This window comes from Lissotriton vulgaris, chromosome 4_1, assembly GCF_964263255.1.
Source record: "Lissotriton vulgaris chromosome 4_1, aLisVul1.2, whole genome shotgun sequence".
In the NCBI taxonomy this organism is placed as follows: Eukaryota; Metazoa; Chordata; class Amphibia; order Caudata; family Salamandridae; genus Lissotriton; species Lissotriton vulgaris.
This window is the reverse complement of record NC_141691.1, coordinates 2,130,523,514-2,130,667,692: the sequence shown is the minus strand read 5'-3', so window position 1 is coordinate 2,130,667,692 and position 144,179 is coordinate 2,130,523,514. Positions and strand designations below refer to the sequence as shown.

Genomic DNA, 144,179 nt, shown 5'->3' with positions numbered 1-144,179 from the left:
CAAGTTCGGAAGAGGGAATAAGAGCAATTACAGAGGAAACTGCAGAGCCACAGACAAACTCTGGTGTAGGAGTAAGAGGAAGGATTTCAGCAGGAATAGAGAGAATGGGGACTCCATCACGGAGGGGAGCAGAAGCGAAAGGAAATGTTGTTACAAGATTGTTGGAAGCTCTTACAGTGCCGGTCACCATTGGTCCTATAGTGTCAGAGCACGATCTAGATCAAGCAGAAAGTGGGTGTTTGATACGACCAGCAATGGGAGGAGGTGTTGATTCTGGAGGGAATGGTACAGCAGGTCGAAGTGGTCACCCTTCGGACCCTTAGAATCAGGTACACCCTTGCCAGCCACTGCAGATTCTTTCTTCTAGAGGCCACAAGTAGCAGAGGGCTGCAAAAACAGAGTCCTTGGCTGATTCACGTTCTGACTCGAGGAAGTGAGAATGCCCAGTGAGAGGCTCTAGTGGATGTATACCAGGTGGTGACAGTGGTCAGGGGGTTTCGGGAAGTCAATGTGTCTCTAGGAACATAATGGAAGGGAATCAGAGGGGAGATCAGAGTAGTGAGCGTGGAGAGTCGAGTACTGCGTCAAGTCTAGGAATGATTGAAGCTGCAATGAGGTCTAAAGTGTTAGATGTGGTAAGGTTAAAGGCAGAAGTAGAGGAAATTATGTGTGGAATTCTGCCTTTAGAAAGGATGGAACTTTATGAGCCAGATGAATTACTATTAGTTGCAAAGGATGTAACTCACAAGGCAAGGAAAGCATATGAGAAATTGACACAGAGGTATGATGTAGTTTGTCCAAAACAAAGATGTTACAGGAACCTTTTGATTGCATATGAGACGGAGGAGGCTTGTAGTATTGATACTGTTACTTTACTGACTCACCTAGCAGAGAATGGACACAAGGTATCCCCAAGCAAGTTACAGTATTGTTTGGCCGAAGTTCAGTATTTGGGCCACTGAATCGGAAAAGGCAAAAGAAAGGTGTCACCAGATCGAGTTGAGGCAATCATGAATATGACTGTTCCTACCACTCAAAAGGAAGTTAGGATGTTTTTGGGGAGGGTCGGATACTGTCTACAATGGATCCCCAAATTTTCCTTGAAAGTGAAGCCTCTGCAGAGGCTGACACACAAGGATGTGAGCGATCCAGTACCGCGGCATCATGACTTGTCAAGTTTTTGGAGTTGAGAAGGACCTATGTTGTGCTCCAGCTCTGGGGATGCAAGACTATAACAAGTCTTTTTCACTGTTCTGTTATGAGCGAGAAGGTTGTACTTTGAAAGTACTAGCTCAAAGCCATGGAGGAGTCCGTAGACCAGTTGCCTACTTTAGATCCAGTAGCTTTGCCCGGATGTCTCAAATCCATTGCTGCAACTGGTGTCAGCATTGAAAGATGTGAGAGCATTGTTATGGGTCACCAACTTATTGTTTTTGTTCCACATTCAGTTAAGCTCCTGATGACGAGGACTAAGACACGACACCTGACGAATAACAGACTCAGATTGTCCAAAAGGGAGCGGCAATACGCACCCATATGTTGCACTGCGGATTAAGGAGTGTTATGTTCTCACACAATCACAATGAGTAATTTTCCACTGAGTTAGATAATTTTTGAATTAAAAAGGGAAGGTGTGCATTCTATCATTCTAATTTTTGTGAATAACAGACTCACACGCTATGAGCAGCTTATACTTGCCTCAGAGAATGCGACTCTGAAAAGGTGTTCAGTTCTAAATCCTGCTACCTTGATGCCTTTGCCAAATGTTGATGATGAAGATTGTGAGGACCATGGCTGTCTCGATGTGACTGAACTTTGCACCAAACCAAGACCTGATCTTATTGATGAACCTCTACCTGAGTCTGACGAAATCTTTTTTGTAGATGGTTCATGCTTAAGAGACAATGTGGGTCATTTGAGAGCAGCATTTGCTGCATGTAGCATTGCTGGGGTTGTTAAAGCTGCTTATTTACAGGGAGTATACTCTTCACAAGATACAGAGATCATCGCTTTGACTTGTGCTTGTTTAGTGGCTGATCAGACCCGTCTACACCGACAGTCAGTTTGGGTTCAGTATGGGTTCGGTGTGGTTCGTGATACCGGACAGCTATGGTCACAGAGAGGATTTCTGATGTCATCAGGATCTCCCATCAGAAATGGGGAATAAGTGAGACAATTGTTGGAAGCTTTATAGCATCCACAAGAAATAGCTGTGGTAAAATATGCAGCCCATGGGAGGGGAAATTACTTTGTCTCCCTGGGAAATAGGTACGCGGATGAGGTTGCACGTTTGTGCGCTGAACAAGGATGCATTTTTTACCAGAGATTATACTGGAGAGAGCCCAGAAAGAACCAAGCTATGGCAGACACCTGGGACGAGCTCAAGCGTCTGCAGGGAGAGGTTTCAGAAGAAGAAGAGGCTATATGGATTAGAGCAGAATGGAAGAAAAGGGATGAAGGACTTTGGGTTTCGAGTGATGGCCGAGCAGTGTTACCCGATGATTTATTGAGTACTAGGGCGGGACAGATTCATGGAGCAGTACATCTGGGAAGGGATGCTGTGGTGCGAGTGTTCAGACAAACATGGTACAATCCACGGTTCCGTGCATTTGCTGAAGCAGTGTGTCATAGATGTGTCACATGTCAACAAATTAATGATGGAAAGAAAACTGTGGTTGCATTGAGTCACATTGGAAGGTCTGGAGGGCTTTTCAACAGAATACAGCTTGAATTTATAGAGATGCATAGGTGCAAAGGCTTGAGGTTCTTTTTGGTTGTGGCGTGTATTTTCTCACGGTGGTTGGAAGCTTATCCCACAACAAGATGTGTAGCCTTACAGTAGCAAAATTGTTGCTTAGGGAAATGATTCCGTGGTTCGGTTTTCCAACTTCATTGGAGTCGGAAAGAGAAACACACTTCCAAAGTGAAATCATGAAGCTTCTTTGTGCTGCCTTACACTTTGATCAAAGACTGCATTGTAGCTATCGACCATTGGCTTCTGGTATTGTGGAACAGATTAATGGGACTCTGAGATGAGGATGGCAAAAGTGTGTTCATCAGCATCATTGAATTGGCCGGATGCATTGCCATTGATGTTGATGAGTGTTCGTAGTATCCCTATTAGGAGAACTGGTCTTTCACCACATGAGATCCTGATGGGGAGGGTGATGCGGTTACCAGCAGTGCCATCTGCAGCCTTGATGAACATCATAGATGATTTGATCCTTGACTATTGCATAGGACATGCTGATGTGGTCCGTTCTGTGTCTCACCAGGTGGAAGCTGCAGCTGCCCTAACCTCGAGGGACCTCTGCCATGACCTGTGTCCAGGTGATTGGGTGCTAGTTCGCAAGCACGTGAGGAAGAGTTGCCTTGACGCCATTGTAGAGGCCCTTACCAAGTGCTTTTGGTGACGAATACAGCGGTCAAGTGCAGAGGCTTGGCGAACTGGATACACACCTTCAATACTCACAAAGTTCCAGTACCCCTGGAAGAAACAGCTCATAGAAGAAAATCCAGCTGTGGCAGAAAGGTCACTTGAGAGGACAAGCCAAGCTGTGGGGGTTGCTGATGAAGCTGGCTGCCTGCCAGAGTAGGCTAAGTAGGTCAAGCTACACAAGACATAGGTTTTGACTCTGAGGGAAAAGGTAACATTGAGAAAGGTATAGAGTCAGACTCAGCTGAGGGAACTGGTCGCATCATGGCACTGCTGGTCACATCACCACAGAAGCGCAGTAAAAAACCGACGCATCACCTCCCCAACCCGAGAAAAAACGATGCATCCCCTACGTAGCAGTAGGGACCCGACGCATCACCGTTATTGAGTGTAAGGAACCAACCCGTCACCTTCCCAGCAACACTTTAGTTGTATAGCTTTACGCATACAAAGGTACATTGAACTTAAAGTGTCGCATTTTATATCTAAAGAGATCTAAGCTATTTCAACCAATTTTAAAGTACAGTATTGTAGATTTTTGTCGTTTGTGGTCACAAACTTTTTTTGCTTCATGCTTCGCGTTTTTGCCACATCGTGTTGACTGTATCGCAGACATTTGACGCGCCATTGTGGGCCTAGCGCATGGTACTGCCGGCTTGGGAATACCACGTTACCACGATGTTCATTTCCCGCGATAGACTGCGATGTGAAGAGTTGCGTTAAGCTACTTTTGCAATCGTTTTCACATGTTCTGGAGACGATCCGATTCAGAGCGTTAGTTATAACTAACAAAGGCAGCTTCTTCCACCTGCAACTGAAACTTGAGAACAAAAACCTTCAATGCAAATGATATCCGCTGACTACCTCTAAATGTGTGAGCTTACCAGGGAAATTACAATTTCAGGCCTGCACAATTCAGCCAACATAAGAATAAACAAATAGGCCCTTCAAATATAAAATGTGAATATTTTATTTAGGCCTTTACACATACATTTTTACGCATGTCAATATTGCTTTGCTTTGCAACACCTACAATTGTTACATTTTAAGCACAATTCTTCATTTCCTCGTGCAATCTTCATCATGTTGCACATTTAAATCCAAATGCATTACATTACACATGAGCTTTTCACTAGGCAAATGCAGTTTTCAAATATAAATGCCATTTCATTTCTCTTGTATGGCACAAAATACTTTTCTATTCGTCCACTTGCACATTTTTATTATTACAACACAATTCTAATGATCAAAGTTAGTACAATACAGGAATACATACGGGTGCGTCTATCCATGATTATGATGCACCCCTACAATTTGAGAGCACCTTCGCGCTCCATCAGTTCTCCCCTCTGATGACTAGTGTCATCACAACAAATCACACTCCATGGGGAAAGAAACTCCATCTTCAGGTTGCCGGTTTAGTTCAGAAAAAAGGATACACTAAAAGTCTTTGTTCTTCACCTCCGATGGCTGTTCAAACCGATCAAACACAGTTCATAGAAGTACTGGAAATCCTTTCACAGTTTGTAACTGTTAGAATTGGGGGTCTCTAGTTAACAGAGGTAGGTACCTTTGACCAAATAGGGACCCTTGCGTCTAGTCCGGGTATGAGGCTACACTCCTAAAATAACCCCTGCTCACCCCCTTGGTAGCTTGGCACGAGCAGGCAGGCTTATCTCAGAGGCAGTGTGTAAACCATTTGTGAACACATTCAGTAATACAGTGACAACACTACAGATGGACACCACACAGGTTGTATTAAAAACATAAGTATTTTTATATAGACTTAACACAAGACCAACTGACAAAAATCCACAATACTGTACTCAAAAATAAACTTTAAAATAGTAGAAAATAGCTCAGTTCCCCCCAAGTTGTAAAAAAATGCAACACTTTACTCTCAATGTACCTTGAATGCGTAACGCAAAAAAACACAAAAGGGTCGCAGGGAGGGTTTTGTGTTGGTTCCTTACACGCAGGGGAGTTGATGCTCGCTTCCTTACTGTGTGGAAAGGTGATGTGTGGGTTTCTTACTGCTCTCAGGAGTGAAGCAACAAGATGGTACCTCAATGAGATACTCTTCTCCGGTGCGATGCAACAAAATGGCGTCTTGCTCACGGTGCACTTGCCCAGTCAATATGGCAGTACCAGACTGCACACAGGATCTGCAATGGCAGGCCTGAGTCACACTTTACAAGCTGCTCTGCTGGGTAGCACAGACAGTGCTGCAAGCCCACCATCAGCATTGGATTTACAAGCCCTGTGCACACACAGTGCACTGTACTAGGGTCTGACAAGTAACCAAACCAGCCAATCATGGAATCAGTAATCCATACATCAATTTACCATAGGGAGCACTTGCACTGTGGGACTGAAAAGCAGTGTCACAGTGCCCAAAAGCATCTAAAACCAGCAAAAACATAAGAGGCAACAGCAAAAAATGGAAGAGAGACCCACACCAATGGTGCCAGGTCTAACAGCAACACAGCAGCAGTCACAAGACTGTACCCTGTCCCAGCCCAATGACCCTCTCCAGGGGATCTATATTTCTCTTGGTGCCGCATATGGTCATCAGTTTGAACCCCCAAATGTGGACTTACCAAGCAAGGGGGGTAACCAGGGCTTAGTCAACCCCCGCATGGAACTGCACATAAGGGTACACAGTGCACAATGAAGTATACCACCCAGAAGCCTGGTCACGAGAAGCGCAGTCGTTTTAATTTCTATGGTTATATCTCTGGCAGTCGCTGTACTACCGCACAACCGAGGTCAGCGGGAAGAGATAAGGGTATTGTGGGGCCACAATTAATAACTGTTAACAAACATACCAATGGACTTGAAGGTGAACTCCACCATGATTACCAGCGAAGCCTTCTACCAGGGACTGGGCAGTGATGGGTAAACAAATGACTCTGCAACACCTAACAGAAGGCCCCTATTGGCACAAAGGGCACCATAGGCATTTCCTACCGAACAGTGGTTAAAGTAGAGATCAGTTGTTCGCAAACAATGGGTGGCCAGTCCAGTGAGCATGCCGTTGGGGGTAGATAAAGCTGTGGTTAAATCAGAGAACAGTATTTCCTAAGTTAAGTGGAGGCCATCGAACCTGCCTACAGAAGGACAAATAAGCCACGCTCAAGCACACCAAGAATGAGGGCTTGGTTCAACTCTAATTCAAAATCAAATGAAATTAGATGGGCTTGGTGAATTAGGCATGGTCTCTTTAGTGCATACACCGCAAGGTTCCACCGATAGGGCCCTAGAGGAAAGACGGCACCCCATTAGTCCTTCGGGCGGTTGTAAACCTGAGCAACCAGGGGCAAGCCTGGATACGCTCCGCCCCCTCAAGGGGTGTGAGTAAATGGGTGGACTGGTGGTCCACTAGATGTAAGGGATAATCCCCCCAAAATGGTTAGCATCGATTGGTTAGGCCACGGTGCAATTTGGCTCTTCAGGTGGTCTGGCAGCATAGGGGCTATCTACCCTTGGATCACCCATAAGTTGACCCACCATGTTCTTATATGCAAAATAAACCCGCAGCAATGTTTTATCCAATGACTAATGTGTCTTGTGTGTTATTTTATTTTGGTACGTAGCTGCGATCTCCGAAGAATGAAATTCAAGGAAACTCGTTATGATAACATTCAATTTACATTGTGTCATTTTATTGAAACTTATTCATTTTAATATTGAAAACATTTCAAAGTGTCGTTTTAATTCTATATATTATTCGAGTGCTTGTGGATACACAATTTTTTGTTTTTCCGTCTGGTGCGTTCATCAGTATTCGAAAGATTATGAGGGCCCTGGTGGGGCCGATATTTAAAAAAAATGTATCCCAGAAACCTTCACGGGAGTGTACTCAACAACTTCCCAAAGATTCATGGCGATCGGATGAATGGTGTAGCAATGCATAAAGGACAAACAGACAGACAGACAGACAGACATACTTTCGTTTTTATATATATACATTGCTGTGTTGCAGGTTTGATGTGTTGCCGATACTGGCACTATGAGGCTGCCTGCGGCCCACGCAGGAGGCTCCCATAGGAGGTCGGCCACCTTAGTGCCACATGAGGGAACAAACCTGACAGGTCTAGTGTTTTGACCCCCCTTGGGGTCTGGCGCTACCTGCGTCATTTCTAGCACGCCAGTGGGCGAGGGTCCAGGTATATCTATCTCCCCCACCAAGCAGGCGATCCTTTTGGTGCCAAGACATCATGCCGTCTCCCTCTCAACCGCTTCCAGGCATGTCACCTGCTAGGGTAGCTAAGGTAGGAAGGCTGTTAACATGTTATTTTGTGTTACAGGCAGAGTCACAGGGTGATCCAGAGGCTTAATAGTACAAGGTGTACCATCTGTAGGAGCACAAGAAGGGTGCAAATGCCAAAGAACCCCAGGAAGTCCATAAGGCAGGACCCTGGAGGAACGACGGTGTCCAGTTAGTCCTTTCGGCGGTTATAAACCTGAGCAACTGGGGGCTTGCAAGGCTATGTTCCACCCCCTCAAGGGGCATGAGTAAATGGGTGGATTCGTGGTCCACTAGATGTAAGGGTTAATCCCGCAAACTGGTTAGCGCTGATTGGTTATGACACAGTGCAATTTGGCTCTTTAGGTGGGCAGGGCAGCATGGGGGCTTCTGTCCTTGGATCACCCGTTAGCTGACCCACCACGTTGGGATATTTCTTATGCAAAATAAACCTGCAGCAATATTTTCACCAATAACCAATGTTTCTTATGTGTTCTTTATAATGGCATTGCTGAGTTGCGGTTTGGATGTGTTGCCGTTATTGGCACTAAGAAAGCTGTGACCCAGCTACCCATCAGAGAACGGTGACTCAGGTTCACATCAGAGAGCGGTGACACAGGTAAACATCAGAGGTCGGTGACGCAGGTACACATCAGAGGGTGGTGACGCAGGTACACATCAGAGGGGGGTGATGCAGGTACACATCAGAGGCCGGTGAAACAGGTACACATCAGAGAGCAGTGACGTGGATACACATCTGAGAGCAGTGATGCAGGTACACATCAGAGGGAGGTGATGCAGGTACACATCAGAGGGGGGTGATGCAGGTACACATCAGAGGCCGGTGAAACAGGTACACATCAGAGAGCAGTGACGTGGATACACATCTGAGAGCAGTGATGCAGGTACACATCAGAGGGTGATCAAACAGGTACACATCCGAGGGCGGTGACGCAGGTACACATGAGAGGGCGGTGACGCAGGTACACATCAGAGGGCAGTGACGCAGGTGCACATCGGAGAGCAGTGATGCAGGTAGACATCTGAGGTCGATGACGCAGGTACACATCAAAGGCAGTGACGCAGGTATGCATCAGAGGTCGGTGATGCAGGTACACATCAGAGGGCAGTGACGCAGGTACACATCAGAGAGCAGCGATGCAGGTAGACATCTGAGGTCGATGACGCAGGTGCACATCAAAGGCAGTGACGCAGGTATACATCAGAGGTCGGTGATGCAGGTACACATCAGAGGGCAGTGACGCAAGGTAAACATCCTAGGGCAGTGACGCAGGTACACATCAGAGAGCGTTGACGCAGGTACATATCCGAGAGCAGTGATGCAGGTACTTATCAGAGGTCGGTGACGCAGGTACACATCAGAGATCAGTGACATTTGTACACATCAGTGAGCAGTGACCCAGGTACATATCAGAGAGCAGTGACTCAGGTACACATCAGAGGGCGGTGATGCTGGTGCACATCAGAGAGCAGTGACGCAGGTACACATCAGAGGGCAGTGACTATGTTGGCATATTTCTCATGCAAAATAAATCTGCAGCAATGTTTTCACCAACAACCAATGTGTCTTGTGTGTTCTTTATTATGGCATTGCAGTGTTGCAGTTTGGATGTGTTGTCGTTATTGGCACTAAGAGAGCAGTGACCCAGCAACACATCAGAGAGCGGTGATGCAGGTACACATAAGAAAGTGGTGACGCAGGTACAGAGCAGAGGGCAGTGACTTAGGTGCAAATCAAATGGTGGTGAGTCAGGTATACACCAGATAGTGGTGACACAGGTACACATCAGAGGTCGGTGAAGAAGGTACACATCAGAAAGCAGTGACGCAGGTACAAATCAAAGAGCTGTGATACAGGTACACATCAGAGAGCAGTGACGCAGGTACAGAGCAGAGGGCAGTGACTTAGGTGCAAATTATTTTTTTTAAATTATTTTATTTAAAGTATTTGTATAGCGCAGCTGATACCTTGCAGGTTTCCTGGCGCTGGAGAATACTCTAACTGAGGAGAACAAGAACGAGTAGCAGCGGGAGGACTTAGGGAAATAACCAGGTCTTGATCCGTTTCCGAAAGGGAGGGAGTTGTGAGATTTGGCGGATGTCGATGGGCAGACTGTTCCATAATTTAGCCGCTGCGACCCTGAAGGATCTGCCCCCAGTTCTGACTCTGTTGTATCTGGGCACTGTTACCAGACAGGCTGAGGCCGATCGCAGGGCTCTGTTAGGAGTGTACCACAAGAACAGGGCTTGCAGAGGTCTGGGCCCGAGTCCATGCAGAGCCTTAAAAACAAGGCAGAGGGCCTTGAATGCCACACGCTGCTTCAGAGGTAGGCAATGTAGCTCGGCTAAGGCCGCTGTGGCCGAGGATCTCCTAGTCCAGCCGAGAGCTGGCTTGGCAGCGGCTGACTGAATTCTTTGAAGCCGATCTAGCAGCGTAACTGGAGACTCAACTAGCAACGCGTTACAATAGTCGAGGCGACTGAGAATAGTGCACCTGACTATCAATGCCCGAGCTTGTGCAGGGAGGAGTGGCATAATTTTATGCAGGGAACGTAAGAGGGCTGAGCAGGTCCCCACTGTTTTTGTGACCTGGGTTTCCATACTCAGCTTGTTATTGAGCATGGCTCCCAGGTTGCTGACCGAGGTTACTGACTGTGGTTTGTCCCGTGTTTCTGGAGGCCAGAAATCGCTCGGGAACTGGCGAGGTATGTTGTTTCCAGCGCAAAACAGAACCTCAGTTTTAGAGGAGTTAAATTGTAAAGAGTTCTTGTGCAACCACCCAGCCGTCTCTCTTAGGCAGTCGTGGAAGGAAGTTAAGGAGTTGGAGTCTTCTTCGTCCCAAGAGAGAATGAGCTGGGTGTCGTCAGCATAGTTGATCGTTTTTATCCTGTAGGACTTTATTAACGTGATCAAAGGCTTAAGATACACGTTGAAAAGGATGGGACTGATGGAGGAGCCCTGGGGAACTCCCTGTGGCACAGGTGCAAAAGCGGATTGGAATGGGGGAAGGGATACAGCCTGTCTCCTGTCTCGCAGATAGGAATGAAACCATAGCAGAGCAGTGCCATCCACACCTGCCTCACCGAGTCTCTCCAACAGCATCCTGTGGTTGACCGTGTCGAATGCGGCAGACAAGTCCAGCAGTATCAAAGCTACTGGCTGGCCTCTGTCTGCACGCATACGAAGATCCTCCATGGCTGTCAGGACAGCTGTTTCGGTGCCGTGGGCTGGACGGAAACCGAATTGGAGGTCATCCAGGATGTTGTTCTGCTCCAGGTGATTGGAGAGACAGGAGCTGACCCATCGTTCGGCGACTTTTGCTGGAAATGGCAGGAGGGAGATGGGTCGGTAGTTTGATAGACAGTCAGGGCTCAAGGAGGGCTTTTTCAGGAGCGGGGTAACGAGAGCCTGTTTCCAAGGGGTTGGAACATATCCGCAGTGCAAAGATTGGTTGCATATACTGCGCAAAGTGCCGAAGAGATCGGTTCCAAAGCTTTTCCAGATTTTTGGAGGAAGGGGGTCAAGAGGGGAGCCCGAGGTGATTCCGAGCGCCAGTCTTTTAAACTCGGATTCAGGAATAGGTGGGAATTCCCGCAGCCTTGCCGTAGGGATGGAGCCTGAGGGCGTCGAGTCATGGATGATGGTGCTAGCTCCTGGGCTGTTGGAACAGCCCAGTGAGGGGGGGGTCTTCAGATTGTGGATGATGGTGTTAATTTTATCAATAAAGAATACTGCGAGATTGTCACAGAGTGCTTGTGTAGGTGGCAGAGTCATTGCGGCACAGTCTGGGTGGGTTAGGTTTTTGAGTATCTGAAAGATACTTTTCGAGCTGTTGGTGGCGTTGGCAATGGTAGAGCAGAAGTAATTGGCCTTACTTTGCACAATGGCAGTTTTATATGCCCGGAGGTTATCTTTCCAGAGAGATTTGTTGCCTCCATTTTCTCTCTGATTGTCTGCAGGCTAATTTGAGGGCTCTCAATGAGTCGTCAAACCAGGAGGCTGGTGCTCTTCTCTTAGGTTTGCACTTTTTCTGGGGGGCAAGGGATTCCGAGGTGTTAGAAATCATTGTGCAGAGGGCCGTGTAGTTGTCCTCCACCGACTGAAAGGGGGAGAAGCTATTTTCCACATTGAATACGGGGCCGGCCGATCTTAGTTTGTCCAAAGCTTTCCAGTCTCTGTACAGAGAATCGGGGGAGGCGCTATGTGGCGGCCTGCTGGCTCTGCAACCAGCTATGTGGAATTTAATAAGTGCATGGTCGGTCCAGCACATAGGCAGTATATCGCTCAGGAATACTAGCTGGGGAGAGGAGAAGATCAGGTCGAGTTGATGCCCTGCAGAGTGGGTGGGTTTATTGACCAGTTGGAAAAGTCCCATACCTTCACAAGAAAGTATAAGATTGTTTAGGGCAGAGTCCAGGCTGCCGTTTGGCCAGAGGTTGAAATCGCCCAGAACAATCAGCTTGTTGTGGGTGGTAGCCATATTGGTGAGGGTGGTGAGAAGCGACTGTTGCTGCATGGAGTTGAAGGCTCCCGGAGGGCGGTAGCATATCATGGCCGTGAAGGTGATTCCAGAGTGACAGTTTATGGAGAGGCCGAGAATTTCCGTTCCAGCAACTGGGTCCATGTCTAGGATGTTTATGGACCAGGAAGCTCTATAGATAATGGCGGTGAGTCAGGTATACACCAGATAGTGGTGACACAGGTACACATCAGAGGTCGGTGAAGAAGGTACACATCAGAAAGCAGTGACACAGGTACAAATCAAAGAGCTGTGATACAGGTACACATCAGAGAGCAGTGATGCAGGTACACATCAGAGGGTAGTGACACAGGTACACATCAGAGAGCAGTGATGCAGGTACATCAGAGGGTGGGGACCCAGGTACACATCAGAAGGCGGTGATGCAAGTACACAACAGAAGGCGGTGACCCGGGTACAAATCAGAGAGCAGTGACCCAGATACACATCAAAAGGCAGTGACCCAGGTACACATCAAAGATAGGTGATGCAGGTACACATCAGAGGGCGGTGACACATGTACACATCAGAAGGCGGTGACACAGGTACACATCAGAAGGCGGTGACCCAGGTACACATCAGAAGGCGGTGATGCAAGTACACATCAGAGAGCTGTGATGGAGGTACATATCAGAGAGCAGTGACACAGGTACAGATCAGAGGACTGTGACGCAGGTACACATCAGAAGGCGGTGACGAAGGTTCACATCAGAAAGCAGTGACGCAGGTACACATCAGAGGGCGGTGACTCGGGTACCCGTCAGAGGGAGGTGACGCAGGTACACATTAGAGAGCGGTGACGCAGGTACATCAGAGTGTGGTGACGCAGGTACATCAGAGGGCATTGATGCAGGTACATATCAGAGGGCAGAGGGCGGTGACACAGCACATCAGAGAGGGGTGACACAGGTACACATCAGAGAGCAGTGACGCAAGTACACATCAGAGAGCGGTGATGCAGGTACACATCAGAGGGCGGTGACGCAGGTACACATCAGAGGCCAGTGATGCAGGTACACATTAGAGGGCGGTGACTCAGTTACCCATCAGAGGGAGGTGACGCAGGTACATCAGAGGGCGGTGACGCAGGAACATCAGAGTGTGGTGACGCAGGTACATCAGAGGGCGGCGATGCAGGTACATATCAGAGGGCAGAGGGCGGTGACACAGCACATCAGAGAGGGGTGACACAGGTACACATCAGAGAGCAGTGACGCAAGTACACATCAGAAATCGGTGATGCAGGTACACATCAGAGAGCTGTGACGCAGGTACACATCAGATGGCGGTGACGCAGGTACACATCAAAGAGCAGTGACGCAGGTACACATCAGAGAGCAGTGAAACAGGTACACATCAGAGGGCGGTGACGCAGGTACACATCAAAGAGAAGTGACACAGGTACACATCAGAGGGTGGTGAGGCAGTAACGTGAGAGGGTGGTGACACAGGTACACATTAGAGAGCAGTGATGCAGGTATACATCAGAGGGAGGTGACGCCGGTACATCAGAGTGTGGTGACGCTGTTACACATCAGAGAACAGTGACGCAGGAACACATCAGAGGGCGGTGACTTAGGTACACATCAGAAGGCATTGATGCAAGTACACATCAGAGGGCGGTGACCCGGGTACACATCAGAAGGCGGTGATGCAGGTACACATCAGAGACTGGTAACACAGATACACAACAGAGGGCGGTGATGCAGGTACACATCAGAGCGCAGTGATGCAGGTACACATCAAAGAGCAGTGATGCAGGTACACATCAGAGGGTGGTGAGGCACAGGTACCCATCAGAGGGTGGTGACACAGGTACACATTAGAGAACAGTGACGCAGGTATACATCAGAAGGCGGTGATGCAGGTACACATCAGAGGGCGGTGATGCAGGTACACATCAAAGGGCGGTGACACAGGTACACATCAGAGGGTGGTGAAGCAGGTTCACATCAGTGAGTGGTGACACAGGTAAACAGAGGCAGTGATGCAGGTTCATATCAGAGGGCGGTGACCCAGGTACACATCAGAGGTCGGTGACCAAGGTACACATCAGAGGGCGGTGACCCAGGTACACATCAGAGGGCGGTGATCCAGGTACACATCAGATGGAGGTGATGCAGGTACACATCAGAGGGAGGTGATGCAGGTACACATCAGAGAGTGGTGAAGCAGGTACACTTCAGAGAACAGTGATGCAGGTACACATCAGATGGAGGTGATGCAGGTACACATCAGAGGGCGATGACCCAGGTACACATCAACACATCAGAGAGTGGTGAAGCAGGTACACTTCAGAGAACAGTGATGCAGGTACACATCAAAGGACGGTAACGAAGGTACACATCAGAGTGCAGTGTCGCAGATACACATCAAGGAGGTGATGCAGGTACACATCACATGGCAGTGATGCAGGTACACATCAGACAGCAGTGATGCAGGTACACATCAGAGGGCAGTGACGCAGGTACATATCAGAGAGCGGTGACCCACAAACACATCAGAGGGTGGTGACGCAGGTACACATCAGAGGACGGTGACGCAAGTACACATCAGAGGGCGTGACGCAGGTACACATCAAGGAGGTGATGCAGGTACACATCAGAGGGCAGAGAAGCAGGTACATATCATAGAGCAGTGAAGCCGGTACACATCAGAGGATGGTGGCGCAGGTACACATCAGAGCGCGGTGACTCAGGTACCCATCAGAAGGCGGTGACGCAGGTACACATCATAGAGCAGTGACACAGGTGCACATCAGAGGACGGTGACGCAGGTACACATCAGAGAGTGGTGATACAGGTACACATCAGAGGGCGGTGACACAGGTACACATCAGAGGGTGGTGATGCAGGTTCATATCAGTGAGTGGTGACACAGGTACACAGAGGCAGTGATGTAGGTTCATATCAGAGGGCGGTGACCCAGGTACACATCAGAGGGCAGTGATCAAGGTACACATCAGAGGGCAGTGGCCAAGGTACACATCAGAGGGTGGTGACCCAGGTACACATCAGAGGGCAGGGACGCAAGGTAAACATCAGAGAGCAGTGAGGCAGGTACACATCAGAGGGCGGTGACGCAGGTACACATCAGAGGAGGTGATGCAAGTACACATCAGAGGGCAGTGACACAGGTACACATCAGAGATCGGTGACATTTGTACACATCAGTGAGCAGTGACCCAGGTACATATCAGAGAGCAGTGACTCAGGTACACATCAGAGGGCGGTGACCCAGGTACACATCAGAGAGTGGTGATGCAGGTACACATCAGAGGGCGGTGACACAGGTACACATCAGAGGGTGGTGATGCAGGTTCATATCAGCGAGTGGTGACACAGGTACACAGAGGCAGTGATGTAGGTTCATATCAGAGGGCGGTGACCCAGGTACACATCAGAGGGCAGTGACCAAGGTACACATCAGAGGGTGGTGACCCAGGCACACATCAGAGGGCAGTGACGCAAGGTAAACATCAGAGAGCAGTGAGGCAGGTACACATCAGAGGGCGGTGACGCAGGTACACATCAGAGGAGGTGATGCAAGTACACATCAGAGGGCAGTGACACAGGTGCACATCAGAGATCGGTGACATTTGTACACATCAGTGAGCAGTGACCCAGGTACATATCAGAGAGCAGTGACTCAGGTACACATCAGAGGGCGGTGACCCAGGTACACATCAGAGGGCGGTGATGCTGGTACACATCAGAGAGCAGTGACGCAGGTGCACGTAAGAGGGCGGTGACTCAGGTACACATCAGAGGGCAGTGACTATGTTGGCATATTTCTCATGCAAAATAAATCTGCAGCAATGTTTTCACCAACAACCAATGTGTCTTGTGTGTTCTTTATTATGGCATTGCAGTGTTGCAGTTTGGATGTGTTGTCGTTATTGGCACTAAGAGAGCAGTGACCCAGCAACACATCAGAGAGCGGTGATGCAGGTACACATAAGAAAGTGGTGACGCAGGTACAGAGCAGAGGGCAGTGACTTAGGTGCAAATCAAATGGTGGTGAGTCAGGTATACACCAGATAGTGGTGACACAGGTACACATCAGAGGTCGGTGAAGAAGGTACACATCAGAAAGCAGTGACACAGGTACAAATCAAAGAGCTGTGATACAGGTACACATCAGAGAGCAGTGATGCAGGTACATCAGAGGGTAGTGACGCAGGTACACATCAGAGAGCAGTGATGCAGGTACATCAGAGGGTGGGGACCCAGGTACACATCAGAAGGCGGTGACCCGGATACAAATCAGAGAGGAGTGACCCAGATACACATCAAAAGGCAGTGACCCAGGTACACATCAAAGATAGGTGATGCAGGTACACATCAGAGGGCGGTGACACAGGTACACATCAAAAGGCGGTGACACAGGTACACATGAGAAGGCGGTGACCCAGGTACACATCAGAAGGCGGTGATGCAAGTACACATCAGAGAGCTGTGATGGAGGTACACATCAGAGAGCAGTGACACAGGTACAGATCAGAGGACTGTGACGCAGGTACACATCAGAAGGCGGTGACGAAGGTGCACATCAGAAAGCAGTGACGCAGGTACACATCAGGGGGCGGTGACGCAAGTACACATTAGAGAGCGGTGATGCAGGTACACATCAGAGGGCGGTGACGCAGGTACACATCAGAGGCCGGTGATGCAGGTACACATCAGAGGGCGGTGACTCAGGTACCCATCAGAGGGAGGTGACGCAGGTACATCAGAGGGCGGTGACGCAGGAACATCAGAGTGTGGTGACGCAGGTACATCAGAGGGCGGTGATGCAGGTACATGTCAGAGGGCAGAGGGCGGTGACACAGCACATCAGAGAGGGGTGACGCAGGTACACATCAGAGAGCAATGACGCAAGTACACATCAGAGAGCGGTGATGCAGGTACACATCAGAGAGCTGTGACGCAGGTACACATCAGATGGCGGTGACGCAGGTCCATCAGGGGGCGGTGACACAGGTACACATCAGAGGGCGGTGACGCAGGTACACATCAAAAAGCAGTGACGCAGGTACACATCAGAGAGCAGTGAAACAGGTACACATCAGAGGGCGGTGACGCAGGTACACATCAAAGTGCAGTGACACAGGTACACATCAGAGGGTGGTGAGGCAGTACCCATGAGAGGGTGGTGACACAGGTACACATTAGAGAGCAGTGATGCAGGTATACATCAGAGGGAGGTGACGCCGGTACATCAGAGTGTGGTGACGCTGTTACACATCAGAGAACAGTGACGCAGGAACATATCAGAGGGCGGTGACTTAGGTACACATCAGAAGGCATTGATGCAAGTACACATCAGAGGGCGGTGACACAGATACACATCAGAGGGTGGTGAGGCAGGTACCCATCAGAGGGTGGTGACACAGGTACACATTAGTGAACAGTGACGCAGGTATACATCAGAAGGCGGTGATGCAGGTACACATCAGAGGGCGGTGATGCAGGTACACATCAAAGGGCGGTGACACAGGTACACATCAGAGGGTGGTGAAGCAGGTTCACATCAGTGAGTGGTGACACAGGTAAACAGAGGCAGTGATGCAAGTTCATATCAGAGGGCGGTGACCCAGGTACACATCAGAGGTCGGTGACCAAGGTACACATCAGAGGGCGGTGACCCAGGTACACATCAGAGGGCGGTGATCCAGGTACACATCAGATGGAGGTGATGCAGGTACACATCAGAGGGAGGTGATGCAGGTACACATCAGAGAGCGATGACCCAGGTACACATCAGAGAGTGTTGAAGCAGGTACACTTCAGAGAACAGTGATGCGGGTACACATCAAAGGACGGTAACGAAGGTACACATCAGAGTGCAGTGTCGCAGATACACATCAAGGAGGTGATGCAGGTACACATCACATGGCAGTGATGCAGGTACACATCAGACAGCAGTGATACAGGTACACATCAGAGGGCAGTGACGCAGGTACATATCAGAGAGCGGTGACCCACAAACACATCATAGGGTGGTGACGCAGGTACACATCATAGGACGGTGAGGCAGGTACACATCAGAGGGCGTGACGCAGGTACACATCAAGGAGGTGATGCAGGTACACATCAGAGGGCAGAGACGCAGGTACATATCATGGAGCAGTGAAGCAGGTACACATCAGAGGACGGTGGCGCAGGTACACATCAGAGAGCGGTGACTCAGGTACACATCAGAGGGCGGTGACGCAGGTACACATCATAGAGCAGTGACGCAGGTGCACATCAGATGACGGTGACGCAGGTACACATCAGAGGGCGGTGACGCAGGTACACATCAAGGAGGTGATGCAGGTACACATCAGAGGGCAGAGACGCAGGTACACATCAAAGAGCAGTGACGCAGGTACACATCAGAGGACGGTGACGCAGGTACACATCTGAGGACGGTGACCCAGGTACACATCAGAGGGCGGTGACGCAGGTACACATCAAGGAGGTGATGCAGGTACACATCAGAGGGCAGTGACGCAGGTACACATCATAGAGCAGTGACGCAGGTACACATCAGAGGGCGGTGACCCAGGTACACAGAGGCAGTGATATAGGTTCATATCAGAGGGCGGTAACCCAGGTACACATCAGAGGGCAGTGACGCAGGTACACATCAAAGAGCAGTGATGCAGGTACACATCAGAGGGTGGTGAGGCAGGTACCCATCAGAGGGCAGTGACGCAAGGTAAACATCAGAGAGCAGTGAGGCAGGTACACATCAGAGGGCAGTGATGCAGGTACACATCAGAAGAGGTGATGCAAGTACACATCAGAGGGCAGTGACACAGGTACACATCAGAGGGCAGTGACGCATGTACACATCAGAGGGCAGTGACACAAGTACACATCAGAGGGCGGTGACGCAGGTACACATCAAGGAGGTGATGCTGGTACACATCAGAGGGCAGTGACGCTGGTACACATCAAAGAGGTGATGCAGGTACACATCAGAGGGCAGTGTCGCCGGTACACATCAGAGGGCAGTGACACAGGTACACATCAGAGGACAGTGACGCAGGTACACCTCAGAGGGCAGTGACCCAGGTCCACATCAGAGGGCGGTCACCCAGGGTATGGTATGTTATGTTATGTTAAATGGGGTGCTTCTATAGCGCACGGCTACTCCGAGGAGTGTCCCGGCGCTGTCAGAGCCTCACAGGTCTAGAATGGAAGAAAAGAAACGGGACGAGCGAGAAGAGCTTAGCATAGAAGGGTTGGAGTTATTGCATGAACAGCAAGGTTTTCAGATCTTTCCTGAATGCCAGCAGATTGGAGCTGGATCTGAGCGAAAGTGGAAGATCGTTCCACAGCAAGGGCGCAAGATGTTTAAAAGAGCACCCCCCACAGCAGGCACGATAGATCCTAGGAGTGACTAACCTGGCCTGAGTCGAGGAGCGTAGGGATCTAGAAGGGAGATAGAAAGTAATCCATTTCTGGAGATAGCGGGCGCCTATGCCATGAAGGGCTTTAAAAGCGATGGTCAGGGCCTTGAAAGCGATCCGCTTCTTTATGGGCAGCCAATGATGAGTTCTGAGGAGCTCAGAGGCCCTGGCTCTCCTTGTGAGGCCAAAGATGGCACGGTCTGCAGAGTTCTGCACAACCTGGAGACGCGATAAGAGGTATTCCGGCAGACCAAGGTACAGAACGTTGGCGTAGTCAAGGCGTGAGCCAATCAGGGTCTGCACCATGGTCTTTCTGTGCTCTACGGATAGAAGCGGCAGGAACTTCCTCAGCATCATAAGGATCACAAAGCATCTGCCAGCCAGGCCCGACACCTGACCCCTAAAAGAGAGGCAGTTGTCGACTTGGATACCCAGGTTTTTCGCAGCCCCCGAATCACTGTCAGGAGGGAACATGGCGGCAGGCCACCACTCCTTCCATCTGGGGTCTGCGGGACAGCCGAAGAAAAGCACTTCCGATTTTTCGGAGTTGCACTTGAGGCTGTGACGACTGAACCAGTCAAACACAGCCCCAAGGCAGCCCCGAATAGAAGCCCCGTCAAAGTCGTGGCCCTTGTCGCAGGTGAACAGGAGTTGCGTGTCGTCAGCATACGACACGATCCGGGCCCCGAAACCCTCCGCGAGTGCCGCCGAAGGGGTCATGTAAATGTTGAAAAGCGAGGGGCTCAAAATCATGCCCTGTGGAACTCCGACCTCCAGAGGCGGCATTGCGGCGGAAAAAGGTGGAGCCCAGATCGTTTGCTGTCGGTTGGAGAGGAAAGACCTGAACCAACTGAACACGGTCCCCCTAAGACCCACCTCCCAGAGTCTAGCTAGGAGGCGGTCATGGGGGGCGGTGTCGAAGGCTGCAGAGAGGTCGAGCATCACCAGCATAACTTTTCCTCCTCTGTCCAAGGTTGCTTGATCGCTTCGGTAACTTCGAGCAGAGCAGTTTCGGTGCTCAAGTTAGAGCGAAAACCAGACTGGGATTTGTGTAGTATGTCGTTCGTCTCTAAAAAGTGGGACAGGGTAGTGTGGACGTGTTTCTCAACCACTTTCGCAAGAGCAGGCAGAAGGGAGATGGGTCTGTAGTTGGCATGGGAATCAGGGTTTAGGTTGGCTTTCTTGAGTAAAGGCAAAATGAGTGCCTGTTTCCATGGCTGAGGAACTTCACCTGTAATGAGCGAGAGGTGGAGGATCGGGTTGATGAGGTGATTGAGGGTAGGGGCCAGTTGCACAAAGGTTTTAGCAGGGCATGGGTCGAGAGGAGAACCTGATTTAAGTTTGGAGAGGAGGTCCAAAGAGGACTGGAGGGACAGTGAAGGAAAGTTCCATAAGAAAAGGCCCTGACACGGTCGGAGAGGGATCCAGAGACCAAAGGGTGGGAGTGTTCCTCGTATTGGAGGTACCAAAAGAAGTCTGGATAGTCCTAATTTTGTTGGCAAAAAAATCGGCGAGTTCGGAAATCCAGGACTCGGAGTGCAAGATTTTGGGATTGGTCCAGGGTGGGGAGATAAAATCCTTGACAATCCTGAAAATTTCTTTGCAGGAATTAGAGGCCTCCTCTATTCTGCTAGCCAGATAGGACTTTTTATTAGCGGTGATGTCGTGATGATAGTCTCTGATCATTGACCTATAGGTTTCCCTGGAGCTGGCGTCATAATGTTTACCAACAGTATACAGAGTATTTGGAGGGTCCGAGGGGAAATGGTTTATAGACAGAATAGGTACCTAGTCCCCCAACTTATATAGCGAAAAAACAAAGGAGGTGCCTTCAGTCTGAGTAAGAGAAAGGACCCAAGTGGTGTCCAAAAGATGCATGCAGACCACACCGTTGATCTTGAGAGAAGACAATATTATGTCATGTCAAAAAAGAAGATGAGAAGGAGAAGATACAGAGTCTTTGAGACTAGAAAACAGTACCCATCAGCCCACTCAAAAGCGGAGTATCGTCATCTGGGTAGTGGGAGAGAAGGTGTCCTATAGGCTCATCCTCAGCCGGAGTCTAAGGTTGCCTGATCATGGACCCTTTAGGTCGAAACATCCAACCCACAGAAGACAGGATGTGAGCAGACAGGGCAGAAAGAAAAAGTTGCAGTGCAGAAAATAAAGGAAAAGTGCTCCAAATATTTAAAAATGCCTAATTTGATGACATAAGGTAACTTTATTGGGTTTGACCATCAAATTGGCATGATTAAAAGCAGTATGCTGATAGCATAGAAAAAATGGTTTGCTATCTATCATGAGTGTTACTTGGTCGACATGTTTCAGCCTTTAACGGCTTTCTTCAGGACCATGATGAGCTACCGCAACACATACACTAAACAAGGATTGAAGTCGGAGAGCGCGTTTAATGCAAGTCATCCATCAGCTTCTAATCTTAGCAACTGCCCCCCTTAAAACTCCCACCCAAAACAATCGACCCAGAGTCAAATACTCCTCGTGAAGCGTTCCAACTAGGAACACCACTACGTCATCATTCCACTAAACTGACGCAGAGTATACGTCAGTCCAAATGCAGTATGAGTCCATGAAGGGCATTTCGTTTAGCGTCCCAGCTCTTTACCCCCCCTCTAATGACACTCACCTTATTTAGAGTAGCATATTGTATGGCTGGTATGCGGCTTGCGTGCCAAAAGCAGGCCGTCATGCGCCCGTCCTCATCCATCCATGCCCACACGCACCCGTTGCCTTCCACCTGCACCCACCCCGCTCACCTGAGCCTATCCAGGCTCATCTATGCCCATTCACACCCGGACGAGCCCACACATGCCCATACGCGTCCATCTGTGTCCACACACCCGCTCACCTGAGCCTATCCAGGCTCATCTATGCCCATTCACACCCGGACGAGCCAACACATGCCCATACGCGTCCATCTGTGTCCACACACCCGCTCACCTGAGCCTATCCAGGCTCATCTATGCCCATTCACACCCGGACGAGCCCACACATGCCCATACGCGTCCATCTGTGCCCACCCCGCTCACCTGAGCCTATCCAGGCTCATCTATGCCCATTCACACCCGGACGAGCCCACACATGCCCATACGCGTCCATCTGCACCCAACCCGCTCATCTGCACCTATCCAGGCTCATCTATGCCCATTCACACCCGGACGAGCCCACATATGCCCATACGCGTCCATCTGCACCCAACCCGCTCATCTGCACCTATCCAGGCTCATCTATGCCCATTCACACCCGGACGAGCCCACACATGCCCATACGCATCCATCTGTGCCCACCCCGCTCATCTGCACCTATCCAGGCTCATCTATGCCCATTCACACCCGGACGAGCCCACACATGCCCATACACGTCTATCTGTGCCCACCCCGCTCATCTGCACCTATCCAGGCTCATCTATACCCATTCACACCCAGACAGCCCCACACATGCCCATACGCGTCCATCTGTACCCACCCCGCTCACCTGCACCTATCCAGGCTCATTTATGCCCATTCACACCCGGACAAGCCCACACATGCCCATACGCGTCCATCTGTACCCACCCCGCTCACCTGCACCTATCCAGGCTCATCTATGCCCATTCACACCCGGACGAGCCCACACATGCCCATACGCGTCCATCTGCACCCACCCCGCTCATCTGCACCTATCCAGGCTCATCTATGCCCATTCACACCCGGACGAGCCCACACATGCCCATACGCGTCCATCTGTGTCCACACCCGCTCACCTGAGCCTATCCAGGCTCATCTATGCCCATTCACACCCGGACGAGCCCACACATGCCCATACGTGTCCATCTGCACCCACCCCGCTCACCTGCACCTATCCAGGCTCATCTATACCCATTCACACCCAGACAGCCCCACACATGCCCATACGCGTCCATCTGTACCCACCCCGCTCACCTGCACCTATCCAGGCTCATTTATGCCCATTCACACCCGGACAAGCCCACACATGCCCATACGCGTCCATCTGTACCCACCCCGCTCACCTGCACCTATCCAGGCTCATCTAAGCCCATTCACACCCGGACGAGCCCACACATGCCCATACGCGTCCATCTGCACCCACCCCGCTCATCTGCACCTATCCAGGCTCATCTATGCCCATTCACACCCGGACGAGCCCACACATGCCCATACGCATCCATCTGTGCCCACCCTGCTCATCTGCACCTATCCAGGCTCATCTATGCCCATTCACACCCGGACGAGCCCACACATGCCCATACGCGTCTATCTGTGCCCACCCCGCTCATCTGCACCTATCCAGGCTCATCTATACCCATTCACACCCAGACAGCCCCACACATGCCCATACGCGTCCATCTGTACTCACCCCGCTCACCTGCACCTATCCAGGCTCATCTATGCCCATTCACACCCGGACAAGCCCACACATGCCCATACGCGTCCATCTGTACCCACCCCGCTCACCTGCACCTATCCAGGCTCATCTAAGCCCATTCACACCCGGACGAGCCCACACATGCCCATACGCGTCCATCTGCACCCACCCCGCTCACCTGCACCTATCCAGGCTCATCTATGCCCATTCACACCCGGACAAGCCCACACATGCCCATACGCGTCCATCTGTACCCACCCAGCTCACCTGCACCTATCCAGGCTCATCTAAGCCCATTCACACCCGGACGAGCCCACACATGCCCATACGCGTCCATCTGCACCCACCCCGCTCATCTGCACCTATCCAGGCTCATCTATGCCCATTCACACCCGGATGAGCCCACACATGCCCATACGCGTCCATCTGTGTCCACACCCGCTCACCTGAGCCTATCCAGGCTCATCTATGCCCATTCACACCCGGACGAGCCCACACATGCCCATACGTGTCCATCTGCACCCACCCCGCTCATCTGCACCTATCCAGGCTCATCTATGCCCATTCACACCCGGACGAGCCCACACATGCCCATACGTGTCCATCTGCACCCACCCCGCTCACCTGCACCTATCCAGCCTCATCTGCATCCATTCGCACTCACCTGCACCTATCTGCCCACATCTATGCACAGCGCGAGCCCCGCTGCCAGTACATTCACCAACACTGCACCTCTGCTGACCCATTTTCCCACCAGGAAGCATATAAGATATTCTAGCGAGCACCCAGCGCGGTGGGTTCTGGCCGGAAGTCCATTACTGGGGCCAATAGCAGTCTCTCTGAAGAGAAGCCAATGATTACTTGTGACTGCTGGGAGAGCTCTACTGAGCCAGTACTTAAACAAACATTGGCACAGCCAATAGGTCTCGCCCTTTGGACCTTACAAGGTGTGTTTTTTTACACAAGCCACGTCTAAAGCAAGGGGCGTGGCCGACACTAAAGTGAAAACGCGTCTTGAGGTCTTTGACAAAAAGCATCTGTTTGTCAAGTTGAGCAGTGTTTAAAGGAGTTTGAGAAGCTAATTCTCTGCGAAAGATAAGTCCTTCGAGAAAAAACCATTAAGACACCTACTAGTGAAGAAATGTTCTTTTTCAAGGGATGGCACCTTATCTAATCCACAATACACATCTCAAACTATCAGTTCTTCTCACATGCTTACACATTTCCCTCTGATGAAAGTCTGGAACTTAATGTCGGCCCTTGACCAGCAGGAGCATGTGAATGGTTTTACTGCACTTGCCTTCTCAAGGGCCAGAACTATCTATGCTGAGCATGGCATCAGCCAGGTTTGGATGACTTTGGTCAAAAGTCATTTTTAAAGATTTCGGCTCTACCTCATCTGGCTGACCCCTTCACCCTCTAACAATACGAACCTGGAGACAGTTGTCCATCTGTTTCGCTATTCTATTCCAATCCATATGTAACCACCCATACCTACATGTTTTGTCCTTTATTTATGACGTTTTACCATAGGGCTGCACCGCAGGCCTCCCTGCTGGGCTGCCCTATGGTAAAAGAAAAGGGCAGGAATGTGCTGCATCTATGAGATATGGTGTATTCCCGTCCTTTTCCCCAGCGCCGGTGAAAGATGGGTTGCTATGCGCCAACACAGATACTTTTGCACCATGCTAAAAAGGTGCCTGCATTGAGGGAGTGATTGTTTTTCTGCAGGAAAGGAAATCATTGTGCACTCACAAACAATCACAAGGGGCTTTCACTTTTCTATGTGTGCTGCAAAATGCAGCACACATAGAAAAAGGAAAAATGAGGAGAAATAAAGAGTTTTGGGTGTTGCCTCAGAGTTATGATTTCTCGTAAATCTGTGGCAGTATCAATATGCCATGAATGTTGATGGAAAGCCCACGGCCACACCCATTGCACGCCTGTTGGACTTGGCCCTTATGGCAGGTTCACACCTGAACTTTTTGCCTTCTAATGTTACATTAGTATAATGATTTCTGGTCTTTGCGCACTTTAGCACTGTGGCGCAGTGGCGCAGTGTAAGGTGCGTGCTCTCTCTGAGTGCGTGTGTGAGATTGGCCTGCCCTCTCATAGGAATGCATGGTGAATGTGTGTGTCCATGGTAATTCCTGATGCATGGGGTGTGCAAGTTTGAGTTTGATACGTGCGGACTCGTGTGATTAAATGCTGCGTGATGATGTGTGCGGCGTTCATGTGTCTAGTGTGGAAGTACCACTTCTAGAAGTTAGCATGTCTGTGCAGTTAATGTGATTTGACTGGCTGGCTTGTGATTGGCTGGAGCTGGCTGGTGTGCCTGGCTCCATGAGTCAGGATGGGTCTGCCCCGGTGGTGAATGGGAGATCTGCATGTTGATGTGAGGGAGGAGTATACCTGGGACCTGAATAGGACTGGGCATTCCCTACACGATGCTGGCTCCGCCCCCTGTGGTGCGACTGATGACCCTAGCCTGTCCAGTAAATAGTGAGAGGGGCTGAGCATCAGAGTGCTCCAGAACCAGCTGTGTCTGGTTTTCCCCCACCCTGCACCCTAGAGACAAAGGGATTTTGTGTATAAAAAGAGGCTGTGACCTCATGTTAAATGTTCTTGTTTCTGACTTGAATCTACCAGGCGCGTGCTGCTGCTGGGGCCCAGGGGAAGGCTTGCCTCCCTGGGCCCGGCCCAGCCCCTGGATTGCTGATGGACTTTGTTTCTGGAGGACTTCTCTTTGGAGCTTTCTTCCAGGCCAGCTATGCCCTGGGACCCTTTTGTGCCATTTTGAGCTTCAGGGCTGGGTATCTGTCCCTTCAATGCCTGGGGCGCTTTTACTCTCTTTGCCCCGCTGATTTTGATATTTTAATGCAGGTGCCCACCCTGCCTTATGGCCACTGGCCCTTGATTTGGGGATCCCCCATGTGCAGGTGCCCACCCTGCATTTTTGATCCACTTATTTAATTATTTCGAAGCGCAGGAGCCCACCCTGCATCTCTGTGAGGATTTGTGGATTATTTACGGGTGCCTACCCCGTTCATGCCGCTTATTTAATTATTGTTCCTACAGGTGCCCACCCCGCTTGTTAGTGTCCTTAACAGGTGCCCACCCCGTTTCTTATTTTATTTCATACCTCGAGGGTGCCTACCCCTCATTATACCTGAGCCGAGATGCTGCCGCCGCCCGTGGCCCGCCTGACTTTGGCGGGGCCACAGGACGGAAGTCCCGAGTGCTGCCGGAAATGGTACCACGAGAGAGGAGGTCGAGAGCCCACCCCGCCTCCTCGAGCACAGGGAGAGAGGAAGTGAAATCTTCCCGCAGCCCGGGGCTCCCGTAGCTGTTGAGAGCCCTGGGGCCGCCAACCAGGAAGTGCGGCCAGAAGAGTTGGCAGGGTGAGTGCTGCAGGGCTCCCATGCGAGGAGGGAGCCCCGCGCCGTGAAGGAGATAATGTCGGCTCCCCCCAGCGAGGCTCTCGTGAGGATGAGAGCCCCACCACCTCCGAGAGGAGAAGGCATGGTACCGCCACAGCAGCGAGGCTCTCCCAAGTGAGAGAGAGCCCCGCCCCCGGCCCCGTCGAAGAGCAGATGAAGGAGCCCCGGTGAGTGGGGGCTCTTTGGGGGGATCAGTGCCCGTGCGAGGCACAGAATGTTGGTGCCCCCTTTTTCAGAGTGGCCCCGGATGGCAGCGGGCCGCTCCCCCGATGGCCAGATGCCCTTAGAGCCTAGATGGCTCCAGCATGGGGCATGGTTGGTTTATGGGCCTGCGGGCTCCTCTGATGGGCACAAGCATTTACTAGAAGACCCAGAGGGGCCCATGTTTCCCCCACAGTTCTTCCCAGGGTCAGAGCTGATGCCCAGAGCCCATGTGGGGCTCCAACGCGGGGCACCTTTGTTTATTTCTAGAGCCTAGAAGGCTCCCACATGCGCAGTCTTTGTCCTAAGGGCCAGTGAGGGCCCTGGTCGCAGTTTTGGGTCTACAGCTGCCCAGCAAGTAGTGGGCAGCTGCGCTGTTTAGGACCTTTCTTTCTAGGGACATGTACTTTGGACTCAGGAGTGAATTGCACTCCTTCATCCCTACTTTGGCCTTCCCCAGCTGCGCAGCACTTAGTGCCAGCTGCAGCGTTTAGGCCCTGTTCTGTTCTTGTCCCTCAGCTGCCCAGCAAGTAGTGGGCAGCTGCTACGTTAAGGTTTTGGCGCAGTGGCGCAACCTGGACCCTAATGTGATTTATGTGCTATGCTGATTTATGTGCTGATGCTTTGAGTGTTAGGAAATGTTCGGTGTGTAGTATGTTTTGCGCGTCCTGTGTTCTGATACCTCTAGACATATGTTTATGCTTAGGAGGTTGTTTTATCTAGTATAGGTTATGCTAGTGAGTTCATGGTTCCCTGCGGGATATGCCTAAAGTGGTTAGGATTGCGTAGGAGGTACTTACCTGTTACCAGTGGTTACTGGTTGTGCTCTACATGTGCTATTTGGTGCTTCAGTTATTATATGTGCTATATGCTAAACCTTATTCCTACAAAGTGCTAATTTCTACCAAGTGCTAGTTCTAAAAGTGCTTATTCCTGACAGTGGTCCATGTGGCCCTGTCCTATGTACATAATTCCCTGTAAATATTGCCCAGTGCCAGTTGGCACAGAGTATCTGCGTGATTATGATCTAATGTGTTTCTGGTAATACAAAGGCTATTTTTATAGATAACCTTGTGTGGAGTTCCTTTTGTGGGGGGCCTGGGATGTTGTTGCTGGGGTGCGTGCGCAAATACTTAACCTACATTGCCTCCGGGATTAGCCTTACTGCTCTTGTCACATTACCTAGAGGGTGAGCAGGGGTTATCTTTGGCGTGTAACTCTCTTGCTCTGACTAGAGGAATAAAGTGGCATATTACCAATAAGTAGCGATAATTATCGCTAAATAGGCTTAGCGACGATTTTTTTATCGCTGCCTACCGCTGGATATGTTAGCGGAGAAAACATGCTATTAGCAACGTTTTTCTCCTTTGTGCTAAAATATCCAGCGATAGCGGTGAAAAGCTTGAATATCGCTGAGAATACAGCGATATTCACGCATTAGCGACGAAATGCTCTTAGCCATGTTATCCACCTCCCATTGGATAACATGGCTAAGAACTGGTCTGAGCAGGCGTTAGTTTTTGGCAATAGCGGGAATATTTTCATCGCTACGCCTGCCTTGCTAATAGGCGATAGCGAAGTTAGCAACTGCTTTCAGTCGCAAACAGGTATGCTACGCCCACTTTGCATGTCATTAGCGATTAATATCGCTGACATGCAAAGCGGGCCCCAAACCGCTTGCTATCGCCTAAAAGCTGTCGCTAACATCAGTTAGCGACAGCTTGCTAATAGAGCGATAGAATTATCGCCGCTTTGCGGCCGAAAACGCCCGCTAAACTGGCGATAATTGCCTATCGCCCCCCTTGGTAATATGCCCCAAAGAGTTTTGGGTGGTGCCTCAGAGTTATGTTTTCTTGTAAATCTGTGACAGTGCCAATATGCCATGAATGTTGATGGAAAGCCCACGGCCACACCCATTGCACGCCCTTTTAACGAAGAAAACTGCATTAAAGGGGACAATATTTACAAGGCAGCATTAAGCCACAAAAAGTGGCTTGTGCTGCCTTGTAAATATGAAGCAGGCTCCTGCGACACCAGAACATCACAAAAAGTGACGTTCCGACGGCGCAATGGGTCGCATAAATGAGGCCCATGGTTCCCTCTGAGTGGAAGGAATCTGCAGTAGTTTTGCTGTCAAACAAACAACAGCAGGTCCAGTTGTTCTGAGCAATTTCCAGCTGTTCTCCCTTCTCCCTCTTCTGCTAAAAATCGTAGACAAATACGTCGATATGTTGCTCTCTCTGGCTCTCAGACCTGGCCCAGTCTGGGGTTCTATTATCCCCAAGCAACGAATGAGCCTTGTTCTCTGCTTTGGATAACATCCAGGTTGCAGTCGTCAAGGGTCACTTAGTGGCCCTGGTCTTGCTTGACCTGCTGGCCGCCTTAGACACGGTTAGCCACAACACCTTGATTCCCTGATTAGCGGATGCAGATACGGGTGGTCGATCTTTGGATCGGCGTGAGTCGACTCTTGTCAATACAGCCCAACCCACGCCTCCTCCACCTTTCCTGTCCATATGTATAGTTGTCGCACAGGGAGTACCGCAGGGCTCTTCTCTGCGTTCAACCTTGTTCAATGTTTATGTAGGACCGCGGACTCTTCTGACGAGGGCACGCGGTATAAAGCTTACGAACTACACCAACAACCCCCAGCGAATGATTCCAGTCCATCAATCCACCCCACCACTGGGTCTTTCCACCGCTGTCTGCACAACACCCACAGCAGGGCTGGGCCAGACCTCTGTGGAATCCAGCCATGATCAGAACAAAGTGCGGTGGAGTTCAGCCGTCAAACAGTTGTTTGTTCTTCCCTCATGAGGATTCTCTTGCCCCTCCCCTGTAGGCATGGTAGCCCCCTAGTGGTGAAGTCTTTCCCCCTCAGTAGATTGGATTGGTGCCACTCTTGGCTCTGAGGGTCACCTCGATACTTGCTTAAGCGCCTCTCTTGACTCTACTCAGCCGTCTCTGTCCCCCCCACGTTACTCATCTTCGACAGCTGCGCTTGCTTCACCCCAATGGCTGCTCAGACCCAAGAGTCGCCTTTAAGTCTTTTTTTATCACTCATGAAGCCATTCGTCAGGTCCGCCCCTTATTCTACCGCAGACATGCAGGCGGTGTCTCCCTGCGCGACTGCTTCACTCAGTCAATGTCAATCTCCTACTTGTTTTGTTTGTAATCCCGGGTTTGACCCCAGGTCTCAAGGTGCTGAGCGGTGGAGGGTTTGGCAGGTTCTAGTCCATCAAGGAGGGGTCTGTCGAAGAGCCAGGTTTTGCCAATCTCCCTTTTGTTTTGTGTTGAATCCCGGGTTTGACCCCAGGTCTCAGGGTTTGGGTTCCTACCCCACGGTGCAAGAACGGAGTTGAGTGCACGATCTCTGAGCAAGGACCTACACCTGAGCCACAGCCCCAGAGCACACACTGAGTATGCCTCTGAGGGTGGCGCTCTCTGGCGACTGAAAGTCCTCAAAAGGTTCAAGGCCACAGTGGGAATCCAAGCGATCCTTCGTTAGCAAGTTTCACACTCAAGGATCACCGAAGTAGAGCATGGATTTAAACATATTTATTAAAAAATTCCTGAATCTAGTGCAGACAATAGTGTATGGAAGCGTCACAGAAGACAATCTTTAGAAGCAACAACATGTTTCATGAGCAATGAAAACAAGGAAATATTACAACATCATTGTCACATTTGTAGCTTTAATACTATGGCTGTGCTGTCTCTAGCCGCTCTGGTAGTTCTAGCAGATCAATAAACTATACACCGATTACTGGAGTTTCAATGGTACTGCGTGTACGAGAGTCAAACAAGATTTAGGGGGATCTATACAAGGAAGTGGGAGAGAGAGGCGTTAGCCTTCCTAACGTAACGCTACTTTCCGCCACTTCTGAAGGCTGCCGCCTATTTACAAAAATGTACTGCAGCCTTGCGTTTCCCCTTGCAATGGCGCTAAGTTTAACACCTTGGCGCCAACACACACACCCTTGCACCGGAGTCCAGGGTGTCTGCATGCTGGGGAGGATTGTTTATGTGCCTGAAGGTGTCCCTTCCTTCACATAAACCATTTTTGAATGCCGTTTAGTCACTTGCCATTTTTTTGGAAGATTGCCATTTTTTTAAAGACTGTTTATGTGCAGGAAGGGACGCCTTCAGGCAGATAAACAATCCATGGTATTTTGCTTTTTCCATGTGTGCTGCACAAGGCAGCACACATGGAAAATGCAAAAACGATGAGAATAAATGAATTTCTCCTTGTATCGTTAACTTAAGACCAGGTTTTACCTGGTCTTAATTTCGGCCAACCGCCTATGTACGCTACCCTTGTACATAGGGGGCAGTGAAAATATTAATAGGTGTTACAGTGGAACGCCCCCGCAACAACCACTGCCCACCCCTTTCAGGCTAACCATAGCGTGGAAGGGGGTCTTATTTACAAGGCAGCGTTAAGCCACGTTTAGTTGCTTAACGCAGCTGTGTACATAAGGCACAGCCCCGATCGCCACTACAACGTCCGTAAAAGTGACGCTGTGGTGGCGATAGGGGCTTGTACATATGCCCCTCAGTGTCTGTCTGAGGTGGTTCACATCTATTTTGAGGGCAAAGACATCGTGTTTGTTCAGGAACGAACATCGACCTGGCACCATCCGGAACAGCTTCGGCCTTGGGGGAGTCTCACCCTAGCCTTAGGGTTGAATCGGGTGCCTCCTGGACCTGTGCCGGGGTGAACTCTCTCTCTCTCAATCAATGGTCAATGCCCAGGATGTACTTAGGGCTCTGACCACTGATTGCATCTTATGCTTTCAGAATCGAAGGGGCATTTTAAGACACAAGACCTAACTGGACTATATGAGTCGGGATGCAAAATAAGTCCAATAGTCCGTAAGCATTTGCATCCTCCGAATCTCATGTTTGGTTTAAGCATCTAGGGGCATATCGAGGAAGAGCGGTAAACATCGCTAAGGGCACTTAGCTTGATTCTGTTTATCTAACGCTGAATTACATTGCCTAGTTAGCAGCCTATTATCAACGCTTTGCGAACTGGCGATGTAATTCCAGCGATAGACAGTGAGAAACAGAAATCCAGCAATGATAATGGAGATGCTTGCTGATAGGTGAGTGTGGTCGTAACATGGCGCTCCACCTCCCATTATCAGCATAGCTAAGTCGAAGAAAAAGCAGATGTAAAATTAATGCGATAACCGTGGTTAGCGCGTTTTTTTACATCACTGGGGTCGCATTGTTGATAGTGCAAAGGCCTGTCTGCCACCAAAATCATGCAGATATTGTGAGGAACGGCCATTTTGCATGTCATTAACGATAATAATCGCTGACATGCAAAATTGAGAGAAAACGACTAATGCATCAAGGAAACACGTGCTAGCGTGTCCTTGAAAATAGAGAGATGCTTATTTCGCCGTTTTTTGGCCGAATTCGGCCGGCAAAGCCGCGCAAATAGGCTTGTAAATATGCCCCTTAATGACAAAACCATGAGATGTGTCTATCGAGAGGATGTCCCAGACTTGTGGTGCCCGATGGTGCAACCATCCATGCTGAAGGGTCTTCAGACAGGGGTGCCACTTCCACAAGTTCTGGAAACGATGACAGGACGCCGACTGTGAACTAAAGCGCAGGCAGGCGAACGAAATGGAAACAGATACCTATAAGAGGGGAACCCTCCACTGGTACTTTGAGGTCAGGGAAAAGAGGGGAGAAAAAAGCACAATATACTAAAGAAGTTCCCTCAAGACCTATATACTTTTCATTAGAAACATAGTTTACATATATTTATCTTATTTATGCACAACAATAACAAATGGAGCTAATATAGTTCATTTTCATTTCAGTATTTTATTGCATCATTCTTCTGTATATCATTTGTACTTCTTATGAATTCATAATTTTTTATTTATTTATTCATTTTTCATTTCTTAAAAATATTTTCATCATTTTTTTGGTATATATTATTTTGTGAAAATACATATTACAACAAACAATTTTGAAGGAAAAAACAAACCCTGGATCATACAACCACAAAAAAATATACAATACTAATCATGCACTCACAATCATTCAAACTCTATTCCCATCCACACATTCCATACATAAAAAATGCAGTATCTGAACAAATCTTGACATAAAGCAGGTGTGAATTTCTGCTGCTTGGATCAATGACCATAGATGGACTGCCCGCAAGGTCGACGCGCGTTTCGGTGGGTTCTGTACCACCTTCCTCAGGACCTATGCAGATCCAAACATTTCTTAACACAACAAAAGCCAGGGAATTATTCCTTCACAAGGTGTAGGCCTTATGGGCTTCCTTAAATTTCAAGTGGTATTTGTCTTCCTGTCAGATAGTCTCAGCATACGTCAAGGAGATTATTCCTCTTATGTTATTATTCCTTGCCACACAGGGGTATCCTTATTTAATTAAGATCCTTATGTTATTACTTTATAGATGGAAAGTGTCTAGTCCTAATGAGGATGGAGATGTGTCACTGTTGTTGTTCCTGATTCTTCAGGCACAATCTCGATGGTAACACTACTTTAGTCGCAAGCCGAAGGCTCCTTTTTTTCTCTCATGGGTTTTAATTTCCATCGATATCACAACTCCACTCCACGTATCGTTACTGTCCGGGATGTGTTCTTGAAACTCAAACCGTCTCATAAAATGAAAATAAAGACACCTTAATAATAATTCCTCTCCGTATTACTGCGGCGCCTCGATGCCGCCAGGTGAATGTTGCGCTCTACAAGAATATTTAACATAACATAAAAGCAAATGATGAAAGGAAATAAAATGATAGAATTATGAAGGGAACAATCCTAGTGTTTATGACACCCCTGGAATAACGTCCGATCCAAACAAGCACTGAAAGTGTGTTTGCATAAACTTGATTCTCATACGTCCATGACACCTTAACAGAACAGAAGAACGTGCTATAAATGTGGATTTGAGGGACTCAAAGTCCAAACCTTGTTGTATCAATAACATGTTTTCATACAGAAATGAAAGGGGTTTCTGCGTTGGAAGACACAGGATCACAGTAGCTCCAACATTCAAAAGACATGTGCTGGAGCCAAACCTTTCAGTGCAGGACACTCAACTCTGGAACAACCCGCCCTCCGCTACCCCTTCCCTTGAGGACCTCCTGACATTTAAGAAAGCGCTGATACCCTGGCTTTAACCCTCTAGGTTGGAATTTACTTCTTTTTTGTGGCGTACAGTGACCGCGCCTGGACACCTCTGTAGGTATCCGCTGTGCTCTACATGTTACATAAATAATAACAATAATATCAGTTGCTGATGTTCTGAGATGACTGAGGTCGACACAAAGGTTGACTGCTCTTTTTCTTTCCATGATGACACACTTTCGACTCTTAGCACACTGTAATTTTATCCTCTGAGCTCCATAAAGAGAAGAAGGGGTACAGTGTTTGTGTGGAGAATGAATGCCGGAATGTATAAATGCTGTTGAAGGTTTCGGCATTGAAGAACGACACTTTGCCGCTTTTGTGGTCCAGGTAAACACCAACCTTCTTGGGCTTTTTCTTGATGGCCAGAGGCGTTGGGGGTGAGGTGAGCGCAGTGTATATTCCACCATTCAGCTGCAGCAGCCACTTCCCCTCGTTGGGCGACAGCTCAATTTTTCCCTTCCTTTCGAGAGTACTTTGGACGACCCCTACGGTCCACCCAGTGCTGTTGTCCACCTCAATCTCCCAGTAATGCTTCCCTGAGGAGTATCCCTCTGAACCCAGCACATAAAGGCGAGTATCGAAACGCTCAGGATAGTCCGGTAAGTCTGTCTGTCTGTCTCTACGCGTCACTGTCTTGGAGTCCTTTGAGATGTGAAGTTCAGGGTGAGCGGTGTTAGGGTCCATCAGAACTTCCACTGGAAATGAAAGAGTTAAAGATGGTTTCAGTCAAAGACTACAGACAAAAAGAATTGCATTGAAAGCTACAGGAGGAAGAGACAGGGAGAAGAAAGGAGACACCTACTTCATCATACACCAGTTCTACACAGAATAGGGCAGAAGACAGACACATCTTGACCACAGACAAGATGGAAACTACAGGAGACAGCACAGAGCCTTAACATGGGCTGAAGTACACCTCAGTCAGGGTGGAAACCTCAGGAGACAGCACAGAGCCTTAAGATGGGTTAAAGTACACCTCAGTCAGAGTGGAAACCACAGGAGACAGCACAGAGCCTTAACATGGGCGGAAGTACACATCAGTCAAGATGGAAACCACAGGAGACAGCACAGAGCCTTAACATGGGCTGAAGTACACCTCAGTCAGGGTGGAAACCACAGGAGACAGCACAGAGCCTTAACATGGGCTGAAGTACACCTCAGTCAGAGTGGAAACCACAGGAGACAGCACAGAGCCTTAAGATGGGTTAAAGTACACCTCAGTCAAAATGGAAACCACAGGAGACAGCACAGAGCCTTAAGATGGGTTAAAGTACACCTCAGTCAAAATGGAAACCACAGGAGACAGCACAGTGCCTTAACATGGGCTGAAGTACACCTCAGTCAGGGTAGAAACCACAGGAGACCGCACAGAGCCTTAACATGGGCTGAAGTACACCTCAGTCAGGGTGGAAACCACAGGAGACAGCACAGTGTCTTAAACTGGGTGTTAGTATGAGCAGCCTGCTCCCTAAATAATATGCATGAGCCAGGAGAATGCCTGGCCATTGAATATTCAATGGTCGTACCAGTGACGTATAATACAGAGAGAGAGAATCATACCAAAGACTGCATGACATCATCACAGACGGCTGACCCTGAATGCCCACACCCAGAAATTACTAGTGTATATCACTATAAAAGAGCTGTGATAATGACAGTGGAAAGGGGAACGGCACCGCGGAGAAGCAAGATGGCGGAAAGGTGAGCAGTCCACCCTGTCACTCCCGTTGTCTCACTGTATCACAGTGGTCTCTAGTGGACGAATGTCTAAGGAGATTCAAGGCACTGCCACAAGGGTCTAGGGTGAAACGTACGAGCAACTGATGCAGTAAAATTGGTCACAAATTCTGCCCTGACTTTTATTGCATTGATTCTGATTTTGCGAACCGACTTATGTACTCATAGGTCAATTTGCTAAATCAGCATTCATCGGGGATTGGAATCTACCCTACCTCATAAATGTGCAAGACGTGGGATGCAAATTGAAACCTACTCTAATTAGTTACAATCAGAAGGATGCTGGCCTGATGGGGTCACCAGACCAGTATGTGGGTGGTTGCCTTTCAATAAAGCAATATTTTTTAATGCTGTCCGTTTTCGTAAAAGACAAATTTCAAGCATTTAAAAAAATATATAAACTTTAACAAAAAAAATGTATGAGTAAAAAGTGATTCTATTGACCACTGTCTACTCCTTCAAATTGTTATTTTGAACATTCATTAAGGGCAAGGTGTCTCTTGCTGTTGCCTACTCATTTGCAAATGGGTTACCACTTGTTGGACTTGGCCCTTTTTGTGGTGTCATCCCTCAACTTTTTGCCTTCCTCCTGTATTTTGTCTGACCTGTTTTTGTTGGTTTTATGACTCTAGGCACTTTATCACTGCTTATCAGTGCTAAAGTCAAAATTATCTCCCTATTATAAATTGATGTATGGATTAGTGACTCCATGATTGGATGATTTGGTTTATTTGTCAGACCCTAGTACTGTGCGCCAGGAGTGCCCAGGGCTGTTAATCTAAATGCTTGTGTGGGCTTGCAGCACTGGTTGTGCCACTCACAGAAGCAGCCTGTAAAAGTGTGTCTAAGGCCTGCCATTGCAGAGCCTGTGTGCAGTCTGGTACTGCCATGTCAACTTGGCAAGTGCACCCACTTCCCAGTCTCTAAACCTTCCCTTGACTTCATATTAGTCACCCCTATGATAGGCCCAAGGGCAGGGTGCATTGTAAGTATAGGTTGACAAGCCCTGATGTGTGTGGCATGTCCTAATAGTGAATTACAGCCATTTTCGTTTTTCACTATTGCAAGGCTATCTGTTCTCCATAGGCCAGAATGGGCTGTTAGAGTTATTACATTTTATAATCCTAACAGACTCAGAGAACATGGTAGAAATTCGAGTTTAGTATGCCTGAACTCAGAGTGATCAAATACATCTTTTGGTGAAGTTGGTTTTAACATTCTGTGTTTGAGAATACCACTTTTAGAAGGTAGGTATTTTCTTGTCTAACTACCCAAGCCTGCCTCTGCTAAGTTGTGTATTCCTTGTCTGAAGTTTGAGTGACAGGGCTGGGGGATTCCAGGAGACAGGGTGAGTCAGCCCAGTGGTGAATAGGGAGATCTGCATCTAGATGGGAGGGAGGAGTTGCACCTGGGACCCGAATAGGGCTGTGCCTTCACTCCACAATGCTGACTCCACCTCCTGTGGTGCGTCTGATGTCTCGCCCTCCACTGTGAAAGGAGAGAAGGAGTCATGTCAACAGAGTGCTCCAGGGCTGGACCTTCCCTCCACAATGCTGGCTCCACCTCCTGTGGGGCGTCTGATGGTTCTGCCCTACACTGTGAAAGGAAAGGAGTCATGTCAACAGTGTGCTCCAGAACTGGTTTGGACTAGGCAAAGGCCTAAGAATTTTGGGGTATAAGTATAAGGACCCTGATCCCAAGAATTTAGATCACTCTTAGACAACAAGAAGAAACCTTTGCTGAGGAGTGGATCCAGAGAGACTATCCCTAAGCTAAAGTGCTGCTTGGGGGATTGGCCTGCATTGGTTGCCTTACTGCCAAAAAAAGGAGAGAGGAACTTTGTGTACTTTTCATCAACTTGTAAGGATCTCCAAGGGCTTGGAACAGAGCTTGCCTCCTGCTGAAGTCTATCAGACGCCGCTGCATCTCCGAGAAGCGTGTCGCAGGGCCTGTCGCGGCTCATCACTGAAGAAGAGGATCGACATCACAGCAGACGCTGCCGCAACACCAGGAAGAGTGTCGCAGGACCTGTCGCGGCTCTATCGTTGTGGAAACAACTCGCATTGCCAGGAGAGAGGATCGACGTCACAGCAGATGCCGCTGCATCACTGGGAAGCGTGTCGCAGGGCCTGTTGCGGCACGCATCGTGGAAAGCATCTTGCATTGCCGGAGAAGAAAATCGACGTCGCAGCAGACGCTGCCGTATCACCAGGAAGCGTGTTGTATCAAGGAGAAAGCGCAATCTTTATTTATTTGCACCAGAGCTTCATCACATCACCATCCTCGCGTGTAAAGGACTACCGCATCATCTTTCCTGCAACACTTTCGTAGCCCTGTATGTCACATCTTAAGGTACATTGACTCAAAGTGTCGCATTTTAAGATCTAAAGAGAACTAAGCTAATTCTATCATTTTAAGTACAGTATTGTGGATTTTTGTTGTTTGTGGTCTTGTGAAAAGTCTATAAAAAGAATACTTATTTTTTATACAAAAGTTGTGTGGTGTTCATCTGTAGTGTTGTCACTGGGTTACTGAATGTGTTCACAAATGCTTTACACATTGCCTCTGAGATAAGCCTGTCTGCTTGTGCCAAGGTACCAAGGGGGTGTGCAGGGGTTATTTTAGGAGTGTACCCCCTTACCCTGACTAGAGGCAAGGGTCCCTATTTTTCACAAGTACCTACCTGTGCCAACTAGAGACCCCCAAATCTAACACCACTGCTTTCAATAGTTGGTAAAATATTTGTAATGGATTTTATTAGCAACACATTAATACATCTATCGCATTGTGAATTGCTTTTTGGATGGGACGTGCTAAACACGCCCTTTCCAAACAGCGATTTGCGATGTTGTTGGAAACCCAAATTGCAGTTTAGTGCTGTGTCATCATATCACACTTTGGTGATTCACCTGCCCCAAGTGTGTGGTGCAGAGGCCTGAGAAGACTTGGAGAAGCATTCCGGCACCCCTCAAATGACTTGTTGCTCTCTACTGATGAGGAATGAATCCAGAACATGTTTCTTGTGTTCCACAGCACTGGCTGCACCAACAAGGGTGAAAAACTAAAGACTGTCATTGAAGTAAGTGTCATCATGTGCTGCATTTACCATGATGAATTGGGTCGAACTGAGTGCTGCGATGTGAGCAAGTGTTCTCCCACCTCGTCTGTATATCACAGTTTGGGTTTGGTACATAACAAAAGGCCATTTTGCTGTGACGAAGGGTCTGATTTAGTGAATTGGAAGATTTGTGATCACAAAATGCCTAAGCACATTTGACATTGAGGATTTTTACAAACTTCCTGGTTCGTCCATTTAAACAAAAGGAAGAGTAAATTTGCCTGACTTTAACATGGTCGCCTAAAATGTATATTTATATGCACTGCGGCTCTAAAGATTGTGGCCGTACTGACCTCTGTATGGTGTACTAGGCCGTGGCTTTTGCACCACTCATATGAGGACAACAGGAGCAGGGGTGAGATGAGAGCCTGGTCCGGTGGGGGTTTGGGGAATCCTGTACTCCGCTCACCAGACATAGGTGAAAAGCTCCCACCTCCCTCTGGTGCAGTCAAAGTGGATCATCATGACGGGAGTATAATGCCAGAGACTTTGGGCGCATGTGCAATGGTTCTTACCGTGATTTCTCTTTGTAGGAATAATCTCTGAAATGAGAAACATGAATTCATTATTTTTATGAGAATAAGTCAAATAAGAAACAACGCAGCATCAGAAGAAAAGGTCCATTATGAAAGCGGAGAGTTTAGCCCCTGTAGGTACGGCAGCATTACCTGTCGTTCACTGCTCTGTACCCATGACCAAGTCGCTGTCCGCCACCACGTCATAGACAAGATGGGGCTGGTCGAAAACTGCATTTTGTGGTACATTGAGTGGCAGAGTAATAGTCACCTCCACCTTTCCTACTTTTTTTTTCTTATTATGGGGGCCCCTCACACACTCATGTTTGGTTCTTAGCAGTAAATGTTGGGGGGACGGGGCATTGGCTGGAAAAAGAGGCCGATGTACTACTAAATGGGGCGGGTTTTCCGAAGAGTGAAGAGGAGGCTTAGGGGGGAATGAGCACCCTCCGACTGAAGAGTGAGCCCATTGTTACTCACAAACCGCACTTCTAAAATTTCAACAACCAAAAATGGCTAAAAATGACAGTAAAATACTACAGCTGAGAGCTGGAATAAGCCCAGCTCCACTCAAGGTGAACCACTGGTACTGTAACACCCTTCCAAGAAAACAATAGAGGCATGGTTTGAAATCAATTCCCATAGGAAAAAATGTTACATTATTTGACATTTTTTAGTACATATATAAAACATAATATTCAATTAAAAAATATAAATATAAGACATATTTATTATTTGTTATCAAATATTTAGACAACCTTTCTTGAATTTGAAGACCAATGTAGATTCATTTTTATTATGACATAAATTACTTTTAATTTTCATTGATTTGAGGGTGTGTCCAGGTGGGAGGAGCGATGCTCGGGACCTGGGAGGATGTTAGGGGCGTGGCCTGGTGGGAGGAGCATTGACCCGAGGCCTGCGAGGATGTTAGGGGCGTGGTCAGGTGGGAGGAACATTGCACAGGGCTTGGGAGGATGTTAGTGGCGTGGCTAGGTGGGAGGAGCATTGCACAGGGTCTGGGAGGAGGTTATGGGTGTGGCCAGGTGGGAGGAGCATTGCACAGGGCCTGGTAGGATGTTAGGGGCGTGGCCAGGTGGAAGGAGCATTGCAAGGGGCCTGGGAGGATGATAGGGGCGTGGCCAGATGGGAGGGGCATTGCCATGGGCCAGGGAGGATGTTAGGGACGTGGCCAGGTGGGAGGACCATTGAATACTTGCAACGTCCTCCAGGCAGGGTTTGGATAAAGGGCCTGGTTGCGCTAGTGTTCACGGCTTTAGGAGAGTAGGGTCTGCATCCCATGGTCACCCCCACTTTTTGCTGTGATTCTCTGGTTTTTCGACTTTAGTGTGGCTGTGGGCCTGCTAATCAGACCCACAGCCCAGCTGTTCTCTCTCTAAATTGATACCATGTACTTGAGGTACATACCTGATTGGGTATTGGGTCACCTTTGTGAGCCCCTGTATAGTGTACCATAGGTACGCAGGGCATAGGTGCATCCAAGGCCTACCAGGGCCTGCAGCATGTATTATGCCACCCCTAGCTGGCCATCCAAACTGACACCACAGGCTGATCACTCAGCTTGGGTAAGGTGGTGTAATCACCCCTGACTTAGTTATAGTATATCTATATCTACTTTATGTATAGACACATAGTAACCTATAAGTCACTCCTATGGCAGGCCTTAACAATCCTGGAGGAAGGGAGCCTGGCTTTATGTGAGGGGGTGCCCTAGCATGTGCTGAGCCCCTCTGCAGCTTTCGGAACCATCTCCTTATAGCTGTTCTATGATATAGCCATACCATATACCCTTAAGTGCATTATAATCCTCGCGGTTAATGCTAACTTTGGTTTGGCTTTATCAAAACATGTCGTGTAAGGTGTTAAACACTTTGGAATACTACCCCCCCCCCGCCAGTTCTGGTGGCGGGGGTAGCATTCCACCCTTCTAGAGGGAAAAGACATGTAGTTACTGCTTTACCCGGTTAAAGTTAAACAGAGCCTCAGCATCACAAAATGGATGCTGCTGCCACAAACACGAGTCTGACCTCCTGCAGCTGGGAGAAACTCCGGCAAGGTAGGCCTGGACAATAGGTTTCCTGTCGAGGGCCAGACAGCCTGTAGTGTATTGGGGCAGGGTGGGATGAATGGAAAGATGCTTTTCCAGACAGTGCCTGAGGCACACAAGGTGCTCCATGCATAGCCTGGTTCAAACCAGTTGCTGGGGCACTCCAGCCCCACTCGGGAATGAACTGGACAAAGGGAAATGGGTGTAACCACCCCCTTCCCAGGTACACCCAAAGGAGGGACCTAGCAGGTAATCCAGCCCCTAATATCAGTATAAAGATAGGAGCTGTGTCTACAGACTTTAGATTATCCTGGAATGAAAGTCTGATACGAAACTCTTTGACCTTCGACGTTCAACACCAACTAGAAGACTGAAGACATCTCCCTTGTGGTCAAGAAGTGACCACCCTGTGCAAACAGGCACCACCAGTAACTTGCCAGTTTGCTTTGTTGATGCTCCTGCCGGAACCCGAAGACTCAGCGACTCAGGAACTGGACTTCTACACTTCTCTGACGCTGATCCACATCCACAGCACAGCTGAGACCCGTGGTGGACACGAAAGACGTTGGACCGGACACCCTGGACTTCCTGCATTTTACTAACTGCTCGATACCGAGATACCTTCGCAGATGTGCATTGGGGTATGAGAATCCCCACACCCGAGCGCCATTTGCACCAAAGCTCAGCCCTCCACACTCCAGGAGTGCCGCGTGGAGCCTGCTCCTGCATTTCAGCTCGACGTGCCTTCCCGGTTGCTAGCCCGCTAGCTTGTTAGCCCTTTGAAGACTTCTTTTTGAATTTACACTGCTGGCCTGGTTGCTCCAGGCTTGCTCCAGCTTCCCTCCAAAATAGAAGCTCCACAGGCCTTGCTGGTCTGACTCGAAGCCAATCTTCACTTCCTGCGTGGGTTGCGTTTGCCATGGCTTGTTGGATCCACTCTGGATACCGACACTGCAGTCAACTAGAGCCTTTGTGGTACAGCTCGAATCCAGATCCTGGTCATCGTTGACGCCTCCTGGTCCTCGTGGCTGCAGTGACAAGCTTCAACTATTCACCTGAAATCTCCTTGACTTCGCCTGGTTCCTTCCTGGTTCCTTCCTGGTCACTGGCTAGTGACCCAGACTCTGTCCCCTCTGCTTTCAGATTCTTCAGTTCCTCGATCCACCCTTGGATCCACTAGGACACTTTTCCTCTGGTCGTCGGCAGCACTTCTTCCCAGATCTCCATAGAAAACATCGACGAAACCCTACACTAAAAGACACCTATGCACCCGGCTTCCCTGGGTGAGGTAACTCGAGTACTCCGGTGCTCCCGTGGGTATTGACTATCCAAGTCACCTAGTCTAAAGTGGGTTTGTCGTAGTCTATCCGGAAGTGCCCTAAATCTATAACTTTGTAACTTTTACGTTCCCATTGTCAGTCAATGGTAAGTCGTAACTGAGTTTAGACACTGCACGCGTCTCCCGTGGGTCTCCTACTCCCTAACCTTTGGTCGTTTAGTGTAGACCCAGTGATTCCCTAGGCTCTAGGCCTATTCATTCTTTCTGTAGTGGCTCTTATACCCTATTTTAGTATATGGTTTGTGAGGCCCCTAGGACAAAACTGTATTTGTGCAACTTATCGTTTGCTATTTAAGTAACTTGTGATGTGCTTCGATCTCTGACCTCATAAAGAGTTCAGAGGGGTTTTGTTGGAAATAAATACATATATATACTTGATATACACCTTGTGTGGTGTCCTTTCATTTGGTATTCAAGGGATTTTAATTGGTAAAGCAAGCAGCTTCACATGCTCTGACTGCTGGTCCATGCTACCACTAGGATAGCTTGTCTATAAGGTTGACTTTACAACCACCATCATTAAGGGGCGTTTAGACTGGTGCAAGGTGCCCACTAGAATAGTGGGCATCATATGCCAGGGTAACTTCTAACAACAGCTCCTACCTGGATCCACACATTGTTTTATCCATCGACTTATCCGACTGATAAAGTGGACTTGTTGGTCCCTCATCCAGAATCCCCAGCTGTGAGACTGCCAGGCCAGTTATGAAAGGCTGGAAAGGTGTCCAAACAAGAACTCCCCCTTTGGCCAACTTGCAATCAGCACCTTCCTGTTCAAGGTCGTCAACCTTGATGCCGCATCAATCAGGCTCCGGCCTCCGCACTGACTGCCAGCGGACGTTGTATTACTACAAACTGCACAGTTTGACCTCTAAATGACCTCACGGAATGGATCTGGCCAGGGCACAAGTCCTAAAAAAAGAAGTGAGGGGACTAACCAAGATAGGTGGTATGCAAGTGAAAACATGACTTGTGCCATCAGAGCGCATGATGTCACGATATGTGACATTGCACATGACATCATAGGAAGTGACCTCAGTGGAAGTGACATCACAAGAAGTGATATCAGATATTAAAACCTCACACATATGTTTATCAGATGAATCATAAGTACATTTAAGCACATTATGAGATGTAACAAATTTGATTTGTTGTCGGGGTTGTGCCAAAATGTGGCGCAATCCTGACGCAAAATCTGGGCCTCACCTAATACATACATTTGCACAGGGTGGTCACTCCTTGGCCACAAGGGAGATTCTTCAGTCTTCTACGTTGAGTAGGATGTCGAAGGGTCCAGAGTTTCGTTTCTTATGTTTCGTCAGGATAATCTGAGTTGCATTGGCACTGCTCCCACTCTTATTCGAATCTGGTGGGCTGGACATCCTGCTGGGTCCCCTCCTTTGATCCAGGCCACGCTGGGAGTGGGGCTGGTGTGCCCCAGAACCGGTTTGGCCGGATTATGCAAGGGGCAGCCTTGTGCTCCCCAGGCAGTGTCTGGTTTCTTTGAAACCTCCGTGCTACAATCCACTATCTCCTGTCTGGGGTGGTGTAACACCGCCCTGCGACAGGAAACCCTTTGTCCAGGCCACCATTTGCTGAGTTTCGGTCAGCAGCAGGAGGCCAGACCCGTGTCTGTGGCAGAGGCATCCATTTTGTGGATCTGAGGTTCTTTTAAAATCAACCACGTTTCAGTAAAGTAACATGTCTTCTCCCTCTAGAAGGATGGAATGCTACCCCCGTCGCCAGAACTGGCGAGGGGGTAGTATTCCAATTCATATGACACCTTACACAACATGTTTTGATAAAGCCAAACCAAAGTTGCTATATAACCGCGAGGATTATAAGGCACTTAATAGTATATGGTATGGCATTATCCCGGATCAGCTTAGGGAGTTGTTCCCGACAGCTGCAGACAGGCTCAGCTCATCCAGAGCTCCATCTCACATAAAACCACGCACTCTGCCTCCAGGATTGATAAGGCCTTCCATAGGAGTGACTCACAGGTTTATATGTGTCCAGATATAGGTTTAGATATAGGTATACTATATCTAAGCAAGGGGTGATTACACCCACTGGCCCCAGCTGAGTGATCAGCCAGTTGTGTCAATTTAAGAACCAGCCAGGGGTGGCAAAAGCTATGCTTCAGCCCCTGGTAGGCCTTGGTGGCACCTATGCCCTGAGCACCTATAGTGCATGGTACAGGGGCTGACAAGGAGTCCATTTCCAATTGTGGTATTTACCTATAGCACATGTATTATAAATTTAGAGAGAGAACAGCAGGCTGGGGGTCTGATTAGCAGGCCCACTGCCTCAGTAAGTCGAAAACCAGTGAAGCAAAAAGCAAAAATTGGGGTGACCATAGGATAGCAGACCCTACTCTCCAACACAACCCCCTCCCCCATAAACACAAGGACATTAAACTTAACCTTGATCAGATAAGTCTTCATGTTCTAAGTGGAAGTACCTGGAGAGACCATCTGCATTACCATGGTGTAGGAAATGGGACCCCCGGCTGGCCAGGGCTTGCGCCACAGCCAGTCAGAGACCGCCACTCCTATGTAAAAACAACCCCTGCTCACCCTCTAGGTAACGCAGCGCGAGCAGTCAGGCCTATCTCGGAGGACATGTGTGAAGCATTTGCGCACGCACCCACCAACAACAACGTCCAGGGCCTCCCACAAAAGGAACTCCACACCAAGTATATATGAAAATAGTCTTTGTATTAAGAAGGACACATAGGAACATACACTGTACAATGTGCCAGGGGCACGGCAGGGGTTACAAGGGAAAAGGGTACAGGGCAGGGCCCAGGGGCCCCTGCTAGGTGTCGACATATCAATTGGGAACTTCCTAGCACTACCAGTAGAACCCACTCTGACCAGGAATCACATACATGGGACATCGGGTATTCAGGAGGGAAGGGACAAGGTACATAACACAACAGAGGCCCCCATCAGCAGGGCAACACATAATAATTCTCAGCATCATATTGATATTAGTCAGTAGCACCCCATAAGCCAGCTGGCCTTCCTGGGGCAAGGGCGCCCAAGAGTCTCGATGTTCAGGGCGGGCTGCAAGTAGCCAGGGGCAAACCTAAACGTGGCAGCTGCCCACAAAGTGCTGGGCAGCTGAGGGGCATTGGGGGAGCCTCGCAGGCTCAGGGAAATAATTGTGCCATGATGGAGCCTTTAGGACTCCAGGACAAAGATGCTGGGTGGAGCCTTGCTGGCTCGAGAAGACCAGGGGCAATGGTGGAGCCTCTCGGGGCTCGGGGACACGTTGGAGCCTCTCGGGGCTCGGGGACACGTTGGAGCCTCTCGGGGCTCGGATCAGAGGGACTGAGGTGGAGCCACTCCGGGCTCGAGGGGACAAGAGGCAATGGTGGAGCCTCTCAGGGCTCAGGGAAACGTTGGAGCCTCTCGGGGCTTGGATCCAAGGGACGGAGGTGGAGCCTCTCCGGGCTCGGGGGGACAAAGGTCAATGGTAGAGCCTCTCGGGGCTCAGGGACAAGGTGTGGGCCGGCGGGGTCCCTTCTCGGGGGACCCGGCATCACTGGGGGCCCCACGGGCCTCGGATCACCCCAGGAGGATCATTCGGGGGAGGAGCGGGCACCGGTAATGTGCCCTGACGCTCCTCCCGCATGCAGCACTCACCGGGCCTGAGGTTGTCTTTCCTCGCTCCCGGGGCTCCCTCTCGCTCCTGGGGGCCCTGGGGGGGAAGCAGCAGTTCTCCTGGGGGCACGCAGGGGCGCGGAGTAGGTTCCCGCCGCTCCCTGCATTCCCGGCTCTCCTTCTTCCGTCACACAAGCTCCTCGGGCCGCCGTCCAATCCCAGCGCGGCCCGGGGAGACGTCAGCAGCCCAGCCTGGGCCAACAGCCAATCCCAGCGCGGCCCGGGGGAGGGCATTACGAAGGTCCCGGGCCGGCGGTGGTGAACTTGGGGGGGGGGGTTAGCGAGGAGTAGGCTCCCTCGAAAATATGCCAGATAAGGGGGTAGGCGAGGTAGGCACTCGCTGGACGTCAGGCCCTCCGTAGAACAGGGCGAATGCCGGGTGGACACCGGCTGGTTGAACACAGCACTAGTTACAGGGATGAGGCGCTCCCAAGCGCTAGAGCAGGAATATAGCGTTCCCGGCGCTATAAGGGGAAATAGAGCGCTCCCAAGTGCTGGGGGTTAGAAGAAAGTGCTCCCAAGCGCTAGATGCAGAAAGTGCAGTCCATAGAGAGTTTAGGACCTCAGGTGGAGCTTAGCAGCTCCTGGAGGGGAAAAGGCCATCCGAAGTCCAGGAGTAGGGCAGGGCCCAGGGAGGTAAGCCAACCCTGAGCCCAAGTAGCAGCAGCCCCTGGTAGATTCAAGTTAAGAACAAGAACAAGTCCAGAGTGTCACAGAACCCTTTTTATACACACATTCTTGGTCTGAAGGGGCAGGCAGGGAGAGACCCAGCTGGAACTGGTTATGAGGGGATTCTTTACACTGGCCAGGCTAGGAACATCAGCCGCACCCCAGGGGGTGGAGCCAGCATTGTGTGGGGAAAACCCAGCCTCATTCATGACACTCAAACCAGACAGTCAATCCACAAGCAGACCCAGGCTCACTCCTCCCCTCACATCAGTATGCTAAACACTCCATTCACCACCGGGGCAGACCCTCCCAGATTCTGGGAGCCAGGCCCACCAGCCAGCCTCAGCCAATCATACGCCAGGCACACATTCCACAAATATGCCAACTTCTAAAAGGGGGACTTCTACACTAGACACACTCATGCCACATATACCGTTGCGCAGAATTCAATCTCACAAGTTCATACATACCAGACTTGACCCTGCACACCCTACGCATCGGGAACTACCGAGGACACATTCATTCCCCATGCATTCCTATGGAAGGGTAGGTCGCTCTCTCTTCACACGCACTCAGAGGGGGAATCACCATCCCCAGGTTACATATACCATAAAATCTTCAGGGGCAGACCTGCCAGAAGGGCCAAGTCCAACACATGCCCCTCCCAGCCCAAACGCAGGGTAGACCAATCACTACCGTGATGGACTTCCCTGCTGTAGGGCGATAAAACATGGACGCGGGCCCGCACTGCAGGGCCACCCTCCAGTTCTACGCCACATGGACCGATAGACACACACAGACTAAAAAATAAAAAATAAAAAAATAATAAAGACATAGGCCCAACCAGGCTACCCCACTGGCACTCCTTAGTTGTCCATGACTAGGACCAGGCCCTAGGCCACCCAGATACCACTGGTCCCTGCTAATCCGAAGTGGGGGGTGGTAACCCTTGGCCCACAATAGCCATCCTCCACTCCCTTTCTCAGGGTAGCCACGACTACCACTGTTCCTTCTACCTAGGGTCCGCACCCTCAGGCTTGCCAGAGGTCACAGGCAAGAATGCCCCACCCTTCCTCTACTTCTGAGGTTCCGCGCTCTCCCAGGAGAAACACCCTCAGAGCACACTCTCCTACCAGTCTGGGAACTTCCTCCCTCCATTGGTCTTCCACCTGGGAACTAAGTGTTCAGCTCTCCCCTAAGGCAAGCCGCGGCCGAGCCAGCAGGTCTTCCTTGACCGGGATACAACTTAACATACATTCAACAAGATGAGCTGCGACAGCGCCAGCTGGCCCCAGTGTTCAACTCTCCCCTAAGGCAAGCCGCGGCCGAGCCAGCAGGTCTTCCTTGACCGGGATACAACTTAACATACATTCAACAAGATGAGCCGCGGCAGTGCCAGCAGGCCCCAGTGTTCAACTCTCCCCTAAGGCAAGTCGCTCTCTCTTCACACGCACTCAGAGGGGGAATCACCATCCCCAGGTTACATATACCATAAAAACTTCAGGGGGGACCTGCCAGAAGGGCCAAGTCCAACACATGGTCAGTCCCTGGGCGGTGCTCCACTGTAAAGTCCATCCCCTGTAGGGAAATGGACCACCTGAGCAGTTTGGGATTTTCACCCTTCATCTGATTTAGCCACAAGAGGGGCTTATGGTCTGTCTGAATTAGGAAGTGAGTACCAAACAATTATGGCCTCAACTTCTTCAGGGCCCAAACCTCAGCAAAGGCCTCCCTCTCAATAGCTGACCAACGTTTCTCCCTGGGGGTCAGCCTTCTGCTAATAAAAGCAATGGGCTGGTCTTGACCATCTTGATTAAGTTGTGAAAGCACAGCTCCCACCCCCAACTCAGAAGCATCTGTCTGTACAATGAACTGTTTGGAGTAGTCAGGACTCTTCAGGATAGGTGCAGAGCACATCACATGGCCTTCTTCAGGTCATCAAATGCCTTTTGACAGCTAACTGTCCACTGAACCTTTTTGGGCATCTTCTTGGATGTCAAGTAATTCAATGGTGTCACAATGGACCCATAGTTCTTTACACATTTTCTGTAATACCCAGTCAGGCCCAAGAAGGCTCTGACTTGTGTCTGGGTAGTTGGAGGAGCCCAGTCCTGTATGGTCTGGATCTTGCTCTCCAATGGTTGAACCTGACCCCCACCTACTAGGTGGCCCAGGTACACAATCATACTCTGCCCTATCTGGCACTTGGTAGCCTTGATAGTCAGGCCTGCCTTTTGCAGGGCCTCCAGAACCTTCTTCAGGTGGATCAGGTGATCCTCCCAGGTGGAGCTAAAGACAGCAATATCATCTAGATATGCTGCGCAAAAGTCATCCAACCCAGCAAGGACTTGATTCACCAACCTTTGGAAGGTGGCAGGTGCATTCTTCAAACCAAAGTTCATTACCACAAACTGATAATGTCCACTAGGGGTAGAAAATGCTGTTTTGGCTTTTGACTCTTCAGCTAGTCTGATCTGCCAGTAGCCAGCAGTCAAATCAAATGTGCTCAGAAACTTGGCAGAAGCCAATTTATCAATGAGCTCATCTGCTCTTGGAATGGGATGAGCATCTGTCCTAGTGACAGCATTGAGACCTCTGTAGTCCACACAAAACCTCATTTCTCTCTTTCCATCTTCCGTATGAGGTTTTGGCACAAGGACCACTGGGCTAGCCCATGGGCTCTCTGATGGCTCAATCACTCCAAGCTCCAACATCTTTTGCACCTCAGCCTTTATACAATCCCTGACATGGTCAGGTTGCCTGTAGATCTTATTATTCACAGGCAGACTATCACCAGTGTCCACCTCATGGGTGCACCAGTTAGTTTGACTGGGTGTGAGTAAAAACATGTGTCTGTGGGCCTGCAACACCTGTCTGCAGTCCACCTGTTGCTGCTCAGTGAGGCTGCCTGCCAAGGCTACTCCATCAACTGAACCATCATCAGGGTTCTGGGAAAGCAGGTCTGGGAGAGGGCCACTTTCTTCCTCCTGATCCCCATCTGTGGCCATGAGGAGACTCATGTCCTCCCTGTCAACAAATGCTTTCAAACGGTTTACATGGAGCACCCTGTGGGGGCTCCTAGGGGTGCCAAAGTCAACCACATAGGTGACTTCTCCCTTTTTCTCAATGATAGGGTAGGGTCCAGTCCATTTGTCCTGGAGTGCTGCTGGGCCCACTGGGTCCAACACCCACACCTTCTGCCCTGGCTGGAACTCAACCAGAATAGCCTTTTGGTCATGCCAAGTAACCATGGGCGAATTTTGCGGATCTCGCGTTCGCGAATTTTGCGGATTTGCGAACTCGCAATCCGCAAAATCCGCGAATTCCCGCGAATTTGCAGATTTTTTTTTTGTGTGTGTTCGCAATTGTTTCTGCCAGTTCGCGAGGATTTGGTACTAGTTCGCAATTGCGAACTTACTTGTCGGCTCGCAACGGTCGCGACTATGTTGTTTCTACGTCTGGTTCATCATCACAGCCTCCCAGCACCCTCTGTTTCACCACTGGCACCCTCTCTTTGACCCATGCCACCCTCTGTTACATCAATGCCACCCTCTGGTTCATCATCACTGTAGAAGATGGGGGGGAAAAGCAAGCCCACCTGCCCTGCTTGAACTGACATGAATTAATTTGGGGTTAGTTTATTAACAACACCTGCCCTGCCCCAACTGACAATAATGAATTAGGGGCTAATTAATGTGTCACTGAAAGAATTTCAAGTTCCAGCCTGGCACCTGCTTGTCTGCTCCTTTAGCTGTAAATCAGGACCTTTGTGGCATACAGTTAAGGTCAGAGCAGGGTCACACAATAGTTGCAAGCAGGCAACCGAATTCTGGAGGGCCCCCTCAGGAAGCACTACAAAGAATCGTTACAAATCATGAGGTTGACCTTTTGCACCTGCTCATTGCTTTTGCTTTTGCTGAAATCAATTTTCGGTTTTTTTCGCGCTATTCGCGGGGCGCGGCGTCGTGCGAAACCGACCGCGGAAGCCGCCAATTCGTGCGAATGAGCATTTTATTTTTTTGCGGCTTGTTGTTTCGCGAGTTTTTTTGCAGTATTCGCGAGCGGCTTGCAGCGCAACACGCGAATTTACCCCAAGGTCGAGTACGGGCGCGGCCATTTTGTTTGCGTGACGTATTTCCGTTTCCGCCCGCTATGTATAATCTCGCGCAGTAAGCGCATTGCGAGTAGAGGTTCGCACGAGATCGCGCGGGAAATCTAGAGGTTCGCACGAGATCGCGAGGAAAATCTCGCGCGAACTTACTTTCGCGCTCGTGAACGGGCGCCGGCCATCTTGTTTTTCATTCATTTCCTGTGTCTGGGCATGGTGTTTAATCCTCTTGGTATCTTTGCCATCCTTTGCTTGTTTTCAGTTTTTTTTTTACGATTTTGCTTCTTATCTATCCCTCTCTTTTCCTAGCTGTATATTTTTGTCTTTTCTGCTATTTTTCTTTACTTTTAAACTACTTTTTTAAACTCTTTTCTTTTCTTCTTCCCTATCCTATTCTTTCTTAATTTTCTACTTCTTCCTACCTTACCTGCCCAGACCATGGTCAAGCCAGGCGCCGTGAAGCTGCCCAGGCACTTGAGGGCCGCAGCGGCGGCGGGGAGTAGTGCTGGACCCAGTGCCAGGACAGCATGCGGGAGATTGAGGGGGGAGCAGGTGACGCGACGGGAGATATTCAGCCCGGAGGAAGTGGGCGCGCTGGTCTACTTCGTCCAGCGCCGCCTGCCCAGGACCATCGCGGGAGGCGGCAGGATCGCGGCCGGCGGCTACAACATGCGGGAGCACCGGAAGCGGTGGGAGAAGGTGTGCTGGGCCATATCCCACCTCTACGGGGTCCAGCGCACCTACAGCCAGGTCACCCATCGCTGGACGGACCTCCTGGACCGCGAGCGCGACCTGCTGGACCAGCTCGGCTTGGAGATCCCCGGGCTTGGTGAGTAGTAGTAGCCATTTAATCACTCACTACTATAATGTTTTCTCCTGCTCTGTGTTGTTGTATTGCAAATATTTGTTTTTTACATGGAGCAAGCCAATAATGCCGCTGATGACGATTACATTGTAGTTAAATTATATTTCAAAATCTTCTGTGCATTTCAGGTGCACTGCTCTCCTTCTCAGTGGCGTTGCTACTATGCTTATTTGTTTTCTATTTCGTGGTCTCATTGGCCTGAGTAACTATTATGTATGAGTGTACTTTACAGAACTGCGTAATGCTAGACACTAGGGGGCAGATTACATTTACAAGCCCCTTGCGCCACGTTTACGTTGCCTTGCGTGACGCAACAGCGGCGTAAACGTGCCGCATCCCTGCGAGTCATTTACAGCATGACGCATCTAGGGAGATGCGTCACGTTATAAAGCCATGGGCCTGCACCACAATGGGTGCGTTCCTAGTACGCAGGGTGGGCGGTCCAGCGGCTGTGCGCCTCGCAAAATTGCCTGCGTGAAATCTACAAGATTTAACGCAGGCACTTCTGCGACGCTGCTACGTCAATTCAATTCCTTATGTCTGCTCGAAGCAGGCGAAAGGACTGACACAGCATGTTAAGTATTGGGTGGCCCTGAGCATTACTGGAGTTGCATTGCGTTGGAGACGTGACTCCAGCGATGCGCCGCTCTTACGTGACGAGATGTGTCACGCAAGTGCCTACCCTTGCGCCAGGGCGCCCCGCATTGTAAATGAGGCACATCTGCCGTGTCGCAAGGGTAGTTTTGCGTGACGCATTTGATCTGGCGCATCTCTGGAGATGCGCCAGAACGCGTAAGTAAGTATGCCCCTAAGGGGCAGAATTGCAATTACCGTCGCATCCCTGCAAAGTAGCAGGGATGCGCCATTAATTGTGCGGCCCGCTACCACCACCAAACATGGTGCGCCGTATTTGCAATGCGGCGCACCATGGGCCCAAAACGTCACCGAAGCTTTACTGCTGGAGTTGCGTCGCAACGATGGCGCAGCTCCATCAATGCTCTGGGGTACCCTATCTCCCCAATGCTGGGTCAAGCCGTACGTCTGCTTCAAGCAGGTGCAGGGTTTGTGTGACGCATCATTGTCCTAAAGGTGACTGATTGAAATTTTGTAGATTTCCCTCAGCCACTATTAGGATGTGTTCCAGCGCAGGAATGCCCTCCCTTGCGCCGGAACGCCCCCTGATGGCGCAGGGCTTTATAACGGGATGCATCTCCCAAATGCGTCACGTTGTTATAATATTATACGCCGCACCATGGCGCCCTTTTTTGTTTAGCTGCTGCGTCACAAAAGTCACGCAAGAACGGCGCAAAAGAGCCGCAAGGGCTTAAATCTGCCCCTTCCTTTGTACCCCTGACAATAAGAAAAATAGTGGCGGTGGATTGATAGTTTGACTATTTAAATGACTGGTAATGTAGCAGGCAACTGTTAGTGTTGTCACTGATCTGACTGAAATCACAATGGAGTTTGTCTGTCACTTTGCGTCTTGCCTGCGGACTGCTGCCTGCCAGTCCTAGGTGAACGTTTCAGTACTTTGTTTAGTGAGTTACGTGACTTTCGAAGTCACAGGTCCGCAAATAAATGAAAACTAACCATAATCAATATAATTTCGCGGAAATATTTTGTTATTGTTCTTTTGAAATGTTTGATTTGGTTGACATTGACAAGCAACAATCATCCATGTTTTCTGTTCTTTCTTTCATGTTGTAGGTCAGCTCCCCCCAGGGGCGAGAGGAGGACACAGGAGCAGCAGGCGGCGGATGCTGTTCAACAGGGCCAGGATCGGGCAGGCGAGGGCTCCTCTGCTGGCCCCAGTAAGTTTTCATTTTAGACTAGTACCTATTTTTCCTAGCGTTCCTCATTTGACTTTTTTCAAAATTGTCTTTGCTCTTCTTGTAGACTGTATCTAAATTCTTATCCTGCCTCTACTATGACTCCCTGTGGTATTACTAGATTATTCTTATTAGTCTGTCTGTGTAGCTAACTAAGATTGCACGGTTGGCGAAACTCCCATGATTCTAGTCAGCAATAGCTCTATCAACTTAGTGCAGTCCTCTGGGATTGTCCATAATGTCTTTTGAAGTGTTCTATCTGGACTCATGCTTGCAAAAATTGCAAAACCTTTCGCTCAGTCACTCTAGTCTGGACCAAAAAACACAGATTGTATTTAAGTTTAAAAGCTTTATTAAAAGTAAACACATTTATTAAAATGAAGTCATAATAAAACTAAACGTTTAACTGATAATGGAAAAGTGGTTAGTGCTGACGATTAATTGAAGACATTTCTTGTGGTCGAGCCGAGCTCTCACCTGGTTTCAACTTGATCTTGTTGTTAGAAGTCCATCTTCTGTCTGTGTGGAGAAAAATGGTGCGTGTTAAAAAAACAGCCTTCATCAGTTGTGCCAAAAAGTGCAGCAAGACAACCTTCCCTGGAAAAAGGGACATTTTTTTTAACTTTAACGTAGACAGTCACAAATTACATTGTTTTCACATGTCTTCATTCCTAGACCAAAGACTAGTGAGTGCTTTATTCTAACATTCTTAAATGTACTTTGTAGGTGGAACATCTGGTGGCGGGGCCAGTGTGGAGGTGGTGGTGCTCGACACGGAGGCGGAGGGCGATTCTTCAGGGGAGGAGGCGACGGCTGTGAGAGTTGAGACGGTGGTGGTGGCGGCCAGAGGTAAGCTCTTATATATTCCTTACTTATTGAGATTGAAGACTAGCTGGGAAGGCAAGAATATGAGATGCATGGCTGGGTGAATGATGAAGCAATGATGGGTGGAAGGACAACAGCCTGGGTGGGTGACACAGAAACTGTATGTGTCCATATACCTGGATCATGCTACTATCTGACTCTTAGATAGCATATGTGTATCTAGAGCAGGGGTACTCATAGTACGGCCCGCGGGCCGGTGGTGGCCCGGCAAGCCTTCCTTGGCGGTGCGCAGACCTTGCAGACAATCACTGCTCCCCCGGCCCCCACAGAGCAGAGGCTTTTTTGTATTTCACCTGTTAGCGCCCCTGCATCTCCACTCTGACAATCACTGCTCCCCCGGCCCCCACAGAGCAGAGTGGAGATGCAAGGCCACAAAGAGGTGAAATAGAACAAAGCCTCTGCTCTGTGGGGCCGGGCAAGCAGTGATTGTCAGGGTGGAGAAGCAGGGGCGCTACAACAAACAAAGCCTCAATAATATGTTAATGGTCTTTTAAAGACCTGTTAAGTACTTTGGTGTTGTTGTCTGTGTGTGCGCGTTGAGGAAGCGGTCTCAACCCGGGCTGAAGGCTGACACAGATAGACACACACACAGTGAGATGACAGAGGGGGAGGGAGAGGGAGGGCAGGAGGGAGAGAGAGATGGAGGGAGGGCAGGAGGGAGAGCAGGAGGGAGAGAGATGTATGTAAATGCTGGGTCTGGTGGCTCAGTGGATGAGGGCATCTGCTGCAGGGACCTGTGTGCAACCTCATGGTCACAAGTTATCGTTTTGCTTTAGCCCCGCCCCCTCTGACTCCGCCCCCACCAGTGCGGCCCTCGGCCCCAAACTACACTGTAAATGTAGCCCCTGAGAGAAAGTTTGTGAGTACCCATGATCTAGAGAGAGTAGACGGTCAGTGGATGAACTAAGTGTAACTTTGAAGAGCATGTAACACTGCACCCGCACGTCCGTTCCAGTGTAGGAAAGGCAAGGAAAAGAACTTTTAATTTTGTCCAAATACTACCATAAATAGTAGCAGTAGTTTGTATTGCAAGCACTGCATAGATCCGGTTATTACGGTGGCCACTCCCTACCTCTCTTAATAAGTTTAGTAGTACTCAGTCATTCATGTGTGGATGTATCACTGGTCACTCAATAAAAAGCAAAGCACCTAAAGTCATCCCATATATAAGCAAAAACATCCCATGTGAAGTGATAGATAATCAGATTATTTATCTTCTTCAATTTTCCATTTCTAGTACTCATTTCCACTGTAGGGTGAAAGTTAAATTAATTAAGCAGTAGCCCTTGAGTTGTAACAGAGTATTCTCAGTGCCACCCGTAATAGAAAAGTAAGAGCTTCACCACCTGCATGTACTGGACGGGTACAGTAACGCAACGCAAGTCTAGGTCACTCCTCATGGCGTGCGTCTCTTTTTCTCGGGTGCAAGTTTACTGCGCTGGCATTATGCCGGCTTGCAGAAAATAACGTACCAATTTTCCAAAACAAGAGATAAGAAGAAGAATAAGACTGGTGTACTTTCATAGTCGACTCCAATGGAAGTCCACAGTGCTCGTAGAATTTGTTCCTTAAACTCCCACTAATGTTAGAGCAAGGATGAGGAAGTGTGAGGTTAGATAGATACTGGCCTCAATAGTTATGTAATGCGCTTGCAAGTTGCTAGTTGTACTGCAACACAAATTTCTGCTGAATGATTGAGTTAATCTTAAAGAGCATTGGTTACAGACTATGTCTTTCTTTCTTCATATAGATGCTCCTTCCAAACGAACAAGGAGGAAGGAACTGGCTAGAGCGGCCCGGCAACGGAGGATCGAGGCCACTGTTGCGGAATATCGGCGGCTGGTGGCCCTGGAGGACGAGGAAAGTGTGCAGTCGACAACAACAACAACGTCGTCTGCATCGGCCTCCGTGGCCCCACGGGCTGCCACCCAGCACAGTGGTCCACCCAGACTGAGCCGGGCTGCCAAAGGCAAACGTCACCACCGAGCAGCAAGGCCAACAGCTGCCTCTCACAGGCATTGCACCTGCAAGGCAGTGAAGGCACGCCTGCGCCGCACTACCCTGATGGTTTCCCGCCTTCAGCAGGAGCTCGCCTTGCTCCGCGAGGAGCATGATGCCCTGGCCCAAAAAGTTAACAGCATCCACCCATAGTGTCCCTTGCCCCTTTTTTAGAGACTTTTGGGGGGTGGGAATTGGGAGTTGGGTTTTTGGGGACTTTTGAAGGACAATCGTTGGGGTTAGGGAGGGTCTTGCGGGAGATTATTTTGTTAGGGATATAAATATACTTTTTCAAACTTTATCTGAGCATACCTGTTTTTTACTGCTTGCCTGGTGGGTGGGGGTTTAACGTTGACTGTTTTCCTGAAAGCTTAGTTCCATTTTCTTCCTTTAAGTGTAAATGCCCAAATGTTTTCAACACTAAGTGCCTCTCACAGACTAAGTGAAGTGAATCCAAGAGTCCTAGGACTTTAGTAGTACTACCTTCAGTCTCTCGTCTCTCGTACTAATACTCCATTATACCCCCAAACCACCAAACGCTTATCTTACCTGTAATTTGTGTTTGAAAGTAGGGCTAGACCCAGGGCTGGCTCCACGGGAAACACCGAATAAGGTTGGCAATCTTGGTCGGATAAAATGTCCTCATAGCGGTGGTACTAGTGGTGTGACACAGTGGCAGTTGCATGCCTATGAAAAAAAAGAAAATGAAATCTGGTTTGTCCTCCTGAGCAATTCAACGGTACAACTGAGAATATAGCAGGTGACAGAAGTACAGTAGAACAGTGCCACATTGTAGCCTAACAAATGGTAAAGTATAACTACTAATTCGGTTGAAGTTCTTTCACATTAGCAATGGTTCTTTGTCAAGCAGAGTAAGAATATATCCTCGGATTTCTTCACCAGCCTGTTGCTATCATCTTATCCTCCCCAGCAAGTGTGTGGATTTATTGCTGTAATAATAATTTAGTCACACATCAATCAAAACCACACAGCCCGGGGGAAGAGGGTTAGGGTTTGAAAAATGGATGGGTACGGGGGTTTTTGGGAAAGGTTTTGGGAGACAAGAAAAAATAGCACAGCATAGACAAACAATTGTGAACATAAACAAATCTTTGGGTACAAACCTAACCATCAATCTTTGAAAGTGCATGCACTACTGCATGCATGTCAGTGAAAAGTAAGTAGTACATTCGACAACTGTGGAAAGAAAGAATGCGACAGTACAGGGCCTGTGTGGAATTATTGATAACGATATTCAACATAAGGTCTCTGTAGCCAGATACCCGAAAGCCTTGCTGGTCACTATAAATCCATTCACAACAACACTCAATGGGGTTGGTCTGGAAGGTGTCAGGTTTACTCCCCGTGATCCAGTCGATGCAAATATGGTTCCACCTCCAAATGTCACCAACACCCAGAAGTGTAAACACAGGGTGTTCGAGCCATTAGGCGGGGGAGAAAAATAACAAACTAAAATAAAAAATGTGGGATGGGTAAAGGTAGGGTCAGCAGGGAAAGGATACCTGTAACAGAAGACAAGACAGGCATCAGTGAAGTGCTGTCCTAACATACAAGGCTACTCTCATATAGTCTCACTAAATAACCAAGGAAGTAGACAAGTACCTGAGCACCAAGAAAACATGACCTTGGATAGGAAATACTATAGCCCTTCTGCCACAATCTGTGAGGAAGGCCTAAGAAACACATAAACATATAGTTAACGAACACACTCCTGTCGCACCAAACACACTCGCGTTATACTAAGACATCAAACCCACTACTCACAACATACCACAAACATGGTAGAGGACTCAATGTACAAAGGGGGTTCCAAATAGTCAAAGCAAAGATGTATGGTCCAACAAAAAGGAAGAGGGAAACGGTAGTGTGTAGGAAGCAAGAACTACAACACTGCGCTCTCTAGGTAATGACCCAGTAGAGAATCTTTGGTGAAGGTCAAACAGAAAAACGTAGTTGCGACCACCACTGAATTCTGCCAACAACACACCCCACGGTGCACTACACAAAGAGAACTGGGGTAGCCTGTAGTTACCTCACTACATGCCCAGTTATGGAGGTCCTTTGAAATACACAGTTATACAACGGAGACGCGTAGTTGTCCTTACTACCGCGCTCCGTTTTAATAGTACAAAAACGATCCCCGATGTGAACGGTAACACGTGGTATAGACCGCCACTGTGCTCCGCCACACACAATTCAAACAAACAGGAATTCAGCAAAGGTAGAATTCTGTTAGAAAACAGTCACAGAACCTCCCTTAACAATCCGTTCAGGCAGTAATCAGCTGACCGCACGGGCGGCCGAAGAGTTTAGAGCGGCTTTACCTGAAGACGCGTGAAGTCCGTCTACCGCCAAGGACAGAACACGGAAGCGCTCCCCACTGAGCCTCAGGGGGGGGGGGGGGAGGTGATAGTCCACAGGAGACACGATAGAAAAGCATGCAGAGCGTCCGCTCTCATGCCGGTGCAGAACAGAAACCAGAATAACGCGCAACAGGAAGCGCGTCTGTTCCCCAGATAAACTTCCTGCAAGTCTCCCGCCTGCTCATGGGAAATGTAGTTTCATAGTACGGTAGGCGCTTAGGGGCTGCGTAACCTGACAGAAGGTATAGTAGATAGAAAAGGAGAAATTGCTTTTTTTCTAGGTGTCCCCTCACTCACCAGGGTTGCCCCTTGGTGACATGCTTCATCATTGGGGCCATCCCAGTCCTCTACGGCCTGGGGCGTGCTGCGACTTGCGAATTACGTAGGAGCACTTACAAATGACTATGTGTGGTGCAGATGTGATAGTGGAGTGGACTAAGTGATGTGTTAAGGGATCAATTTAGAAGCCGAGAGAGAGCCAAGAAATGCAGTCACAGTCAGAGAAAAAGGCAAGGGATACTGTATCTATGTGGTTGTAGTGGTCCTGTTGGAAGTGGTAAGTAAGTTGCCTGCAGAAAAAAAATCCTCCTATTAGCGGCACTCCTCCATTGCAGCCGACGCTTCGTCCATCGATGTTGGTCACCAGAAGACACCCTGTAAAAAAAAGCACAGCATAGACAAACAATTGAACATAAACAATTCTTTGGGTACAAACCTATCCATCAATCTTTGAAAGTTCATGCACTACTGCATGCATGTCAGTGAAAAGTAAGTAGTACATTCGACAACTGTGGAAGAAAGAATGCAACAGTAAAGGGCCTATGTGTAAATTATTGATAACGATATTCAACATAAGGTCTCTGTAGCCAGATACCCGAGAGCCTTGCTGGTCACTATAAATCCATTCACAACAACACTCAGTGGGGTTGGTCTGGAAGGTATAGTAGATAGAAAAGGAGAAATTGCTTTTTTTCTAGGTGTCCCCTCACTCACCAGGGTTGCCCCTTGGTGACATGCTTCATCATTGGGGCCATCCCAGTCCTCTACGGCCTGGGGCGTGCTGCGACTTGCGAATTACGTAGGAGCACTTACAAATGACTATGTGTGGTGCAGATGTGATAGTGGAGTGGACTAAGTGATGTGTTAAGGGATCAATTTAGAAGCAGAGAGAGAGACAAGAAATGCAGTCACAGTCAGAGAAAAAGGCAAGGGATACTGTATCTATGTGGTTGTAGTGGTCCTGTTGGAAGTGGTAAGTAAGTTGCCTGCAGAAAAAAAATCCTCCTATTAGCGGCACTCCTCCATTGCAGCCGACGCTTCGTCCATCGATGTTGGTCACCAGAAGACACCCTGTCCACTGCCTGCCTGATGCTGAATTGTGGCTCGCTACTGTGAAGCCTGACTCCATCCTTTTTTCCCCATTGCAGAGACTGAAACCCGGCCTGTAATTATTCAACGAAAAACAGGAAGTGATATAATATTACAACACCACTGATAAATAAATATAAGGTATGTAGGCTGTGGAGTGCAAAAAGTCACAATTTGATTTTCCCAGTAGACAGTACAATATTTTTGAAAGTGCGTACTCTGAGTCACCTTTTGAAGGATAAATAAGTATGGGCAAATTAATGTAGCGGATCTTGCCCCTCAAGCTAGGTGTACTGTAAACTGTGTTTTAGAACAAAATTAGATCTTCCTAGCAGTGCTCCCACCCAGACCCTTACTAAAGCCAGTCGCAAAAATGTAGAAGACCCCCAATCAAATCTCAAAAAACGAGGCCTAGCAGAAAACTGGTGACAAAACTTACTTTGAAAGTAAAAGTAGGCCGAAGTACCCCCTTCCTAATTACCCATTACCCACCGTGGATTGCATTCAAACTACTTGCAAGCAACCAAGCAAAAGTAGCCATAGCCAGCATCGCTCCAAGACTCGAAATCCCCCCCACTCAAACACATGCAATAGAAATACTGCTAACCCTAACGAACCCTAAGTTAAGAATAGTGGCAAAGGCTTTCTTTAACTATGCCAAATCCCCCCTTTCCCACCATGGATTTTCTTCAAATGACTTGCAACCAAAATTACACATTCTCACGAGTGTTCTAAGACCCCAGAACTCAGTTGGAAAAATCTAGAACACCCCGAAACACATGCAATCCTGCTGCTAGGGCTAACCCTAACGAACCCTAAGTTACAAAAAGTGCCAAAACTAAAGGCTTTTCCGCGCGGATTTTGTCCCAACCACTTCTACCCGGTATTAGACCTTCCCAGGAATGCCCCAAGACCCGGCAACCCACCCGCCAAGAAGCATAACACCCCCAAACAGGCCAAAAGCAAAATCTCATACTTGCAATATTTCTGGGCCTTCGGTCCAAACGCGCTGCGTAGCTAGGCCATAAGTCGGGGTTGGCACGACGGATTTCCTGAAAAGCAAATGCAATCAAGATTAGAGTGTCCCAGCAATGCTCCCAGACCACAAAACTCACCCACAAACAGACGGACCCCCCCCTAAGAGCACCTCAAAGGCAAGCAAGTCATCAAAAAACACAAAAAAAATTCCGCCTGGGATTTGGTCCAAAACACTTTTATCCGGTATTAGAGCTTCCCAGGAATGGCCCCAGAGCCGTCAACCCAGGAGAAAACGAGTAGAAGACCCCCAAACAGCCAAAGAGCAAAAGTACAAAAATGGGGACTTAGTCAATTTTTCACAAATTTCCCAAATCACTCCGCGCGCGCTCTGCAGCTAGGCCCTAAGTCCCCTCTGCCACCATGGATTTGCTTCAAACCTCTTGCAAAGTAAAGTATATATAGCCAGCAGTGCTCCCAGACCATGAAACTCACCCACAAACACCAGGAAGCCCCCCAAACAGGCCCCCGAAAACGCTACATAGAGCAAAATGTCAGAAATAGCCAAAAAAAAAAAATCGGCCTGGATTTTGTCCCAACCACTTCTACCCGGTATTAGACCTTCCCAGGAATGCCCCAAGACCCGGCAACCCACCCGCCAAGAAGCATAACACCCCCAAACAGGCCAAAAGCAAAATCTCATACTTGCAATATTTCTGGGCCTTCGGTCCAAACGCGCTGCGTAGCTAGGCCATAAGTCGGGGTTGCCACGACGGATTTCCTGAAAAGCAAATGCAATCAAGATTAGAGTGTCCCAGCAGTGCTCCCAGACCACGAAACTCATCCACAAACACCAGGAAGCCCCCCAAACAGGCCCCCGAATACGCTACATAGAGCAAAATGTCAGAAATAGCCAAAAAAAAAAAATCGGCCTGGATTTTGTCCCAACCACTTCTACCCGGTATTAGACCTTCCCAGGAATGCCCCAAGACCCGGCAACCCACCCGCCAAGAAGCATAACACCCCCAAACAGGCCAAAAGCAAAATCTCATACTTGCAATATTTCTGGGCCTTCGGTCCAAACGCGCTGCGTAGCTAGGCCATAAGTCGGGGTTGCCACGACGGATTTCCTGAAAAGCAAATGCAATCAAGATTGGAGTGTCCCAGCAATGCTCCCAGACCACGAAACTCACCCACAAACAGACGGAACCCCCCCTAAGAGCACCTCAAAGGCAAGCAAGTCATCAAAAACACAAAAAATTTTCCGCCTCGGATTTGGTCCAAACCACTTTTAGTGCTTCCCAGCAATGGCCCCAGACCCGTCAACTCACCTGCAAAGAGGTAGAACAACACCCCCACAAGTGCTGAGTCTTTCTTCATTGGGCGTAAACCAGCCCTCTGCTTTGATGGAAATAGGAGTCTGGAGGAGGAGGATAGAGGAGCATGTTCTTCTGAACTTGTGAACCTGAGGAATGCAGACTGCGGCACCTTCAAATCAATTAGCAAACAAGTGAAGACAGTTCTGCTGATGGGCTTGTTTTTGTGATTATCTGATTAAAGTTTGAATTATATTAACTGTGCACAACAAAGAAAGACAGACACAAAGGAATAAAAGTGAATAAGGATGAAAAAGAAAGTTATTGATTCGTTGTCTCATTTTCAGGGCTCGGTATCACGGTCCAGGAATAAGAATAAGGCTTCGTCATCATACTCTGCGAATTCAGGCAGGGTGAGCTCAGTGTCACCTGACAGAGTAGAAATTCCCTCATCTATGTTGCTGCCCACCTCCTCTTCATCCGGCACGCTCTCTCGTACTCTGAAATCTGGTGGTATGAGGTGCTGATTCATCTTGATCATTGTTAACCTCTCCACATTTTTGGGCGAGAGGCGGCTCCGTTTGGGAGTTACAATCCCACCAGCCGCACTGAAAACCCGTTCAGAAGACACGCTTGCGAGTGGGCAAGACAAGTAGTTTAAAGCCAGGTTGGTGAGCTGTGGCCACAATTCTTTTTTCCCATGCCAATACGCCAATGGGTCAGAATTAACATAGACCTCTGTTGAGTCATTCAGATAGTCCTTAACCATCGACTCAAGGTCCTCATCCAATGTTCCTCCACTTTGCTTAGCTCTTGCTGTGCCTCTGACCTTTTGAGAACCAAACCCACGCAGAGCTAGCCAATCCTCTTCAGCCTCCAATGTTTCTGTTGTCTTTCGTGCAGATGATCCGGTTGCCGGTGTCTTTAACGGCTGAGAGGTCACTTGTGCCACAGCCACAGGTGCAGAAGTGGATTGTTTTGACTGGGGATGGCCTGCTGATGTACTGCCATTTCCTTCAATTTCCAGCCGTTCTGTTTCAAACTTCTTGGCTGACAAGGCTAGCCAACGTTTGTACTTTGGAACATGTTCATCATCAAAAGGAAAGAATGCTTGGCCTGCCAGCGCCTTTTTGTAGCGTGGATCCAGAATAGTAGCACAAATGTAATGCTGTTCTGAGTGGATCTTTTTAAGACGTTCATCACCTTGTAGGAGCTCTAATAATTGCTCAGCCAGAAGCAAAGAGTCTTGGTTTTTATCTTTTCGAAACACAGAACACACCTCCTTCAGTTGGTCCTCCAGCATGTACAACAATGGGATAGCTTTTCCCAAATTAGAGTCCTCCTTGCTGACTGCACGCGTGAAGAACTCAAAAGGACGAAGCATGCGTGTCAGGCTTTCAACTATGTTCCATTGCGGCCCACCCATCCTCAGCTCCTCTGCACCCTCTTTAAGGAAATATTGATCGAGTTCCGTATACTGCTCATACAGACGCTCAAGCATGTAGAAGGTTGAGTTCCAACGTGTTACCACCTCCTGGATGAGTGCTTTCACTGGCATTTGACATTGATATAGCAGGCTCCTCAGCTGCTTCCGGGCCTTAAAAGAATGGCTGAAATGCTTGCACATTTTTCGGCAGGTGTCCAATACACTGTACGCTGCACTGCCTTTATTACCCAAGAATTTTTGGACAACCAGGTTTATACAGTGCGCCAAACACGGCACTCTGAAATAGTAACCGTCCCTCATGGCCTTAACTATATTGGCGCCATTGTCCGTGGAAACATAACCAACCTTGCGTTTTAGTGGGGACAGCCAGTTAAGGACCTTTGTGTTAAAGACATCCAAAATGTTTTCTGCTGTGTGACGTTTCTCCAAACCAAACATGGCTAGTGTTGCATGTTTCCGAGCACCTTTAAAAACAATGTTCGTGTCAACACCTGCGTTTAGCTTTGATTTAGCCCCTGAAAAAGAGACCCAGTGTGCAGTGATGCACATGTAATCAGCGCCTGCGCCACTGGTCCACATGTCTGTTGTCAGATGTATAGTGTGAACAGCACTCTTCTGCAAAGCTGCCCCAATCACCTTCAGAACATCTTCATGTAGTGCTGGAACCGCAACTCGGGCAAAATAGAACCGGCTAGGAACCTTCCATTTAGGGCAGAGCGCTGTCACTAATTCTAGAAAACCAACCCCTTCTACAAAAGAAAAAGGGAGAAGGTCCAGAGCTAGCATTTTAGCCAGCTTAGTGTTATACAGACGGGTCATTGGGTGGTTGCGTTCATATTGCGCTTCTGTAAACAACATCTTTTTAATGTTGCCCTGGACCAAGGATTTACGGGATGATGATGATCTCTTCGACCCAGTTACGCTCGCTGATGAACTTTTCCGCATTGATGTCTCACTCTCTCCCACACTCTTAGTGTGGCTCCCATGGGGTGTGCTGCTGACATGGGAACTGGGTGTAAGTGAAGTGTTTGAATCGTCTTCTACCTCCTCGTCATCAGCAGATGAAAAATCAACGTTTTCATTACGTGCAATTCCGGCTTTCTTGACCGCCTCTAGGTGCGGAAACCATTGGACAGGGTGCGCTCTCTCAAGATGACCTCTCTGGCCTCCGGTACCATAGTTAGAACCAAGCTTACCACGACTAAATCGAAGCTTACAAAGGCTACAAATGGCTACGTTTTCCTTTTTTGGGCAAACACTAAAGAAGTCCCAAACTGGAGACTTGAAATGTCTTCGGGGGCCGGAGGAGGCGGCGATACTGGTGGTGGTGGTCCTGCTGCTAATGCCAGATGAAGTGGAGGATGTGGATTGCCGAACTTCAGTACGTTTTGCACTTTCACCACCACGAATTGAGGTCGAGGACGAGGTGGGTACCTTCTTGCGAGGAAGAAATATGGAAGCGGTAGGTTTTGGTGTACTACTTAACTCCAAATCTAATGATTCCATTTCCATTGCCTCCTCGCCGACATCATCATCACGCTCAGCAGCTTCTCGGGATAGGGTCAAAATGTCTCTTTGCTGCATGCCCGGTGGGGCTGCAGTGACCTTTGTGATGACTGGCTCGTCGTCATCGTGAGAGGCTTCATCACCAGCAGTATCTGTCACTTCTTGTTGAGCCTCATCACACTCCATAGGTTTGAGTTTTTGGACGACCTTCCTTTTACGCTTAGGTACCGGTGTCAGATCATGGTGTGCCTCACTGTCAGACCGCAGTTGTGGTTCCCAAGACAGATCACTTGCATCAGAACGAGGTGGGCTTGAAGAAGATGTAGACACCCCCCTTGATCTTTTCCTTGCTAGGGATGTGGAAGACAATGAATGATCATCAGGAGGAGTGGCTTCCAATGATACCTCGGGTTCATTGTCGATTTCCTGATGTGCCCCTACTTCGGGAGGAACAACTATTGTGGGCACTTGTGAACCTCCATGCACCTTTGCTTGCGCATCTCCTTTTGCTGCCTCTCCTTCCACATGTACTTGGGCGTGTACTTGCACATGGTGTTGTTGTTGCGGCTGTGGTTGTTCAACACTTGTCAGATGAGTTACAACAACCTGTGTTGATTCAGGGACATTGCTGCTACTTTCTTGCGATGAGCCAACATCACTGGTCGATGGTGATTGGAGAAGTACACTGACTGCCTCTGAAGCACTCAAGGGCTTTGACTTAAGTTGGCGTGGTGGTGGAGGCACTGAACCCAATGGAGCAGGGGTGCTGCTCCCAGCTTGGTCCCCAGCAGATCCTGCTGCTGCAGGCGTACTTTTTTTTTGCTCCCAAAAAACGTGGCGGGTGGCACACCAGCCTCCTTTGTAACTTGCTTCTTCTGCTCCTTACTAGCAACTTTCTTGCTAGGGGAGCTACGGAGAACTTTCTTTGGGGGCGGGGCCATCTTCTTCAGAGCAGGTCAGACAGCAGGCCGCAGTTGCACGAATTGTAGAGTTGTCTGAGGCCAGACGTGACGTCACGTGACGTTATGCTGCACACACACACCGCTGCAGGACTTCTTCCTGGCACTGGTGGTTCTCTTGAGTCTTGTGCACCTAAAAAAAATGGAAGACAGAGGAACATCAGTTCAGTTATAGAGCACAAAAAAAATCGAAAAACACTGCAAAATCAGCACAATCCCAATCCATCCATGCCCTCCATAATGTTTAAATTCAAGACAACCCACAGAAAGACTAGGCCCATGCAAGACTCACTACCCCTGGGCATAAATAAAGGTTGAAAAGTAGGCAAAATGGTTGGAGGCCTAACAACAAAGCCTGCATTCAAAATGGCCACTTGCCTCCTAGCACATGGCCAGGGCCTGCCTGTACCAGCACTCAAAATGGCCCCCACCCACATGGCCTGTCCCCATGAACACCCCCAAAAATCGAAAAACACTGCAAAATCAGCACAATCCCATTCCATCCATGCCCTCCACGATGTTTAAATTCAAGACACCCCACAGAAAGACTAGGCCCATGCACCACTCACTACCCCTGGTCAAGGCCCCAACAACAGGTCAAAAATCGAAAAACACAGAAAAATCAGCACAATCCCATTCAATCCATGCCCTCCATGATGTTTAAGTTCAAGACAGCCCACAGAAAGACTAGGCCCATGCTAGACTCAAATACCCCTGGTGAAAAGGCCACAAGTACAGGCCCAAAAAACGAAAATCACTGAAAAATCTGCACAATCCCATTCCATCCATGGCTTCCATGATGTTTAAATTCAAGACAACCCACAGAAAGACTAGGCCCATGCAAGACTCACTACCCCTGGGCATAAATAAAGGTTGAAAAGTAGGCAAAATGGTTGGAGGCCTAACAACAAAGCCTGCATTCAAAATGGCCACTTGCCTGCCAGTGCCAGCACATGGCCAGTGCCTGTAGCTGCACTCAAAATGGCCACCAGCCACATGGCATGTCCCTCCCCATGAACACCCCCAAAAATCGAAAAACACTGAAAAATCTGCACAATCCCATTCCATCCATGGCCTCCATGATGTTTAAGTTCAAGACAGCCCACAGAAAGACTAGGCCCATGCTAGACTCAAATACCCCTGGTGAAAAGGCCACAAGTACAGGCCCAAAAAACGAAAATCACTGAAAAATCGGCACAATCCCATTCCATCCATGGCCTCCATGATGTTTAAATTCAAGACAACCCACAGAAAGACTAGGCCCATGCAAGACTCACTACCCCTGGGCATAAATAAAGGTTGAAATGTAGGCAAAATGGTTGGAGGCCTAACAACAAAGCCTGCATTCAAAATGGCCACTTGCCTGCCAGTGCCAGCACATGGCCAGTGCCTGTAGCTGCACTCAAAATGGCCACCAGCCACATGGCATGTCCCTCCCCATGAACACCCCCAAAAATCGAAAAACACTGAAAAATCTGCACAATCCCATTCCATCCATGCCCTCCATGATGTTTAAATTCAAGACAACCCACAGAAAGACTAGGCCCATGCAAGACTCACTACCCCTGGGCATAAATAAAGGTTGAAAAGTAGGCAAAATGGTTGGAGGCCTAACAACAAAGCCTGCATTCAAAATGGCCACTTGCCTCCTAGCACATGGCCAGGGCCTGCCTGTACCAGCACTCAAAATGGCCCCCACCCACATGGCCTGTCCCCATGAACACCCCCAAAAATCGAAAAACACTGCAAAATCAGCACAATCCCATTCCATCCATGCCCTCCATGATGTTTAAGTTCAAGACAGCCCACAGAAAGACTAGGCCCATGCTAGACTCAAATACCCCTGGTGAAAAGGCCACAAGTACAGGCCCAAAAAACGAAAATCACTGAAAAATCTGCACAATCCCATTCCATCCATGGCCTCCATGATGTTTAAATTCAAGACAACCCACAGAAAGACTAGGCCCATGCAAGACTCACTACCCCTGGGCATAAATAAAGGTTGAAAAGTAGGCAAAATGGTTGGAGGCCTAACAACAAAGCCTGCATTCAAAATGGCCACTTGCCTGCCAGCACATGGCCAGTGCCTGTAGCTGCACTCAAAATGGCCACCAGCCACATGGCATGTCCCTCCCCATGAACACCCCCAAAAATCGAAAAATACTGAAAAATCTGCACAATCCCATTCCATCCATGCCCTCCATGATGTTTAAATTCAAGACAACCCACAGAAAGACTAGGCCCATGCAAGACTCACTACCCCTGGGCATAAATAAAGGTTGAAAAGTAGGCAAAATGGTTGGAGGCCTAACAACAAAGCCTGCATTCAAAATGGCCACTTGCCTGCCAGCACATGGCCAGTGCCTGTAGCTGCACTCAAAATGGCCACCAGCCACATGGCATGTCCCTCCCCATGAACACCCCCAAAAATCGAAAAACACTGCAAAATCAGCACAATCCCATTCCATCCATGGCCTCCATGATGTTTAAATTCAAGACAACCCACAGAAAGACTAGGCCCATGCAAGACTCACTACCCCTGGGCATAAATAAAGGTTGAAAAGTAGGCAAAATGGTTGGAGGCCTAACAACAAAGCCTGCATTCAAAATGGCCACTTGCCTGCCAGCACATGGCCAGTGCCTGTAGCTGCACTCAAAATGGCCACCAGCCACATGGCATGTCCCTCCCCATGAACACCCCCAAAAATCGAAAAACACTGCAAAATCAGCACAATCCCATTCCATCCATGCCCTCCATGATGTTAAAGTTCAAGACAGCCCACAGAAAGACTAGGCCCATGCACCACTCACTACCCCTGGTCAAGGCCCCAACAACAGGTCAAAAATCGAAAAACACAGAAAAATCAGCACAATCCCATTCCATCCATGCCCTCCATGATGTTTAAATTCAAGACACCCCACAGAAAGACTAGGCCCATGCAACACTCACTACCCCTGTTGAAAAGGCCACAAGTACAGCCCAAAAAAACGAAAATCACTGAAAAATAAGCACAATCCCAAGCCATCCAGCCCCTCCATGATGTTTAAATTCAAGACACCCCACAGAAAGACTCAGTCCACCCACCACTGAGTACCCCTGGGCAAAAGGCCCCAAAACAGCCCAAAAATCGAAAATTCCAAAATTTTAATTGCAGCAACTGTAATGCCCCAAACAAACTTACTTGTAAAATTTCTAATCCAACAGTGATCCAAAGAAAGTCAAAAAGGCCTCAAATCCAAATATCCAGCAGCATCCACAAAAAGTAATCCTTCCAGCTCCAGACCCAAATGAAAAGTGACCAGGAGATGGACAAAGCACTGGGAGGAGCCTGCTGAACAGGAACAGGAAGTTGAAGACTGTGGGGCACTTCCTTCCTCCCACCCCCCTGACCCCCTCCCCAAAATGGACTCCTCGCTAAAAAAGGTGCAGGCAAATGTCAAACTAAGGAGTTATTCAGATAAAAATCATCATTTCTAGAAGGTTTATGCTGCTTGCTGGTGGATTTCTTGTGCAGAATTGCAAATTTATATTTTCGCTCGCCGCATCTCAAATCTCGCAATTGCGAAGTACCGCGAGACGTGATCTCGCCGTACTCGCGTTGACAAACTATCGCTGGCAAGCCGCGATGACGTAATCGCGCTCGCCAATTCCCGCGGGATCACACAGCAAGATCCAAAATGGCGCAGCACTCGCAAACTATCGAAAAAAACAACTCGGCAAACGATGATAAACGCCGCGCGCCGCAAAAATTGTATCACCAACGCCGCGCGCCGCCAAAAAAATCCGCTGCGTGCGAATTTGCGGATTTTGCGGGAAATTCGCAAATCTCGCGGATTGCGGATTTCCCGAAAATCCGCAAAATCCGCGAGCGTAACGGATTTTCCGCCCATGCTTAATGCCAAGCTTTCTGTAATTCTTGACTGGCCTCAAGGTTTTTGGATGGTCTCTCCATGTATTCAGCCATCCTGGAGTGGAGACCAAGTACATAGTCCACAATATCTAGCTTAGGCTTTTTGAGAGGTAACTCCCATCCTTCCTTCACCAAACACAGTGGACCCCTCACAGGGTGGCCAAACAAAAGTTCAAAAGGGCTGTAGCCAACCCCCTTCTGTGGGACCTCTCTGTAAGCAAAGAGCAAGCAGGGTAAAAGGATGTCCTATTTCCGCCTAAGCTTCTCTGGTAGACCTTTTATCATTTCCTTTAGGGTCTTGTTGAACCTTTCAACAAGCCCATTGCACTGTGGATGGTAGGGTGTGGTAAACTTGTAGTTCACTCCACACTCTTTCCACATTGCTTTTAAGTATCCAGACATAAAGTTGGTACCTCTGTCTGAAATAACCTCCTTTGGAAAGCCCACTCTTGAGAAAACTGCAATGAGGGCTTTTGCCACCACAGGTGCTGTGGTGGTCCTCAGGGGAATTGCCTCTGGGTACCTGGTGGCATGATCCACTACCACCAGTGTAAATCTGTGCCCAGATGCTGTTTGAGGATCCATGGGACCCACAATATCTATTCCAACTCTTTCAAAGGGTACCCCCACCACAGGTAGTGGTATCAGGGGGGCCTTTGTTGTACCACCTGACTTACCACTGGCTTGGCAAGTGACACAGGAGCGACAAAACTCCTTGACATTTTCTGACATGTGAGGCCAGTGAAAGTGAGGAACAAGCCTGTCCCAAGTCTTGTTCTGGCCTAAGTGTCCTGCAAGGGGAATATCATGGGCCAAGGTGAGAAGGAAACCCCTAAACTTCAAAGGTATAACCAACCTCCTGGTGGCACCAGGCTTGGGGTCACTAGCCGCTGAATAAAGGAGTCCATCATCCCAATAAACTTTATGGGCACCTTGAGCATTCCCGGCAGCCTCAGCAGCGGCTTGCTGTCTGAGGGGTTCAAGTGAAGGGCAATCTAATTGGCAAAAGGGGGTGGGGTCGCACACCACTCACTCACCAGCGGGATCGCCCCTAAGGACTATGGTCAGTGTAGTTCTGTATTCCGCGATGTATCTTTCTTCGCCATCCCTGGACACGTGTTTCGGGGTATTTACCCCTCATCAGCAGGGAATAGGCCATCTTCTTATCTTCTGGGGTTGCCGGTGGCTGGCAATTATTGCCAGGTCTAGTACCACACAGGCGCGCGGGTGCGGGGTCCCAGGCTCGTCAGCCCGCTTAAATATTTCCAAAAGGGGGTGGGGTCGCACACCACTCACTCACCAGCGGGATCGCCCCTAAGGACTATGGTCAGTGTAGTTCTGTATTCCGCGATGTATCTTTCTTCGCCATCCCTGGACACGTGTTTCGGGGTATTTACCCCTCATCAGCAGGGAATAGGCCATCTTCTTATCTTCTGGGGTTGCCGGTGGCTGCCAAAGATTGCCAGGTCTAGTACCACACAGGCGCGCGGGTGCGGGGTCCCAGGCTCGTCAGCCCGCTTAAATATTTCCAAAAGGGGGTGGGGTCGCACACCACTCACTCACCAGCGGGATCGCCCCTAAGGACTATGGTCAGTGTAGTTCTGTATTCCGCGATGTATCTTTCTTCGCCATCCCTGGACACGTGTTTCGGGGTATTTACCCCTCATCAGCAGGGAATAGGCCATCTTCTTATCTTCTGGGGTTGCCGGTGGCTTCCAAATATTGCCAGGTCTAGTACCACACAGGCGCGCGGGTGCGGGGTCCCAGGCTCGTCAGCCCGCTTAAATATTTCCAAAAGGGGGTGGGGTCGCACACCACTCACTCACCAGCGGGATCGCCCCTAAGGACTATGGTCAGTGTAGTTCTGTATTCCGCGATGTATCTTTCTTCGCCATCCCTGGACACGTGTTTCGGGGTATTTACCCCTCATCAGCAGGGAATAGGCCATCTTCTTATCTTCTGGGGTTGCCGGTGGCTGCCAAATATTGCCAGGTCTAGTACCACACAGGCGCGCGGGTACACTGACCATAGTCCTTAGGGGCGATCCCGCTGGTGAGTGAGTGGTGTGCGACCCCACCCCCTTTTTGAAATATTTAAGCGGGCTGACGAGCCTGGGACCCCGCACCCGCGCGCCCGTGTGGTACTAGACCTGGCAATATTTGGCAGCCACCGGCAACCCCAGAAGATAAGAAGATGGCCTATTCCCTGCTGATGAGGGGTAAATACCCCGAAACACGTGTCCAGGGATGGCGAAGAAAGATACATCGCGAAATATAAAACTACACTGACCATAGTCCTTAGGGGCGATCCCGCTGGTGAGTGAGTGGTGTGCGACCCCACCCCCTTTTTGGCAATCTAATTGGGCCTGCCCCAGGTCTGCCCTTGAGGGTCCCCCTGTCCACAGAAACTCAACCTGATCAGGTTCAAGCTCCTCAGAGACAGTCTCCTCTTGGACTGCAGAAACTTGATCCTCAACCTGGGGCAAGTGGGAAGGCACAGCCTTAACCCTCTTGCTCCTTCTCTTGGGTTGTGGTTGGTCTAATGTTTAAAGATCCACCGCAGGTTCATGAAGGCACTTCTTAGCCTGAGACCTTGTCACTGCAAGGACATGAGCTGAAATCCCTAGCATTTCTGCATGAGTCCTGTACTCCACTTCTGACCAAACTGAGCTTTCAAGATCATTGCCTAACAGACAGTCTACTGGGAGGTCTGCACTCACAACAAATTTCTTTAGGCCATTTACCCCTCCCCAGGAGAAGTTCACAACAGCCACACTATGTGAAGTAGCGGAGTTGCCTGCATTGGTCACTAGGTAACTTTCACCTAGTACAATCTGACCAGGGTCCTCCACAAAGTCAGGTGTCACCATAGTGACACTGGCACAAGTGTCCCTGTAGGCCTGAGCCAGTTTCTCGTTGATTAAGGGAGTCTGCCTATATTTGCCCAGGTTACTGGGGCTTACGGCAGTGGTCAAAGATAAGTCCACATCATATAGGAGAACTGCCTGTGTGGGGATTCTGACTAGGCCAGATTCCACCTCAGTACCCAAGGTTAACCCTACTAACTCCTTAGGTTGTGCACTACCACTGCTGACTGTACTAGGGGGTGCAGTTGCTTTAGGAGCTGCAGTGGCAGGAACTGGATTTTTCTTAGTGCATTCACTGCCCCAGTGTGAAACTGATTTGCAGGTATTACACCAAGGTTTCTTTGGGCCATCATTCTTCTTTTTGTCATTTTGGGAACCACCCTCCTTATTACTAGTTTGGGGGCCTGCAGACTTCTGGTCCTTTTCTTTATCTTTCTGATTCCCACCCTTCTGGTCTGTTTTCTTCTGGTCACCATGGTTCTAGGGTTTCTGCTTAATCCTTGTTCTGACCCATTTGTCCGCCTTCTTTCCCAATTTTTGGGGAGAGGTCAGATCAAAGTCAATAAGGTATTGATGCAACAGCTGGTTCTGACAGTTATTAAGGATCTGCTCTCTCGTTATAAGATTGTACAATCCTGTATAGTCTGAGACTTTACTTCCCTGCAGCCAACCCTTCAGAGCCTTAGTGGCACAATCAACAAAATCAGTCCAGTCCTGAATCTGTGCTTTTTGGGTGTCTCTGAACAACAACCTGTATTGCTCAGTGGTTAGGCCAAACCCTTCAATAAGAGCACTCTTCAGGACAGAGTAGTTTGTGGCATCCTCAGGTCTAACTGTGAGGAGCCTATCCCTCCCTTTCTCAGAAAAGGAGTACCATAAAATTGCAGTCCACTGATCCTGAGGAACCTGCTGTACCATGCAGGCTCTCTCCAGAGCAGTCATCCATTTGTGGATGTCATCCCTTTCCTTGTAGGGGGCACAATTTTTGTCAGGTTTCTATTATCATAGCTCCTGTCTTTATCTTTAGGAATTTTGCTGCCACCAGTGGCATCTAAGCCACACAACTTTCTTTCTCTTGCTAAAGCAAGTTTAGCTTGAGCCAAGGCTATCTCTTCCCTCTCTATCTGGAGTTGGACATCCCTCATCCTGGCCCTATGCTCTTTCCTCTGGGGGGAAGTCATTCCCCTTTGAGATTCTCTTGAGACACTAGAAACATGAGAGTCTCCTGATGAAGATCTCCTCCTTCTATTGCCTGGGAGAATTAGGTTATGGGATCTGGGGAGGTGCTGGCCCTCTCCACTCCCATGCAGGTCCAGATTGGTCTGGTTAAGCCTGGCAACCTGTACCTGGGTCACCCTCTGATCCTGATTCTCAGGCTCCTCTATCTCTGAGCCTTCTTCCTCCTCTTCCTCCTCCTCTTCTTCTTCTGGAAGATTCTCATTCTCAGGGGAGTTCACCCCCTCTCCTGAATCTAAGGGAGCCTGACTCACCTTATCTAAGTCATTCTTTTCCAGGATGGCTATCAGGGAAGGAATGGTAGGGCCTCTGCCCTTCTTTAGCCCCCTTGCTGTGCACAAGGCACCCAAGTCTTTGTGGCTAAGGTTGTCATATCTGGAAGTTGCCTTGGTAGGGTCAACTGTTACAGGAGCAGAGCCTGAGGCTCCACCCGTATCAGACATGGCTACTAGTGAGGTGTAAGTGGTGCACTTACCTACACTAAGTGTTTTCCTACTGTACCTTGCTAGTGAGTTGTAGTCAGGGTGTGCTAATCCCTTTAATCTACAACTACTAAGTTCAGTAGAACTTAATATGCTAAGCTTTTGATTTATATGTAGCTAAGGAACTTGATGTGATCTTTCAATTTGATAAAAAGATTGCAATGGTAAAACAACAGCAAGCTCAAATCCGCACCGCTGCGCACCAATGTGAGAAGTTGGCCTGATATGTGGTGTTTCCAATTCTGGAACCGCCTTGTATCAGTCCAAACAATCCCTTATGGTGTCTGGTTGTAAGTCAACCTTGTTAGACAAGCTATCCTAGGGGTAGCATAGACTAAGCAGCCTTAAAGGCTTAACTTAAGAGGTCGTGTTAAGCGAGCTGTTTTACCACATACAATCCTGTAATACCAAATGAAAGGACACCACACAAGTATATATTATAAAAATATATGTGTTTATTTCTAAATTAATCCCCAATACTCTTTATGAGCAAAGGGGCACAAGCGTTAATTCAAAAGCACAGTATAACATATAAAGTTGCACAATTATGGATGAGGGCGGGTGGCCACTCAAACCATATATTAAATAAGTGGTATAAGAGATACCAATCGAACAGTGGTTAGGTCTAAGGCCTAGAGAATCGCTGGGAGCAGTCGGGCCTAGCAATGCTGAAGTCGGGAGAAGCCCGCAGGACTTGGGTGCAGCACGTAAAGTGCGGCTTGCACCAATGCAATGTCAATTGTGCGTAAAAGTTACACAAAGTTAGTTTAAAGATACTTCCGCTGAACCTAGAGGAACAAAACTTAAGACACAGACCCAAGAGGTGTGTACCAGTGTAGGAACACCGGCGTTGCAATGTTACCTCACCCACAGGAAGTGGGTGCACAGGGCCGAAGTGGCGTCGGGTTTTGACGCGCAGGCTCTTGGTGCTTGGAGCTGAAGATGCTGCAGGCGATGGGAAGTAGAAGTGTCCGGTGTGATCCAAGGGTGGATCGAAGTCGAGAAGAATCTGAAAGCAGAGGGGACAGAGTCTGGGTCACTCAGCAGTGACCAGGGTGGAACCAGGACGGAACCAGGCAATGTCGGGCGCAATCAGATGGTTGTCGAGAGGCTTCTCTCCGCTGTCACGTGGGCTCTGGGGCATCTGCGACATCCAGGAGCAGGTCACGATCTGTCCCACGCAGGGTCTCGCCGTCAGCGCCATCGGCTTCAAGATTGCAGCAAACAGTACTTGGCAAAAGCAATCCATGCGGAACCGGGAGATTGCTTCTCACTCAGACCAGGAGGGTCAGAGCGGGGGCTCCTTTTCACAGGAGCTGGTGCAAATCTGGAGCAACCAGAAAAGCAAGTCGGTTTAAGGTTCTCGTCGGCACAGGGGCCACAAGCCAGCTGGCAAGTGAGCGGGCCAACGCGTCGAGCCAACACGAGCAGAAGGGCCCCACGCAGCACTCATCGAGTGTGGAGGGGGTAGCTTTGGTGCAAGTGTAGCTCAGGGTTGGGGCTTCTCAAACCCCGGTGTACAGCTTCGAGGGTCACTCGTGGGCTGCACGGTCAGCGTCTCGTGGCCTTTTTAAGATGGCGTGCCCCATGCTTTTGGTCGCCTCCACAGGTCTCAGCTCTGCAAAGACTGTGGCTCGGGCTGGAGGAAGGCAGGCAAGCTTGACCTCATCGATCTCTGTCGCTCGAGTTTTGGCGGGAACTGCAACAAAGCAAGGGTTGAGGTGCTGGATGGTGCCTGTTTGCACAGGGTGGTCACTCCTTGGCCACAAGGGAGATTCTTCAGTCTTCTACGTTGAGTAGGATGTCGAAGGGTCCAGAGTTTCATTTCTTATGTTTCGTCAAGATATTCTGAGTTGCATTGGCACTGCTCCCACTCTTATTCGAATCTGGTGGGCTGGGCATCCTGCTAGGTCCCCTCCTATGGGTGGGACCTAGGAAGGGGATGGTTACACCCCTTTCCTTTGATCCAGGCCGTGCTGGGACTGGGGCTGGTGTCCCCCAGAACCGGTTTGGCCGGATTATGCAAGGGGCAGCCTTGTGCTCCCCAGGCAGTGTCTGGTTTCTTTGAAACCTCCCTGCTACAATCCGCTACCTCCTGTCTGGGGTGGTGTAACACCGCCCTGCAACAGGAAACCCTTTATCCAGGCCACCATTTGCTGAGTTTCGGTCAGCAGCAGGAGGCATCCATTTTGTGGATCTGAGGCTCTTTTAAAATCAACCGCGTTTCAGTAAAGTAACATGTCTTCTGCCTCTAGAAGGGTGGAATGCTACCCCCGTTGCCAGAACTGGCGAGGGGGTAGTATTCCAATTCGTATGACACCTTACACAACATGTTTTGATAAAGCCAAACCAAAGTTGCTATATAACCGCGAGGATTATAAGGCACTTAATAGTATATGGTATGGCAGTATCTCGGATCAGCTTAGGGAGTTGTTCCCGACAGCTGCAGACAGGCTCAGCTCATGCCAGAGCTCCATCTCACATAAAACCACGCACTCTGCCTCCAGGATTGATAAGGCCTTCCATAGGAGTGACTCACAGGTTTATATGTGTCCAGACATAGGTTTAGATATAGGTATACTATATCTAAGCAAGGGGTGATTTCACCCACTTGCCCCAGCTGAGTGATCAGCCAGTTGTGTCAATTTAAGAACCAGCCAGGGGTGGCAAAAGCTATGCTGCAGCCCCTGGTAGGCCTTGGATGCCCCTATGCCCTGAGCACCTATAGTGCATGGTACAGGGGCTGACAAGGAGTCCATTTCCAATTGTGGTATGTACCTATAGCACATGTATTCTAAATTTAGAGAGAGAACAGCAGGCTGGGGGTCTGATTAGCAGGCCCACAGCCTCAGTAAGTCGAAAACCAGTGAAGCAAAAAGCACAAATTGGGGTGACCATAGGATAGCAGACCCTACTCTCCTACAATAAATATAACAAAGTACGCTTTATTAAGGAGCACTTGTGTCCATACTGAATTGCCTTTGACTATTGAAGGTTGACATATATAGAGTTCTCAAGGAAATTGTGTCCATAGAAAAGATCATTTAGGTAGCGCTTCATCTTACTGTTAAGCGAGGTTATCTATCCTGAGGCATTATTATTTTGTTGATTGAATGTTGTGCCCGGGCTCTGGCTTATCTGGAGGAGAGACCTGCCATGTGTACCCCGGCTGAGGCTCTGGGGTCAGGGAACGAGGACTCACCCTGGTCCCACTGGAGAGGTGGGGACGATTTTCAGTCAGGCCACAAGCTTTGCTTCCAGACTTTAGAGTGAAAGCCTCTCCTACAAGTTTTAGGATAACAGTGACCCCCTACACTTTCGAGGCTCTGAGGGTATGTTGTCTCATTCTCAGTCACTCTGCAGAGACCAGCCACCCTACTGGCAGCTAGAGGAGACACCAGTTCACAGTGCAGTGTTTGCCTTAAAGCTGAAAAAATAGATTCATGTTTTATGTGTATGTCCAGAAAACTTGGCACGGACACCCCTGGAATGTGATGAGGAGTAACCAACACGAGATGGGGGTAAAAAGATAAAAAAGACGGGGGGACAGGGAGGCGTTTGCTAGGTATGGGTGGTGGATTGAACCAGACAGGTGGATGTTCAGTTTTCATCTAAAGACTTTGGAATTATTAGTTTCCAAGTCCCAAGCATAACCATCTCCTATTTATTTCAGATCCAGCACCTCTCATTCCAAAGAATTATTTGCGGATTCAAGAGTACCTGTGAGATGAGTCTGTGCGACCACCAAGGTGGAGCCACGATGGGTCGCCGGCATCCACAGGATTGTCATGTGAACTATACTTCCTATTTCTGTTCATTTAGGCTCACACTGTCCAGAATAACATCATGTAATATCATAACTTCACAATGTAACATCATAATGTCATAACACTGATGTACTGGACGCTGCTTCAAGGGGTTCACCCGCTGCACTGGTAAACTGGACGCTAGGGTCAAGGGGTTCACTTGCTGCACTGGTATACTGGACGCTAGGTTCAAGGGGTTCACCCACTGCACTGGTGTACTGGACGCTAGGTTCAAGGGGTTCACTTGCTTGCACTGGTGTACTGGACGCTAGGTTCAAGGGGTTCACTCACTGCACTGGTACTGGACCCTAGGTTCAAGGGGTTCACTTGCTGCACTGGTGTACTGGACGCTAGGTTCAAGGGGTTCACCCACTGCACTGGTACTGGACGCTAGGTTCAAGGGGTTCCCCCGCTGCACTGGTGTACAGGACTGTTGGACAGGCCTTGTGACATGCCCTACCCCTCCCCGCATGGCGGGTCGCAGGCCCCGGCTACCCCTGTCCCCCGGACGGTGGCGACCCCTACAGGCCGCCGGGCCAACACCCCGCTCTTCCCCGACAGAACATTGGCTCCGGATTGCAACCTCCTCGGCTGGCCCGGATCCCCTCCCGAACCTCCGGCCCCGGCCCAGCCGCCATCTTGGACCCTCCACGACCAGGCCTCGTGGCCTCGGGTCGACCTCAGCCTCCGGCCTGGCCCAGCCCGACATCGAGGCACCACCATCCACCCAGGGGGTAAAGAGACCACTTGGCAGGTCAATGGGAGAAGGAGTGTCGATGGCTCCCCTCCGCCAGGTTTCGATCGCCCCCCAGCCTCCCTGGGCGCTGGCTCCACCCCCCTGCTGGGTGTCTGGACTCCCTCATCCCGGACCTCCAGACCTCCAAGTGCGAGGGTCCGGACATCAAAGGGGACCAGACCTATAACTGGGGCAGCTTCAGAGCAGGAAGGCAGTTGTATCCTGGAGTCGAGAGACACCGAGACGAACTCATCCTTGGAGGTCTGCTGGCGCTGCCGCGGCTCCTCTTCGTGAACTATCCTTGAAGGCCTGCTGGCGCTGCCGCGGCTCCTCTTCGTGAACTATCCTTGAAGGCCTGCTGGCGCTGCCGCGGCTCATCCTCTTCGTGAACCATCTTGAAGGCCTGCTGGCGCTGCCGCGGCTCATCCTCTTCGTGAACCATCTTGAAGGCCTGCTGGCGCTGCCGCGGCTCACCCTCTTCGTGAACCATCTTGAAGGCCTGCTGGCGCTGCCGCGGCTCATCCTCTTCGTGAACGTTCTTGAAGGCCTGCTGGCGCTGCCGCGGCCCCTCCTTTCGTGAACCATCGTGAAAGCCTGCTGGCGCTGCCGCGGCTCATCCTTCCGTGAACCATCTCGAAGGCCTGCTGGAGCTGCTGTGGCTCATCCTACCGTGAACCATCGTGAAGGCCTGCTGGCGCTGCCGCGGCCCCTATTTGTGAACCCACCAGCTCTAGGATTGTGAGCTCCACACCCACTACCCCCGTACCTGTCCGGTACCGAGACTGTCCCGCTACCCTTTCCCCAAAGAGACTAGAATTGACGGGATCCTCGTAGCCTGCCCCTACTGTATCGTCAGCTACCTTACCTAAAGATATATAAAAGTGTGCAGAACCCATCTCTGTGTGGTGTCTATCTGTGGGGGGGGGGGAAGTTGCTCGTCCGTACGAGTGAAGGAGAGGGCCCTCGCCAGGAGGCCTCTCCCCCCTTGCTCGGCCGACCCTCGGGTCCCCGTCTAACATGGACTCTAGGTTCAAGGGGTTCACCCACTGCACTGATGTACTGGACACTAGGTTCAAGGGGTTCAACTGATCCACTGACGTACTGGACGCTAGGTTCAAGGGGTTCACCTGCTGCACTGGTGTACTAGACGATAGGTTCAAGGGGTTCACCCACTGCACTGATGTACTGGACGCTAGGTTCATGGGGTTCACCCGCTGCACTGGTGTACTGGACGTTAGGTTCAAGGGGTTCACTCGCTGCACTGATGTACTGGATGCTAGGTTCAAGTGGTTCACCCGCTGCAATGATGTACTGGATTCTAGGTTCAAGGGGTTCACTCGCTGCACTGGTACTGGACGCTAAGCTCAAGGGGTTCACCTGCTGCACTGGTGTACTGGACGCTAGGTTCAAGGGGTTCACTGACTGCACTGATGTACTGGACGCTGCTTCAAGGGGTTCTTTCACTGCACTGGTATACTGGACGCTAGGTTTAAGGGGTTCACCTAATGCACTGATGTACTGGACGTTAGGTTCAAGGGGTTCACCCGCTGCACTGGTGTACTGGAGGCTAGGTTGAAGAGGTTCACTCACTGCACTGATGTACTGGATGCTAGGTTCAAGGCGTTCACCCGCTGCAATGATGTACTGGATGCTAGGTTCAAGGGGTTCACCTGCTGCACTGGTGTACTGGACGCTAGGTTCAAGGGGTTCACTTGCTGCACTGGTACTGGATGCTAGGTTCAAGGGGTTCACCCACTGCACTGGTGCACTGGACGCTAGATTCAAGGGGTTCACCTGCTGCACTGGTGTACTGGATGCTAGGTTCAAGGGGTTCACCTGCTGCACTGATTTACTGGATGCTAGGTTCAAGGGGTTCACTTAATGCACTGGTACTGGACTCTGGGTACAAGGGGTTCACTCGCTGCATGGATACTGGATGCTAGGTTCAATTAGTTCACCTGCTGCACTGCACGCATGGTTCAAGGAGTTCACCCACTGCACTGATGTACTGGACGCTAGGTTTAAGGGGTTCACTTGCTGCACTTGTACTGGACACTAGGTTCAAGGGGTTCACTCGCTGCACTTGTACTGGACGCTAGGTTCAAGGGGTTCACCCACCGTACTGATGTACTGGACGCTAGGTTCAAGGGGTTCACTCACTGCACTGGTGTACTGGACGTTAGGTTCAAGGGGTTCACCTGCCACAGTGGTGTACTGGACGCTAGGTTCAAGGGGTTCACCCGCTGCACTGGTACTGGACTCTAGGTTCAAGGGGTTCACCCCCTGCACTGGTACTGGACGCTAGGTTCAAGGGGTTCACATGCTGCACTGGTGTACTGGAATGCTAGGTTCAAGGGGTTCACCCGCTGCACTGGTGTACTGGACGCTAGGTTCATAGAGTTCACCCGCTGCACTGGTGTACTGGTCGCTAGGTTCAAGGGGTTCACTCGCTGCACTGGTACTTGACTCTAGGTTCAAGGGGTTCACATGATGCACTGGTGTAATAGACACTAGGTTCAAGGGGTTCACTCGCTGCACTGGTACTGGCGCTAGGTTGAAGGGGTTCACTCGCTGCACTGGTACTGGACGCTAGGTTGAAGGGGTTCACCCACTGCACTGGTGTACTAGACGCTAGGTTCAAGGGGTTCACCCGCTGCACTGGTCCTGGACGCTAGGTTCAAGGGTTTCACCCGCTGCACTGGTGTACTAGACGCTAGGTTAAAGGAGTTCACCCACTGCACTGATGTACTGGACGCTAGGTTCATGGGGTTCACCCGCTGCACTGGTGTACTGGACGCTAGCTTCAAGGGGTTCACCCACTGCACTGGTACTGGATGCTAGGTTCAAGGGGTTCACCTGCTGCACTGATACTGGACACTAGATTCCAGGGGTTCACATGCTGCACTAATGTACTGGATGTTAGGTTCAAGGGGTTTACTCCATTATCTGGAACACGAGACGCTTGATACTCACGCTGCCACTGGAGCCCAGATCTCCCCCCTTTTGGTCTTATCCTTCCGTTTTGCTACACTACGTCCGATTACTCGTTTGACCACACCTGACTGCGACCGGGTTGGAAATACCACCGGTTTTGCGAACTACCTGATTTGTTGTCCTCTAATACAGCCCTGAAGAGTCACATCTTGACATGGTGTGACGAAACACGTGTCGGCTGATTTGTTTTTCTGTTGTACTGATCAAGTTGAAATATATTACATCTCAACTATAACCATGGATGTTGACCTCCGTCATTTCTGATATGAACAGTGGTTCTATACGTTTGGTTTGACAAGTAAAACTCTTAATATACTGTATACATGTGCACAGGACTTTGAGCTAGGTTCAAGGGGTTCACTCACTGCACTGATATACTGGACGCTATGTTCAATAGGTTTACCCGCAGCACTGATGTACTGGACGCTAGGTTCAAGGGGTTCACTTTCAGCACTTGTATTGGACGCTAGGTTCAAGGGACTCACCCGCTGCACTGATGTACTGGACGCTAGCTTCAACGGGTTCACTTTCAGCACTTGTACTGGACGCTAGGTTCAAGGGACTCACCCGCTGCACTGATGTACTGGACGCTAGCTTCAACGGGTTCACTCACTGCACTGATGTACTGGACGCTAGGTTCCAGGGGTTCACTCACTGCACTGATGTACTGGATGCTAGGTTCAAGGGGTTCACCCGCTGCACAGGTGTACTGGAGGCTAGGTTGAAGAGGTTCAATCACTGCACTGATGTACTGGATGCTAGGTTCAAGGGGTTAACCCGCTGCAATGATGTACTGGACGCTCGGTTCAAAGGGTTCACCTGCTGCACTTGTGTACTGGACGCTAGGTTCAAGGGGTTCACTCGCTGCACTGGTACTGGACGCTAGGCTCAAGGGGTTCACCTGCTGCACTGGTGTACTGGACGCTAGGTTCAAGGGGTTCACTCGCTGCACTGGTACTGGACGCTAGGCTCAAGGGGTTCACCTGCTGCACTGGTGTACTGGACGCTAGGTTCAAGGGGTTCACCCACTGCACTGGTGTACTGGACGCTAGGTTCAAGGGGTTCACCTGCTGCACTGGTGTACTGGAATGCTAGGTTCAAGGGGTTCACTCGCTGCACTGGTACTGCACGCTAGGTTCAAGGGCTTCACTTGCTGCACTGGTACTGGAAGCTAGGTTCAAGGGCTTCACTCGCTGCACTGGTACTGGAAGCTAGGTTCAAGGGCTTCACTCGCTGCACTGGTGCTGGACGCTAGGTTCAAGGGGTTCACCCGCTGCACTGGTGCTGGACGCTAGGTTCAAGGGCTTCACTTGCTGCACTGGTACTGGAAGCCAGGTTCAAGGGCTTCACTCGCTGCACTGGTGCTGGACGCTAGGTTCAAGGGCTTCACTCACTGCACTGTTGCTGGACGCTAGGTTCAAGGGGTTCACCCACTGCACTAATGTACTGGACGCTAGGTTCCAGGGGTTTACATGCTGCACTGATGTATTGGACACTAGGTTCAAGGGTTTCACCTGCTGCACTGGTACTGGACGCTAGTTTTCAGGGGTTCACATGCTACACTGATTTACTGGAGGCTAGGTTCAAGGGGTTCACTCGCTGCACTGGTGTATTGGACGCTAGGTCAAGGGGTTCACCTGCTGCACTGGTGTACTTGACTCTAGGTACAATGAGTTCACCTGCTGCACTGATGTACTGGACGCTAGGTTCAACGGGTTCACCCACTGCATTGATGTACTGGATAATAGGTTCAAGGGGTTCACCCGCAGCACTGATGTACTGGACGCTAGGTTCAAGGGGTTCACCCACTGCACTGATGTACTGGACACTAGGCTCAAGGGGTTTACCCACTGCACTGATGTACTGGACGCTAGGTTCAAGGGGGTCACCCACTGCACTGATGTACTGGACACTAGGTTCAAGGGGTTCACCCGCAGCACTGGTTCTGGACGCTAGGTTTAAGGGGTTCACCCACTGCACTGACGTACTGGACGCTAGGTTCAAGGGGTTCACCCTCTGCACTGATGTACTGGACGCTAGGTTCAAGGGGTTCACCTGCTGCACTGGTACTGGACGCTAGGTTCAAGGGGTTCACTCGCTGAACTGGTACTGGACGCTAGGTTCAAGGGGTTTACTCGCTGAACTGGTACTAGACGCTAGGTTCAAGGGGTTCACTTGCTGCACTGGTACTGGACGCTAGGTTCAAGGGGTTTACTCGCTGAACTGGTACTGGACGCTTTGTTCAAGGGGTTCACCTGCTGCACTGGTGTACTAGACGCTAGGTTCAAGGGGTTCACTTGCTGCACTTGTACTGGACGCTAGGTTCAAAGGGTTCACCCGCTGCACTGGTACTGGACGCTAGGTTCAAGGGGTTCACCCGCTGCACTGGTGTACTGGACGCTAGGTTCAATGGGTTCACCTGCTGCACTGGTGTACTGGACGCTAGGTTCAAGGGGTTCACCTGCTGCACTGGTGTACTGGACGCTAGGTTCAAGGGGTTCACCCACTGCACTGGTGTACTGGACGCTAGGTTTAAGGGGTTCACTCACTGCGCTAGTGTACTGGATGCTAGGTTCAAGGGGTTCACCCGCTGTACTGGTACTGGATGCTAGGTTCAAGGGGTCACCCGCTGCACTGGTGTACTGGAATGCTAGGTTCAAGGGGTTCACCCGCTGCACTGGTGTACTAGACGCTAGGTTGAAGGGGTTAACTCGATGCACTGGTACTTGACGCTAGGTTCAAGGGGTTCAACCGCTGCACTGGTGTACTGGACGCTAGGTTCAAGGGGTTCACTCGCTGCACTGGTGTACTGGACGCTAGGTTCAAGGGGTTCACCCTCTGCACTGATGTACTGGACGCTAGGTTCAAGGGGTTCACCTGCTGCACTGGTACTGGACGCTAGGTTCAAGGGGTTCACTCGCTGAACTGGTACTGGACGCTAGGTTCAAGGGGTTTACTCGCTGAACTGGTACTAGACGCTAGGTTCAAGGGGTTCACTTGCTGCACTGGTACTGGACGCTAGGTTCAAGGGGTTTACTCGCTGAACTGGTACTGGACGCTTTGTTCAAGGGGTTCACCTGCTGCACTGGTGTACTAGACGCTAGGTTCAAGGGGTTCACTTGCTGCACTTGTACTGGACGCTAGGTTCAAAGGGTTCACCCGCTGCACTGGTACTGGACGCTAGGTTCAAGGGGTTCACCCGCTGCACTGGTGTACTGGACGCTAGGTTCAATGGGTTCACCTGCTGCACTGGTGTACTGGACGCTAGGTTCAAGGGGTTCACCTGCTGCACTGGTGTACTGGACGCTAGGTTCAAGGGGTTCACCCACTGCACTGGTGTACTGGACGCTAGGTTTAAGGGGTTCACTCACTGCGCTAGTGTACTGGATGCTAGGTTCAAGGGGTTCACCCGCTGTACTGGTACTGGATGCTAGGTTCAAGGGGTCACCCGCTGCACTGGTGTACTGGAATGCTAGGTTCAAGGGGTTCACCCGCTGCACTGGTGTACTAGACGCTAGGTTGAAGGGGTTAACTCGATGCACTGGTACTTGACGCTAGGTTCAAGGGGTTCAACCGCTGCACTGGTGTACTGGACGCTAGGTTCAAGGGGTTCACTCGCTGCACTGGTGTACTGGACGCTAGGTTCAAGGGGTTCACTCGCTGCACTGGTACTGGATGCTAAGTTCAAGGGGTTCACTCACTGCAGTGGTGTACTGAACGCTAAGCTCAAGGACTTCACCCACTGCACTGGTGTACTGGACGATAGGTTCAAGGGGTTCACCTGCTGGACTGATGTACTGGACGCTAGGTTCCAGGGGTTCACATGCTGCACTGATGTACTGGACACTACATTCAAGGGGTTCACCTGCTGCACTGGTACTGGACGCTAGGTTTCAGGGGTTCACATGCTGCACTGATTTACTGGACTCTAGGTTCAATGGGTTCACCCGCTGCACTGGTACTGGATTCTAGGTTCAAGGGGTTCACTCGCTGCACTGGTACTGGATGCTAGGTTCAAGGGGTTCACCCGCTGCACTGGTGTACTAGACGCTAGGTTCAAGCTGTTCACCTGCTGCACTGGTACTGGACTCTAGGTTCAATGGGTTCACCCGCTGCACTGGTACTGGATTCTAGGTTCAAGGGTTTCACTCGCTGCACTGGTACTGGATGCTAGGTTCAAGGGGTTCACCCGCTGCACTGGTGTACTAGACGCTAGGTTCAAGGGGTTCACTCGCTGCACTGGTACTGGATGCTAGGTTCAAGGGGTTCACCCGCTGCACTGGTGTACTAGATTCTTGGTTCAAGGGGTTCACTCGCTACACTTGTACTGGACGCTAGGTTCAAGGGGTTGATCAGCTTCTCCAAAGTGAAATCCTTCAGTTTGCAGCCATCACTTGCACAAGGAGAGACCACAACTCTGACAGCGGGTCAGTGAGGTGTAATATCTCGTTTGGGGGCTGAACAGACCACAGCTACTTCCCCTACTCCTTGTAACTGCATGTTCAGAGCCACTCACCGTTCTCTTTGCTGTATTTCCAGATAAAGTAAGTGAGAGGGACAAGGACCCCTATCAGAGCGACCACACCCACCATCAGCACCACCATTGGTGCAGAAACTGGAGAGAATTCATCTGTAAGGAGAAAAAAACACATTACTCCACAAATTTAAATTCAAGCTCAAGAGCAAAAGAGAATAACTGAGAGTAAAGGCTCAAACATTGAGAGAACAGAATTAAGTATTTTATCCTCTATTCACCATATTGGAAGGAATAACCTTCTAGCAAGGAGGATTAGAACCCAGGTCCAGATCCAAATGTTTATAATGATTCTGTTCCCACACACCACCTGGTCTAAGATGGTGGAAGGCACGAGCCTGTATGGGGGCTCTCCCAAGTGGGAGGAGCATTGCACAGAGGCCTGGGAAAATATTAGGGGCCTGGCCATATGGGGGAGCAGTGCATGCTCATTACGTACTCTAAGTGGGGTCTGGTTGTAGTTGTACTCACGGCTCCCTCCTTTGGCTGACAGAATCACACAGACCTACGCAGACCCACACAGACACATGTAGACCCAGGCAGACCAGCACATAACCACACAAACCCGCAGAGACCCACGCATACCCAAACAGACCCTGCAGACCCATGCACATCCACACAGACCCACAGAGACCAACAGATACCCACGCAGACCCATACAGCCCCGCAGAGACCCACACAGCCTCACGCAGTCCAACACAGACCCACACAGTTCCATGCAGACCCACACAGACCAATGCAGACCCAAAAAGACCCACACAGCACCAGGGACCTGGCCATGCAGGGGTAGCATTGCATGCTCACTTCATTCTCTAAGCGCGGTGCATGAAAAGGGTATGCTTGTGTTCACAGCTCGTTCTTTTGAATGGAAGACCCGCACAGCCCCATGCAGAACCACACAGCCCCATGCAGAACCACACTGACCCACACTGATCCACACAGACCCACGCAAGACCCATGCAGAGCCGCACAGACCCAAGCAGACCCACGCAGACCCACAAAGACCCACATAGACCCACACAGACCCACGCAGACCCACAGAAACCCACACAGACCCATGCTGACCCACGAAGACCAACGCAGACCCACACTGATCGACACAGACCCACACAGACCCACGCAGACCCACACAGACTCATGGAGACCCATACAGACCCACACTCACCCACACAGACTCACGCAAGACCCATGCAGAGCCACACAGACCCAAGCAGACCCACGCAGACCCACAAAAAGATGCACATAGACCCAGGCAGACCCACACAAACCCACAGAAACCCACACAGACCCACGCTGACCCACGCAGACCCACACTGATCGACACAGACCCACGCAGACCCACAGAAACCCACACAGACCCATGCTGACCCACGCAGACCCACGCAGACCCACACTGATCGACACAGATCCACACAGACCCAAGCAGACCCACACAGACTCATGGAGACCCATACACACCCACACAGACCCACACAGACCCACGCAAGACCCATGCAGAGCCACACAGACCCAAGCAGACCCACAAAGACCCACATAGACCCACGCAGACCCACGCTGACACACAGAAACCCACACAGACCCATGCTGACCCACGTAGACCCATGCAGAACCACACTGATTGACACAGACCCACACAGACCCACGCAGACCCACACAGACTCATGGAGACCCATACAGACCTATGCTGTTCCATGCAGACCCACACAGACCCACATAGACCCATGCAGACCCACATTGACCCAGGCAGACCCACAGAAACCCACACAGACCCACACAGACCCACGCACACCCGCACAAACCCACACAGACCCACGCACACCCACAAAAACTCACACAGACGCCCCCAAAACCCATGCAGAGCCACACAGACCCAAGCAGACCCACACAGACCCACAAAGACCCACATAGACCCACACAGACCCACGCAGATGCACAGAAACCCACACAGACCCATGCTGACCCACGCAGACCCACACAGACCCACCCTGATCAACACAGACCCACGCAGACCCACGCAGACCCATGCAGATCCACAAAGACCCATGCAGACCCACACAGACCCACATAGACCCACACAGACCCAAGCAGACGCACAGAAACCCACACAGACCCATGCTGACCCACGCAGACCCACACAGACCCACACTGATCAACACAGACCCACGCAGACCCACGCAGACCCACGCAGACCCATGCAGACCCACACAGACCCATGCAGACCCACACAGACCCATGCAGACCCACACAGACCCATGCAGACTGTTATATCTTGAGTTTCCCTGCTGCTCAGCTGGTATGCATGTCATGTGGAATGTTGGGTGATTGGTATGTGAGTAGCTTATGAATGTCAGTTGAGTGAGGGCTGAGCAGCAGGACAGCTGCTCCTGATGGGGTTTCCTTTCTATCTTAACTAATTAACTTAATAAAAGTAACTTGATCAATCCTACTTGAAGTATCCATCTTCTCACTGATTACAACATTTTGGCGACATTTGGGGACTGTTCTGTAAAGAATCAACGCGTGCAACTTAAAGGAAGAAGACTATATAATGGAAACTTCATTGGAACCAAGGAGAGAAGAAAATGGAATAAAGAAACGGTAGCACAGAGGTACTGTTGAAGAGGAGAAAGGAAAACTAGAGGTAAAAGACTTTAAATTTGGATGAAAAGTGTGTGTGTAACGCTGGCTGGCAAACAAACCCCATCAGTGACCCGGACATCGGTCGCCCTGAAACCAAGGTTTGCCAGATCGAACAGAGAAAATCTTGTTTAAATTACCAGCAGCAGTGTGGAGTATCACTGTGGTCTGCATGTGTCAGTTTAAAGCATCTTGGCAAGGCAGAAAGGAATAGCGCTGTGACTGTTAAAAAAAAAAAAACTTTGGCAAGGCACAAGGGATTAGCGCTTTGGGATTAGAAACTTTGATCTGCGTGTTGGCAGTGCGTGAATATTTATGAAAAAAGGAAGAAATCGGCACATTGGTAGAATGCGGTGACTTCGAGCATTTATTTGAAATTAAAGTAGAAGGGTGGCTCGAGCGGAGAGGCGCGTGCCAACAAAGAACTCATGGTTGGAATCCGTGGAATGGTGCTGTGCGTGGAGGCATCCTTGGAATCCTGAGAGCGGCGCAGCAGGAAGCGGAGGCGGCGTAATTACGTCGCAAAGAAATGTGGTGGACATCTTGGAAAAGGCGTTGCTAGGCAACCCGGTCCGTAGAAGAAACGGGAGTTTTATTGAAGTGTTAGTTGCTGTGAGAGGAGAAACGAGGAGCGGGGTGAGGAAATGGTAAAGCCTACGCTCATGTGTAGTATTCAAAAGAAGTATGCAAAAAAAAAAGCGAGTTTTTTTTAAGCTGGCATATATTAGTGACTTTTCGTTTTCAAAGAATAAGAAGGGCTTTAGGGAAAGAAGGAGAGAAACAGAAAAGTGCGGAGTACTTTGTGTGGTGGCATCTATTTACTTATTAAAAAAAGACAGCCAAGGAAGTTTTGGAGGAGGAAGGAAGTGACAGTGTGCAAAGGAGGAGTCAGGAAAATGTCCTAGTGATGAAGAGGATCTACGCTGGGGACAAATTTGACAAACAACAGTGTGGACAAATTTCGGTTGCAGTGTTTAGGATGTTTCCAGTTTGAGTGGTGACTGTCTGGGAACGTGTTTGGTGCAATGCTAAGGGAGCATGAGGATGGGTGCCGGCACTAAGATTTGTTTCTCATTGCTGTTGTGTGTGATTGCAGATCTTATTTGGTTGTGTGTGGTGAGAGTTGACTGTGGTATAGTTCCTCAGTATGGTGTGGTTTGGTGGCAGGTTAAAAGGTCACTCATTGGTTTGCGTTTGTATTAGTTGGCTGTGGTATAGTCTCTCGGTATGGTTGAGGTTTGGTGGCAGGTATGGAGGTCACTGTGGTTTTGGGTAGGTGTGTAGGATGAAGATAGTTGTTCATTTCAGGAAGTAATGCGGAATCCTTTTTGGACTGCAGTGTGCGGGATGTGTTAAAATATTTTGTTTGTGTTGTCCATTTGTACTTTGGCGCATTGTTTTAATATCTTTGACTTTGTGTACTAGAGTGCATTTTATTGACAACTATTTTATTGCTCTATGCAATTGTACCCATAATGAAGGGAGATATGTTATATCTTGAGTTTCCCTGCTGCTCAGCTGGTATGCATGTCATGTGGAATGTTGGATGATCGGAATGTGAGTAGCTTATGAATGTCAGTTGAGTGAGGGCTGAGCAGCAGGACAGCTGCTCCCGATGGGGTTTCCTTTCTATCTTAACTAATTAACTTAATAAAAGTAACTTGATCAATCCTACTTGAAGTATCCATCTTCTCACTGATTACAACACAGACCCCACACAGACCCACAAAGACCCACACAGACCCACGCAGACCCATGCAGACCCACACAGACTCATGGAGACCCATACAGACCTACGCTGCTCCATGCAGACCCACGCAGACCCATGCAGACCCACGTAGACCCACAGGAATCCACACAAACCCACACAGGCCCACAAAGACCCACATAGACCCACGCAGACCCACGCAGATCCACCCAGACCCACCCAGACCCATGCAGACCCACACATTACCAGGGGGCAAGCTGCTGTGCCACTTTAGGACAGTCCCGTCTCTATAGGGTCTTTAGCATCTCCACGGCAGACGAAGGGCCTGGATTAGATCTTGGCGTCGGGTTAGTTCATCACAACGGTGACGGATGTACCGTCCGCTGAAATATGAATCCCAATGTATCCGATGGGATATATATTTGGCCAGACCGGATATACATCACCGCTGTGACGGAGTAACCCGTCCGCCAAGATCTCAATCAGACCCTAAACCTGTAAAACGATGGAGACTTACAAAGCATCTCCTCTCTTAGATGGCGCCAAGCATGGGTACCCTCCCAGTAAAAACAGGATGGCTAGACAAACGTTAAAACCTTTCCCCTTTGGATGTGTGATGTGCATGTTATGTTATGTTATGTTATGTTTTTGGATTTGTAAAGTGCATGGCTGCCCCAGCAAAGGGGCGTCCCAGCGCCAGATCCACAGATTGCCAGACTGAGCATAGGGAGCAAAAAGTGGGTTATTCAGGGAAGAGCCAGGTCCTAACTGCTCTCCTGAAAGCCCCATGGTCCTGAATTTGGAAGTAGGGCAGGATTTCGGGAGGGCAAAAAGGTTCCGGGCAGGGGCGTTCTGCACCTTCTGAAGCTGGCTGATGCCACCTTTATTAGCTTCCACGTAAAGGGGGTTACAATAATCTAGTCTGGAGGGGATAGTAGATTGCATGATTGTCTGGCGTATTTGAGCATCGAAAAACCAGAGTAGAGGCTTTAGCCCGCATAAAAGGCCAAAGCAGCTGCCAGCCACAGATTTTGTCTGAGCCTGAAAGAATACTGATCTCGGATTTGCTCGCGTTCAGCTGGATACAGTTGTCTGCCATCCATACCGCAATGGCCATCATGTTGTTTCAAAACTTGGTGATGCGTTGGTCAGATGTGTTAGATAAAGAGATCACCAGCTGGGTGTCATTAGCGTATGAGACCATAGAGAGGTGCTGGATAGCATAGAGCAGCACACAAGCAAAGTCGGAATTAAATGAAATAAATAAAAGACGTTTCCTCAAGAATGTCATTGTGAAAACAGCATTTTAAAGCAAAGCGACCCGGCAGCCTTTTTTCCAGACTCTTTTAAAACCTGTTTGCTATGAAAGGGGGAGCAGGCTATGATTGTACCGTGCTCTGAGCGTAGAATCTTAAGGTCCCTTAGTCTGTTCCTTACTTCCCTTGCCCACCTCGTCTCACTGCCTTGGATCTCATCCCAAGAAAGTTTAGAGACCTTTGCCGCTTCAAAGCCGACTGAGAGTTTATTAACTCCTTCGGTGCTCATGACGAGCCCAGCTCATCATGAGTCACAGTAGAGCTGTGCTCATGTCTAGCTGGGCTTGTCATAACGGCTGTGCGCCGCCCATGCGCAATTGATTCCCCGCCTGTGCGGGCAAATTAATCAGTGGGCGGGGTCGTGACGAGCACAGCTTGTCATAAGCACAGCTCCACTGTGACTCACAAAGAGCTGGGCTCATCATGAGCACTGCGGCGCACGCTCACCCCCCACCCACACCGCCCGCGGGGGAATTACCGATGCAGCGGAGGGGTTAAACAACCACCAGCAGGTTCCAGGAGGTTAGGTGTAGTTCCCTCCTTATACCCTGGACCATGGTGCTTGGTGGGAGCGACAGAAGCCTTCTGAGAACCAAACTGTGCAACTGATCCCACTCACAGGAATAGTTTGTAGTAGACAAAAGGTTCACTCACAACAATTCACGATTCCATGTAAAAGAGTAAAACATCTTCTAGAGTCCAATCTTTAAATCTTCGTCAATCCTGGAGTCCAGAAGCCATTGCTTGGATCTCACCCATTATCCCCTCTCCCACCCATCGTCCCGCCTTCGCTACTGTGGTCATATTAGAACTTCACGACCCTCTATCAAACACTAAATCTAAGACCTGGTCAGGAGCACTTGTCCCTTTCTGAAGACTTACCCGCCGTAGAGATGTGCACGACGTGTTCCTGCTGAGTGAGGCGGTTCCTCATCAAACAGGACACATTCTGGTGGGATTTTGATTTCATGACGATGGTGATGGCCCCGTAGAACAAGCCGTCTTCATCTGCAGCCCATGTGTCGCTGAGCGGTGGCAAGGAATTCTTGTTCACATCCTGCCATACGGCGTCTGGCTCTGGATACCACCCTGAAGATTTACACGCGACCCGGATCCCTCCATGGTCATAGTGATCAATGTGGACGTGGGGGATGGAGCCGAAGCCTTCAAGGAGGAAAAGAAAACATAGAAACTCAATCATATTCAGTCAGTGGTTGCACATTACGAAGTGATGGAAGCAGCAGCTTCACATTAACGGAATAAGGTTATGAGGCGCACCCAGTATAGATATGCCTGCCGGATGCAAATGTCCAAATATATATTGATAGAGATATTTAAAACGTTTCCATGACCTCCATATTCTATTGTTCAACGCAAGCCACATCAACGCCCAGTACCCCGTGCCAGCCACAGGCATCAACAGACAGCATAGAATTCACCCCCATGACTTTGGCATCCCTCCAAGAACAACTGTGATCCCTTCCTGCCAAGGCGGCCAAGTGACCCACACCGGGATTCAGGCCAAAGGGCAAATGCATCTAGAAGGACCCTTGGATTCTTGTCCATCATCGCATGCTCCTTATCTGCTTTCTGAAATACCCTCAGTAAGGGAGCTAGTGGTGAAACGTTTGCGAAATTACATGAAAACCTCACAAAATTGCACTTTTTCAGCAAATGTGGTTTGACAGTGTTCCAGGGGACAAAATTTATACTAGGCCAAAATACAAGTGAGATCATGTATTTATTTACAGGACTCTTTCAGCATGAATCAATTAGAAATGCAAAACTTCAAGTAAATTTTGGAGCAAATGTGTTTTGACAGTGTCCAGTAAATGTAACAAATTTCATACAATGCGAGCTTCAGAAAAAAAACATAATGTAGATTTGCCGCAGGATCTAGGTTTGTCTCCCTCTGTTTGTCTTCCACTATCTTCTACTGTATGGAGTCCATACAGAGCCCGGAGACCAGACTCTCAGGTTATGGCCTGTTAGACGGACCGGGAGGGTCGGCCGAGGTTACGGGGAGAGGTCTCCAGGGAGAGCCGTCTCCAACGACTGTACAGATGAATAACTTCCCCCCCACAGACGGACACCACACAAGACTGAAGGTTAACGAGACTTTATAGGCAATTCTTAGGTTACGATGATATGGTACAAGGAGGTCTGGACTCAGGGGTCCCCTCTAGCTTAGTCTTTGGTTGAGGAAAAGGGGAGCGGGACAGTCTTTAGTTACCGGTGAGTCCAAAAATAGCTCTCAATCCTTGAGCTCGGCGTTCTTGATGATCGGGCCGTGGAGGAGCCAAGCAGGTCCCGAGATGGTCGGATGAAAGATGACGGTCCGCGGCGGAGCCTGCAGGTCCCGATGAAGATGACGGTTACAACGGTCCGCGGCCACGCCAGCAGATCCGGACGACGATGAAGGAAGAAGGTTACGACGGCTGTGGCAGCGCCACCAGGCAGGATGATGGTGCACAGGACAGAGCTACGGCAGCGCCAGTAGTCCGTTCAGGATGAGTTCCTCTTTACGTCTCTCGACTCCAAGATACAACTGCCTTCCTGCTCTGGAGCTGCCCCAGTTATAGGGCTGGCGTGCTTTGATGTCCGGACCCTCGCACTTGGGGGTCGGGGGGTCCGGGATGCGGGATTCCAGACACCCAGCAGGGGGGTGGGGCCAGCGCCCGGGGAGGCGATGGGCGAGCGGCACTTGGCGGGGGGAGCCATCGACACCTCTTTCTCCCATTGACTTGCCAAGTAGCCCGCTCACCTCCTGGGTGGATGGTGGTGCCGAGATGTCTGAGGCCGGGCCAGGCCCAGGGTCGGGGTCGATCGGGGGCCAGGCGACCTCGTGGTGAAGTGTCCAAGATGGCGGTTCAGGTTGGCCGCGTGGGCCGGCAGTGGACCGGGCCCACGAGGTTAGCTTGCTTCGCAGGCAGGGGTTCTGAGAGGGCAGCAGATGTACAATGATGATGCGTGGTACTGTCGTGGCGGCTCTCGGGCCTGGTTGAGCTGGGGGAGAGCGGCCCTTCATGTGGCCTGTCCAACATGCGTCCCCCCCAGCTGAAGGCGGGGAGAGTTACCCATCTTCTTGGGGACTCTCGTCGTCGAGGCGGAAAAACCGGGACAGGCCGTCTGCGTTGGCGTGGTCCGGTCCTGGCCGGTGTTCGACTGTGAAGTCCATACCTTGCAAGGAGATGGACCAGCGCAGCAACTTTGGGTTTTCCCCCCGCATATGCATCAGCCACTGCAGGGGTCGGTGGTCGGTCTGCACCCGGAAGTGGGTGCCAAAAAGGTAGGGCCGGAGCTTTTTGAGGGCCCATACCACTGCGAAGGCTTCTCTCTCTATGGTGCTCCAGCGTTGCTCCCGGGGTAGGAGCCTCCGGCTGATGAAGGCCACGGGTTGATCAAGGCCTTCGGTGTTCACTTGGGACAGGACCGCCCCAATGCCCTGGTCGGAGGCGTCCGTCTGGACGAGGAACTCCCGGCTGTAGTCGGGGGCCTGGAGCACAGGAGCGGAACACATGGCGGCCTTCAATTGTTCGAATGCCGTTTGACACTCTGGGGTCCAGTTCACTTTCTTTGGTTGATTCTTTGACGTGAGTTCCGTGAGAGGCCCCACTATGGTTCCATAGTCTTTTACAAACCTTCGGTAATAGCCTGTGAGGCCCAGGAATGCTCGTACCTCGGTTTGGGTGATAGGGGGCTGCCAGTCCTGGATGGCAGCAATTTTTAGCTGTAGAGGGGCCACTAGGCCGCTTCCCACCTGGTGCCCGAGGTAGGTCACAGACCCTTGTCCAATTTGACATTTGCTGGCCTTGATCGTGAGGCCAGCTCGTTGAAGGGCTTGCAGCACTGCTCGGAGGTGGTGGAGGTGTTCGGTCCAGTGGTGGCTGTACACAGCGATGTCGTCTAGGTAGGCGGCGCTGAACCCTTCGAGCCCCGCCAGGACCTTATTGACGAGCCGTTGGAAAGTCGCTGGTGCATTTTTCATGCCGAAAGGCATGACCGTAAAATGATAGTGGCCATCGGGGGTGGAGAAGGCAGAACGTTCCTGTGCTCGGGGTGTGAGGCCGATCTGCCAATACCCTGCTGTCAGGTCGAAGATGCTGAGGTAGCGGGCAGCTCCCATTCGGTCGACCAGTTCATCTGCCCGGGGGATGGGATGTGCGTCCGTCCGGGTGACCTCATTCAGGCCCCGATAGTCGACACAGAACCGGAGTTCTGGGGTGGTTCCGGGGGCGGCTGCTTTGGGGACCAGCACGACCGGGCTGGCCCATGGACTGTCTGAGGGCTCGATGACCCCGAGCGTGAGCATCTTGGCCACTTCCGCCTGGATGCAGGTCCGTACCCGATCAGGTACGCGGTAGGCCCGGTGGCGGATAGGAGGGCTATCTCCGGTGTCCACATCGTGCACACACCAGGACGTGACACCTGGGGTGAGGGAGAACAGGCTGGCGAACTGTGACAGGAGGGCTTGGCACTCTTGGCGTTGTTCTCTGGTGAGGGTCTCCGAGAGGCGGACCCCATCTACGGAGCCGTCTTGCTCCTGGGTCCGCAGGAGGTCAGGGAGAGGCTCGGAGTCGTCTTCAGCCCCGTTGTCTGTGGCCATCAGTAGGCTGAGTTCGGTTCGTGCAAAGTGAGGTTTCAGCCTGTTGGTGTGGAGGACCCGGAGTGGGTTCCGGGAGGACTCCATATCGATCAGATAGGTGGCAGGACCCTTGCGCTCGATCACCTTGAAGGGCCCCGTCCATTTGTCTTGGAGAGCGCATGGTTCTGTGGGGGACATTACCCATACTTGTTGCCCCGGCTCGAATTCAATGGATGAGGCGTTCTGGTCATACCATTTTTTTATATCCTCTTGACTGGCCTCTAGGTTGGTTTTTGCTAGGTCTCTGAACCGCTGGGACTGGTTGCGGAGGGTGAGGAGGTACCGGAAGACGTCTGGAGGGTTCTTGGCCGGAGGCATCTCCCAGCCTTCTTTGATCAGGCTGAGCGGCCCCCGCACTGGGTGCCCGTATAGCAGTTCAAATGGGCTGAAGCCTAGTGATTTTTGTGGGACCTCCCGGTAGGCGAAGAGGAGGCACGGCAGCAGTACATCCCACTGGCGACGGAGGGGCTCTTCCAATCCCCCGATCATCCCTTTTAGTGTGCGGTTGAACCGCTCAACCAGTCCGTTCCCTTGGGGGTGATAGGGGGTCGTGAATCGGTAGGTGACCCCACACTGTTGCCAGAGTGATTTCATGTATTTAGAAATAAAGTTCGTGCCTCTGTCGCTGACGACTTCTCGGGGGAACCCCACACGGGAGAAGATCCCCATCAGGGCCCGGCCGACCACTGGGGCTGTCACGGTCCGGAGAGGTATAGCCTCAGGGTAGCGGGTGGCGTGGTCCACCAGCACCAGAATAAAGCGATGGCCTTGTTTTGTACGCGGGTCTAGGGGTCCCACAATGTCTATTCCGACCCTCTCAAATGGGGTCGTGACTACTGGAAAGGGTTGCAAGGGGGCCTTTAGTTTGCGGCCGCTCTTCCCACTGGCTTGGCACGTGGGGCAAGATCGGCAATGCTGGTGCACATCGTTTCTCATTTTGGGCCAGAAGAAGTGGGTCACTAGGCGGCTGTAAGTTTTATCTTGTCCGAGGTGCCCTGCCAGGGGGACATCGTGGGCCAAGTTTAACAGGAAGTCTCTGAAACGGAGGGGTACCGCTAGTACTCTGTTGGCCCCCAGCTCGGCGATTCTTTGCTCGCTGTACAGCAGATCATTGTCCCAGTAGACCCAATGAGTTCCGGAAGTATCCCCTGCGCTTTGGGCGAGCGCTTGTTGGCGGAGTCCCTCTAGGGAGGGACAGGCCTTCTGCTCCCGGCGAAATTGTTCTTGCGTGGGTCCCCCCTCTTGGGCCCACTGGTCAAGGTTAGCGATGTCGGAAGGTTGAGCAGGTTCGAGGGGGGTGTCATGGTCGGTGGTCTCGGCTGGGGCGACCGGAGGCGGCGGCGCCGGCCATTCTGGTTCTTCTGGGTGAGGGTTGGCCCGGGCGGCCATGGACCGGGTGGTGACGCACGCCCAGTCCGGGACGCCTAACATCCCCAAGTGTTCTTTTCGCTCCACGGCTGCCCACGGGGAGCTCTCCAGGTCATTTCCGAGTAGGCAGTCCACGGGGGAGTCGTCTCGGACCGTCACCTTCAGCATGCCGGAGACCCCTCCCCACTCAAAGGGGACGCAGGCCATCCGACACAGACTTTCCGAGTTGTCGGCTGATCGCACAGGGCAGAGGATGTTCGGTAGATATTGTTCGGGGGTCACCAGGTGACAGCGGACGGCTGTCACACTGGCCCCGGTGTCTCGAAGGGCTTCGGCCCGTCGTCCATTGATGCTTACCCATTGGCTGTACTTCTGGGTGTTAGCGGGTAGGGGGACCCGCGGGACCATGTCTCTTCCCCCTAAGCACACGAGAGTCATGGCGGCTGGCTCCCACTCTTGATACTCTTGCTGGTCTGTTTCTTGTTCCTCGGGGATCTGTTCTTCCCCTAGTGCTGCGGCGGCCACTTGGCGGGGTTTTGGACTTTGATACTGCGGGCAGCTTGGGTCATTTGCATAGTGGCCGACTCGCTGGCATCGGTGACATGTGACATTGGCTCTGTACCCCGGTCGCGCCGGGGTGCTGCCCCGGTTGGCCGGGGGGGTGGTGCTGGCAGCGGGGGCGGCCGGAGTGTGGTCTCTTCCTCGTCCTTGGCCCCCTCCTCCTCCTCTCGGTCGGTGGTGTCCATTGTTGTTCCTGTTTTGCTCGTATGACCCATTCCGGCCCACTCTGGTTATCTCCCACCGGTCAGCTTCGGCTGCGAGCTGCCGGGGATCGGTCAACTTGCTGTCGAGGAGGTGTTGGCGTAGTTCGATGAAGCAATTGTTGGACAGATGCTCCCATACCATCAGATTGAACAGCTGCTCGTATGTCATGACGTTGTTTCCTTTGATCCAGCCTTCGAAAGCTCTGCTAAAGTACGTTACATAGTCCACCCAAGTTGTACCCGGGATGCGTGTGCAGTCTCGGAACCTCTGGCGGTACATCTCGGGCGTGAGACCATAGCGGGTGAGGAGGGCCGCTTTCATATGGTCGTAGGAGGTCATCTGGTGGTCTGGGAGCTGTAACAGGGTATCGCGGCCTTCATTGAGGAATCTGCCCCATAGGCCGGCACCCCAGTCGTTTCTATCGATCCGGTGCGCCGTCATAGCGATTTCATAGGCCTTAAACCATTGTTGGATGTCGTCCTCTCGGAAATATTCTCGGACCACATCCTTGGGGATGTGTACTTTTTTCTCCGCGGTCCCCGGGGTGTGTGGTTTCTCGGGCACCCCTAACTCCTTATTCTGTTTGCGCAGGTTGATCTCGGCTATGTTCCGTTCGTGCTCGTACGCCAGTTTCTTTTCCTCGAGCTCCCTTTGTCTCTGTTTCTCTTCTCTTTCTTCTCGGAGACGTAGGTGCTCTAAGTTGATTTTTTGTTCGGCCAACTTGAGTTCTATTTCCATCTTGAGTCGGGCCATTTCTAGCTCGTGTAGTCGGATTTTTTCTCTTTCTTGGATCTCGTCTTGCGGGAGACCGGTTCTTTGCCCTTCAGGGGCTGTGGTGGTTTTTTCTGCGGTGCTTTGCTCAGGGGCTTCGGTATCCCCGGTCTCTGCCCAAGATTCTAGGGCATGTTTAAAATCGTCCTTGGTGCTTAGTCCGGTGGTAGCGATACCTAGTTCGATGCAGAACTGCTTTAGTTCACGGTGGCTGTACTCCTCTAGTTTTTCCATTTGGAACTTCTCGGTTGATCCGCTTTCTTTAGTTGTCATTATGGTTCGTTGTGGGGTGAGCTATTTTCTGTACGTTATGCGGTGATTCGAATCGCGCCGCTGGCCACCAATGTTAGACGGACCGGGAGGGTCGGCCGAGGTTACGGGGAGAGGTCTCCAGGGAGAGCCGTCTCCAACGACTGTACAGATGAATAACTTCCCCCCCACAGACGGACACCACACAAGACTGAAGGTTAACGAGACTTTATAGGCAATTCTTAGGTTATGATGATATGGTACAAGGAGGTCTGGACTCAGGGGTCCCCTCTAGCTTAGTCTTTGGTTGAGGAAAAGGGGAGCGGGACAGTCTTTAGTTACCGGTGAGTCCAAAAATAGCTCTCAATCCTTGAGCTCGGCGTTCTTGATGATCGGGCCGTGGAGGAGCCAAGCAGGTCCCGAGATGGTCGGATGAAAGATGACGGTCCGCGGCGGAGCCTGCAGGTCCCGATGAAGATGACGGTTACAACGGTCCGCGGCCACGCCAGCAGATCCGGACGACGATGAAGGAAGAAGGTTACGACGGCTGTGGCAGCGCCACCAGGCAGGATGATGGTGCACAGGACAGAGCTACGGCAGCGCCAGTAGTCCGTTCAGGATGAGTTCCTCTTTACGTCTCTCGACTCCAAGATACAACTGCCTTCCTGCTCTGGAGCTGCCCCAGTTATAGGGCTGGCGTGCTTTGATGTCCGGACCCTCGCACTTGGGGGTCGGGGGGTCCGGGATGCGGGATTCCAGACACCCAGCAGGGGGGTGGGGCCAGCGCCCGGGGAGGCGATGGGCGAGCGGCACTTGGCGGGGGGAGCCATCGACACCTCTTTCTCCCATTGACTTGCCAAGTAGCCCGCTCACCTCCTGGGTGGATGGTGGTGCCGAGATGTCTGAGGCCGGGCCAGGCCCAGGGTCGGGGTCGATCGGGGGCCAGGCGACCTCGTGGTGAAGTGTCCAAGATGGCGGTTCAGGTTGGCCGCGTGGGCCGGCAGTGGACCGGGCCCACGAGGTTAGCTTGCTTCGCAGGCAGGGGTTCTGAGAGGGCAGCAGATGTACAATGATGATGCGTGGTACTGTCGTGGCGGCTCTCGGGCCTGGTTGAGCTGGGGGAGAGCGGCCCTTCATGTGGCCTGTCCAACATGGCCCCTTCTACTGTATGGTGTCCAGGCAGGTTTTGCTAAGTTGTGACAGGCTGGGGTCTGATAGGATAGGGAGAGGGTAGGGATTCCATTTGGATGCAGCAGACTCTGGAGTATCTCTGCCACCACTAGGTTTACCTTTGGGAACCTGTAGAGGAAAAATGACTGATTATGAGTTTGTCAGCCCGATTGACAGCCAGATCCACAGTGGCGGTGCCGGCGGTCCGACTGCAGTATTATGACTTTGGCGGTCCAACCGTCATAGGACCGCTTCTACCACCAGGGATCGCCAATCCCTGGCGGTCTTGCAGCGGTCTGAGGCCACAATCTGCTGGTGTGCGTATGCTGCACTACCAAGCATATTATGAGTTTCCTCACTGCCCTGCTTTTGATAGGCATGAGCCCGCCATGAAAAGCATGGTGATGAGGAAACTAACAGAGCCCTATAGGGTCTCCATGGTGCCTCGGTGCAAGGGGGTGCATGCAGGGGTCAGATGGTGTGCCCCCCTGTCTTTCTGAACCCCCAGTTCCTGCACTGCATGAGCTTTACAGTCCAGGCTGTGCTGGGACGTGCTGTGGGGGTCCCACAGCGCGGTCTTTCTTAGGCTCTCCTGTGAGCCTGTGGAAGGCAGCACCGTGAGCCAGCCGCCACAGGATTGCACTCCCGGATTACAACTAGCTATTCAGCGGGCCTTTGGCGGTGGAGTTTGGTGGTGTGGGAGCGGGCGGTGGCTTGTTGCCCCTCTCCTACTCCGCCAAACTCATAATCAGACCCTAATTCTTAAAGTTATTGTAAAGAGACATGGTGATGACAGTAGAGGAATCTCAGGCTACCTGTAGTACTGGGTGCAGGAACCTTCGTCTCCAGAACTCAGAGCCAGCATGGGTGGCATTCACCCAGGGACACCTGGTCCAGTTAACCCAATACCCTGGGTGGCATTCACCCAGGGGCACTGCTCCAGGCAACTCAATACCCTGGGTGGCATTCACCCAGGGACACCGCTCCAGTCAACTCAATACCCTGGGTGGCATTCACCCATCTGCACTGCTCCAGTCAACTAAATACCCTGGGTGGCATTCACCCAGGGGCACTGCTCCAGTCAACTCAATACCCTGGGTTGCATTCACCCATCTGCACTGCTCCAGGCAACTCAATACCCTGGGTGGCATTCACCCAGGGACACCGCTCCAGTCAACTCAATACCCTGGGTTGCATTCACCCATGGGCACTGCTCCAGTCAACTCAATATCCTTGGTGGCATTCACCCATGGGCACCTCTCCAGTCAACTCAATACCCTGGGTGGCATTCACCCATGGGCACTGCTCCAGTCAACTCAATACCCTAGGTGGCATTCACCCAGGGGCACTGCTCCAGTCACCTTAATACCCTGGGTTGCATTCACCCATGGGCACTGCTCCAGTCAACTCAATACCCTGGGTGGCATTCGCCAAGGAACACTGCTACAGTCATCTCAATACCCTGGGAGGCATTCACCCATGGGCACTGCTACAGTCAACTCAATACCCTGGGTTGCATTCACCCATGGGCACTGCTCCAGTCAACTCAATATCCTTGGTGGCATTCACCCATGGGCACCTCTCCAGTCAATTCAATACCCTGGGTGGCATTCACCCAGGGGCACTGCTCCAGTCAACTCAATAACTGGGTGGCATTAACCTATGGGCACCTCTCCAGTCAACTCAATACCCTGGGTGGCATTCACCCAGGGGCACTGCTCCAGTCAACTCAATACCCTGGGTTGCATTCACCCATGGGCACTGCTCCAGTCAACTCAATATCCTTGGTGGCATTCACCCATGGGCACCTCTCCAGTCAACTCAATACCCTGGGTGGCATTCACCCAGGGGCACTGCTCCAGTCAACTCAATAACTGGGTGGCATTCACCTATGGGCACCTCTCCAGTCAACTCAATACCCTGGGTGGCATTCACCCATGGGCACTGCTCCAGGCAACTCAATACCCTGGGTTGCATTCACCCATGGGCACTGCTCCAGTCAACTCAATACCCTGGGTGGCATTCACCCAGGGGCACTGCTCCAGTCACCTTAATACCCTGGGTTGCATTCACCCATGGGCACTGCTCCAGTCAACTCAATACCTTGGGTGGCATTCGCCAAGGAACACTGCTACAGTCATCTCAATACCCTGGGGGGCATTCACCCATGGGCACTGCTACAGTCAACTCAATACCCTGGGTGGCATTCACCCATGGGCACCTCTCCAGTCAACTGGGTGGCATTCACCTATGGGCACCTCTCCAGTCAACTCAATACCCTGGGTGGCATTCACCCATGGGCACCTCTCCAGTCAACTCAATAACTGGGTGGCATTCACCTATGGGCACCTCTCCAGTCAACTCAATACCCTGGGTGGCATTCACCCGTGGGCACCTCTCCAGTAAACTCAATACCCTGGGTGGCATTCACCCATGGGCACTGCTCCAGTCAACTCAATACCCTGGGTGGCATTCACCCAGGGGCACTGCTCCATTCACCTTAATACCCTGGGTTGCATTCACCCATGGGCACTGCTCCAGTCAACTCAATACCTTGGGTGGCATTCGCCAAGGAACACTGCTACAGTCAACTCAATACCCTGGGTGGCATTCGCCAAGGAACACTGCTACAGTCATCTCAATACCCTGGGGGGCATTCACCCATGGGCACTGCTACAGTCAACTCAATACCCTGGGTGGCATTCACCCATGGGCACCTCTCCAGTCAACTGGGTGGCATTCACCTATGGGCACCTCTCCAGTCAACTCAATACCCTGGGTGGCATTCACCCATGGGCACCTCTCCAGTCAACTCAATACCCTGGGTGGCATTCACCCAGGGGCACTGCTCCAGTCAACTCAATAACTGGGTGGCATTCACCTATGGGCACCTCTCCAGTCAACTCAATACCCTGGGTGGCATTCACCCATGGGCACTGCTCCAGGCAACTCAATACCCTGGGTTGCATTCACCCATGGGCACTGCTCCAGTCAACTCAATACCCTGGGTGGCATTCACCCAGGGGCACTGCTCCAGTCACCTTAATACCCTGGGTTGCATTCACCCATGGGCACTGCTCCAGTCAACTCAATACCTTGGGTGGCATTCGCCAAGGAACACTGCTACAGTCATCTCAATACCCTGGGGGGCATTCACCCATGGGCACTGCTACAGTCAACTCAATACCCTGGGTGGCATTCACCCATGGGCACCTCTCCAGTCAACTGGGTGGCATTCACCTATGGGCACCTCTCCAGTCAACTCAATACCCTGGGTGGCATTCACCCATGGGCACCTCTCCAGTCAACTCAATAACTGGGTGGCATTCACCTATGGGCACCTCTCCAGTCAACTCAATACCCTGGGTGGCATTCACCCGTGGGCACCTCTCCAGTAAACTCAATACCCTGGGTGGCATTCACCCATGGGCACTGCTCCAGTCAACTCAATACCCTGGGTGGCATTCACCCAGGGGCACTGCTCCATTCACCTTAATACCCTGGGTTGCATTCACCCATGGGCACTGCTCCAGTCAACTCAATACCTTGGGTGGCATTCGCCAAGGAACACTGCTACAGTCAACTCAATACCCTGGGTGGCATTCGCCAAGGAACACTGCTACAGTCATCTCAATACCCTGGGGGGCATTCACCCATGGGCACTGCTACAGTCAACTCAATACCCTGGGTGGCATTCACCCATGGGCACCTCTCCAGTCAACTGGGTGGCATTCACCTATGGGCACCTCTCCAGTCAACTCAATACCCTGGGTGGCATTCACCCATGGGCACCTCTCCAGTCAACTCAATAACTGGGTGGCATTAACCTATGGGCACCTCTCCAGTCAACTCAATACCCTGGGTGGCATTCACCCATGGGCACCTCTCCAGTCAACTCAATACCCTGGGTGGCATTCACCCATGGATCCTGCTCTAGTCAACTCAATACCCTGGGTGGCATTCACACTGGGGCACCTCTCCAGTAAACTCAATTCCCTGGGTGGCATTCACGCAGGGTCACCGCTCCAGCCAACTCAACATAAGAGCTAAATCTCTGCTGATTTCTTATTCAATCAGGTTCTCTTGGCATTTGCTTACTGTGTGTTTATATTTCTAAAGTAATTTTTTTATGCTTTTTATTTATGTATTTATTAGTCATGGAAAATAATGAAAATAGTCTGTTGACCCAGAGCATCTTATGGAGAAGGTGGACAGTCACTACGGGGTGACACTTTGGGCTACTAAGAATAGTCACATTGGGTCTCCTCTGAGGTGTAGAACAAGATGGAACATAGAAGTACAAGTGGTCCTGTCATAAGAAGTGTGTGACCACCCACCTGTCACCACCAGCTCCAGCTGCGCACTATCATAGAACCAAAGAGACTGGAAGAAGCAGGTGTAGGAGCCCGCGTCTGAGAGTGTCACACTGCGTATCTTCAGCTCAACGCGCCCACTGGTCAGATCGTGTTTACGGAGCTCTGTTCTCTGCTGAAATTGCGGCATCTGAACACCCTGCTGGTCCTTCCCATCGCGATAGAGGTGCACCACGGAGTGGTATTGTGAACGGAACCATCTCACCGCCATCTTCTGCGCACTCAGACGAGGGATGAGGTGACAAGGCAGCACAGCGTCCTCGCCATAATTAACAAAGATGGCTTCCTTGGGTCCCACAGCGGTGAAAGTACCTACTAAAATGATAAAGCAAAAGAAATGTTTGCAGAGTTGCAATCTCATAACACTTGACAGCAGCAGAACACATAACAAGAAAGAAAGATGCTGGCATGGATCAAACATGGATTCCTACATCTGGCTTCATATCTATCCTCAGTCCTTTCCCACTGCATCTGTTGTGCTGTAGACGTCACAGAAGGACCTCACTGGGTGCAGCAGCAGATGATAGGCTTTCTACTATGTCCATGACAACACACATATCATAGAAATGAAAAAGGTCCTTGTTCAGGCAGGGTTCTCAGACTGTACAACATCAATGCTTGTACGTTCTGCACTCTGCTTTCTGAGAGTACCTGACTGCATAGCAACTAGCCGTGTATCTGCAGCGGGACGTGTTCTCAAGCTGCATAAAACCAGGCTTTGCACCTGGGTGAAGTAATGTTCTCAAATATCAAAATATCAAAATGAGAGCAGCACAGCTAGCCAAATCAGCAATACAGAAGAGAGATACATAACACAATTATACTAAGCAAGTTATCAGAAAGAAAAAAATGCAATAAATGTATCATGCATTAGGTACCAAGGGGTAAAAGGTGTGTAGCACAAAAGTATTAAAATTATATACAAATAAAAATGGTGAACAGTCATTGAATGAGCACTAAAGGTCAGAGGTCAGTTCCTATCAGTTTCATAGCCCAAACCATGCTGTTCCATGTGTGGAATCATTGGGCAGGCACATTAGGTCTTGCCATGGAAAGGTGATTGCCATGGCCAACGTGCAACGCAGGTCGTTGGATGTTGAGATGGATCAGTCCGAGGTCAAATCGAAGCATAGATCTGGCGAATATAGAGTAGTGCTTGGTGTAAACAAAGATCAGCCGATAGCTTGAGGCTCAGGTTTTAAGTTGTCGAACCATCAAGAATGGGTTTGAAAGTGTTGGAGCTCTGGAAGGAAGAGTCAACGCCGCAGACTGATCCATGAATCGCTGCGGGTGAAGGTGAGGTGGAACCCACTTCAGCCGGCTTGAGGACTCGGACACATAAGCTCTGCTGTGTAGAAATGTCCCACAAGATGAAAGTGCCACATGTGACTATATGATGCTGATTCCAAAGACATGGCTGTAACATGTATCCTCTCTACAAGAAGGGTATCAGCAGGGTGGAAATTCAATGAGGTGTAGGTTCTTCAAAACCCAAATTCAGATCTGAGGTGCTTCATGGCTGATTTTCCCAGGCCCTCAACACCCAGGCTTTGTGGAGCATTCACTCCATCAAGTATGGTCTTGTAAGAGAAGGAGTAAGACAGTCCCAGTGGACCCTAGCTCTGGTATGATGCCCTTTCACCCACCCCGGAAGACAAGTGCTGTTGACAAGGATACTGCTCGGAGTCAGACACCGCTGCCATTGTTCGTCTTGCGGACAGATGTTCCTCTTGCAGGAGGCCTGGCGGCTCCGACGGCACTGCCATTGTTTGTTTTGCAGATGTTCCTCTTGCAGTAAGCCTGGCAGCTCAGAGTCAAACACCTCTGCCGTTGTGTTGTAATTTGGCAGCAATTGGGTTAGCATTAGCAAAAGCTATCCTGTAATTAGAGGTTATCTTGTTCGTTTTGTGGATTCCATTTTGTATTTCTGGCAGCAATTATGTTTGCCATGTGCTACCACGTGTATGCCATGTGCTCTGTCCTACTTTGCTGTTGTCTGCTCTTGTACTCTGCCTAGAGACAGGTTATATTTAGCCTCTTCCACTTTGCACAAGCTCAGTTGAGCTTGCAGCTGTCCATGCAGCTGCTGTTAGTCTGTAAATATTTATTTTTATTTTACAAAGGTCCTAGGTTTTAGTGATACTTAGAGAAATAATTTTCACAGGCTCGAGATAAAGACTGTGTTTTTCCTTCTTCAGTGTCCAGCCGGACCTAGAAGCATTTATTTGGAACACAATTTTGTAGTATAAACAGAATAGGGCGAGACAAGTCGCACATTAGTAACTGGGCACGAGCCTGTACCTAGTCAGAGGAAGACAATACATGGGAGAAAGAAAAAGAATTTACAGGCAAACAAGGGGAGCAGGGTGGCTTATAATGCAATGCAAACAGTTTTTTGAATAAGCTCAAACCCACAGTAACTGCCATGAAAAATGCAGATCATAAAACGAGCAGTACTGCAAAACAGCTGACGAACGTTTCGATCCCTATCTCCAACAATATAGTGGGATCATCTTCAGGACTAAAATGAGCTTTGCCTGATTGGTCGAGTGAGCCTGTAGGGTTTAAACAGGAAGGAAAAAGGGGAAATGAAGATTCTTCATCAATTCGTTACATAGTGAAGGCTAAACAGCTAGTCAGTAACCACTCATTACATGCAGGGTGCAACACGTGCACATGCAGTTGTTTGTTCCAAAGGGCACGGGTGGCTATGTGCTCGTATTTGGAGTGTGAGGATGACCGAGTAAAGTGGGACATACCGCGTATTGTAAATTGAAAGTAGTGCTCGGTGACGGGATACATGGTGCTTGTGCAAAAAATTGACAAGGTGGGGAAGTGTTGGCCAGAAGGTCGTCAAGGTTGTGAGTTAACCTTAATACAAGAATTTCTGAATTACCACGAGCGAGGCAAGGTGGGCCGGATGTGGCTGAAAACACTTCAGTTGGCATTCAGGATTCGATGTAGCTGATGCGGTATGTCCCACTTTACTCGGTCATCTTCACACTCCAAATACGAGCACATAGCCACCCGTGCCCTTTGGAACAAACAACTGCATGTGCACGTGTTGCACCCTGCATGTAATGAGTGGTTACTGACTAGCTGTTTAGCCTTCACTATGTAACGAATTGATGAAGAATCTTCATTTCCCCTTTTTCCTTCCTGTTTAAACCCTACAGGCTCACTCGACCAATCAGGCAAAGCTCATTTTAGTCCTGAAGATGATCCCACTATATTGTTGGAGATAGGGATCGAAACGTTCGTCGACTGTTTTGCAGTACTGCTCGTTTTATGATCTGCAATTTTCATGGCAGTTACTGTGGGTTTGAGCTTATTCAAAAAACTGTTTGCATTGCATTATAAGCCACCCTGCTCTCCTTGTTTGCCTGTAAATTCTTTTTCTTTCTCCCTTGTATTGTCTTCCTCTGACTAGGTACAGGCTTGTGCCCAGTTACTAATGTGCGACTTGTCTCGTCCTATTCTGTTTATACTACAAAATTGTGTTCCAAATAAATGCTTCTAGGTCCGGCTGGACACTGAAGAAGGAAAAACACAGTCTTTATCTCGAGCCTGTGAAAATTATTTCTCTAAGTATCACTAAAACCTAGGACCTTTGTAAACTAAAAATAAGTAGTACTACCCGTGGTCCTTGGCCATTATTACGGGTTCCCTTGTATACTAATACCTACTACGTTAGTCTGTAAATGTCAGGATGTGTCCACCAGAATTAGCAACTGTTAGCTCCTCCCACTTCTTGGCTGTGCATTTTCTGTATGACCTTATATGTGCCTAAAACCTACTTCTTGTACTTGTACCGCCTTCATTTGAGCCCCTATGTGGGTATAAAAGTACCAAGCTCCTTCCATTCAGTGTGCTACTTCATACATTGCCGAAGGGTGTTGTGTGAATGTAGTTCCACCTCAAGAGGTTAATAAACTTTGTATTTTATATTCCAGTTTCTGTGCCAACCTCTATCCTATTGGTCTGAGGACTTGTGCAGAGAAGGGCGAACCCCTTGCACTGGTAGGCCTTGCTGAGACTCACCATCACAGTTGTTTGATTTTCAAACAGATGTTCTTCTTGCAGGAAGCTTGGCTGCTCAGAGTCCGACAACGCTGCCATTGGTTGTCTTGCGTACAGATGTTCTTCTTGCAGGAAGCCTGGCTGCTCAGAGTCCGACATCGCTGCCATTGGTCATCTTGCGAACAGATGTTCTTCTTGCAGGAAGCCTGGCTGCTCAGAGTCCGACGCCGCTGCTATTGTTTGTCTTGCAGTCAGAACTTGTTCTTGCAGGAAGCCTGGTTGTCTTCTCCGGTGGGTCACTTATGGCTTTTTAAAGGGAAGATCTAGTTCCTCACTTGTTTGCTCATAAACCACCGACATTGCAATACGTATCTCTTCCACTTTCAGACCAGTATGAGGTGTTCCTGTCTTTTGAGATACACAGTATAATCTAGTTCCTTTTGTACCAAAGACGCAGCCCTGCAACATGCAAAAGGTGCCAGTTGTAGATAGGATCTGCTCATTCGTCGTCAAGGCTTGATCTAATTTACAGCCTGATTCATCAAGCATAATTGCGCTCGCAAAGGGCCAGATTCTGAGAATCTGGCCCTTTGCAAGTGCAATTTTTGCTTTTGGGATTCATCATCCCAAAAGCAAAAGTCTCTATTTAAGAACTCGCATATTTGCGAGGAATTGGATTTAAGGAATCTCTAATAGAGATTCCTTAAATCCAATTCATCAACCAATTAGAAAATGCAAAATCGCAATATTTGGTCGCAATTTACCACCAAGTCTGACTTGGTGGTAAATTGCGAAAAAAGAGTAAAAAGCACTTTAGTGCATTTCTTTCTTTTGCATGTTACACACACACATGTCCTTTGGACATGTGTGTGCGCAGCACCTGTTCAAATGTGCATTTAAGGGGTGCTACAGGGTGTCCTTTGGACACCCCTGGCACCCTTCAAATCGCTATCTTATTTGCGATTAGAAAATTGCTAATCGCAAATAAGGAATACTCCCCATTCATTTCTATGGGCCTTTTGGCCCATAGGAATGAATGGGGAGTTTTTCCTTATTTGCGATTAGCAATTTGCTAATCGCAAATAAGGAATTTGTAGGAATCGCATTTTATTTTGCGATTCCTACATGAATCCCATTTTGCAAGTCTCTAATAGCGATTCCTTATGATTCTCTATTAGAGACTCGCAAAACGGTACCTTGATGAATCAGGCTGTTAATGCCTAGATTGTTTACAACCTGAGAAGGGAGAGGGGACACTCCCTTATTCAGAAGACCACCAATCCGGAGTCCAAATGTGCTTGGCTTTCCCAAAGAGCATCTAATAACAGCAGCATAGTAAGGATGTTAGCACCCAGAGAACCTCTAATAGAATCTGTCACGGCAACCTAGGCTGTCTCTGTGCTGTGTCCAGACCTAAAACCAAATTGAGAGGGGTCCAGGGTATTATTTGTCTCCAGATAGACTGTCAGTTTATTAATTAGATCTTCCAAAATCGTATCTAGAAATAGAAGTAGAGAGTTGAATAATCCAAATTGGCCTTTTTTTTAATGGGATAATCTGTGGCACCATCAAAGCCATCCTCACCTACATCCCACCAGGACCTCACCCCAGCTTCTTCAACACTATCCACAATTTCATCGCCCCACTTGCCATCAGCTCCAAACACTACATCTTCCTCAGAGATCACAATTTCCCCTTTGATAGACCTGGCAACACCGACACCGACAACCTCTTAAAGAGCATGAACACAAGTCACCAACCCCAGGCACGTCGCAGGACACACACTCAACCCCTTTTCATGGCTAGTGAAAGAGTCAAGTACAGCCACACCACCAACCTCACATGGACAGACCACGCCATTGTCAACTTCACCATCACAGGTCCCCCTGAACCACCATCAAAACGCCCGGCACCTCTCACCGAAGCTGGAACATGGTATCAGAGATCAAATGGACTAATGCCCTCAACTCCTCCCACCTGGATACCTCAAACAACCTAGAACAATTTGTCGAGAACGTCTCCGCCGTGATCACCAACTGCGCCAACAGAGTCACCCCCATCAAGCCCACAAAACATAAAAGACCCTTCAAACAGGCCAGCTAGTACACCATTTAAGAAAACGCAACTGCAAGCAACTTGAAAGAAGGTGGCACACCAGCAAGGACACCTCAGACCGAACCTCCTTAGAAACATCAATCAACCAATAGCACCAACTCCTGCAAAAAACAAAAAGGAACACCATTGCCAACCACATCGAGGCCACTGCCAAAAGCAGTAAAGAACTATTCAACATCAGAGAGTTTTCCAACCCTTCAGCCTTCGAAAATATTATCACCCCAACCCAGGAACTCTGCGACACCCTGGCGTTCTTGTTCCACGACAAGATCTCCAACATGTACAAAAACCTCGAGCCCTAATCCACCACCGCAAACATCCTCAGCCTCATTGCTCACACAGATGCAAACCCTGACTACCTGCTAACCACCCAGCACCAGCTCACCACACAAAGCACCACTGCCATCATGTACTCCACCCACTCATGAACGCCTACTGAACCCTGTCCCCATCGCTTCAACCTTGGAAGCAAGTTGATCAATAATAAACCCTCCCCCATCTTCCATGCATCCATCACCACGGCCACCTACCCCAATGAATGGAAACGCTGAAGTGAAACCCCTTCTCAAAAAACTGCCCGTCAGCTCCAGCGAACTTAAAAACTTCTGTCCCATCTCTCTGCACCCCTTTCAACCAAAGACCTTCGAAAAAGCCATCAACAGCCGACTCATGGATCACCTGGAGAACAACAAACTTCTGGACATCCCCAGCCTGAATTCCACACCAATGACAGCACTGAAACCACCCACATCCCTGCCACTGATGACATCAGAGCCCTCATGAACCGTGGTGAAACAGCGTCCCTAAACCTTCTCGACCTCTCATCAGCGTTCAACACCATATCCCACCAAACTCTTATTTAGAGACTCCACCACATCGAAATTCAAGGAGACGCCCTCAGATGGATTGCCTCCTTCCTCACTGGAAGAAACCAGAGAATCCCCCTTCCTCTCTTCACCCTCGAACACAACAGCATCATCTATGGCGTCCTTCAAGGATCACCCCTCAGCCCCACCCTGTTCAACAACTACGTGACCCCCCCAGCCAACAAAGACAGAACCAATGGAATAAACATCATATCCTACGCTGAGGACACCGAGCTTTTCCTCTCAATGTCAGAAGAGCCCTCAACCACAGGGGCCACTGTCCACAGGTGTATGACAAGCATCGCAGACTGGATGAAAGACGACTGCCTGAAACTCAAAACATACAAAGCGGAAGTACTGATCTTCGGAAACAACCTCCATGTGGAACTCCTGGTGGCCTTCTGAACTAGGACCCTCACCCACAATGAAGACCGTGCCTGCAACCTCGGCATCATCCTGGACAGCAAGCTCACCATGAAAAACCACAACACAGTCTTCTCCACCTGCCTTCTCACTCTCCGCATACTACACAAGATCTTCAAATTGCTCTTGGTCAACACCAAACGAACCATCACCCAAGCCCTAGTCACCAGCCGGATGGAATACAACAACACACTCTATGGAGGAACCCCCTGCACCTCCAGAAGAGACTACAGACCATAGAGAACTCAGTGGCCAGACTCATCCTCGACCTCTCCAAGCAGACCCACATCACCCCACCTCAGAGAGCTCCACTGACGCCCCATCCAGAAGAGATGTCCCTGTAAGATACTGATCCCCACATTCAAAGTCCTGCACAACCGAGGACCAGCGCAGATCAACCACTGCCTGAACTTTCTCCAACCCTCCAGACACCTGCGCTCTGCCTCCCTGCACCTCACTCACACCCCACATGTACGTTGAAGCTACATCAGAGGTCGTTCCTTCTCCTACCCTGCGGCAGGTCATGGAAGGATCTCCCTCTTCACCTCCGAACCTCGCCCTTGCGGGCTGTTCAACTGAGTCTCTGCTGTACGCTCCTCAGCACCCGGATACCCTCACAGGAGTTTAGCTGCGCTGTACAAGGTATGTTGATTGATTGATTGATTGACATTGGGGTCTGAAGACCACCTGTTGGTCAGTGGCCATGCCTTCCATGATAGAGGCAGAGTCCTCACTCAGAAGCCCTCAGCAATCCCTGAACCTCATATCCAAGGGCCAGTTCCTGTCCCTCTCGAGCCCACTCAAAGTGTTGCCTGTTTTATTTCCAAGCATGACGTTAAGCCTCCTTCGTGTTGCGGAGAGGCGGTGACCTCCGGCTGAGGCTCCCGGATGCAACAGGTATATTCTGGTGAGTGTTCCTGAAAGGGATTCCTTCTGTACAGCAAGTTGAAGAATCTTCTCAGAGTGCAAGCATTCAACCAGAGCATTTCAAGGACCTGCTATAATAACTACTCATAGCGAGTTTGCAAAAACAACAGGTGATGGACCGAATGAGGATCAATGTCACACATTCAACCCAGTCAAAAGATCTGGGTCCTAATCCATCGTTTTTTGCACTCCACACCACCCTGGGTTAGACAATGGCAATATGCAAATCAGCTCTGACCCTGTGCCCCATGGGAACAGTCCAGTCCGAACTACAAAAGCCATGTCCTTCCCAGAACGGAATCAAGCATCCGAGGACCAGACCGGTTTCGAGGTAACACCTCTCATCAGCCCGGCTAGCTTGACTCCAGTGGTGTGGAGTGCCTGGGACCCACGTCTGGGCATCCCCAGTACACTTATAGCGAGTTTGCAAAAACAACAGGTGATGGACCGAATGAGGATCAATGTCACACATTCAACCCAGTCAAAAGATCTGGGTCCTAATCCATCGTTTTTTGCACTCCACACCACCCTGGGTTAGACAATGGCGATATGCAAATCAGCTCTGACCCTGTGCCCCATGGGAACAGTCCAGTCCGAACTACAAAAGCCATGTTCCCATGGGGCACAGGGTCAGAGCTGATTTGCATAAAGCCATTATCTGACCCAGGGTGGTGTGGAGTGCAAAAAACGATGGATTTAGGCCCAGATCCTTGTACTGGGGTGAATGTAAGACATTGATCTACATTCTGTCCATCAAATTGTTTTTTGTGATTTTCTCCCTGAGTGTACTGGGGTAGCTCAGACGTGGGTCCCAGAGCCTCCACACCACTGGAGTCAAGCTAGCCGGGATGATGAGAGGTGTTACCTCGAAACCGGTCCGGTCCTCGGATGCTTGATTCCGGTCTGGGAAAGATATGGCTGTTGTAGTTCGGACTGGACTGTTCCCATGGGGCACAGGGTCAGAGCTGATTTGCATAAAGCCATTATCTGACCCAGGGTGGTGTGGAGTGCAAAAAACGATGGATTTAGGCCCAGATCCTTGTACTGGGGTGAATGTAAGACATTGATCTACATTCTGTCCATCAAATTGTTTTTTGTAATTTTCTCCCTGAGTGTACTGGGGTAGCTCAGACGTGGGTCCCAGAGCCTCCACACCACTGGAGTCAAGCTAGCCGGGCTGATGAGAGGTGTTACCTCGAAACCGGTCCGGTCCTCGGATGCTTGATTCCGGTCTGGGAAAGATATGGCTGTTGTAGTTCGGACTGGACTGTTCCCATGGGGCACAGGGTCAGAGCTGATTTGCATAAAGCCATTATCTGACCCAGGGTGGTGTGGAGTGCAAAAAACGATGGATTTAGGCCCAGATCCTTGTACTGGGGTGAATGTAAGACATTGATCTACATTCTGTCCATCAAATTGTTTTTTGTAATTTTCTCCCTGAGTGTACTGGGGTAGCTCAGACGTGGGTCCCAGAGCCTCCACACCACTGGAGTCAAGCTAGCCGGGCTGATGAGAGGTGTTACCTCGAAACCGGTCCGGTCCTCGGATGCTTGATTCCGGTCTGGGAAAGATATGGCTGTTGTAGTTCGGACTGGACTGTTCCCATGGGGCACAGGGTCAGAGCTGATTTGCATAAAGCCATTATCTGACCCAGGGTGGTGTGGAGTGCAAAAAACGATGGATTTAGGCCCAGATCCTTGTACTGGGGTGAATGTAAGACATTGATCTACATTCTGTCCATCAAATTGTTTTTTGTAATAATAACTACTCAGAGCACAATTACAAGAGGCATGTGACTGCACACAGATGGGGCAAAACATACCTGCAAAGGCGCAGACCAACTTCAGACTCAACAGGACGGCCACCAAACACATCTGCAGAGACATGACGCCCAGCACAACCTGTGGAGAAGAAGAGATCTGTTACTACTCTGAGCAGCCAATCAACACCACACGCTCCACCCACAACCACAGAGACAAGGGCGGTTACTGATTAGTAATGCGCTGCTCTCACCATCACCAGCAGAGACAAGGGCGGTTACCGATCAATAATGCACTGCTCTCACCATCACCAGCAGAGACAAGGGCGGTTACTGATCAATAATGCACTGCTCTCACCATCACCAGCAGAGACAAGGGCGGTTACTGATTAGTAATGCGCTGCTCTCACCATCACCAGCAGAGACAAGGGTGGTTACCAATCAATAATGCACTGCTCTCACCATCACCAGCAGAGACAAGGGTGGTTACCAATCAATAATGCACTGCTCTCACCATCACCAGCAGAGACAAGGGCGGCTACCGATCAATAATGCACTGCTCTCACCATCACCAGCAGAGACAAGGGCGGTTACTGATTAGTAATGCGCTGCTCTCACCATCACCAGCAGAGACAAGGGCGGTTACTGATCAATAATGCACTGCTCTCACCATCACCAGCAGAGACAAGGGCGGTTACTCATCAATAATGCACTGCTCTCACCATCACCAGCAGAGACAAGGGTGGTTACCAATCAATAATGCACTGCTCTCACCATCACCAGCAGAGACAAGGGCGGCTACCGATCAATAATGCACTGCTCTCACCATCACCAGCAGAAGGAAGGGCTGGTATTGATCAGCAGTGCTCTGCTGTAGTATCACACAGTTTACTCACACCCTCTCCTCTGGCAGCAAGGTGGTGGGGCGGGGAGGGTCACCACCACTGGCAGGCTTTACTGCTCCTTCCATGGGAGGGCACGAGGGCACACAATGCATTTAAGAATTGCTCTAAATTGATTCTGGCACCAGCTCTGGTGGTGCAGAGTTGCTGCAAGGACACTGAAAGGAGCACAGCGCGGTGCTGAGATGTTTAAGTATGCTACAGATTGATCGTGAATGACGCTGCGATATAGGGGTGCTGTCAGCATTACTATAGACTGGTTGTGGATTGCACATTGTGATACAGTGATGCTGGAAGGATTGGTATAGACTAGGGACTAGGATTGTGGTTCCCGCTAGGACAGGGTGTATACTCTGCCAACCTGAAACAAATCCTAACCATTTTGATCTATTTTAATATTTGGTTTGGGATTTTTAATGCTTGGTGTTTTTATTTTATTGCTATTTTGGCTCTGTATAAATGCTTCACACATTGCCCTCAAACAAGTCTGTCTGATCTGTGCCACAGCTACCAGGAGGTAGTGGTCCGGTTAATCTAGTGACTTTGAGGGTCTACCCTCAAGGGTTGTGATTATTTCTTGAGGTGGGTAGTCTCCCACCCTAATTCATAATTCAATTTCTTACACTTCTCCTTTAAGCCAGTAATGCATAACTCTTCCACACCAGGCACTCTGCTCCCAAGGACACTCTCCTCAGCCCCCATGACCTCTTCATCCGTCCACTCATCTGTAGGAAGCTGCTAAGACCATACCCGCCGTCTACCTGACTGTCTCCACCAAGCGCCCGCAGATCAGACAGAAACCACCACAGCCCACACGATTCTCCATCTGTCGTAGGTTCATCTTCTCCCCAGACTTCCAACCCCTCCAAACATTGCACCTGCCAGGTCTGTGGCCTCCCACGGCTCTGACCTGCTGTGCTAGGCCTGGTCACTGATGATGTTACATCATCACTGGCCGAACCAGGAGCCTGTAGCAGGCAGAAGGCTTCATGTTACAGGAGACACCATTAGCCAGAACTGGATTTTCAGCCCACAGCAAGGTGCATTTGGGAGATTTTGGCTTCACTTCTAATGCTGTATGGGATCAGTACAAGCAGGAACACCAATCATAGTCAGGGTAAGTCAGAAACACACTGAAAGAAACCTGCGCTCACCCTCTGGTAACATTGGCACATAGCAGTCAGGCTTATCTCAAGAGGCAATGTGTAAAATATTTGTGCAACACAACGTACAGTGACAGAATGAAAACACCACAAAAAGACTCCACACTGGTTTACAATTTTATAAATACATCATGATCAAACTGACAAAAATCCAGTAGGTACAAGTAGAGTTATGAATTTTAACACATTAAATGCAGTTCTAGTGCTTAGAAGTAAATGACATTTTAAGGGGATTATCAGGTCGCACTGGGTCGGGGCAAAGTCAACAGTTCAGGCTGACTGCGATGGAGCATGGGCCGGGTACTTTAGTCACGCTGGCCCGGGTACCAGAGTACCTTGATCCTGGTCGAAACAGCAAGATGCGGGGCGCAGTCGAGCGATGCGTCTCTGTCGAGTCCACAGGGATGGCAATGCGTCAGTTCCAAAGATGAAGCACCGAAGCTGAGAGGTGTTGGCTCTGAGGTGATGCACTGGGTTTCTCTGTACGGTCAAGATGATGCATCAATCTCTCCACAGTGCGTTGGCCCAGATGTATCGGGTTCTTGAGGCAAAGTGCTGATTATACTTGCACGACAGAGTGGATACACCAGTTCTTCTCCAAGCAGACAGGAGATACATCAATCTTTCCACAGTGCTTCGGCTCCAATCCGTAGCTCCGATGCGTCTTGTTTTTGAGGCGAAACGATGATTCTACTTTCACAACAGGGTGGATACACCAGTTCTGCTATAAGCAGACAGGAGATTCATTGATTTCTCTGATATAAGTACCTAGGTTCACTTCCAGTGAACCAGGCTCCGGAGCAAGGGTAGAGACGTTGATAGCCCTGAGTCTCAACTAACAGGAGGCAAGAAAACAAGCCCAAGTCCAGCAGAGTGTCAGTCCTTGTCAACTCTCTCTCAGAAGAGTTAGAGAGAACAGCAAGACAACACAAAGGAAAAGCAGGTCTTCCAGATCAACAGTCCAGCAGAGAGTCAGTCCTTGTAGCAGCATAGCAGCTCTTCTGGCAGACGTTAGTGACAGGTCCAGCGTGTCTGATTTTATTGGGTCTGAGACCAAGTACTTATACCCAGTTGGGCCTTTGTAGTAGGAGTGACCTCCAAGAAGGGGCTTTGAAATGCACAGAAGTCCTTTCTGCCCAGCCCTGGCTCCAGACTATCTGGAGGGGGTAATATGTCCTTTGTATGTAGAGAGGACACTGCCTATTAATGTGTAAGTGTCAGCTCCACCCTCCCATCCTGACCAGGATGAGCCATCAGAATGCAGATGAGCACTCAGGCACACCCACCCTGTGTTTGTGGCTATATAGAGGGAATGCACAAAAACAGAAGCTATCACCCACCCCAGAAGTGCATTGGAGTCAGGCTGCAGGCACACAGAGCTGCAGGAGCAGAGCAATGCTCACTTTCTAAAAGTGGCGTTTCTAAAATAGCAATGTCAAATCGAACTTTACTAGTAAAGAGGATTCATCATTACCATTCCAAAGATATAAAACATGACAGAGCTACTTCTTTCTAATCAGGAATTACAAGTTGTAAAGTGCTTTCGAGAATTCCCTATGTTAACACATGAGAGGAGTAGGCCTCACTGTAGTGAAAAACAAATTAAGCTGTTTGTCACAACCAGGACATTAAAAACGTAAAAGTACATATCCTACCTTTTACTAACAAAGCACCTGGCCCTATGGGCATACCGGTTGTGAGAAGTTGGCCTGATATGCAGTGCTCACTATTCTAGTGATCACTATGTATCAGTCCAAACAACCCTTATGGTGATTGGTTGTAAGTCAACCTTATAGACCAGCTATCCTAGTAGCGTGGATACGAGCAGTCTTCGGGCTAAACTCTAGAGGGCGTGTTAAGCCAGCTGTTATACCATCACATATACCCCTTGAATACCAAGTGAAAGGACACCACACAAGTGTTATGAAAATAAACAGTGTATTTATTTAAGTCACAACAGCCCTGTACTCTTTATGAGGACAGGGTACTAAGCACACAACAAAACTCTTACAAAAATACTTTAAGTTGCACAATTTACACAAATGCCCGAGGGGCACGGAAAACCATATACTATGGAAGTGGAATGCGAAATTACTAGCAGGTAAGTACTGTACGAATAGGCTTTGGAATCGCTAGGACTACGTTACTGAACCTTCAGATTACTAGTAGGAGGCCTAGGGGACTCGGGTGCAGAGTGTGCACTCTCACGCGGGATGCGGGACAAAGTCAATGGAGGCTAGTAAAGGCAAAGTTAGTGTTCTCGGGCGAACCCGACTAGGTAGATCGAAAACGAAAGTGGAGCTGGACCCTTGGATAGTGAGGCTATGCTGGGGCACTGAAATGCCGAAGTTACCTAGCCCAGGGGCTGCAGCTGCATAGCTCTGAAAAGACGCCGGGAATCCTCGTTGACGAACCAGGAGCCTGAAGAAAGAAGTTGCTGGCAGGCGACCAGTGAAGATAGTTCGAGTGATCCAAGCCTGGATCGAAGATGGATGACACCTGAAAGCAGAGGGGACCTGTGAGAAGTTGGCCTGATATATAATGTTCACTATTCTAGTGAGCACTTTGTATCAGTCCAAACAACCCTTATGGTGATTGGTTGTAGGTCAACCTTATAGACCAGCTATCCTAGTAGCGTGGATACGAGCAGTCTTCGGGCTAAACTCTAGAGGGCGTGTTAAGCCAGCTGTTATACCATCACATATACCCCTTGAACACCAAGTGAAAGGACACCACACAAGTGTTATGAAAATAAACAGTGTATTTATTTAGATCACAACAGCCCTGTACTCTTTATGAGGACAGGGTACTAAGCACACAACAAAACTCTTATGAAAATACTTCAAGTTGCACAATTTACACAAATGCCCGAGGGGCACGAAAAACCATATACTATGGAAGTGGAATGCGAAATTACTAGCAGGTAAGTACTGTACTAATAGGGTTTGGAATCGCTAGGACTACGTTACTGAACCTTTAGATTACTAGTAGGAGGCCTAGGGGACTCGGGTGCAGAGTGTGCACTCTCACGCGGGATGCGGGACAAAGTCTATGGGAGCTAGTAAAGGCAAAGTTTGGGCGAACCCGATAAGGTAGGTCGAAAACAACAGTGGATCCTGACCCTTGGATAGTGAGGCTATGCTGGGGCACCGAAATGCCGAGTTTACCTAGCCCAGGGGCTGCAGCTGCATAGGTCTCAAAAGACGTCGGGAATCCTCGTAGACAAACCAGGAGCCTGAAGAAAGAAGTTGCTGGCAGGCGACCAGTGAAGATTGTTCTAGTGATCCAAGCCTGGATCGAAGATGGATGACACCTGAAAGCAGAGGGGACCAAGTTCGTGACTACTAGCCAGTAGTCAGGTGGCACCAGGAGGGCACCGGATGGTAGTCACCTCGGCTAGGTGAGTGGGCGGCGCTGTGCTCTGCAGATCTCACGGACCAGGAGGCGTTGTCGGCGACCAGGATGGAGGTGCGAGCTGTCCCACGATGGATGATGCTGTCGACGTCGCTGGACCCAGGATTGGGGCAACAAGTCTTGGCAAATTCAAGCCCACGTGGTGGACCTAAAATGGCATCTGGTGTGGACCAGGAGGGTCCGGGGTGCTCCTCTTTTGGAAGGGAGCAATGGCCAGTCTGGAGCAACCAGACCAGCAGCAGTGATGTCGTCGGGCGTCGTTAAGAAGGCCACAAGCCAGCGGGCTAGTAACCAAACAACGCGGTGAGCAGCATAAAGCAGAAGGGCCCCACGCAGATCGTGGAGATGCTGGGAGGCTGGACTTCGGTGCTGGAGCTGCTCAGGGTCGGGGCATCTCGTACCCCAAAGCACTCACCAGAGGATCCCTCGGTGGTCGTACTGGATAGAAGTCGTGCAGTTCTGATGATGGCCGGTCCCTCGAGGTCTCGTCGCACCTACGGTTCTCAGCTTAGCTGTAGAGGTAGGTAGAGGTCAGAGGTGCCAGGGAAGCCGGGTCTCGTCGTGCTGGTCGGTCGGATTCCTGAGGAAGGATGTGCAGCAAACCGCAGAGTTCTTAGATGGTGCCTGCGGATGCAGGGTGACTACTCCTTAGCCACAAGGGAGAAATCTTGAGAAGAAGTCGAGAGTTCCCTTCGTAGAAAGTAGTTTCTTGATTCAAAGATGATCTAATTTGGAAGGGTCCCCGCTCCTGCCTTTATCCTAAAGGAAGGGGTGGGTACGCGACTAGGTCCTACCCTAGGGATGGGACCAGGAAGGGGGGTGGTTACACCCCTCTCCCATGCCGGACTTTCCCCAGGCCAGGGGCTGGTGTGCCCCTGGAACTGGTTCTACCCGGCAGATGCGTAGTGAGCACCGGGGTGCCACTCTGCAGTCACCTTCCTGTAAAGCCCTGCCTACCCAGGATACACAAAACCCTGTCTGGGATGGTGCTAGCACCGCCCCTGACAGGAAACCCTTTGTCCAGGCTCTCCTCGCTGGAAGGACTCCCAGCAGCAGGTCAGACTCGTGTCTGTGGTGGCAGCATCCATTTTGTGGAGCTGAGGCTTCAGTTAACTTTAACCGGGGTTCACAGTTACATACATGTCGTGTCCCTCTAGAAGGGTGGAAGCACTCTGCCTTCAGGATTGTCAAGGCCTGCCATAGGAGTGACTGATAGGAATCTCTGTGTCCATTTTTAGGGTTAGATATAGGTATACTATATCTAAAGCAAAGGGTGATTACACCACCTTGCCCCAGCTGTCGTGCAGCCAGTTGTGTCAGATTTAGATGGCCATCCAGGGGTGGCATAATACATGCTTCAGCCCCTGGTAGGCCCTGGGTACACCTATGCCCTGAGTTTCAGGGTCTGATAAGGTGGCCCAGTACCAATTGGAGATGTACCTAAGGTACATGGAATCCATTTTATAGAGAGAGCAGTAGGCCTGAGGTCCTGATTGGCAGGGCCCCAGGTCAACTAATTTGGAAAACCAGCAAAACACCAGGCAAAAAAAGTTGGGGGCAACCATAGTCAGGTATCCACCTTCCTACAGGACCAATTTCTTAATCACTAGCCAGTGATTGTGTGGGCACCAGGATGGCACCGGGCAAAGTCACCTCGACCAGGTGAGTGGGCGACGCTGGGCTCTGCAGTACATGGAATCCATTTTATAGAGAGAGCAGTCGGCCTGAGGTCCTGATTGGCAGGGCCCCAGGTCAACTAAGTCGGAAAACCAGCAAAACACCAGGCAAAAAAAGTTGGGGGCAACCATAGTCAGGTATCCACCTTCCTACACAACCCCCCCCCCCACCCACCCCCAAACGAAAGGAGATAAGGCTATACTTGACCAGGTAAGCCTATATTGCCTGAGTGGCCATATGAGGTGGTACATGCACTGGCATGGTTACCCCCTGTATCATGGTCCACTAAGCAACCCCTCACCCTAAGGGTATCTGAGGGTCTCCACCATAGGGAATCACTACATGTGGTGTGCTTTGACAAAGTAAAAGGCTGGTGTGGGAATGGAGTACTGAAGTGAGACTCCACTACTGTTGGGCTCAACTTCCTCCAATCACTATCCACCATATGTGCCTTTCTTTCCAGTGCTGAGTTGCTATGAGCTCTCAGGGTCAACCTCTGGCTACCTAAAGCTGGAGGCTGAGTCCCTCTGTTTGGCTTACTGGAGGGACAGGTCAGGTTTGGGGTTTTAGGCCCCAGGTTTGACTGTGCCCAGCAGTGTCCAGCTGTGGGAGTTCCCTAAGTAAGTTTAAGGGGGATCCCTCAGGAGTCTGTTTTATTTTCACTTGGCTAGGTCTACTAGCTTCAGTGATCCTAATCTGTTGATTGGGGAGTTCTTTTGGACAGGGGGCCCTTTGGGGTCCACCACTGGCCTCCCTGACCTGTACAGCCCTGGGCTGATTGAGGCAGGGTAGAGAGGTGCAGGTTACCTGCTCCAGACTGGGTCTCACCTGGGAAGGGTCCACTGCCATCAGGGGCTCTGCCAGGCTAGGCCTGACTACCTCTGGGGCAGTTCCTTCAACAGGGGTAGAGTCAGTTCCCTGAGGAGGCTAGCTCTCACCTAGTGTCTGGGAGGGGGAAGACTTTTCTTCCTCCTCAATGCTCTCAGTTTGGGTGGAGTGATCCATTGTTTCAGGCTTCACAACCCCACTATCTGTCTGAGTAGAGGCTGAGACCATTTCAACCTTGCCAACCTTTTCAGGAGGGCACTCAGTCTGTGTTTGGGCCGTGACTGTCACAGCCCTCCTATCCTGTTCAGGAAAGTCTGTCTGAGCCTGGGCAGTGGCTACCACTGCCCTTCCAACCTTTTCAGGGAGGAATGGTGCTTGGACTGGGGCTGTAGCTATTACTGCCCCACTAACCTGTCTGGATAGGCCTATCATCCTGGAGTGGGTTTCTTGCTCCACCTCAGCCCATGCTGAGAGTTCCAGGTCATTCCCCAGTAAGCAATCTACAGGTAGGTTATCTGTCACTGCCACTCTCATGGGCCCTGTGACATTACCCCAACTGAGCTTGACTACTGCCATGGGATGCCTTCTCTTCACTCCATGAATGTCTGTCACCTGATAAGTAAAACCAGGGGTCAGTTGAGCAGAGGGGACCAGATGGTCACTCACCATGGTGAGGCTGGCCCCTGTGTCTCTGAATGCCTCAACTTTCTGACCATTCACTAAAACTTCTTGTCTATACTTTCCCAAAATGTGGGAACCAGTAGTGAAGTTGGCAAACCCCATGCCAGTCTCACAGACAAGAGTGTTGTTAGGGGATCTGGCTAGGCCATAATCCTCCTGGTTTCCCAAAGTAATGCCCACCACATTCTTGGGGGCACTCCCACCACCTGGGGGATTACCACTAGTGGTAACAGGAGGTCTGGGAGTATTACTTGGGGGTATGTTCTCCTTATTGTTGTTGGCCTTGGGACAACTGCTGTCAGTTTTGTAATGGCCTACCTGTTTGCAGGTATGACAATAAGGTTTCTTTTGGGTTTTGGGAGAAGTTTGGGACCCACCCTTTTCAGAGGAATATTGGGGCCCTGTGGTTTGATCAGAAGATGTATTCCCACCCTTCTCTTGAGGCTTGGTTGATTCCTTCTTTTCGTCACCATTCTGGTTCTTAGGCCTGACCCTGGTTCTGACCCATTTATCTGCCCTCTTACCCAATTCTTGTGGAGAGGTCAGATCAGAGTCTACCAGGTGTTGGTGTAATAACTGGTTCTGACAATTGCTTAAGATTTGCTCTCTCATAATTAGATTGTACAATCCTTTAAAATCAGTAACCTTACTTCCCAGTAGCCAGCCTTCAAAAGCCTTAGTGGCACAATCAACAAAGTCAGTCCAATCCTGAGACTGAGTTTTCTGGGTGTCTCTGAACATCAACCTGTACTGTTCAGTGGTTAAACCAAACCCATCAATCAGTGTATTCTTTAGGACTTGGTAATTGTTAGCATCCTCAGCTCTAGTAGTGAGGAGCTTATCTCTACCTTTGCCTTCAAAGGAGAGCCACAAGATAGCTGCCCACTGACTCTGGGGGACACACTGTACAGTGCAAGCCCTCTCCAAAGCAGTCATCCATTTGTGGATGTCATCCCCTTGTTTAAAGGGGGGCACTATCTTACTCAGGTGTCTAGTGTCTAAACTTCTGTCTTTTTCTCTTGGGAGAATGCTGCCACCAGTGGGATTTGTCCCACTCAATTCTTGCTCTCTAGCAAAGGCAAGTCTCTCTTTGGCCAGGGCAAGTTCTTCCCTTTCAATCCTCAGATTGACTTCCCTTACTTTGGCTTCATATACTCTCCTCTGAGGGGATGTCATCCCTCTGTGAGAAGAGGCCTGAGAGAAATTGGTTCGAATGGATCTGTTAGAGCCTCTTGATAGAGACCTAACTCGTCCATTCCCAATGTTGAGCTGGCCTGAGAGGGGCCCCAGGGATCTCCTAGTACCATTCTCATGCCTGCTTAAGTTGTCCCTAGTTAGCTGGCTAACTACTTCTGGACCTTTGTCTGCCTCATCCTCAGATGGCTCTAGATCCTCATCCTCCTCTTCACCTTCTGCAGAGAGATGGATAAGGTCAGGGTCACCTAAGGTTCCCTCTAGGGGAGGCATGTTCCCATCTGGATGAGAAGGTTCTGTGTTACCAGCCCTCCTATCATCATAAGTCTCTAAGAGACCAATCATAAATGGGATTGTGGGGTTAGACCCCTGTTTTAGTTTCCTGGAGGTACACACGTGTCTCATCTCCTGGAAGCTAAGAGCAGCATATCTGGAAGTGACCTGTGGAGGGTCCACTGACACAAGGGGAGACTCAGAGTTTCCTCCTTTGTCTGACATGCTGATTCTAGTGTGGTGTAAGTGATGCACCTACCTACACTATGTGTTTGCCTACTGATCCCTTGCTAAGAGTTGTAGCCAAGGTGTGCTAAGCCTTGAGGAGCTACAAAAGCTGGTTCAGTAGAACTCAGAGTATTCTAAGCTAAGTTATATGTACCTGGAGTACTTATGTGATCTTTCACAAGATATTCTTAGGATACGTGTGGTAAAACAACAGCAAGCTCAAATCCCAACCGCTGCTCACCAATGTGAGAAGTTGGCCTGATATATAATGTTCACTATTCTAGTGAGCACTTTGTATCAGTCCAAACAACCCTTATGGTGATTGGTTGTAAGTCAACCTTATAGACCAGCTATCCTAGTAGTGTGGATACGAGCAGTCTTCGGGCTAAACTCTAGAGGGCGTGTTAAGCCAGCTGTTATACCATCACATATACCCCTTGAACACCAATTGAAAGGACACCACACAAGTGTTATGAAAATAAACAGTGTATTTATTTAGATCACAACAGCCCTGTACTTTTTATGAGGACAGGGTACTAAGCACACAACAAAACTCTTATGAAAATACTTTAAGTTGCACAATTTACACAAATGCCCGAGGTGCACGAAAAACCATATACTATGGAAGTGGAATGAGAAATTACTAGCAGGTAAGTACTGTACTAATAGGCTTTGGAATCGCTAGGACTACGTTATTGAACCTTCAGATTACTAGTAGGAGGCCTAGGGGACTCGAGTGCAGAGTGTGCAATCTCACGCGGGATGCGGGACAAAGTCTATGGGAGCTAGTAAAGGCAAAGTTAGTGTTCTCGGGCGAACCCGATAAAGTAGGTCAAAAACGACAGTGGATCCTGACCCTTGGATAGTGAGGCTATGCTGGGGCACCGAAATGCCGAGATTACCTAGCCCAGGGGCTGCAGCCGCATAGGTCTCAAAAGACGTCGGGAATCCTCGTAGACGAACCAGGAGCCTGAAGAAAGAAGTTGCTGGCAGGCGACCAGTGAAGATTGTTCGAGTGATCCAAGCCTGGATCGAAGATGGATGACACCTGAAAGCAGAGGGGACCAAGTTCGTGACTACTAGCCAGTAGTCGGGTGGCACCAGGAGGGCACCGGATGGCAGTCACCTCGGCTAGGTGAGTGGGCGACGCTGTGCTCTGCAGATCTCACGGACCAGGAGGCGTTGTCGGCGACCAGGATGGAGGTGCGAGATGTCCCACGATGGATGATGCTGTCGACGTCGCTGGACGCAGGATTGGGGCAACAAGTCTTGGCAAATTCAAGCCCACACGGTGGACCTAAAATGGCGTCTGGTGTGGACCAGGAGGGTCCGGGTTGCTCCTCTTTTGGAAGGGAGCAAGGGCCAGTCTGGAGCAACCAGACCAGCAGCAGTGATGTCGTCAGGCGTCGTTAAGAAGGCCACAAGCCAGCGGGCTAGTAGCCAAACAACGCGGTGAGCAGCAAAAAGCAGAAGGGCCCCACGCAGATCGTGGAGATGCTGGGAGGCTGGACTTCGGTGCTGGAGCTGCACAGAGTCGGGGCTTCTCGGACCCCAAAGGACTCACCAGAGGATCCCTCGGCGGTCGTGCTGGATAGAAGTTGTGCAGTTCTGATGATGGCTGGTCCCTCGAGGTCTCGCCGCACCTACGGTTCTCAGCTTAGCTGTAGAGGTAGGTAGAGGTCAGAGGTGCCAGGGAATCCAGGTCTCGTCGTGCTGGTTGGTCATATTCCTGAGGAAGGACGTGCAGCAAACCGCAGAGTTCTTAGATGGTGCCTGCGGATGCAGGGTGACTACTCCTTAGCCACAAGGGAGAAATCTTGAGAAGAAGTCGAGAGTTCCTTTCGTAGAAAGTAGTTTCTTGATTCAAAGATGATCTAATTTGGAAGGGTCCTCGCTCCTGCCTTTATCCTAAAGAAAGGGGTGGGTACGCGACTAGGTCCTGCCCTAGGGGTGGGACCCGGAAGGGGGGTGGTTACACCCCTCTCCCATGCCAGACTTTCCCCAGGCCAGGGGCTGGTGTGCCCCTGGAACTGGTTCTAGCCGGCAGATGCGTAGTGAGCACCGGGGTGCCACTGTGCAGTCACCTTCCTGTAAAGCCCTGCCTACCCAGGATACACAAAACCCTGTCTGGGATGGTGCTAGCACCGCCCCTGACAGGAAACCCTTTTTCCAGGCTCTCCTCGCTGGAAGGACTCCCAGCAGCAGGAGGTCAGACTCGTGTCTGTGGTGGCAGCATCCATTTTGTGGAGATGAGGCTTCAGTTAACAGTTACATACATGTTGTGTCCCTCTAGAAGGGTGGAACGCTAACCCCGTCGCCAGAATTGGCGAGGGGTTAGTATTCCAATTCGTATGACACCTTACTCGACATGTTTTGATAAAGCAATACCAAAGATAGCATTTAACCGCGAGGATTATAATGCACTTAAGAGTATATGGTATGCGTTATCATGGAACAGCTATTAGGACTTGGTTCCGCAAGCTGCAAACAGGCTCAGCTCATGCCAGAGCACCATTTCACACGATTCCAAACACTCTGCCTTCAGGATTGTCAAGGCCTGCCATAGGAGTGACTGATAGGAATCTGTGTGTCCATTTTTAGGGTTAGATATAGGTATACTATATCTAAAGCAAAGGGTGATTACACCACCTTGCCCCAGCTGTCGTGCAGCCAGTTGTGTCAGATTTAGATGGCCATCCAGGGGTGGCATAATACATGCTTCACCCCCTGGTAGGCCCTGGGTACACCTATGCCCTGAGTTACAGGGTCTGATAAGGTGGCCCAGTACCAATTGGAGATGTACCTAAGGTACATGGAATCCATTTTAGAGAGAGAGCAGTAGGCCTAGGGGTCCTGATTGGCAGGGCCCCAGGTCAACTAAGTCGGAAAACCAGCAAAACACCAGGCAAAAAAAGTTGGGGGCAACCATAGTCAGGTATCCACCTTCCTACAGGACCAAGTTCTTAATCACTAGCCAGTGATTGTGTGGGCACCAGGATGGCACCGGGCAAATTCACCTCGACCAGGTGAGTGGGCGACGCTGGGCTCTGCAGTCTCACGGACCAGGAGGCGTTGTCGGTGACCAGGATGGAGGTGCGAGCTGTCCCACGATGGTTGATGCTGTCGACGTCGCTGGACCCAGGATTGGAGCAACAAGTCTTGGCAAATTCAAGCCCACGCGGTGGACCTAAAATGGCGTCTGGAGTGGACCAGGAGGGTCCGGGGTGCTCCTCTTTTGGAAGGTAGCAAGGGCCAGTCTGGAGCAACCAGACCAGGAGTGTTGTCGTCGTTGATCGTCGTTGGGAAGGCCACAAGCCAGAGGGCTAGTAGCCAGACAACGCGGTGAGCAGCAAAAAGCAGAAGGGCCCCACGCAGATCGTGGAGATGCTGGGGGGCTGGACTTCGGTGCTGGAGCTGCTCAGGGTAGGGGCTTCTCGGACCCCAAAGCACTCACCAGAGGATCCCTTGGCGGTCGTGCTGGATAGAAGTCGTGCAGTTCTAATGATGGCCGGTCCCTCGAGGTCTCGTCGCACCTACGGTTCTCAGCTTAGCTGTAGAGGTAGGTAGAGGTCAGAGGTGCCAGGGAAGCCGGGTCTCGTCGTGCTGGTCGGTCGGATTCCTGAGGAAGGACGTGCAGCAAACCGCAGAGTTCTTAGATGGTGCCTGCGGATGCAGGGTGACTACTCCTTAGCCACAAGGGAGAAATCTTGAGAAGAAGTCGAGAGTTCCTTTCGTAGAAAGTAGTTTCTTGATTCAAAGATGATCTAATTTGGAAGGGTCCCCGCTCCTGCCTTTATCCTAAAGAAAGGGGTGGGTACGCGACTAGGTCCTGCCCTAGGGGTGGGACCAGGAAGGAGGGTGGCTACAGCCCTCTCCCATGCCGGACTTTCCCCAGGCCAGGGGCTGGTGTGCCCCTGGAACTGGTTCTAGCCGGCAGATGCGTAGTGAGCACCGGGGTGCCACTTGCAGTCACCTTCCTGTAAAGCCCTGCCTACCCAGGATACACAAAACCCTGTCTGGGATGGTGCTAGCACCGCCCCTGACAGGAAACCCTTTGTCCAAGCTCTCCTCGCTGGAAGGACTCCCAGCAGCAGGAGGTCAGACTCGTGTCTGTGGTGGCAGCATCCATTTTGTGGAGCTAAGGCTTCAGTTAACTTTAACCGGGGTTCACAGTTACATACATGTCGTGTCCCTCTAGAAGGGTGGAATGCTAACCCCGTCGCCAGAATTGGCAAAGGGGTTAGTCTTCCAATTCGTATGACACCTTACTCGACATGTTTTGATAAAGCAATACCAAAGATAGCATTTAACCGCGAGGATTATAATGCACTTAAGAGTATATGGTATGCGTTATCATGGAACAGCTATTAGGACTTGGTTCCGCAAGCTGCAAACGGGCTCAGCTCATGCCAGAGCACCATTTCACACGATTCCAAGCACTCTGCCTTCAGGATTGTCAAGGCCTGCCATAGGAGTGACTGATAGGAATCTGTGTGTCCATTTTTAGGGTTAGATATAGGTATACTATATCTAAAGCAAAGGGTGATTACACCACCTTGCCCCAGCTGTCGTGCAGCCAGTTGTGTCAGATTTAGATGGCCATCCAGGGGTGGCATAATACATGCTTCAGCCCCTGGTAGGCCCCGAGTACACCTATGCCCTGAGTTACAGGGTCTGATAAGATGGCCCAGTTCCTATTGGAGAATGCACCTAAGGTACACATGTCAATTTAGTGAGAGAAGAGCTAGGCTGTGGGTCTGATTAGCAGGCCCACAGCCCGAGAAAGTCGTAAACCAGTGAAACAAAAGCAAAAAATCTGGGTGATCATAGGATTGCAGACCCTACTCCCCTACACCGGTGATGGAGCAGATTTATCTGGAGTCAGGCATTGTTTATTTTTGTGCTTCAGACAGACTGTATTTAAAATTGCACTCCAATGAAGACCCCCCCCCCGCCAGACCCGGCACCAAGAAAGCATCATGGTTTACCGACTAACTCAAGAGCTCCAAGAAGAACTGCCGAGCCCTCGAGAAAGCCTGGCGCAGAGACCCAACTACAGATAAGATGACCACCCTCAAGCTCGCCACTCGTAAACACCACCAGCTGATCCACACCACCAAGAAAACCGCATTCAAGGAACGACTTGACAACAACGCCCACAACAGCAAGGAACTCTCCAACATCGTCAAAGAGCTCTCGAACCCTAGCGCCGGAGACAACGACATCACCCCATCCCAAGAACTCTGCAACGCGCTCGCCTCGTTCTTCCACAACAAGATCGCAGACATACACAACAGTTTCAGCACACAGCCGACGCACCCTACGACCGCACCAATGCCCCCCACCACCACCATCCGCGCCTGGACCCCGGTCAACACCGAAGACACCATCCGCACGATGAACTCCATCCACTTCGGATCTCCAACCGGCCCCTGCCCTCACCATGTCTTCACCAAGGCCAACTCCGTCATCGCACCCCACCTGCGGGACATCATCAACGTCTCCTTCGACACCGCCACCTTCCCAGAGAGCTGGAAGCACGCCAAACTCAGCGCCCTACTGAAGAAACCATCAGCGGACCCCACCGAACTACCGACCCATCTCGCTCCTTCCTTTTCCTGCCAAAGTCATTGAGAAGGCCGTCAACAGACAGCTGGCTGCCTTCCTCGAGACGAATGGATCCCTCGACCACTCACAGTCTGGCTTCCGGGCCAACCACAGCACCGAGACCGCCCTCATCGCAGCCACCGACGACATCAGATCCCTGCTTGACAACAGAGAAACAGCTGCCCTCATCTTCCTGGACCTCTCTGTGGCGTTCAACGCGGTCTGTCACCGCACCCTAGTACAACGCCTCACACATCAACCATACACACACACCACACACACACATGCACACAGACACACACACACGCATACACGGACACATACACACACATCTCACACACACACATACACACGCACACATGCACACACACACTTTGCAGCATAGTGCAAAGGTGTCTGCATGAGTCTAGCATAGATTTTGTGCTGGAAAGATTCTCCTTCGGTTCAAATTACTATCAATTCACTAACTTTGAAAGTTTTCCCGTGTCGGAGGTGTGGTGTGGTGTGCTGTGCAGCGCACATGCAAAATATGAAAAGTAATAAAAGCATTTCTCCTTTTTAACGCCTGCTTCAAAGTGGTGTTATTTTTTTGGACAAAACAACGTCTACTTTTGTTAGTAGATGAAGCTTTGTGTGAAAGGCCAAGGATGGCTGCATGGGCACGCCCATGTACCAGCCAAGGGGTGCCCGCGTGAGGCAGAGTAACATAAGACAGCAATGTGCGCCCCTTTGCGTCACTTTGCGTAAATCCACCAAAAAATACTTTGCGAGGTCGTCACAAACTGAGCACAAAAGCTCTGGCCCTGAGTCTCCGGGAGCAGCAGATCATATACAAGGACCCTCTGATGGAAGCGTGTCAGGCTGCCCACCCTCCTGCCCTAGGCCCAGCTCCTGAAGAGCCTGCAGATGAGCTGTGTGATCTTGGAGGCAGTGATGCGAGCGCCAGAGAGGAGGCAACGGGAGACGTGGCTGAAGGGATGGGGGCTTATCAGCGCCCGGTCATACCTCTGAAGTTAAGGGGGGTGTTCAATAAACAAGATACAGGGGGCGTGGCTTGGATGGCAACGAAGGCGGTCGCCTAAGTTCGAGAGCTCCGCGACCCCGGGGAGAAGAACGGCGAGATAACCAGCGATAGCCCTCGGTCTCCCACGCGAAACGGAGGAAACTGTGGGGGAATAATCAGAGCAGCGGAAGGGAAGAGCCTGAGTGAGCGACAAAACGGCAAAATTAACAAAAACCCCACTTTCGGGAAAGCGAAGCGGTGCCCAAGATGGCGGAGCAGTAAAGGGGTAGCCACAACGACTGGGAACCATAAGGAGTATCCAGAACCAGGCTCAACGCGGTGGATACGGCTGAAGGACACTCCACAGCAGAGGCGGCAGAGGCGGCGGACGGCTGTACAGAGAACCGGACGGATGCGCGCACAAAAGATACAAGCGTAACCCAAAGACAAACAAAGGCGGCCATCTTGATCGCGACCTGAAGCACAACAAGGAGGTGCTACAACGGTAGCAAGCCCAGCCAAGCTCACCACCGGAGGTCCGCCACCGTGAGGAAGCGTAAGAGCGGAGCAAGCGGCCACACACGGAGGCGGAAGAGGTGGGGGGCAGAGCGGGAGTGAGGCGGAGCTGGGCACAAGCGGCGCAGCGAGGCACACCCCTGCAACGGTAGCGCGAGAGCACGAGAGCAGCTCCCAAGCGGCACAAACGAAGCCATGCCTGTCCCGTTCCACGCGGCGAGGCGCCAGTGAAGCGGTCGGCAACACTGAGGCGGTGTCCATCTGGAACGGGGGAAACGAACGGCGGCGGCCATCTTGAAAGGGCAAGGCACACCGCTGCAGAAGTGTGCCCAAGCCAGGCCGACGCAAGGAAGGCAGGGGAGAACGGAACACTGCTGGCCTTCTTGCGAGCACAAGCCACCGTGACCGGAGTGCACCAAGGAACGGCCGGCTAACAGAAGGGCCCATCCAAAAAAAAAAAAAAAAAAAAGAGAGGCGAACAAAGGCGGCGGCCATCTTGGAAGGGGCAGACCACATCAGTCCACACCACAGCGGACAAGAGCGCGGATGTGCGAGCAAACCAACGCAAGTACATCGCAACAAAGGTAGCGCTAGTCGGTTGGTCCTCTTGCAAACGCAGTCCACCGAGACCGGAGTGCACCAAGTAGCGGCCGGCGATCAGGAGTGCTCATCCAGAAAAGAGGTGAGCAAAGGCGGCGGCCATCTTAGGAGGGGCAATCCAGATCAGATCAGACCACAGTGGGCTGGGACGCAGACACGGACGTGCAAGCAAACCAACGCAAGCACACCGCAATAAAGGCAGCGCTAGCCGGATACGCACCAAGCTTTGAGCGCGAATAAGCACACGCGACACACACGTGAAGAAAACGGAAGCGCGACTCAAGGCGCAGGAAAGGGGTGGCTGAAGTGAGGCAATGGTCAAAGGCAGCCATCTTGGGAAGGTGGAACAGGGGGGGAAAACCATCAGAGAGAACACCCACAGGCAGGCAAGAAGGGACAGCGGAACTTTCGGCCTCGGCGCAAGGGCCAGCTGGAGCGCAACCAAGCACCTGTAAGCGCCTCTGTAGCCTCCTAGTCATATAGGGCGGAAACGCCCCGGCAACGTTCTGGTCTGGTAACACCCTGCCACTGCCCATGCAAGTAATAGCGAAGCGTGCAGCAACAGAAGGTATAGAGCGCTGAGACCAAAACCAGGGATCAGCACCTGGCTCTGGACGGTAGCCCTGGCGTCCGGGAAAACTAGAACCAGGTCGATAAAGTGACCGAGCAGGTTCACCTTCGGCAGCACTGTAAAGGCTGACACAGCCACGAACACCAAAAACACTACACCAAAGGTAGCACAGTCCAACCTGCAAAAGAAAGAAAGACTGTCCATATATCAAGAAAGAAGAGGTCTAGAGATGATGAACGGTGATACAAAAAAAATTAGGAAAGATATGGAATCACCGATCAAAATGAAAAACCTGCAAAACACAGAGACTGCGATGGACCTGCTCGTCAAAAAAATAACCGAAGCCAATGACCTGGCCAAGGCCACAAAGATCTCCATGGACAACGTCCAGCTAGAACTCACAGCCATACGTGCAGATCAGAACAAAATAGCTAGTAGAGTAGCGGAGACAGAGAGAAGGATCAGCGACATAGAAGACAAATCAAGTATCATGGACAAAGACATATGCTACATCTCCAAGGTGTCCAGCGACATGCAGAGAAGGCTCGCAGAACAAGAGGACAAAAACCGGAAGGGGAACATCAGGATCCTAGGCATACCAGAAGACGAGGAGGAGGAGGCAGGCTCATGCGCGGCACTACTTGAGACACTGATACCCAAGCTGACTGGCATAAAATTTGAAAGAGCTTTGGAGATCGACAAAGCTTACAGAATCCCCGCCACAAAACAAGTACACATGAAAGGTCCAAGAACGATCATTTGCAAACCCCTAAGATCCAGCCACACCGATGCCATCTTCGCCTTCGCACGCAAAGGCCAAACCCCCATCTGGAAAGGCAAGAAGATAATCTTCACCCAAGACCTTTCAAGGGGCACGGTGGAAGCAAGGAAAGGTTTCCTCGCCCTAAGAGACACTATGAAGAGAGCAAGGATAACGTTCAGCTTTGTAGGTCCAGCAAGAATGAGGATAACAGACGGGCAGGACACACGTATGTTCGATGACCCAGCAGAACTACGCAGGTACCTCAGGAAGCCAGAGCAAGAGGAGATGGAACAAACAAGTCCCGGAACGGCAAAAAGAAGAGCCTCATCAGATAGCTCAGAGACGGAAGATAAGGGAGCAGCGGGTGGCAGATAATACCCTACCTCGGAAGAACAATAGTTACCTCAATGGAAAAGAGACCTACCTCACCAGAAGAAGAAACTACCTCAACAATGGGAATAAGATCCGTGGACAACCTAAGGACTTTCCTACCCTGCAGGGCAACACCGATCTCATCGAACAAGGACTACCTCACATAAGAAGCACAGGACCTTGAACACTTGAGAACCTATATCCTTTGCCTAAAAATGCGCAGCACGGGAGGGCGGCTAAGAGGGTCTTCTCTTGCCTCTTACAGACCCGGGGGAGCGGAGGGCGGGAACCGTTGCTGTCGCACGTTTACAGTACGTTGACAGGGGGGAGGGGGACGGGGGGCGGAGGGGGGGAGAGGGCCGGGGGGAGGCCATGTAGCACGGACAATCTTAGCCTGGTGGAAGCACTCTTTTTTCTTTCTCTTCTTTCCTATATCCACACACAACCCCTCATCCCATCCCACACCCCAGGGGGGCGCCAATGTCTGGTGGCAGTTAGCAAGCAAGCAAAGAACAAAGAGAAGCAACAGAGACCCCTCTCTAAGGTACAGCGACAGAACGAACACACCATGACGACACCTGACACTTGTGGCCATGCACAGATAGCCTCGGACATAAAAATAGTGTCACTTAACGTCAAGGGCCTCAACCACCCTGTCAAGCGACGGAAAACACTAGACTACCTAAATAGACTGAAGGCTGATATATACGTCCTCCAAGAAACTAGAGTGTCCATAGAGGACGCTAACAGGCTCAAAGCCAACTGGATAAGCGAGGTGCTATGCTCACCGGCAGTCAACAAAAAGGGAGGAGTCATCACCATAATCAGTAAGAAAGGGAAGTTCCAGGTTCACAACAATGTCGCAGACACCAAAGGGAGGAGGCTGATCACATCTATTAAAAGAGGTGACGAAACAATACACATAGCAAACATATACGGGCCAAACGCGGTGGACAAAAAATTCTGGGAGGACCTAGAGAACGAACTAAGTACGATCCCACTGGGCGAACTACTAATCACGGCAGGAGACATGAACCAGGCGATGGACAATGCCACAGACAGACATCCACACAGACCCAGCCACACATCACAAGAACAGAACACACTCAAAAACCTATGCACCAAACTCGCACTAGCGGACCCGTGGAGGCTACAAAACCCTAGTACCAGAGAAAACACCTTCTACTCGCACCCCCACAACTCGTACAGCAGGATAGATTACATACTCATGTCCGACACACATACACACCTGACAGACACAACTGAAATAGGTCCCATAACAGTCTCGGACCACGCACACATATCCCTCTCATTAAGTGGCAAACATAACGAAACACCAAGCAGGAGGTGGCGCCTTAACAGTTTAATACTCGAGAACCCCGCCAACATTACCGAAATAGAGGTAGCGATCAAAGAATATCTCCAGTATAACGACACAGCAGACATAGAGGCAGCAACACTATGGGACGCGCTTAAAGCAACAATAAGGGGGAAACTCATGAATATTAAAGCACGTATGAACAGGGGCAGGAACAAAAAAATTAAAGAACTGGAGGAGCAGATTAAGGAGTTAGAGAGGAATCACACGGCCAACTTAATGGACAGGAACACACTCACAACACTAACAAAAAAAAAATATGAGCTAAACAGAATCCTAAGCGAGAGAGCTTCCACGTGGATCAACAAATATAAATCCATAAACTTATGCTCGGCCAACAAAGCAGGGAAAGCCCTGGCTGGGTACCTGAAAGCCAAGCAAAGGAGCACGCAGTCGCAGCAATCACATACGCTGATAACAAGACACACACAACGAACAAACAAATCCTCGAAACTTTCAGGAAGTTCTACAAAGACCTATACACTGCCGACGCCTCGCTGGAGGCAGACGGCGGGGCAAGCCTGCTAGAGAAGCTTGACCTACCCAGAATAAGCGACGAACAGAGAGAGGCCTTAGATCAAAACATAACCAAAGCGGAAGTAGGGAGGGCCATAGACTCACTAAAACCTAACAAGGCCCCAGGTCCGGACGGCTTCACAGCTGCCTTCTATAAACAATTCCAACCATTACTCAAAGACACGCTAGTCAGAATATTCCAAGCATGCGCGGAAAAAGGCAATATGACTGACTCAATGGCAGAGGCAAACATTATTGTTATCCCCAAGGAAGGGAAAGACCCCCAGTTCCCACACAACTACAGGCCAATTTCCCTAATTAACGTGGACTGCAAAATCTACGCTAAAATCATAGCAGCGAGACTAAATGCACATCTCCCCTCTCTCATACACAAAACTCAGGTGGGCTACCTGAAAAACAGACTCTCGCAGGACAACACCAGACTGCTATGCCATTTAATCAATCGCACGGCCAGCAGTGCGGAAAAGGCTGTCATGATTGCATTAGATGCAGAAAAAGCCTTCGATAGAGTCTCATGGCCCTTCCTGAACCAATGCATGTTCAAGTTTGGACTTGGCGAGAAGTACAGGGGCATGATCATGGCCCTCTACAAAAACCCCCGGGCTCGAGTGGTGGTTAACGCAGCTACATCGGACACACTCACATTAGGCAGAGGGACAAGGCAGGGCTGCCCCCTCTCACCGGGGCTATTCCTGCTGGCCCTAGAACCACTCCTCCACATGATCAGATCAAACCCCCGGATCACGGGGGTGCAGATAGAGGGTCAAGCCTTCAAGCTAGCTGCATACGCGGATGACATTCTGATCACCACAAACAACCCACAAGAGTCAATTGAGGCACTCGTGCAAACAATAGAAGAATATGCGCATGTCTCAGGCTACAAGCTCAATAGGAAGAAATCCGAAAGCAAACCTATGAACTGCCACACCACCAAGACTGTCCTGGGCTCGTCCGGCCTGGCATGGCAGACGAAACCCCTGAAATACCTAGGCCTCCTCTTCGGAAGGGACCTAAGATCAACACTAGATCACAATGAGGAGGCGATGTTAAAAAAAATTAAGTCCAGGCTAGACACGTGGGGCCCCAAATTCATAAGCTGGTGGGGAAGAATTGAGACAATAAAGATGATGGTCACTCCCATGCTAAACTACATGCTCTCCATGCTGCCTCTCACACTCACCACCGATTTCCACAAACGCATAGACAAAAGCATCAACATGTTCCTCTGGGGAGGAAAAAAAACAAGAATCAGCTTAGCGAAACTCAGACTTAAAAAAGAACAGGGCGGACTGAATCTCACAAACTACAAGGCCTTCCAGACGGCATGCCTTGCCAAACCGGGATTACACTGGATAGCCCCCACACCAGAATACATGCCGGTATGGCTGGACCTGGAAAGGAGTATTCTAGGTGGCGCAGACCCAATTATGGCCCTCGCGGCGCACAAGCACCCAGAGGCCAAAAACGCAACAATCCACAACACAAAGACAGCGCTGCTGAGAGTAGACAGGGAAATGGCAGTAAGTATCAAGGGCACCAAATGGGAATCACTGTGGCATAACACCAAAATCAGTTACAAGGGGAAAACACTAGACAGCAAGGAATGGTACAGCAGAGGCATCACAACGCCGTCACAACTAGAAGCAGGGAATAACCCACTCACCTACAAGGCACTACAGCAGACAACCTCCCTACCAAACATGGAGTTCTACGAATTCCTTAAAATCAAAGCAGCTGCCACCAAAGCAAGCCTCTCGAAACAGATACCCACCATCATACAATACGCACAAAACTTAAACAAGACAGGCCACCAAACAGCGCAAATTTACAAGCTAATCACACCACGCACCACAACTCTAAACAATAAGACACTTGCCTTTTGGGAGGAGACCATACAAAGACCTCTAAACGAGGAAGAAAGAGCCAGACTATGGACGGCAGCGTCCAAAAACAAAATCACGCCACAACTAGCACAAACCAAATACTGGTTACTCCACAGGCTGCATTGGACACCAGCGAAACTAGGGAAAGTTGGAGCTAGCGAGAGCAGCATATGCTGGAATTGCCAGAGGGCAACAGGAGATCTATCCCACATGCTATACGAATGCCCCAAAATCAAAAATTTCTGGAGCAAGGTCTATAACGTCATAGACACAGTCACGGGAAGTAAGACACAAAGAGGACTAGCGGGGATAGCCACTGCCTTCCTATCAACAGAACTTCAGTCCAAAGAAGTACGAGACCTGGTCGATGTACTTCTGACAGCTGCGGTGAAAACGATCTTGGGTAACTGGAAGGACACTAGCAAAGCCACCTTCAAACGCTGGTTCAATTGGGTAACCTTCCTCCGGGGGGCAGACAATATCACTACCAAGCACAAGACGGCGAATCATACTGCCAAAGATAACATGTGGGAAGCTCTCGACGCATATCTGGAACAGTGACCTCACCCCCCCCCCCTCCTTTTCTTTCTCTCTTCCTTTTCTCTTTCTCACGAGGCCCCACCAGGCCGCAACTTTGCAAGAACAGTACAAGTATTACGAATGTTTTGCTTTTGCTTTTGTATATGGAAAAATTTACTTTCAATAAAGAATATTTTGAAATAATAAACAAGATACAGAACAAATCCGGCTAAATGGCGTGAACATTGACGGCGCCAGACCCAACTTTCACCCAATGGCATGCCACGTCGATTCATCCTGTACCCCAACCTCACCCTGAGGGGTAGAGTGCCAAAACACATGGGGGCAGATTTACAAGCCCCTTGCGCCTCTTTTGCGCTGCAGTTGCGTCACTTTTGTGATGCAGCTGCGGCGCAAAAGATGTGCCATGTTGCGGGCTATTTACAATGTGACGCATCTGGGAGATGCGTCACGTTGTAAAGCCCTGCGCCTTAAGGAGGCGTTCTGGTGCAGGGGAGGGGGGGGCGTTCCGGCGCAGGAACGCCTCCTACAAGTGGCTGAGTGAAATCTTGTAGATTTCACTCAGTCACTTTTAGGCCAATGCTGCGTCAAAACGCTGCGCCTGCTTGAAGCAGGCGCAGGTCTTGACGCAGCATTAGTAGAATGGGCCCTCCAGAGCATTGCTGGAGCTGCGTCGCGCATGCGACGCAGCTCCAGCAATGCGATACCTTTACGGCACAGATGCGTGACGCATCTGTGCCGTTTTTGCCCCATGGTGCGCCGCATTGTAAATGCGGCGCATCATGGGTGGAGGAGGCATGGCGCACAATAACTGGCGCAACCCTGCCGATATGCAGGGATGCGCCAGTAATTGTAAATATGCCGCAAATATGGCCTGGTGCCAGCTCTCGCCCTCGTCTAAAGAAAGTCAAACCATTTCAGCAGAGTACGAGGAAGAAGAAAAGACAAACACGTTTCCGTTTATGAGAACATTCTTTAAAATACGTGTTAAAATTGGGTATTTATTCCTTACCATGAAATAAAAGTTAATATCAACAGACCCCACCCCTCAGCACAGCCCCCCCCCCTCTAGATACTTGTGGGGGGGCGCCTTCATTCCAATGTTCTGCCCTCTTTCTTGCCAGTGCCCCCCCAACCTCCACCCCCCACCCCCGGGGCAGTGAATACATCTCAACCCTCGGTCCTACCTTCTCTTCTCTCAGCCCCCCCCCCCCCCTCCAGGGGGGGCTCCTTCAGGTCCCTCCCCGTGGACTCATCAGAGAGGGGTCTTATGAAGCGCCTCGAAGGCTGCAGCGCCCTCAGTGCTGCTGCCCCGGGGATTCTCTGCCCTCGGCCGGGGAGGGAGGGGGGTGGACTTTCACCCCTGGTGCAGCCTGGACTCACCAGAGATAAGACAGCTCCTCCCTCCCCACCCCTGGTGTGAGGCGCTATCTCCCGCCCTCGGCCCTACCTTATTTCAGTCCCAGACCTTTGTACCAGGTGCAGTTTACAAACAAACCCAAGCAGCGCCAAGACGGGCCCGCGGTGCGGGCGGGGGGTGAGGGGGGGCGGCTTCACCTTTCACCATCAGACCCAGTACAAGAGGGAGATGGAAAGATACAGAGAGAGGGAGGGGAGGGGGGATAAGCTGTACGAGAAAGAAGCCAGGATTGTGGGGGGGCGGTGCAGCATGTATATACTTACCTTTATATGTGACATGTATTTCTTTAAAGAGTATTGGGGTTAGGACATTCTTAGATTGCCTTAGAGGCATCTGAGGGGCATATTACCAACAAGTAGCGATATTTATCGCTAAATAGGCTTAGCGACAATATTTTTTATCGCTGCCTATCGCTGGATATGTTAGCGGAGAAAACATGCTATTAGCAACATTTTTCTTCATTGTGCTAAAATATCCAGCGATAGCGGCGAAATGCGTGAATATCGCAGAGAATACAGCGATATTCACGCATTAGCGATGAAATGCTCTTAGCCATGTTATCCACCTCCCATTGGCTAAGAACTGGTCTGGGCAGGTGTTAGTATTTGGAGATATTCGCTCTTATCGCGAATATTTCCAACGCTACGCCTGCCTTGCTAATAGGCGATAGCGACGTCAGCGACTGCTTTCAGTCGCTAACTGGTTGGGTACACCCACTTTGCATGTGATTAGCGATAAACATCGCTGACATGCAAAGCGTGCCCCAAACCGCTCGCTATCGCCTAAAAGCTGTCGCTAACATCAGTTAGAGACAGCTTGCTAATAGGGTGATAGAATTATCGCTGCTTAGCGGCCGAAAACGGCCGCTAAATCGGCGATAATTGCCTATCGCCCCCCTTGGTAATATGCCCCTGAGTTTGCGATATTCTTCGATCAAAAGGTAAAATCTCTGGTGGAACCGGTCACCCACCCCACCCCCAACGAGGAGCGAAAATCCTTAGTCACTTGGCAGAACTTTGCTGCCATCTCAGAGGTTGATCTCATCAAATGCATCCTCGAAACCAAACCCTCCAACCATTCCTCTGACCCCATTCCCTGTGACATCGCCATTGATTTCTATACTAAAACTCTCTCCTACTGGACCAGGCTAGTCAATCTCTTCCTCAGTCAAGGATCTCTCCCAATTGTCCTCAAAACAGGACAGGTTACCTCCCTTCTAAACAAGCATTTGCAATGCAATAGGTTTCACATTAGGAAAGTTTGAGCTATTGGTCTTGTAAATGACAAATATTTTATTTATGTGTTGGTATTGAAAATAGCGAAATTAATAGCTTTGTCATTTACAATGCCAAT

The 144,179-nt window shown here is 50.2% G+C and overlaps 1 protein-coding gene across 2 annotated transcripts; it reads right to left on the bottom strand.

The window, feature by feature from the left end:
* Positions 1–33,475: 33,475 nt before the first annotated feature.
* LOC147725207 (butyrophilin subfamily 1 member A1-like) lies at positions 33,476–142,801 on the bottom strand. 2 transcript variants are annotated; one of them, XM_086966549.1, is made up of 7 exons: positions 142,594–142,801; positions 117,340–117,418; positions 107,131–107,481; positions 94,708–94,989; positions 88,147–88,260; positions 40,213–40,239; positions 33,476–35,537 (listed from the first exon to the last, which is right to left on the bottom strand). In XM_086966549.1, exons 2-7 carry the CDS (start codon positions 117,401–117,403, stop codon positions 35,026–35,028), a joined length of 1,350 nt encoding a protein of 449 aa, XP_086822675.1. In that variant the 5' UTR covers positions 117,404–117,418; positions 142,594–142,801; the 3' UTR covers positions 33,476–35,025. The 2 variants fall into 2 exon arrangements, with proteins under 2 accessions (XP_086822675.1, XP_086822676.1); XM_086966550.1 differs by lacking the exon at positions 40,213–40,239 and having other exon boundaries at positions 142,594–142,745.
* Positions 142,802–144,179: the final 1,378 nt, after the last annotated feature.

Coding starts and splice junctions, on each gene's coding strand:
- LOC147725207 (XM_086966549.1), bottom strand. CDS start 117,403: ATGTCTCTGCAGATGTGTTTGGTGGCCGTCCTGTTGAGTCTGAAGTTG. Junction 107,482..117,339: donor GTTGGTCTGCGCCTTTGCAG/GTATGTTTTGCC, acceptor TTATCATTTTAG/TAGGTACTTTCACCGCTGTG. Junction 94,990..107,130: donor GCTGGAGCTGGTGGTGACAG/GTGGGTGGTCAC, acceptor TCCTCCTTGAAG/GCTTCGGCTCCATCCCCCAC.